Raw genomic sequence first — 144,179 nt, forward strand, 5'->3', positions numbered from 1 at the left:
GCAATTGGTCTGTGACCCACACCACAGGCCTTGGGGAAGATGATTTTTATGTTCCTTTCTGGCATCAGCAAGTTATGTCAAGGACTGGGTCCCACTGGTGCCTGCCAAAAGAGTAAGAAATGGGTGCCAGTTATTGTGGAATTTATTGTTTACCATAATTTACCACCTCTTTCTCCCACTCTTGCTGTATGCTGTTCCTGCCTGTTTAATTGTTTGACTGGAGGCACTGTTTCCAGGGGCTTCCTACTCTGCCATTTTCCAGCAATCCAATTTACACAGACTGGATTTTAATCCCAGTTCTTTTATTAGTTGCATGAATATGGATGAATTACTCAGCGTTTTCAGAGCAATATTTATCTCATCTGCAAACCTGGAATAATTATGCCTAATTCATAATTGTTGAAGATATATAGTACTATATGTAGAAGTTCTACCACAGGGTATATCTCACTTAACAGGTATAGAATAATACTAGTGTCCAGCCCTCTCTACCTCCATACATACAAGGAAAGTCCTGTGGAGCTTTCCTCCATTTCTGAAGCCAAGGGAGCCCTGGATCTCAGCTGCCACACCAGGCAAGGAGGGATTCTAACTAAGCCTTCACCTGCTCGGGGGAGGGAATGATGACCTTATCACCTCTTGAGATCCCTTTCCACACCAAGGGCTAACGAATCTGGAGCTCTCACCCTTGAAGTCCTAAAATGTAAAATGTAAATCTCCAGAGGAATCAGGTTAGTTTTATGGTTCATGAAGAAGACTGTGTGGCCACCATTATTATTTCTTGGCATTGTGTCATTTTTACAAATCTTCAAAGAACATTAAGTATATTTCTCTCATAACATCAGAGCCACAATGTGAAACAATCGAGAAGACAGGAGAGTAAGCATGTATTCCTAAATTTTTGAAGATTTTTTGAGCCTCATTTGTCCCATTTCCTGTAATATCCTGTTTATCAAAATCTATGTGGAGACAGTGGCCATGGGAGTTGCTGAGGACAGGGAGAGGGAGAAAGAGGTGTGACATGGGGGCACGTACGGACCTTGGAGTTGTCTGAATGATACTGCAGTGAATGATGCAGGACATTGTATATCCTGCCATAACCCACTGGATGGACTGGGGGAGAGTGTGAACTATCATGTAAACTAAGGTCCATGTAGTCTGGCAGTGCTCCAGGGTGTATTCACCAAATGCAATTAATGTGCCTTACTGATGAAAAAGGATGTTGATGGGGGAGAAGCGGGCTCGTGGGGGTGAGGTGGGTGGGGTACATGGGAACCTCTTATGTTGTTGGTTTTTTTTAAAGATGTATTTTATTTCTCTCCTCTGCCCTGACCCCATTGTCTCCTGTGTCCACTCGCTATGTGTTCTTCTGTGTCCTCTTGCATTCTCAGCTGCACCAGGAATCTGTGTCTCTTTTTGTTGTGTCATGTTGCTGCGTCAGCTCTCCGTGTGTGCATGGGTGCCACTCCTGGGCAGAATGCACTGTTTTGTCACTCCTGGGTGGGCTGCACTTTTCTCAAGTGGGGCGGCTCAATGCAGGACAGCCCAAGGCGGGGCGCACTCCTTGTGCATGGGGCTCCCCTATATGGGGGACACCCCTGCGTGGCACAGCACTCCTTGCATTTGGCAGCGCTGAGTGTGGGAGAGCTCACGACGTTGGCCAGGAGGCCCTGAGTTCGAACCCTGGACTTCCCATATGGTAGACGGACGCGCTATCAGTTGAGCCACATCCACTTCCACCTCTTACGTTTTTTAACATAACGTTTTGTGTGATCTACTTATTTTTTAAAAAAAGACAATATCAAAAAATAATTTAAAAAATTAATAAATAAAAATAAAAAGTAAAAAAGAAAATACAATCTACCACCCAATACCTGTTAACGTTACCTCATTTACCTGGACTACCCTTGTTGGTGAAGCAAAGTGCATAGTGGGTCAGATGCTTCTAAATTAAAAAATCCACTTGTGCTTAAACCTTTGATCTCTAGGGTATTTATTACACTTACAGATACAGAATTAGAAAGCAGTCAAGAGCATGCTCTCTAAAGTTACATTAGTGGAGATTTTATCTGTGCTCTTAAATGCATGACATCTGACAAATCACATCTCTGTCTTGTCTTCACTGTCTTCGGTTACAAAATAAAAATGAAAATGATACTCTCAAACTGTAAAGATTAAATATATTTAAAGTTTTACATACAAAGCTTTCAAAGGCATTTAATTAGTACTCAATGAATATTATAAATTATTTATAAATACTACAGACATGGTAATGCTAAAAGCTGGTTATTACAAATAGTAATTCCCCATGGATTCATTCATGAAAAAATTCAACTGTAGTTCTTAATTTTTTAGAATGTCCAAAGTGAATTTAGCAGAGTTTGATATTAACTTGATCTGTCAGATGAATTTTAGGTTGTTTTATTGGTGGTGATGGTTGTGGAGGTGGAAGAGGTAGATATTTACTTTTGGATTTTGGTGGGGGTGTGGTGTCACTATAATAAAGATCAACAGTAATGAATATTTACGACCCCTGCTCCATTAATATGTCCTATCTTTTCAAAAGAACAAATCTAATACAATTTCTCTTAGATGCCCTGCAGCTGCAGCTCACAAACAACTCTGGCATAGTACACCTACCTCCTCCTCCTCAGTGCTCAGTCTACTTGGTCATCATCGTGTTCTACCTGAAAAGAAGAACAGTGGTCTGTGGTCACGGGAAGAGTTTGTGACAGATGGTGGCATAGGGGTCATCATTTCTTCCTCTTTTCCTATTCCTAAAGATTTCTACTGAGGATCTAGCTGAGTTTTCTTGCTGGGTTTGGGCAATTTCTGTCCTAAAGTATGCTCTTCTATTATGTCTTTATAGTGGGGTATATTAGACCACTGGACAAACTAAGAATTTTACTCTGTAATAACAAATCTACCACTTCACAGGGGCAGGGCCAAGGGGTTGCTCATGGGGCCTTTAGCAGCACTCTCCCCATATTCCCCATAAACCCATCAAAGTACACCCAAATACATAAACTTCTGACTAATGACAGGATGGTGCTGTCATTAGAGCCTTAACCAGTGACTCCTCCATTTTACACAGCCTGAAGCCACCATCTTTGCCACCTGTATTTTCATATATAGGCAAAATAAAATTTTTTAGAAAACATCAGAAGTCTCCTTTTGTCCATATGTACTGTAATTTGATAAAATTGAATTGAAATCCCAAGGTAGGTAAGAAACAGCATGACAATGAAGCTATGAAATCCAGTGTTGGCTGTGCTCATGGTCTAATACCACAGTTCTACTTCCTTCCCTGAGCTATTAGTGATGAACACTTTCCTGGGAAAACTGGTTCCAGAAGGAACCACAACAAAATGAAGTTGCAAATGTCACATCATTTGAAGGTAACCAGGCTGAGTCCTCTGGTTAGGGACATGATAACAGCAACAACCCAATGTCTCATGTGACTTGCACTGTGCTCAGCTCTATAGTAGTGTTTCACAAGTGTCATCTTTCCCAAGAACCCTATGGGCAGAGGCTTGTGATGGTGGGGCTAAGTACATGCTTTCTGGGCCTAGTATTTAGTATCTATGTAACCTCAGGCAAATTACATGAAATCTGTCACAATTTCCTCACATGTAAAATGAAATCATAGTACCATTTTTCTTGGAGGTGTTTCATGAATTTGATGCTTGCTTACAGATGAATCCTCAAGAACATTAGCATCTACTATTGGTAGCTCTAGTTTAGAAATAGTAAATATCACAAAAATGAGCACTGACAACGATCTCTAACCTTATTTCTCTGCAGGGAGGTTGGATGTGGAGGAATTAGGACTCAGTGAGTTCCTACTATGCACTAGTCAACTTTAATACATATGCCCATTAATCCTCCAAGAGCCCTTTGGGTAAGTACTGTGCTAGTCCACAGATTATAGATTAGAATGATTGTTACATATTCTAGGTCACTAGTTAGTGGATTCATGGTTTGAAGCCAGGTCTATCTGCAACTAGAGCCCAAATTCTTAACATAACCCCATGTGGCTTTTCTTTCACCCAATATTAATGGGAAGAAACAGACCGATACACAGCCATGCATTGCTTCTTTACTAAATGTATTACCTAGGGAGACAGTGACTGAGTTCTCTTAAGGACTTCTGAGTGCATCTAGGTTTTCTCCTCATATGCACACCAGTTCACTGGGTTGTCTTAACTTCCCATTCGATTTTTCTCTTTGGATAGAGCTGTGTCCTACTCTGGTATTACCATAGTCTGGTTTTCTGTGCATATGCGTGTCTGAGATTTGCAATTGTTTTCTTAGAGGAGCTGATGAAATGGACTCTGAGGCTCAGACATTGTTAGGACCAATGATGGTGCTCTCTAGGTATGTATAATATTCTGACACCCCAGCTCATTTCATAGACGATGAGTTCAGAGATCCTCAGAATCACCATCTGGAAGACCTGTTCTAGCTGAGAGCATTTCTGATGCTGGGGATGAGTTATACATGCCTTCCAGCCCAGAACTCTTTCAACCACTTAAGTTTCAGGAGAGTCACATGGTATGGTCAGGGGAATACCAGGCGATAAGTCACACCTTACATCTGGTTAAAGCCCCACCTACTTGGTTGGCTCTAACAAGCTGTATCATTATTCTGGACCAAGTCACATTGCACCAGTTCAACCATCTTTAAAAAAAAACTCAAGTTAAATAATTTCTGATTTCAATCCCAATTTTCAAATCAATAATTAACATTCTAATGCACTACTGATAGCAAACACATGTACAATGCTCCCTATATACCAGGTAGTGGCCTAAGTATATGTTAACTCCTTTAATTCTAACAACACCCTATAAGAAAGGCACAATTAACGCCATTCTATAGATAGGAAAAGTGAGGCAGAGAGGGCCTAAGGAACTTCCTCAGAGACACACAACTAATAAATGAGGGCTGGGATTTGAACCTAAGCAGCCTGGCTTTAGGAAAGCTGGACCGTAACTTCTACCTTACTTGCCACTAGAAGTGAAATAGGTTACTTTTAGTTCCAATTAAAAACAGAATATTTCCTTCCTCATTAAGCTAAGAACTGAGTAGAGAACTGCCTCTTCACCTGCCCATATTTTCTCTCTTGCTCCTACACTGTTCCTACAATTAGAAGGTAGTAGGCCAACCTTTACACACTGTTTCATGCTGGGAAGACTTATATAAATATATATACTCACTGGCCTCCCATCCACCAACAGGACCTACATGATTAAAATCCATAACACTCTACCAGAACAGCCAGTTACATCCACAGGTATGCAAGGAAGAAATGGTGCAAAGATTTGAACAATTTCACCTTAAAGCAGTCATATCTTAATAGTCTTTATAGAGATAGAACCCTCCATATACTCAACAACTAATAAAAAAAAAAAAACAGAAAAAAAGAAAATGTCAAAGTGAAGGTTCTAAAATTTCTCGATCATGAATCCCTCTAATATCAGTAATTTCTCTCCTCATAGAATCCATTTTTAAGGCATTCTGTCTACCAAGCAGGCCAAGATTAAGAACTACTTCATTTCACCTTTCTTCTTAATGAATGTACTATATATAGCTGCCAATCAGAAATAAGAAACAGATTCTACACCAAAATGATGTAATTCAGCTCAAAGGCAAAAGCTCTACATTTCATTAGCCAAGAAAATTTATCTGAGTAAAAGCATATTTTTCCTCATATTGTTAGGCCATTTTTGTCTGCTCTTTTTTGTTCTGTTTCCATAACAGCCATGGCCTACTCCAAAGTAAGCACCAGGGATTCTGCTAGACAGTTTCACATTCTGTATTTCTCATGCGCTCTGTGCACCACAGGAATTACACTCAGTTCACTGATAAGCTAAGTTTCAGAGAGGTTAAAAAACACACCCAATGTTACACATCGAGTACGTGCCATAGTTCACATCTGATAACAGGTCTGTGTGACTTAAGACCTCCTGCTCTAACCATGATGCCAGTGGCTCTCCTCTTGGGAGTTCTCATAAATTACTGAAGGTCGAACTATATGACCGACCAGGCCTCAGGACTTTTAAACAACTCTGTAAGTAATTCTAATGCATAGCCGGGATTGAGGCCAGCAAATGCCTGGAACAGCTCCAGGGACCACAGCATTGCTTATCTCAGGGCGCAAGTAGTTGAAAGCCATTAGAGAGCACATTGCATAAGCATAGAACACGCTTCCCCTGGGAAGTGTTCCTACTGCTCCAAAGGAAACAAAAGGTCTGTACTAACTCTTATGTGCAAGTCTGTTCATGAACTGTAGCATAATTTACAGCAGGCAAAAATTAATTTAAATGCCCCACAGGAAATTAATAAAACATTATTGAAATACTAATATAAATTAACAAAATATACCAATATGTGTTCTCTATAGATTGGTTAAAGAAATGGAAAGTTAATGAGGAAGTATTGGTGTTAAAAATATACGTAGCATGACCCTATTAAAAATTGTTATATCATGTCATATATTGATATGGTTCAGAAATCAAAACACTTTAAAAATAAGCATTGAGAAATGCTGCTTTAACTACTGTCTCCCCTCCCTCTCTTACTGGTCACCACTTTTTCTTGTCCCTCAAGTGTATTTACAGTTTTTAATTTATTAAAATATGAATGTACATATATAAGTAATGTGTACATATGTAAAGAATTATATTCTTATTCCCCCCCTTTTTGCAAATAGGTGGTATATAATATACATTATTCTGTATATTTCACTTATACTTTTAGAGCTCTTTCTATCTCAATATATAGGGACCTTTACATAACTGCATAATATTTTACTGGCAAATATACCACACTTCATTTAATCCATTCCCTAGAGACTCTTGGCTTATTTCCAATCTTTTGCTATTATAAAAACGTGTTGAAAGAAATTATAGTGTTCTTATGTCACTCTGACTACGTTCAATTGTAATTTTTAGAGGTATTGCCAGCTTGCCCTCCAAAAAGTTAGCATTAGTTTGCACTTCTAAAATAATGTGTGTACCAAGAAGCTGTTGTCAAAATAAGGAATTTGCTAATCTGACAGGTGAAAAATAGAATTTCATTGCAGTTTTAATTTTTTTGTCTTACTATTAATAAGGATAAGCAGCTTTTCTTATTCTAAGTTCCTTTGATATTTCATTTTCTGTAAAATATTTTTCACATCCTTTTAGCAATTTGCTATTGATTAATATTAACAAGAATGTCATTTATTTTTATTTGTTTATGTGTGTGTTTACATGTGTATATTTTTATAGGCATCAATATAAAACAAGAAATACAATGGATGGGTAAGTGGATGAAAAATGAAACCTTTTAAAGTAAAAACTTATATTACAATTAAAACAATATCCTATTTAAAATTGGACATCATTTCTTTGTTTCCACCAATAAGCTTCAGGGTTTCTATGAAATGGTTCTTTTTGAAACCAAGTACAGGTTTCACTTGAAAACAAAACAAGACCAAAAAGACAGAAAAATTTTACATTTAACTCAGATCTACTACTCAGTTTTCATGGACTTTGTTAGCTGTGGTTAGGCTAAATGCATGGCCCTCTACTGAGAAATTTGGGATGGTGTCTGCACTTGGGAAGTGTGGAAACTAAGAAGGGCAACTTTAGAATCACTGAAAGCTTTGTATGGCTGTTTTCACTGGCTCGGGTTCCAGTTAGTACCTCCTGTCCCTTTAAATTTCCCAGCAACTTCCTCCCCCTCTTCAACCTGGGCTGCCCTTTACTGAGGACTGTGTAAGGAGAGCAGGGTGGTGGAGACTGAGTGGCTGGTAGGACGCTTTGGTGTGGCTGAAGGTGTTGCATTTTCTCAGGCTTCTTGTTTACGTGCTCTGCCAAATGTGGTTGATTCGTGAAACATGCTCAAATCAAACCGGTCCTGACTGGTTGGGGCTGTGCATGGGGTGGTTAGCGTGTTAGAAGATAAAATAAGAACAGTTAAAAAACCACAAACAACTCTGCCCACTTTCAAAAGGCCAGAGCTAACAGAAAGGAAATATTCAGCTACACAAGCATATGAGAGATGTCAAGTGTATTATTAGAGCTGTGGCTAAGGTGGGTTCTGTTTTTTATATACAAAATTTACCCCAATTCATTGCTATATGAGCTGAGAATCTCCTGTCCAGGATGGTTTGGATGCTGCCCCTTTAGTCCACTCTCATGACACTGCTGTGAAGGAGAGAGCAGAAGACTTCTTGTAGGATGAAGATAATCCAACATTCTACCAGTACCTGTGCTTTTCCGTGGTGTTTGATTTACAGATGCTGATATTTTTTGGTTTCATTTTCTCAGTGTAGACAATGTGACAGAAGATCCATGTCTTTGAATCTATTATCATAGGTAAACCATAGATGTGGGCAACAGCGATGTGCTTCTTCCCCAAGAATACAGTTATACCAAGGTCCTGAGTTCAACTTGGTGTTTAACACCACATACTGAATCAGCAGACCAACATAAAGTTCCTCCAAAAGGGACAAAATGACTTCAAAGCCAATCTGAACAAGGCTTCATAGAAAACATCAACATCAGATATGAATGGGGTCAATTAGAAGAGGGCCTTTGAGCCCTGAACACAAAGATGCAAATGCCCCCAACCTTCACCTCATTGATATTGGAAGCAGAGTGAGTGCCCTGACCCAAAGGCTCAATCCGTCCAGTCTCCTGAGGAGCTATAACTATTGTTGAGAAACATGATTCAAGCTTTCATAGTCTGATCTCCCTGAACATTCAAATCATGTATCTACTTACCCTTGGTTTATGCTCACTGAACAACTTCTGATTGACCCTTGGTTCCTGTGAGGATTGGCTGCACCCTAGTGATTCTACCAAGCATTCTCTGGTAATAGCTTTCTGAGGGTAAAAGCAGACATTCTGGGTTAGGCATCATCCATGGACTTGGTCTATGGACCTCCAGTTTCACCATGACAACCCCATTGAGTTCCTGAGGTTTTAGTCCCAAGGTCAGACCCTGGTGATTTTCCTTGATTCCTATTCCACTGTGAGAAGCTTCTGCTCAACTTCACAACAGGCTTCTCTGGAGCATCTCTAATGTCTGCCCCACTCTAGAACAAGCACAGATGGATTTGACCTGGTGTGTACAAAGTGACAGTTTCCACCAAATCAGCAGCACCATTACCAGTACACAAGGTTAAGTTTTCCTTGGATGTTAGAATAAATGAAGAAACTAAGACATGATGCCTTCTTATATAGCCTTATGGTGAATTTTCACGTTTGAAAAACATAGCTCACAATATAATTTAGTTCATTTTAATTCAATTTAGCTAATCACAAAGAAAAAAATTAAAGCAATAATTTCACAGTGTGAATTCAAAATAAGAATACTCAGAATACTGCAGAAGCATACTTCTAAGAGAAAGACATTACTGCATGATAAAATAATATAACATGCTTGAAAACTCACTACATAGATTCACAAACCCTTCTTGTTCCCCTTTTAAATGTCTGCAATTCCAACACTTTAGGCTCATACAATGCAAACCAAGATTAATTAAAATAATCATCTTGAAATGTTGGATTTATTAACTTTTAAAATTGTACAAGGAACACATGTGCATGAGTTTAAAACACCAGGTAAATGTAGAAAAAAAGAAATACAAAATAAATCTGAGACATGAAACCAAAAAATTCCATTTTGTGAATCAAAATAAAAAGTTACTTTGCTTACTATAAAAGTGTTATTTCAATATATTAAGAAGTCTTTTGATTAGGAATACAAGACAAGACTTTTCTGCAACTATTCATTAACAGTTCAGATTTGGTCTCACTGACTATACAACAGTTCATTACATTATCTTACCAGCCACAGGCAGGCTACTAAATATACGTGGATATGGTACAATGTTTGTGAGGTAATACAATAAATAAATTCCTTATTAGTCATTCAGCAACGTCAGCTGTGCATGTTACCATTTCAACTTTCACTAGGGAGATCCCATGTCCAGCCATTACTTTTCAATCTCCAATGACATTCAGTGAGGGTTTTTCACACTATAGAAAGGAAAAGAAAGAAGACAAATGTATTTGAGATGTAGTGTTAAAAGGCAAAATGTTACAATTCATTGCCTTAAATGTTTATGACACATGAAGTTAAGGAAGGGGCTGTGTGTGGCCATACAATAATTGGTTTGAAAGCATATTAGAAAAGGATGTCAAAGACGAGCTATTCATGTGCCCACATTTCTGCTTTATGTGAAAAACTACCGCTGTGGAAGGAAGGGTGGAGTATTTTGGGTGCTGGTGATGCAGGCCCAGGGGCTCCTTCAGCCCTTCGCCAGGATTTCACTGCCTCTGCTCCTATTCCAAGTCCCCTAGGATTCCGAATATGTCACTTACGTTTTTCTTCCGTGACTAAAGAATTAGGCAGAGTTTTCGCTACTACAACATACACAATTTATGCTTATTTGCCTTGTATTTATGAAGTTGAAATGTTTTTCTCTGATGCTTTGAAGGGATCTGAACTTTATTTCATCTTGAAGCACAAGAAGTGCTAGTGCTTTGAATGGAGAACATCTTTCATCCCAGAAGCTTCAAAACACTTGAGAGACACCATGACATGGCCTGGAGTGGCCAATGTTTCAGATCTGGGTGAGTGTGAGTCCCAGCTCTGCCACCTGTTAGCTGTGCAATTTGGACAGGTGGCCCACTCTCTCTTTGCCTCTGTCACTTCAAGTATAAACGGGGATAACAACAGCAGCTACATCTCATAGGGATTTAATATCCTCATAACATAAATAAGTTAACATTTGTAATTACAACAATGCCTGACACACAGACATTCTGGTTAAAGAGAAATGAATTCAACTTTTTTGTTTAGAAAATTAGGGCTTTGAGGTATTTTTCATGTCACAAATTTATATGGAAAATGTTAAGAAATTTCATATTAATAAAATATAATTGATAGATCAATTGTACATAAGATACATCTAGCTATATACATACCTATATTCATATATTCTTTGCATTTTACTTTGGATCTACCAATCTGCATTTACTTTGTCATTATGATTTCATTTTTAAACACTTACTTTAACAGAAATAGTACTCATAGTTCTAGAAGGGGTTTTTCACTGTCCTGTTTTTCTTCAGCTTCTTCTTCAGATCCTACATGGTGGGAAAGAACAAGGAGAAAAGGTATTTTGTTTTATTAAAGTAAGATATTATTTCCTTAATATTACCACATATAGGAATAAAATGTTAAATGATATATACATATATTTAATCCTCAAGAGATTTAGGTTAAACTGTTAAGTTTTACTTGATTTCCTATAGAAGTAAACATTTCAGATATGTTCTTTCTCCCAGTAACTCATCAAAATGAATTTCACCTATGTACTATTGAAAATATTCAGAGAGACCAGGAATTATTATTTACAGCTCTTCTTCCTCCACTTGGTTGCTGACAAGACTGCATACATTTTTAAATACTAATATCTCTGAGCTCTGGTACAAATAAAATAATCTACCTATTTTTTAAATCTCTGTATCAGGCAAGTGAACGAGTGGAAAAGGCAAAGTCAGATGTCCACTCCCGTGTACTTCCCCCAGGGCCAACTGCAATTGCAATTTTGGATCAGGGGTTCATGTCCCACAGACTAAATCATTCATATGACCCAAAAATTCCACTCTGCAATGATTTCCTTAGTGTCTATCTCTGAGGAACCAATACTTATAATCCATTATGTAGATTTTCTCCCTAAAAATTAGGAAGAAATCTAAATGTTTGAGAACAGAAGGAAAGTTAAGAAATTTCCATAACATGGAAAAAAATATACAAAGTAAAATCATATATATAATGCAAAAAACTGTACATATTTGTAAGATTATATTTGATTAAAAAATTTTAAAATCATACATAAATGTATATATGTGCAAATCTGGAAGTCTTTCACGTAATCAGGTGACTTTTAAATATTTCTCTATATATTTCAAAATTTCTACATAAACTCAAATTAACTTTAGAATTTTAAATTATAAATTTTAAAAGCATGGAATATACAATACAATGTGGCCACAATTATGTGAAATTACAAATAGACACACAAGTAAGAAAGATACTAATATTGCTGAATAATCTAAAGGAAGTGATTTAAAATTTTTGCTCTTTTCCACATTTTTATTAAAAATGTATTACTTTTATAATCAGAAAAGGAAAATATAAAAAGAAATATGAGAAGAGAAGGTACCAGGTTAGGGATGTAACCTATTTGCATACAAAAAAAAAAGCAGCCTGCTTCAACTGCTGCTTCACTGTTGCTAGGTAATACACTTCAAAAAGTATGGTGCTTTTTTGTTTTTTTTTTTTATGAGAACATCTGCCTGGATTACAGTCAAGCTCACCTCTGATGTAGGGCAAAGAATGGCTGAGAATCTCAAGAAGATATCATGTCTCACATCTTAACCTCATAAAAGTCATGATTTAGGGTAAAATTGCGGTAAAATAAATAGATGAAGGTGAAATGGTTGGATGGCTTTAGTTTTATGCCTATTAAACTGCTGTAAATCGCAGGAACACTGGTGTGGTTTAACTGCCTTTTCACTTTGAAAGGAGCCTGAGAAATGTGGTCATACCGATTCTTTCTGTTCCCTGGCTCACTTTCCACCTGCCAGACCAGCAGCATTTGAACCACAACGAACTGATGCTTCTTGCAATTATTTGGAAGTCTTAAAGCTAAACCTTTGATTGAAACATAACAATATGAATTATTTACATAATTTAAAACCTCAGACTTAAGGACAACCAGGTTAAAAGTGAAAGATTGGAAAAGGATATTCTATGTAAATAGGAACTAAAAAAGAGCTGTAGTATCCCATATTAATATTGGACAGAAGAGATTTTAAATGCAAAACTGTTATAAGGTATGATGCAAGTCATCATATATTAATAAAAGGGGCAATTCCTCAAGAAGAAACAACTATACTAAATAGTTATGCACCTAACCTGGGTGCCCCAAGATACATGAGGCACAAACTAGCAAAACTGAAGGGAGAAATAGACATCTCTACAATAATAGTTGGAGATTTCAATACATCACTCTCAGAATTTGACAGAACATCTGTACAGAGGATTAAGAAACAGAAAGTTTGAATAATATTATAAACGAACTAGACCTAACAAATATTAATAGAGTATTGTACCCCAAAATAGCAGGCCAAATATTCTTTTCAAATGCTCATGGGTTCTTCTCCAGAATAGATCATATGTTGGGTGACAAGGCAAGTCTTAATAAACTTAAAAAGACTGAAATTATATAAAACACATTCGCTGATCATAATGGAATGAAACTGGAAATCAATAATGGATGGAAAGTGGGAAAATTCATAAACATGTGCAGATTAAACAATACATTCTTAAATGATCAGTGGGTCAAAGAAAAAATGCAAGAGAATTCAGCAAATATCTGGAGGAATGAAAATGAGAACACAACAAAACAAAACCTTATGAGGGAAGTAGATGTGGCTCAAGCTACTGAACTCCTGCCTACCACATGGGAGGTCCCAGGTTCAGTTCCCATTGCCTCCTGAAGAAGACAAGCAAGACAGCGAGCTGACACAATGGGCAGCCATGGCAAGTTTACACAAGATGGTGCAACAAGAGATATAAGGAAGAAAACATAATGAGAGACACAATGGGCAGCCATGGCAAGTTTACACAAGATGGTGCAACAAGAGATATAAGGAAGAAAACATAATGAGAGAAGTAACAAAGCAGGGAGCAGAGGTGGCTCAAGTGCTTAGGCACTTCCGTTCCCACATGGGAGGTCCCAGATTCAATTAGGGGTGCCTCCTAAAAAGAAAACCAGCACACAACAAAAAAAAACACAGCAGGGAAGCAGATTTGGCTCAACTGATAGAGCATCTGCCTACCACATAGGGGGTCCGGGGTTCAAACCCAGGGCCTCCTGGCCCGTGTGGTGAGCTGCTGATGCACACAAGGAGTAATGTGCCATGCAGGGGTGTCCCCACATAGGGCAGCCCCACGTGAAAGGAGTGTGCCCTCAAGAAGAGCCATCCCACGCAAGAAAAGCACAACCTGCCCAGGAGAGGTACCGTAAGAAGAGCTGATGCAGCAAGATTACGCAACAAAAAAGAGACAGATTCCTGGTACTGGTGACAAGAATGCAAGCAGACACAGAACATGCAGTGAAAGCACACAGAGAGCAGACAACGGCAGGGGAGGGGAGAGAAATAAATAAATAAATAAAATTAAAAAAACAACAAGGCAATGAGCAGAAATAAATAAAATAAATCTTAAAAAAAAAACCCTAAGGGACACCACAAAGGCAGTGCAGAGAGGGAAATTTATAGCCCCCCATGCTTACATTTAAAAAGAAGAGCTACAATTGAAGATCTAACTGCATATCTGAAGAACTAGAAAAAGAACAGCAAACTAATCCCAAAAAAAGCCAAAGGAAAGAAATAGTCAAGATCAGAGCAGAAATAAATGAAATTGAGAACAACAACAACAACAACAAAATAGAGAAAATCAAAAGTTGGTTCTTTGAGAAGATCAAAAAAATTGACAAACCGATAGCTAGACTGATAAAAAAAGTGAGAAGACACAAAATAAAGATAATCAGAAATGACAGAGGAGACATTACCACTGACTCCACAGAAATAAAAGAGATCGTAAGATGACAGGTATGCCAGAAAACTAGACAATGTAGACAAAACGGACAAATTCCTAGAAAAACACAAACCACCTACACTAACCCTGGAAGTAGAAAACCTCAACAAACCAATCACAAGGGAAGAGAGTGAACAGTCATCAAAAACCTCCCAAAGATGAAAAGCCAGGGACTAGACGACTTCACAGGTGAATTCTACCAATCATGTGAAGATGATCTAATACCAAACTTGCTTAAGTTCTTCCAAAAAAGTGAACAGGAAAGAATGCTACCAAACTCATTCTACAAGCCAACAACACCCTAATACCAAAACCAGATAAATATACTACGAAAAAAGAAAATTACAGCCCACTATTACTAGTGAATAAAGATGCAAAAATCCTCAACAAAATACTTGCAAACTGAATCCCAAAGCACATTAAAAGAATTATATACCACCATCAAGTGGGTATATCAGGTTTTCAAGGGTGGTTCAACACTAGTGTAATAAACCACATTGATAAATAAGAAAAATTACAGGATTCTCTCACTTGATATAGAAAAGGCATTTGACAAAATAAAGCAGCTTTCTTGATAAAAACACTCCAAAACATAGGAATAAAAGAAAGTTTTCTCAATATGGTAAAGTGCATATATGAAAAACCTATAGCTAGCATTATAGCATCAATGGTGAAAGACTCAAAGCTTTCCCGCTGAGATCAGAAAAACAAGGATGCCCACTGTCACCACTGTTATTTAATACTGTGGTAGAAGTTCTAGCTAGAGCAATTACACTAGGTAAAGAAATAAAAGGCACCCAAATTGGAAAGGAGGAGATAAAACTTGACCTATTCACTGACGATAGGATCCTTTATCTAGAAGATCCTGAAAAATCCACAACAAAGCTACTAGAACTAATAAATGAGTTCAGCCAAGTGGTGGGATACAAGATTAATATGCAAAATACAGTAGCATTTCTATACACTACTGATGTGTAATCTGAGGAGGAAATCAAAAGCAACTAAAAGAATCGAATATTTAAAGAATAAACTTAACCAAGATTATAAAGGGCCTGTATTCAGAAAAGTACAAACAGTGCTAAAAGAAATAAAAAAAGACTTAAATAAATGGAAGGACATTCTGTGTTGATGGATTGGAAGACTAAATATTGTTGGCAGTTTGATACTATTTATGAATTCCAAAAAGAGATATTGATTATATTTGTAAACTGGTCTGTTTCTCTGGGCATGATACCCCTTTGATCATATTACATTCAGAGGTTTCACTTTTACTTTACTAAACCAAGATTAGGCCTTTGATTTGACTATATCATTAGGATATGTAGGGTTGAGTCCCCACCCCTTTGGTGGTCTATACAAATGGATGCTCAATCAAGAACAAGGAAGTAGATACAAAGAGAAGAACACAGAGGAAGAGAGACAGCCCCATAGACACAGCAGAGGCCCTGGGAAGAGAGATGAGCCTGATAGCCTACAGCTGACCTTGTGAAGAGACCAGAGCTGTGCGCCTGGAAAGAAACGAGTCCTCTAGACTACAGGTGAGATCAGAAGAAGCTGGGCCCACAGAGCCTTAAGAGGAAGAGGAAGGCTGAAGCCTCACAGACACTGCCTGTTATCTTGCTTTAACACATGCCAAGAGAGTGTGGTAAGGAAGTAACTGAGTCAGACTCTTTATGGCCTATAACTGTACCCCAAATAAATACCCTTTATAAAAGCCAACAGATTTCTGGTACTTTGCATCAGCACCCCTTTGGCTGACTAATACAATCGTTAAATGTCAGTCCTACCCAAAATTATTTACAGATTCAACACAACCCCATAAAAATCCCAATAGCCTGTTTTTGCAGAAATAGAAAAGCCAATTATCAAATTTATTTGGAAGGGCAAGGGGCCCCAAATAGTCAGAAATATCTTTAAAAAGAACAATGAAGGTTGGAGGACTCTCACTTTCTGACTTTAAGGTATATTACTTAGCTACACTGGTTGAAACAGCATAATACTGGCATAGAAACAGGCAGGTTGACCATGGAACTGAATCAGGAACTCAGAAATAGACCTTCACATCTACAGTCAAGTGATTATTGACAAGACTGTCAAGCTCTCCTAGCTGGGCCAGAACAATCTATTCAACAATGGTGTTGGGAGAATGAGATAGCCATATCCAAATGAAAGAAAGAAGACCCCTATCTCACACCTTATACAAAAATTAACCCCAAATGGATCAAAGGTCTAAATATAAAAGTGACAACCACAAAACTCCTAAAAGAAAATGTAGGAAAACACCTTCAAGATCTTGTGGTAGGCAGTAGTTTCTTAAATCTTACACCCAAAGGATGAGCAACAAAAGAGAAAACAGATTCATTTGACTTCTTCCAAATTAAACACTTTTACAGTTCAAATGACTTTGTCAAAAGGGTGAAAAGGCAGCCCACTCAAGGGAGAAAATATTTTGCAATCATATATCTGATAAGGGTTTAATATCCAAGACATACGAAGAGATCATACAATGCAACAATAAAAAGACAAACGACCCAATTTAAAAAATGGGCAAAGGACTTGAAAAGACAACTGTCCAAAGAAGAACTACAAATGGCAAAGACACACATGAAAAAATGCTCAACATCACTAGCAATTAGGAAAATGGAAATCAAAACTATAATGAAATATCACTTTACACCTATTAGACTGCCCACTATTGATGAAATATCACTTCACACCTATTAAGACTGCCCACTATTAAAAAGTCAGAAAACTGTAAATGTGGAGAAGTTGTGGAGAGAAAGGAAAGCTTATTTAGTGTAGAAGCAAATGTAGAATGGTACAGCCACTGTGGAGGACTGTTTGGCAGTTCCTAAGAAAGTTGAATATAGACTTGCCATGTGACCCAGCAATATTCTAGGTACATACCCAAAAAGAACTGAGAACAATGTCACGAATAGACATCTGCATATCAGTGTTCATAGCAGCATTATTCATGACTATCAAGAGTTGTAGACAACTCAGTTGTTCATCAACCAAAGAATGGATAAACAAATTGTGCTGAATACACATGATGGATGATGCAGTGGTTAAGAAGAAATGAAGTCGTGAAGCATTTGACAATGTGGATCAACCTGGAGGACATTATGTTGAGTAAAGCATGCCAGACACAAAAGGACAAATACTGTATGATTGTGCTATTATGAACTGAATATATTAAGTAAATTCATGGAGTTAATATTAATAATTAGAATACAGGACACCAGAAAATAGAATGAGAGTAGATAATGGAAAGCTGAGGGTTAATCTGTGCAGAATTGGTAAAAAGGTTGTTTGTAAATCTTTGGAAATGAATAGAAAAAGTGAAAGTACATCATAGAGTATATAACAAGCAGAGATATTATATGGGTATGACAGCGGATGAAAAGGTAGACCTTAAGTCTAAGGTCATGTATATTATTAGAAGGAAGGCTAAAAATGTAACATGGGATAGTATAACAGTGAAACTTTATTAAAACATGAATATGGGTGATATCGCATATATAAGATTGTTTTTACAAAATATAAATACAAATATGCTAGAGAAAAGGAGAAAGAATAGCAGCTATATATGGCAAGGGAAGCATAAAGGGATTGAGAGGTCATGTGTTTTGTTTTTTGTTTTTTATTATTATTATTGGAAAAATGAAAATGCTCTAAAAATGACTGAAGTGATAAATGTACAATGGTGTGATTATTCCAGATATCACTGATTTTTACACTTTGGATGAATTTATACTTTATAATTATGTATTAATAAAATTTGACTTGTTAAAAAAAATCACATTACAAAGCTACAGTAATCAAACTACATGATACTGGCACAAAGACAGACATATTAACCAATGTCACCAAATTGAGAGTTCAGAAATAGACCCACATGTCTATGGTCAACTTATATTTGATGGGAAGTGGACTTGGCCCAGTGGTTAGGGCGTCCGTCTACCACATGGGAGGTCCAAGGTTCAAACCCCGGGCCTCCTTGACCCATGTGGAGCTGGCCCATGCGCAGTGCTGATTCAAGCAAGGAGTGCCCTGCCACGCGGGGGTGTCCCCCGTGTAGGGGAGCCCCATGCGCAAGGAGTGCGCCCCTTAAGGAGAGGCACCCAGGGCGAAAGAAAGTGCAGCCCACACGGAGAGCTGACACAACAAGATGATGCAACTAAAAGAAACAGATTCCCATGCCACTGACAACAACAGAATTAGACAAAGAAGAAGATGCAGCAAACAGATACAGAGAACAGACAACCGGGGTGGGGGGTTAGGGGGGGGAATAAATAAATAAATCTTTAAAAAAAACAAAAAGAGAAAAAAACCTTGTATTTGACAAGGCTGCCAAGTCCACTCAACTGGGACAGAATAGTCTCTTTAACAAATGGTGTTGAGAGAACTGGATATTCATATCCAAAAGAAGCAAAGAGGATCCTTATCTCATACCCTATATAAAATTTAACGCAGGACAGATAAAATACCTAAATATAAGAGACAGGATTGTAAGACTCCTAGAAGAAAATATAGGGAAGCATCTTGTGGTTAGTGATGGTTTCATAAACTTTATACCCAAAGCACATGCAACAAATGGAAAACTAGATAAATGGGACCTCTTCAAAATAAAAACTTATGTGCTTCAAAGGGATTTGTCAAGAAAGTGAAAATATTTGGAACGCAGAAAATATTTGGAAACTACATAACCGATAAAGGTCTAACAGCTAGCATTTATAAAGTAATTCCACAACTCAACAATAAAAAGACTGCTCAAATAAAAAATCCGCAAAAGACATGAAAAGACTTCTTCCGAAGAGGAAATACAAATGACTAGAAAAGACATGAAAATATGTTTAACATCACCAGCTATTAAGGAAATGTGAATCAAAACTACAAGATATCATTTCACACTTACTAGACTGGCTGCTATCAGAAAAACAGAAAACTACAAGTGTTGGAAAAGATGTGGAGAAATAAGAACACTCATTTACTGCTGGTGAGAATGAAGAATGGTACAACAGATGTGGACAGTTCGGTGGTTCCTCAGGAACGTAAGTAAAGAATTGCCATATGATCCCAGCAATCTCACTACTAGGTAAATAACCAGGAGAACTGAAAGCAGGGATATGAACAGATGTATGTACACCAATGTTCATAACAGTATTATTCATAGTTAGCAGAAGATGGAAGGAACCTAGGTGTCCATCAGTAGATAAATGGATAAATTTGGTATATACATATGATGGAATATTATTCAGTTCTAAGAAGGAATTAAGTACTGATGCATGCAACAACATGGATGAACCCCAAGGACCTTAAGTTGAGTCAAATAAGCCAGACACAAAAGGACAGATATTGTATGACTTCACTGAGATGAACTAAATATAATAAGCAAACTTATAGAGGTAGAATCTAGAAGATAGGTTATCAGGAGATAGAATGGGAGTAGAGAATGGGGAGCCAATATTTATTCTGCACAGAGTTTACAATAAGGTTGATTGTAATGGTTTGGAAATGGACAGAAGTGAGGGTAGAGCAGCAGTATGAGTATAATTAACAGTGCTGAAATATATCTATGAATGTGGTTGAAAGGAGAAGCTCTGGGTTGTACATATTGCTGTAAGGAAAACAGAAAAAACATGAGATTTTATAACACAGTGAACCCTACGGCGGCCAAGGATTGTGGTTAATAATACAAATATAAGAATGTTCTTTCAAGATCTGTAACAATGATACCTCACTTGTACAGGGTATTGATAGGGGGCTTGTACATAGGGGGAAATGAATCTAAAGTAAAATATGGACTATAGTTGACAGTAATAGTTTAACATCATTACATCACTTGTAACAAAGGTACCACGCCAATGTTATGCATCAAAAATGGAGGGGGGGGTGGAGTTGTTATGGGAACACTGCATATTTTATTCTTAGAAAAATGTTTTACATCACAGAAATAACCTAATATCCTTGTCTGTATTACTGTTTTACACTGAGGCTTCTCTAAAAGTACATATGAAGGGCTTTTCACAGGAGCCAAAGAATTTATATAATTTATGGTCTGTTAACTCACATGAACTGAGTAAGAAGGTAAAAATGGGATATGGTCAGGTGCCCCAACAGACAGGTTCTTGTTTTCAATTTCTTATCATTGAAGCATATAATATCTTTCATAAATGTACACAACAGTAAGTGTGTAAGTGTATAGTAAAAGTTGTGAACTTACAAAAAAACATGCATTATCATCATACCTAATACATACATAAATCACTCCATCAGCACCACCTTCCATTGTTGTGAAACTTTTGTTACAAACTATGAAACAGCATCATCAAAATATTACTATTAACTGTAGCCCATATCTCACGTTTGGTGTATTTTTCCCCCAACCCACACAATTATTAACACCCTGCATTAGTATTATACATTTATTATAGTTCATGAGAGAAAGTTCTCATATTTCTCCTATTAGACACAGTCCACCTTCCACCACTGGATTCCCTGTGTTATAAAGCCCCCAGTTTTGTATAATCCATTCAAACTGCACACTCAGGGGCTCTTGTTTTCATTATAGAGTTGTGCTTTCATGCCTTAGTCTATTTTAGAATGCTTTCATTACACCAGAAGGAAAAATCCCATACCAACTTGTGCCCCCCTATGGTTGTCTCTTAAAATTAATATAGTATATCTTCTTTGCCATTGCTGCAAAAATATTACAATATTATGGTTAACTATCATCCATAAGTTACAATAGTTGTAATTTTTCTGTGTATCACCATATTCTTAACACTTTGTAAAAGAACATTCTTACATTTATACTAACAACCACAATCTTCATCTACCACCGAAATCATTGTTATACATACCCTAGGTTATTATTTAGTTTCCTTTCAATTGACATTTACGTATCATAAATGTCAGACATGTCTACCCCTTACAGCCATAAGCTCATTTACAAATAGGCAGTGTGAGTTATACTATGTGTTACCATCAGTTCTATTCATTTCCACACTTTTACAATTAACCTTATTAAAAATTCTACACAGGGAAGCCTACTTGGCTCAACGGATAGAGTGTGCCCTCTCTGCGGTTCAAACCCAGGACGTCCTTGACTTGTGTGGAGCTGGTCCACGCACAGTGCTGATGCGTGCAAGGAGTGCCATGCCACGCAAGGGTGTCCCCTGCATAGGGAAGCCCCATGCACAAGGAGTGTGCCCCGTTAGGAGAGCTGCCCAGCGCAAAAGAAAGTCCAGCCTGCCCAGGAGTGGTGCTGCACACACAGAGAGCTGATGCAGCAAGATGACACAACAAATAGAGACACAGATTCCCGGGCTGTGAAAAGAATAGAAGCAGACACAGAAAAACACAAAGCAAATGGACACAGAGAGCAGACAACTGGCGCGGGGGGGGGGGGGGGATAAATAAATAAATCTTAAAAAAAAAAAAGATACAACAAGAAGGAATGTGCCTTGCACAAATTAACCCACGAAACTTTAAAAATTCTACATACATCGAGCCTCAGCTCCCATTCTCAACACATATTTTATTTCCTAGACTATACTCTAGAGTTTACTCCGTGAATTTATTCTTCATATTTAGTTCACATTAGTGAGACTGTACAATGTTTGCCCTTTCGCGTCTGGCTTATTTCATTCAGCATAATACTCTCAAGGTTCATCCATGTTGTCTTATGTATCCCAATTTCATTTCTTCTTAAAACTGAATAGTATTTCATTGTATGTATATACCACATTTTGTTTATCCATTCACTGGATGGACATTTGGGCTATTTTCATATTTTAGAAACTGTGAATAATGCTGCTATGAACATCAGTGTGCAAATGTCAGTTCATATCCTTACTTTCCATTCTTCTGAATATAACCCTAGTAACAGAATTGCTGGATTATATGGCAGTTCTATAGTCAGCTTCTTGATGTACCACCAAACTGTCTTTCAGAGAGTTGCACCATTCTACATTCCCACCAACAGTAAAAGCACGTACCTATTTCACCACATCCTCTCCAGCAATTATAGTTTTCTGGTTTGTTCTTTGTTTTTGTTTTTGTTTTGTTTTACGATGGCCATTATAGACATAGCCTCAATAATCCCAGAGCCTTGGAGTGTCCTCCAAGGTACTGGAAGGAAAGAACCAGACAGATACTTTTGATCATCTTGAAAGTTATACAGCTAGATACTTCTATGGGATGTAAAGGTATCCTGGTTGCCATAGGTAAGTTTTCTGGATAGATAGAGGCCCACATAGTAGCTAACAAAATATGAAACTTTCCCTCTGGGGAAGTCCTGCTACTTTCTCAAATGAGATGGCAAAAAGCTCTGGATTATATTAACCTTGCCTAATTAAAACAATAACAACAACAATAACAACAAATAGGGCAATAAGCCAAGCTTATTGGCTTCCATTTATAAACTTTATTCCTGTAATAATGAAATTAAGCCTACTATTATATAATTAATGCCCAAAAGTAACCTCCTGAAAACTTCCTTGTTATTCAAATATACCTCTCTCTCAAAAAAAAAAAACACAAATATACCTCTCTCTAAACCAAATGCTGCAAATAAACCCACTACCCTAACCTCAAGCTGGGACATGACTCCCAGGGATGAGCCTCCCTGGCACTAGGGATTATTAAAATACATTAATCAGCAGTGTATTTGGAGAAACAACTTGATCAAAAGGGGAAACATTACAAAAAATGGCTTTTTTGGCTAAGAGATTTCAAGTAAGTCGAGAGGACATTCTGGAGATTACACTTATGCACATCTCAGCCAGTCTTCACAAATTGCCACAGTAAAAAAAAGTCTCAAACAAAGTACTCCTGAGGGTCCTAAGGACAACTGGACACAAGCCTCACGAAATTAATATCCCCTCAGTGAGCCTTATCTGGAATATATGTGAATATATTTTCTTAGTACAACATAAGTATACTCATTTACAAATTCCCTAATCATGATTCTTCTACTTCTTTTATCCGAACCTATAATTTTCATTCTACCTGCTAAATATAGTTCTCAGAGAGTACAAGGCTTCAGATTGTTCATATGCTAGTTGAACGCTGAAAGCCAGCAGATATGTGGTCAATCCTACACTTCAGTTTTCAGGTCTGTCTTGGACAACCAACTAAATGGTGAGAATGGCCCAGCCCCACCACAAAAATAAGGATTATCATCAACTGTAAGTGAAACAATTTCATTTCTCTGCTCCATAATATCTATATCCCTTCTCAACTTGAAGCAGTCAGGGCAGACACTGATCAAAGCAGATTTATTATTACTGTAGTTATTAATTGAGTAACTTGTAACATTAATACAAAAAACAAATTTTTAAAATAATGGCTAATAAAAACATTAAAAAGTTCTCAATAACATTTGTTAGGGACATGTAAGTTAAAACCACAATAAGATACCACTTCACATATTCTAAAATGACTATGATCAAAAAGCTAGATCATAAAATATTGATAAGTATAGAAACTGAAATCTTCATGTATAGCTGGACATAATGTAAAATGGTACAACCCCTTTGGAGACTAGTTTGGCAATTTCTTAAAAAGTTAAATATAAAATTGCCATATAACCCAGCAAATCCTCTTCTAGAAATCTATCCAAGAAAAATGAAACTATATATCTACACAAAGACATACATGTACATGAACATTCTTAACAGGATTATTGACAATGGCCAAAAATGGTAAATAATCCAAATAGTCAACTGGTGACTGAATAAACAAAATGTCGTATATCCACGTAATGGAATGGAATAATATTCAGCTATAAAAAGTCAGACGCAAAAAACTATATATCATATGATTACATTTATATTATATGATTACATTTATAGAAAAGGCAAATTTATTGAGAGAGAAAGCAGATCAGTGGTTACCTAGAGCTGGAAACAGAAGCAGGAATTAACTGGAACTTTTTGGGATTATTTCTCTCCGACCTCCCCCCCCCCCCGCCCTCCCCCGCCTCAGTTGTCTGTTCTCTGTGTCTATTTGCTGCATGTTCTTTTTTGTCCACTTCTGTTGTTGTCAGCGGCACGGGAATCTGTGTCTCTTTTAGTTGCATCATCTTGCTGCATCAGTTCTCCGTGTGTGCGGAGCCATTCCTGGGCAAGCTGCACTTTCTTTTGCGCTGGGCGGCTCTCCTTATTGGGTGCACTCCTTGCGCGTGGGGCTTCCCTACGCAGGGGACACCCCTGCATGGCATGGCACTCCTTGCGCACATCAGCACTGCGCATGGGCCAGCTCCACACGGGTCAAGGAGGCCCAGGGTTTGAACCGCGGACCTCCCATGTAGTAGACAGATACCCTAACCACTGGGCCAAGTCTGCTTCCCACTATATTCCACTTAATACACAAGTAAACAAGCTGTGGTCAGATCAACAAACAAATCTGTATAACAAACCACTTTTATATCCTTTAACGGTGCATCTATCAAAATGTGCCAATTTCCCAAATCTCTGTGATACTGGAATTCAAACCATTCCGTTATGAAGAAAATGCTAAGATTTTTATTTTTGGTGCCTCCGATTGCTTCCTCTCTTTTTTTCATTCATACATTCAACAATTATTAAAAATTTATTGTGTCCAGCACAGTTCTAGGTGCTGGAGAAAGATGGAAAAGGGATGGCAGCTGCTGCTCTCACCTCACTCTTCTAGGAGTAAATCAGTGCTGTGTAAGAAAGTTGGCTACTGATAATTTCAGCACTGAAAGACTCAGTTAATTTTTAGCAAGTGGCCTGACAAGAAAGATCTAGAGCACAGCCTTCTTTTTCTAGGCACATTAATTCAAATATTAGTTTTTCATTTTAATTATTTTCCTCAATTGAACATTCAGACAATGCAAATATAATACAACAAAGTAAGCCCTGTTGAACACTCTTTCTCTGCTCAGCACTTATCTGCATTTTTTCTTAAACAAAGCAACTATCCAGGGGACCACTGTGAAAGTGTTTTTGTTCTTGATTAGCTTCATGGTCCAATAAAATAGTAATGCTTTTGGCTACCACTAGGTGGTGGTATAAGCCACAGGCAAGAGGCCAAAGGATAACATTAACTGAATGCTTGATGAAAAATGCCTGAGGTGGTATTCCCTACTTTACTATAAGTATCCTGCTGTTCTGAACTTCCAACAACAAAAATATACATTAGAACTGAGCAACTGTATTACTTTTAGAAAAAGAAGAGGTAATTAAAAACATGAACTGTAATGAAAACTTCCATTTTCAAAAGAATGTGACTGACATACTGCCTTACAATGAGGCAAAGACAAGTTTAATACTTAATTCTAATTACTTTTAGCTTAGAAATAGATTTAGCTAATTCATATCTATTTTAAATGCCTCTTTGTTTTGGTGTTTTATACTGTTTTTAGATCCAAATGGATAGTCTAGAATATCAAATTACTTAGTATTCTGTGCCTTTTATACTTCTGTGCCTTTGATCATTCACATGGCTTTTTCTGCTTGGAATCTGTTTCATCATATTGTGTGTGTGTGTGTGTGTGTGTGTGTGTGTGTTTAAAACAGCTTCTATGCTTAAAGCTGGGAATAAAATACCAGTCTCTAACTCAAGTTTTGTTTCCATTCCAGCAGTTAGAAAAAGAGCAGGTCACTGCTGAGGACAGTACAGACAACACGTGATAAACAGCTGTGGAAGAGGACCCAGAGGACATGCCGGGAGTGAGACCGCTGATGGGGGTAGGTAGGCAGAGTGTCCTGAATTGTGAGTGGAGACTAGGATTGCAGAAGGGCTAGTATTCAGGATAGAAAAAGCAAGTTGCACAATGGCTGGGTAGCTTTAGAGCATAGCATTTTCAGGACAAGGGTGTAACAAGGGGAAGAGGTTGGATAAGTGGCTAAGGGTGGTTCACAGAGGTACCTTCTGCCAGGCTAAGGATCTATGACTTTATTTGTTTTATTTATACCACTGAAGACTTTTGAACAGGGAAATGACATAATCAATTTCCCATTTTCATAGTTAGGGAAAGGCCAGGTAGCTTAGCAGTTGTGTGCACAGACTGGAGCCTGGGTTCAAATCTTCATTCCATTATTAATCTATGGAATGCTGGGGCAAATTATTTCCCTCTCTGTGCCTCAATTTGCTCACCTCTGAAATCAGGATAGTAACACTTCCCCATCTCTGTGTGTCATCACTGGTCTCACGCCAAGGCCATGTCTTACCTATTTTCATATGCTTAGTGTCTGGTGTGTTAAATGTTTGCTAAACGTACTAAGAAAGAAAGAGAAAGAGAGAGAGAAGGCAGGCAGGAGGGCTGACCTTTTTGATGATGGACAAACATACATGATAATCAAATATTTTACCTGCTTCAGATTCAGGAGGAGAATAAAACTGACCATCAGAAAGACCTCCAGGTATAAGTGCTGCCCTCTCTGAAGCATCCTGAACTATCTGGAGTCCTAGAAGAGAAGAAATTCAGATGCTGGGAATGAAGTCAACGATCTTGCAAGATTCAATACAGCATTACAATTACATAAAAATTCTGAGTATTTTGAAAATCTTTCAGCCTTAGAAAGAAAAAAAATGTTTCATTAACAAGCTATGAGCCAGTATTGTATAGATACCAACTAGGTTAAAAAGTTGCCCCATGTTATCTATGAGCACCGTTCCCTTAGGAATACTTACCTCCCTGCAAAATCAACAATGAAAGCAAAACCGAAAAAAACAAACGACAAACTCAGCCAGCTCACATAGTCTACAGTCTGCATGTAGCTAGAGAAATGCCAGCTGTACAGTGTAATAACAGATGGCCTTTTATAAATATACCAAAAGTAATTAAGATGATAAAAAAATTTCTTAAAAAGTACCCCACAGATACATATTTTTAAAAAATGAGAAGAGACAAGACGAGACAAGATGAGATGGGCACTGAGTTCTACGGGTTGAAAGCTGAGTGGTAAGAGAGTCAGAGGAAGCCCCAAACAAATGGCAGGGTCCAGGTGTGTGTATATTGGTGTGTGTATATTATATGCTCTTGACAGCCAAGTAAATGCTGCTGATTAGATTTTCATTAGTTGTGTGTTCTGCTTCATTGGTTACTTTGAATTTGGTTCAATCATTTACTCATACCAGCCTTAGTAATATTTGATGTTTATATGGAGTTTAATTTGATATATATGTATAATAGAGCAATTCTGTTAGCTTTATTTGTCCCTTCTCTACAATATACTGTCAGAAAGGAACAGAGGGCACAGGACAGAAGAAACATCTTTGTATGTTAGTATGATTTTTTTAATCTACTCTTGAATTCTTTTTTTTTTTTAATTCTTAAAAGATTTCTTTATTTCTGCCCCCTCTCTCCATTGTCTGTTCTCTGTGTCCATTTGCTGTGTGTTCTTTTGTGTCTGGTTGTATTCTCATCAGGTGGCTCCATGAACTGATCCTGGGACCTTCCAGAGTGGAAGAGAGGTGATCATTCTCTTGTACCAGCTCAGCCCCTTGGTGTTTGCTAAGTCTCTTATTGTCTCTCTGTGTCTCTTTTTGTTGTGTCATCTTGCTGCATCAGCTTTCCATGTTGGCCAGCACTCCTGCACAGGGCAACATTCTTATGAGGGGTGGCACAGAGTGCCAGCTCACTGTGTGGGCCAGCTTGCCTTCACCAGGAGGCCCTGGGTATCAGATCCCAGACCTCCTATATGGTAGACAGGAGCCCAATTGCTTGAGCCACATCCGCTTCCTGAATTATAATTCTTATAATTAGGTTTCTTCTCTGTAGATGAGATTTTCCAAAACAAAACCAGTTACAAGGATATTTGTTTTCCTCCCTGTTTTTCTGGAGGGTGTTATAATTATGATTATACAAGACTTACAAGATGCAAGATTTTTTTTCTATTGGGGAGAGAAAAAGTGGCAGACGATTGATAGAGGCATAAAAATGGCACATCTTGAAAGTGCACAAGTCTCAGATCTGAGCTTTTGACTATGTAGTCTCTGAGAGCAGTAGGTGGGTCACATGGACTTCCACTAATGACATCAAGCGGAAGAGAATCCCAGTCCAATAATTAATCGTAAGCTCATTTTGCTTTCCTAATTTCCTGTGAGGCCTACTGTCACACAACGAGATAATGGCTTTGGCAGGACTCATGACTACACAATGTGAGCGAGCCCTCAGCTACTTAGGAATGGAGAAAGCCTGAGATGGCTAAGCATTTCTCTGGCTTGCTCTCTTCCTCCTCTGGACTCCATCTTCATCATTGTCCTGCCAATAGTCTGAGCTCTAGGCACTCAACACTTTTCTAATTATGGCTCTGTGATGGTACAGCTAATGTGTCAACTTAGCCAGGTAATGATACCCAGTTGTTTGGTCAAGTAAGCTTCTGGGCTAACTGAAATACAAAGCCATTTCATGGACTTTTATCATTGGTAAATTGATTCTATAGATGGCTGGTAACATCTATAATCAACTGAGGAGACTGCTGTCAAGAATGAGCGATGCGAAGCCAAACTCAGCATGTAAATGCAATGCCTTCCCCCCAGCGTGGGACATGACACCCGGGGATGAGCCTCCCTGGCACCGAGGGATCACTATCAACTACCAACTGATGATGCAACTGGAGAATGACCTTGAATAGAAGGTTCAATGCAGATCAGCAGAATATCCCTGTCTACATAAAATAACATGACTTTAAAATGCTGTTTGACCTAATCTAAGTGGGAAATGGAAAGGAGAAATGAGTTTATATGGCTACGAGTCTCTAAAAAAGAGTCTGGAGGCTGCAGAAGGATTGCCCTTATGCACAACTGAGCAGAGTCTAAGAGACAGATAAAGTAGATACAACCCCCATATATTGGTTCCTTTGAGGGCTAAAGAGGCCCATGGGTGCTATGGTCATGGCAGATGGGATTAACTGCCATGTCAGATGGCCCTTCTTTGGAGCTGGTGTTTATGCGTGATAAATCTGGACTCAGATGGGATCTCTCTTCTTAAGACTTTCATGCTACTGTGCTGGAGTTGTAGTTGGTGTCGGGGCTTAAGATATATTTAGGGGATCTGAATCTCTGGACTGACAATGTGATAGCCAGGCCCTAAGCCTCAACAGACTCCAGCACCTACAATCTGATTTATTGGACTCACCTCACTCAGCTAAGATGGAGTTGAAGAAGGACAACCACCACACCACGGAGCCTAGAGTGCCTACAACTGAAAGCGAGAGGATTGCATCCAGTATCCATGAGGAATCTGAGCCTCCTTTTGACGTAGAGGTGCAATGGACACAACCAATCCAATGTCCACAGAGAAAAGGTGGCATTGGAGTGGGAAAAGTGGACATGGTGGCTAATGGGTATGGGGAATGGCAGGAAGAGACGATATGTGGACGCGTCTTAGGGACTTGGAGCTGCCCTGGATGGTGCTTCAGGGGCAATCACCGGACATTATAAATCCTCACAGGGCCCACTGGATGGAATGGGGGAGAGTATGGGCCATGATGTGGACCACTGACCATGAGGTGCAGAGGTGCCCAGAGACGTACTTACCAAATGCAATGGATGTGTCATGATGATGGGAATGAGTGTTGCTGGGGGGGGAGTGGTGGGGTGGGGGTGGTGGGGTTGATGGGGTCCTCATATATTTTTTTGTAATGTAATATTTTTACAAAATCAATTTAAAAAATTTAAAAAAAAAAAAAAAGAATGAGCGATGTCTCATCCAATGAGTTGAAGACCTTAAAAGGGGAAGTGATTTCAGCATTCAGAGAGAGAATTCCCATTTCTACTTCAGACAGCCAGTGTCTCCTGGGACCTCATTAAGAACCTTTATCAGAGCCCCTGGTTTGCAGCCTGCCCTGTGGAATTGAGACTGTGCATCTCCATAGTCACGAGACAACTTTATAAAATCTCATACTATTTGCAGATATCTCCTGTCGGTTCTGTTTCCCTAGGGAACCTTGACTAATACAGACTCTTATTCAAAGCTACCCCCTGCTTTATGGATAGCAATATGAGAGGGAGGAATCACTGACTATTACTCAAAATTGCTCCCTAAGCTTACTCAAAACTGGTTTAATTTTCTCTGCCCCTAAACAACACAGTTCTGTTTACATGCATAAAATGTATAGTGTCCTACGACTATTATTAATAGGGGAGACAAGGTAAACCTGTCTGAGCAAGAAGCAGTATGGGCTATTTTTGTTGTTGTTGTATTAGTTTTTTTTCCCCACCAGTGTTCACACTTTCTTCCAGGAGAAGTGTGACTCAATGGCAGAAGAGAGGAGCCATATTCTGTTACTATCCTTTCAATCAATCATTTTCTTGATTTTTGTGATAATCACTAAAGAAGAGAGAAGCTGTGACATGCCTAACTATCCACCTGCTCCGTTCAGATCAAGATGTTTATTTCACTTTCTTCTAGCCTGTCTCAAGAGGCTAATTTTGAGAGAAACTTACTGTTTTCTTCTTCTGCTTCTTGAGGTAACACTTTGAAATCCAGGAACCAGGTCTCAATCCAGGCAAGGATGAATGAAATGATGGGCAGCACATAGCCAAAAGCCCCTTGAGAGAAAAGCTGGAAAAACAGATGTGACCAGAGAGGAAAATGCAGTCACCAAGAATATACACTGGAAAACGAGGCTTCATCATTATTCATGGTAATTGTAATGAGAATGTGGTAGGATATACCTTAGAGAGGATCACTTTTGCTAGTAAAAAGGCACTGGTCACTGCTGTCGTCAACTGAAAGACACATAATCCAGCACCATTTGAATTAGATATTTCATACTGTGAAGGCACCTCCCTTACACAAGTTAGCTAACTCCCTTCTTAACCAGGAGCAGGCAGATGCCTGAAAAAGCTATGGTTGGCACTCCAGAGACAGGTTCCTTTCCACCTAATTCTATTTCTCTACCCTCAAACCCAGGCTGGAGATAAGTGGCCTCTATGTGAAACATATCCTTCACTGGCTTCTGGTGGTTTCCCTTCTCCCACTTTTTAGTAGGCTAGTGTTTTGGCCTTAAGAAGGAACAACATCCAAAGCCACTCCCACCACTTAAAAGAAGGAACGAGTGAAACATGTAGGCAGGCTCTCTCTAGGGGTTATGAAGCTCAGAGATATAACCACAGTACCTGGGCCTTGTCACTCCATCTACTAATATTTTAGCATGGTAAAACATGACCAAAGTGATTTCCAGTAGTAGCCTTGTTGACAGAATGGAGGTCAGAGAGCATCAGGTCATGCTCAATAAGTATTAAGAAAGCTTCAGCACTTGTTAACAAAATAAAACTACCACCATACACACCCATACCAGCCAGAGTGACATGTGTGGGAGAAAAGGCATTTTACATGCTGACACTAATTAGCTTTACAGGCTGACACTGACTACTCTTTAGGTACCAAATGGCATTTCCTCCTTCCAGCTGCCTGGATACTCTGTGCAAGGGTTTTTCAAGTCAACAATCAAAAACAATGAAATGAATCCTTAAAGCTAGCCTGGCTCTTTAATAATTTGAAAGTAAATATTCAAGATACTGCCTTTAAACTCTCATCAGGATTTTCTAAGTCAACCACTTTTCTGAAACACTGGGTCAGATTGTCTGAAAAATATGTTTTGGAGATACTGGAACAGAATGTCCCAAATGGGTACAGCTGTAGAAAATCTGGAAGGCACAATCATCACAGCTATTGTGATACTACCAAAGCATATTCAGGAAAGGAAGTCTGGCTAGGATTGTAAGCTTACATACATGAAATGTGAGCTTCATATAAGCAGACAGTCTGATCTCAGTCCTAGGGTTCTGTGAATGCTCAGAAGAGATGGCCCAGGCAGACGTGGCCCCCAGTGGGATCCATTTTAGCAGAGTTGTTCGAGTCCCATCTCCAGCTAGACAAAAATGAGTGTGGCCCACACTTAGATGGAGGTCTCACTCTGATTACTGGACTTGAGGTTATTCCTGAGCAATTCTCTCAAGTATTAAGAGCTTGACATTTCTCCCTGTCTTACTAGAGCTCTCAAAAAGCTGAATTCAGGTATCTATGGAAAATGACATAAATAATTCAAGCAGAATTGTTTATAATTCTTCTTTCAATCAATAAATATTAATTGAGGATGAATAGCACATGCCAAGCTCTGTACTAAATGCAAGAAAACAGAGATGAGTTAAAAAGTCACTACCTTCAAGGAGCTTGAAGTCAACAATAAAAAGGAACATGAGAGCATTTTTCTTTAAGGATGAAGGTAGGGGAAATGAAATGGAGGGGAAGGTATTACTAAAATAAACAGAACAAGTCATGAAAACTCACTAAACAGTTTTAACCAAACAAGTAATTTTCCAAATAACTTTGCGAATAAGGTACTGATCTCAACTCTTATTTGCAAAATGAAGTAGAGCATAGGATGATGCTTGATTAGTAATCAGTCTTGGGACTCTAGTTTCCCCCTTATACTCAGTGTCCATAGAGACAAAGCTAGTTACTCATTATATTGCAAAGAAGTCTAGAGTGTGAAACCTCCTAGAATGTAGAGAAAGGGGACTCAGGAAAAAAGAGTGGAATCCATCCCAGATTCAAATAGCATCTCTTCCCAGCTCAGACCAGGAGTGAGCAGGCAGGCCCTGGCCACCAGCACTGGGGAAGGAGGTCACTCACTCATCTGGGGCATACTCACCGCAATTGCCCACCAATGGCGCAGTTTGCATACAGCATATGCAAGTATTAATACTTTAAATCGGAAAACTGCCAAAAGCTATACAAAAAAAAGAGAGGTTATTTAAAATATATACAAAAAATGAAGTAATTGAGCTTTATGAAAAATTTATCATATTATCTTTATTGTTCTAGCTTAGCTGAGAACTGCCACAAACCAGTGCTGATCTATAGACCAGCATCTGGAACTGCTGGCTCTAGAATTTAAGTGTACTTGTTCTAAGCAAAAAATTACTTAATTGTACTTAACTGAACTTAATATGGTTTTCAAATTAACTTTTCATTATGTATGAGTCCACATATATTTCTGATATCCTTTTAAGATAAAAGAAAATCTTTTGAAAGTTGACTTTTCCATTCCCAAGGCAAACACTCACTTCTGGAAAACACCAGGTGATCAGTATAGTCTGCCATAAAGCTCTGGGTTACTGGGGTCATGGTGAGAAGTCTACCTATCCAGTAGCGTACATCTTTTTACTATGGGTCAGGGACCACTGTGAAGTCCTCTGTTGTGTATTATTATCCCTCATAATCTTTTACCCCAACAACCCTATGAGTTAACTACCATCATTAATCCCATTATAGATATAGGGAAACTAAAGTAGAAAAGTTAGGGAAAATGCTGAAGGCCTCCAAAGCTTCTTAGACAGGAAACTGTGTTTTGAGCCCAGGCAGTGTGAATGTAAACAGCAGGCCCTTAAATTATGGCACAGCAGTCTTAGTAACTCTCATCCACTAAGGAAATAAACATAGAATAAAATTCTACCACTATTAGTTGGAAAATATGTTTATCCAGGGTAGAGAGAAGTCAGGTGACTCTTGAGTAATGCCTCAGGATAAAGTTTTGTCAAAAGTTCCATTCCTCAGGTCCCAAGGTTTCTCAGAGGCTGGGTTCATTCTCTAGGCTAGATATGACAGTACTTCCCATCTGAGCTAATGGGTCCCACCTATTTGTCCAGCACAGTCACTCCCTAAGGAAAGAGGCCAATCAACCCTTGGAGATAAGTCTGGTAAATTAAACTAGCTTCCTGAAAATTCCTGGATCAATCCATTTCATAAATTCAGCAAGGGATATAGGAGAAAAAAGAGAAACCAACTTTGTTACTACATGGCAATCATTTCAGAAGAAAGAAATATCAAGAGATATGAGCCCTCAACCTGCTCTGCAACCAATTTAGATGACTTGGGAAGGGTTAAGACACTGAAGTCACGAAACTCTATTCCTTTATTTGGAAAAATGAGGGGATTAAAATATATCAGTGGTTTTTTCAAATATTCTGTCACAGTCAATCACTGTTTCAACAAAATCCTGTGGAGAACCCTAACATCCTAAGATAAAATGGAACTTCTCAAGTTGCTGAGGCAGGGAATGACAGCAAGGAACCCTGATTTCTATTTACTGGGAACTCCACCTCTTTCTCCCCACACATCTCTGCAGGCCTCTTTGAAAACAAAACAAAACAAGAGTCTTCAGAGTAGTCTGAAAACCACTAGAAAATATAATCACTAAAATTCTCTACCAAAAATAATAATGTTGACACTGATTGCAGCTAACATTTACTGACCTATGATGTATCTACCATTGAGCTATGCGCTTTCAACGCATTCTTTCATCTATTCTTCAGAACTATGATTATCTCATTTTACATATGAGGAAACTGAAGATTAGACCTAGTATATTCAAGGAGTTACAACTAGCAAATGATAATGACGGGAATCAAAACTAGGTATGTTTGACTTTACAGTTCCCTGCCCTTAATCAAAGAACGTACTGCCTCCATGCTGCTAGTGACAATGAAAGAAAGAGTCCAAGTGAATTGGCGGGAATTCTCTGTGAATTTTCATAGCCTATGCTAGCTTTAGCACAAATTAGAATCTGACTTATACTATAAGCTATAAAGAAATACCACTGAGATATAGCAAATGCAATCAGAGTCACAATGTGTCACAGAAAGATACTATACACATTCATTAGAATAAAATGAATGTCTCATCTACAGGGAATTGCTTTGAGGTACCTCTACAATTAAACAATGCTGCTCAAGATGACCAATACATAACTTTTATCAAAAGTTTCTATTACAGCAGATAAAATAGAATTATTAAAAATATACCCAGATAGAATTCTATCTTAAGGCATAAAAGGAATGTCATTTTCATAAATAAGCAAATTTCCCTTTGAGACATTAGGGTATGTCAGTGAGTTTCTATTTCAGTCATTTGAAAGAATAAAGGTTCTCCTCTAAGGAAATGGGAATGGATCCTCCTGCAGCCCTCCTTTTTCTCTCACTGATCTTTTCTTTCCTTGAGATGATGAGACAATTCCTTAGAAAGAGGGAAGAAGAACTAAATGGGCCCATATCTAAGGAAGAAGGAAACAAAAGTAGTGTTCAAGGGGGAGAAAAAAGGAATGACATAGAATCTGAGGCCTATTGAAAAGAAATCTGGCTTTTGGTTTTATCATGTCTGGAAAGATACGTGAAACAGAAAATACTTACAAATATATCAAAATAAGAAGAGTAGTAGTCATAATGTACCACCTCTTTCTCTAATGTGTTCTCAATGCCTCCATTCACCTACAAGGGAGAGGAAGAAGTAAAACTGAGGAGAGATTTATGTGTGAAAATAAAAAACATAATGTAAGAGAACAACACAAGGTTTCATATGTGCTTTCTGTTTTTCTTCTCAGAACCCAGAAATGCTGAAATATGGAGGAAGAGAACCCTCACAGTTGTAATAGAAAACTGCTAAATAGCACTTCTTGAATTCTAAACACATTCAAAAAATATAAATGTATAACTAAAAACAATGACTTTCTTGTAGTCAGTATTTTCAAAATGATTAATAAGAAAACTTTTTTTTTCTCTTCTAAAATAAAGTCTTCGACCTTACAAATGTATAATTTTAAAGAAGGCAGTTAACATTTCTCTAGCGCCTCCTCCTCTTTCTGATCACTTTCCACTGTTTTAGGTCTTGGAAAGCCAAGGGTCCCCTGCTCTCTTAACAACCATCAATGATGGCAGTTAGCATGCCATATGATAGAGCTGTCAATATTATTTATTTATATTTCTTCCTGTCATTTTAACATTCTGGATTCTTAACTTTTTAAAACCTTGAATAGACAAAATAAGGGATAGACTAGACCTTCAATTACAGGAGATAAAGTTACAGTAAACGATGAAAATCAAACCTAATATGATAAACTTTGTCGTCTCCCAATTGTACAACCAAAATGGATTTTAAAAGGTAAAAATTCAAAATTCCACAAATTAACTATAGAGAATTTTATTTTTTAAATCAAGTAAGGGTCATATATCAGGCACCTAATGCAGTGCCCAAGCAGGCAATCTACAACTCTTAGGGTCCGTGGATTAGCCTGATCGGAGGGAAAATGATGGGTAACAGCAAATTCAAGTTTCCGGTTCAGAGCGTAGTCCTGGCAGACAAATGCAGATGGTCTGAAAAAGGACAAAATGAAGGGCAATTAACTAGAACACTGGATAAGGGAAAAGAAGAAAAATGAATAAAGAATACTATTGCAGGATTCACTAAGTGGCCATATTAGAAGAAAAATTACCCCAAGGAAAAGTTGTTCTTGGTTAGATAACTTTTCATGTATTTTCATTTTTACGCAAATAGAATACCATAAACACTATTCTGTACCTCAAAAAATAGCTTAAGGAGGCTTAGATTTCTGTGTAATTAATGTAGATTATAACTATATTCTTAAGTAGACAAAGCCTGACTGTCTATACACCTTTACAAATGAATAGACTGAAAACTCAGAATAATTATCACAAGACATTCAACCATCTAATCTCATCCCTGTGTTTCTCCACACTAATACTCAGAATGTTAAAATATATAATATATATATATATATTATTCCAAATGGCTTAAAGCAAAGATAGAATGCGTGACTTCTTTGGGTTAGCTGGTCATAGAAGGTTTCTTTGGGGGTGATATGTAAACTGACACCTACATGATAAGAAAGAGAATCTGTAAATGATAAAGGAGATTAATTCTCTTATATGGAGTGAACTAGTATGCAAGCCCCATGACAGGAAAGAATTTGTTCCATTCTAAGAATGGAAGGAATCCACTGTGGCTGATCTGTGGAGGGCCAAGAGTAAAGGGTGGGAGAGGAAGTCTGCAAGGCTTCTGGGGCATGGCATTTGGATTTTATTCTAATAAAATGCTTTGGTAAGCCAGTGAAGGGTTTTAACCAGAAAGTGACCTAATATGATTTGTGTTTTAAAAAGGATTCTGGTTATTATAAGGAAAATGGACTGTAGGAAGGCAAGAGAGTAAGCAGGCAAACCAGTCAGGAAGGAACATGGTGCAGTAATTTTGATGAGTGATAACATGGGCTTAGTCAAGTGTGACAATAGTAGAAATGGAAAGAAGTGACAACTTGAATATATTTTGGAGGTAAATTTGGTAGAATTTACTGTTAGACTGTATATGGAGTGTGAAAAAATATAAAACAAACCAATCAGTGATGAGATTTTAATTCAATCTAAGTATCTGAATGTTGTTTACTGACATGAAGAAAGGGAAAAGCAAGTAGGGGTGTGTGTGTGTGTGTGTTGGGGACAGGGAGTAGCAGCATGTTAAGTTTGAAAGTCTTATTAGATGTCTAACTGGAGATGTCAGGTAGGTCATAAAATAGAGGCAGACTGGAAGTTACTGACTTCTGGAAGATCTTGAAACTATGTTTCTACTCTACTTCAGAACCTAGAACAGTCTACTACTATTACAGTAAGTCCAAACATTTCTGTAAAGCTTTTAAGAATTAATTGGGGAAAGAAGGGTCTCTTTTAATAAATGGTGCTGAGAAAACTGATTCTTCATTTGGAAAAGAATGAAGTGGGACTCCTACCTCACACCATATACAAAAATTAATTCTAAATGGATCAAGGACCCAAACATACAACTAAAACCATAACACTCTTAGAACAAAACATAGGGAGGAACCATCAAACCCTGGATTTGGTAGTGATATCTTAGATCTGACACTAAAAACACAAGCAACAAAAGAAAAAAAAAGATAAAATGGCTTTCATCAGATGAAAATCTTTTGTTCATCAAAGGACTTTATCAAGAAAGCAAAAGGACAACTTACAGAATAGGGAAAATAATTGCTAATCATATATCCGGTAAGAGTTTAATATCCAGAATTTATTAAGAACGGCCACAACTCAACAACATAAAGACAAATAACCCAATTTAAAAATGGGCAAAGGACTTTTATAGACATTTCTTAAAGGAGATATACAAATGGCCAATAAGCACATGAAAAAATGTTCAACATCATTAGCCATCAGGGAAATACAAATAAAACCACAATGAGATACCACTTCATACCCACTAGAATGGCTACTATTTTTAAAAATGGAAACGATTGGAGAGGATGTGGAGAAATAACAAACTCCATTGTTGGTGGAAATGTAAAATGTGCAGCCACTATGGAAAACAGTTGGCAGTTTCTTAGAATGTTAAGTATAGAATTACTATATGACCTGGAAATCCCACTTCTGGTCATATATCCCAAGAACTGAAAGCAAGGATTCAAGAAGATATTTGTACACTAATAATTACAGCAGCCATTTTCACAATAGCCAACGGTAGAAACTCAGAGTCTATCAACAGATGAATGGATAAACACACTGTGGGATGTATGCACAATGATATTACTGAGCCATAAAAAGGAATATAGTTCTTTTACATGCTATAACATGCATGAACTTTGAAGACATGTTGAGTGAAATAAGCCAGTCAAAAAAGGACAAATACTGTACGATCTTACTTATATGAAATACATAGAAGACGCAAATTTCATAGATATGTAGTAGATTACAGGTTACCAGAAGCTGACAAAAGAAATGGAGGTGGGAAGTAGAACTGGAAGGGAGAGTTAGTGCTTAACAAGTGTGCAGAGCTTTGACTAAGTTGATGAAAAAAGGTGGGATAATTGATGGTGGCAAGGGTAGCATAGTATTTTGAATGTAATTAATATCTCTGAATTGTACACTTGAAAGTGATTAAAATGGGAAATTTTGAATTGTATATATGGTATTATAATAAATTTTTTTTAAAAATAGGGAAACAAAAAAAAAAAGCACATAGTGATATTAGAGGCATACCAATGAATGCCATGACTTTGTACTATCATTAACATATTTTTTATGCCTGCCCTCTTAAAATTGCCACTATGCTTTCCTGTTAAAAGATCTATTTCTTTTTTATATATCACTATATAGCTATTGGTCTTGAAAATATCTCACTCCTTTAAAATATACATTAATTTAAATATTTTCTTTAGTTTATACACATGGAACAAAAAATTTTTAAAAACATTTTTTTATTACTATGTCATAACACTGACCTCTTGTTTCAAACAAAACTAAGGCATACCCATAGCAGTAAATTAATAGAAGGAAAATCTGCACATACTAACTTAACAGATTCATGTTGCATATTACTATGATTGTGGGACAAATCTATTTCTTAATTCACAGAACCAATCTCTCAACTTGATCACTTGTTTTTAAGGTATTTTTCTCTGTTTCTAGAAAACATTCGTTTCCGAGTTTGCTGTAGTGACTCATGCTGTGCCAGTTGCCTTGCATCCCAGACAAAACTCTTTCAACACATAACCTTGGCATTAGAGGATCTGGATGAAATCCCAGTTGTGCCACTAACTGAAGGAACTTGGGAAAGTCACAGATCTTCTCTGGACCTTAAATTCCTTATTTGTAAACTGAAAGGATTGGTTGGTAAATTGTTTCATGGGCCTTTTCAGAATTAAAATTCTCTCACTCTGTGATCCTTTTATGGTCCTTTCCTTTTAAGCTATTTTTTTTTTCTGTTAAAAGGCAAAATTCAAAATCATTTTCAATCTCACCAACTTTTCATAATTTCTCCATTTTAACACATTTCTTAGAAAGCATCTAGCATTGTGCCTGGCAAAGAGTAATCTCTTAATAATAAGAATTAGCTAATCATTATTACTACCTAAGTCTTGGCAAATATTTCCCAAAAATAAGTGAATTGCCAAAGGTGCAGGAAAGCAGACAAGTTTGGCCTGTAAGAAATGCCTTATGGAAAAGTTCACTTATTTGTTGTTAAGGAATATAATCATTTCCAAGGTTTTGAGAAGAAAACGGATATGAGTTAAAAATTAAAATGTTATTAAAATGATTTTTGCCTGTCTAATTTTTTTACTAATCTGTGACCAAAAAATTAAATTACATAGGCAATTATATGCATTATATTCCTATAGGACAGCACTGGTCTAGACAAAACCTGATGAAATATAAGCAAACACCAAATGCCTTCTAGGATAGCATTTTTTTTAGGAGGAACCGGGTATTGAACCTGGTACCTTGTATATGGGAAGCAGGTGCTCAACCACTGAGCTACATCCACTCCCCTAAGAGAGCCTTTTTTATAAAGTGAGAATAAATAATCTCTTGTGCAGTAAAGTAAAGCAAGAATACAAGCAAAATGTTAAAATGGGAGTTAAAATTGTAGAAGCAACATCGTAAGCATGTTCAAGAAACATGCTACATTTATGGTACAAGGGTTTGCAAACTTGGTTCGTAAACAGCCTGGTAGTAAATATATTTGGCTTTGTGGGTCTCTGTCACAACTACTCAACTCAGCTACTCAGCACAAAAGCAGCCATATACAGTATGTAAACAGATGGGCATGACTGCTCCAATAAAAGCTTATTTAGAAAACAAGATCCAAATCAGCTGGGGGACAGCAGTGTTTTCTTACTTGGCAAAAGATGGAACCCACTAAATGAGACAGAAATGATGAAGAGGACAAGAACATTGATTGTCTTTATCTTGGAAACATTCTTATAAAAATCATGAAAAGAAAAAAAACTTACATTTAACTCTATTATCCACAGTAATGTTACAAATAAGAGGTCAAAGGTGACAAACAAACAGAAAGTCCTCCTGACATCGGAAATGCCTTTCTTTTCCCGTCCTTCATAGGACTCAATCCTGGCCATGATTTGTGTGGGGTTGATGGAATGGACATTGCGCAAAGAAGCATGAGAGCTCTGGCTGCCACTGAGAGTGTTCTCCATGTCTTCAGGCAAGTGGCTCATCCTGGAGGAGGGTTAAGAGAAACTTTTTCCAACTTCACCATCCCTAAGGAGAAGAGACCTTTGGGGAATAAAAGTAAGACAGCATTATAATCAGAACTCACAGATGCAACCATGCTACCCACACCACCTTGCAATTCATTCTTTAACTAAGCAATTGCATACTGACAGTATGCAATTACAACATGCAATTGCATACTGTAACTTCAACACAAAGAGAAAGTAATATGAGAAGCAATGCTTGATGTTATCCATTAATACTACAAAATAACTTTTACAGAACATAATGGCAATAAAGAAGAATGCAAATTTACAGTAAGAAAAGGCCTTGAAGGCTGCACGGTAACTACAACTAAAAGGTGTGCCTGAAGCAAGCCATTTGGTGAAAAAGCCAAGCCAGGGAAAAAACTTCTATGGTCGTATAGCCATCAAGGCCCATGGATTAGTAAAACATTTACTGAGCAGTTGCCCAGAATGTGTGCTTTAGCTAGAGAGGACTTGTTTCCTAAAGAATTGCTCTGCACCAAAAGTACGTAAAACAATCTAGCATTTCCCCACCACCTCCTATTTAATGAAAAAGCGTTTTTCTGTGTTTCTTCTTGGAAAAGAAGTGAACATATGATCTAAAAAATGAAGGGAGGGAGGGTACTTCCACAAGTTCAATACCATGCAACAATTCCACTGATAATCACAGAAGTCACAGCTCCATATGGAGATGGAGGTCTTCTCAAGGCCAGGAGGTGCTTTTATAATAAAAGCAAAGGATGAATACTCTAACTGATCTTATCTCTTCATGAATTGGTGCCAATGTCATTAAATACAAAGTGGGATAGTTTTGTTTGTCAAATATCCCAGTTTCCTTTCCTGCAGTACCTCCTCCCTACGGGAGGAATAATTATCTTGGCTCTAGTAACTCGTATGCCTTTCTCTGGCTAACGTAATGTGGGCAGAGCTTGTGTCACTTGTGGCAAGAAGTCTTGAGAGCCAGTGCACAGCTCATGATATTTTCCTTTCTGCCACAATGACTGGCGATGTCTAGATACAGAAGAGCATTTTCAAGATGGGCAAAACAGAGTTTGGAAACAGACTGCTAAGTGTTCCTTAAAATAATATGGTCCCATCTGGTCCTGTTCACTCAAAAACTTTGTCACTCTACATTTGACTCCAGACTTTCTTTCCCTTCTCAAATTCAGGAACAAAAATCTTTTCTTCCCCACACTTTAAAACAGTGTACTTGTAAAATGACATAGCATTTTTTAAAGCAATTTAGTCATGTGAACTAAGATAATTTAAGGTATTCATACCTCTAGATCTATTAACTCTATATCTGGAAATCTAAAGAAAATTAACTAATCTACTTCAAGGCAAAAACTGATTTATGGTGTTAGACGTCAGGTTCATCATTACCTTCAGGAAAAGGGAGAAAACAGTGATGAGAGGAACGAGATGGTGGTGATGGGGCATTTAAAGTTGATAAAGTTGGTAAAGAGGATTTGCTGAAGTTCTATTTCTAATCTGAGTGGTAATTCACTGAGTGGCAATTTATTGGCCAATGCTGTAGTTCAGTGTTGTGTTTACTTGTGAAAAATTCAAAATACCAAATACAATCTGTGCATCTCTGTATTTTATCTTCCAATAAAAATCTTTAATAAAAAGACATCATAATATATCTATAGTAGTCCCAATTAGAAAATAACCTAAACATTTAAATACAGGAAAATAATTAGACAAATCACAGTACAGCCACAAAATAAAAGCTTATGAAATATTTATAGTAACTTGGAAAAATGCTTATAATGGTCACCATATTAAAAACCTAAATACTAAATGGCATGAAGATCACTTCAAATTGATCACTTTCCTATATTCCTTTCCACAGCCCCACTCCTCATGAAAAAAAAAAAAAAGGGCCAAATGCCAATCTAGAAATATGACACCTAATGTTTTAATTGGCATTATTCAAAAATATACACAGACATGACTTCGGAAATGAAAAGCCTTACATTATTTTTCAGATGTGTGTATGGTACAGATAACTGCCAAACTAGCTAGAATATAGACATACTTGTGATAGTTGGGCAATAAGTTGCCCAAAGCACATGTTGTTCTGAGCAGCTTGACTCTGATCAAGTTGATCTTGATCTCGGTGAAAGAAACTGGTCTTTAAAAAGAGAGCTTCCTTAATGTGTAAAGTGAAGAATTCCTAAAGTCCCTTTCTACTCTACAATTCTAGGACTTCATCCTAACTACATCTTTCAGAAAGATTGAGCCTAAGGGTCAGTTCTTCCAGGAAGACTTCCTAGAACATTAAACACATTCCAATTCTCAGGTTGGGTCAAGCACATCTTCTCTAAGCTCCCATAGGACTGTGGATATGCTCACCATCAGAGTGCTCACCATACCTTGCCATAATTATCCACCTACCTCTCCCATTAGTTGATGAACTCTGTGAGGGCAATGGATTTGTTTTACATACCCAGGATATCCCCAGAGATTAGCACAGTATGTTGTGAGCAGCAGGAACAAACCAAATATTGACTGAAAAAATTCTATCTAGCATTCAGCTCAGAGACCAGCACAAAGTAAACAAGCTCTCAAAGATCTGTTGAATTGAGGAAACCACAACTATTCATATCTTAGGAATAGCTTGGATATTTTCCCAGACTTCATTTCAAAAGTATTAAATATTCAGTCTTTGGAACCAAGATCCTCTCTGAGGTTAGCTTAAGCAGACATATGCTTCTCAAAAAAAGGTGTTAATTATTCATTAAGTGTACAAGTAGAAACCTAAATCTAGAACTTAGGATTTATCCAACCATGGGGGAAGAAGCATAGGAAGGAGGATTATAAAATGAGGAAAAATAGCCCCTATTCTTTTTTCTGGGCTTTGTGTGAGGAGATAAGAATTCCTTTTTATTATTTTGGTTTTTGAAAATGAACTTATTTTATCTAGATGGGTAACTATCCTCCTCCGTACTACAGAATCGCCAGCAATTGACACAATTACGCTGTGTAAAAAACCACCCCAAAACTTAAATGGTTAAAACAACATACACTTTTCCTCAAAGCTCACAGGTCTGCAGGTTGTCTGAGATTCAGCTGATCTAGGCCAGGTTCATAGGCTGGGTTCACCTGAGCAACTGCTTCAGGTGGAAGAAGACTTTAAATATCTATACTATGTCTGTTATCTTCCTTAGAACTGGGTTTCCTAGGGCATGTTCTACTCATGCAAGTGGCAAGAGCACAAAAGACAAGCCAAATCATGTTATTAGGGATTGGATCATGCCCCCCACAAAGCCATGTTTAAGTCTTAACTCACGGTTCTGTAGATATGAACTCATATGTAAAAGGAATCTTCAAAGATCCTATTAAGATGAGACAAAACTAAATCAAGGTGGGCCTTCATACAGTATGACTGGTGTCCTTATAAGCAGAGGAAATTCTGATAGAGTAGTGAGTAGTAGGAGAAAAAAATAGCCATGTAATAGGCAGAAATTGAGTTATGGATTGTCTACAAGCTACATTCAGAACTACAGACTTCAGAAAAAGCATGGCTGTGCCAGGACCTTGACTTTGGACTTGTAGCCTCCAAAACTGTGAGACTTTAAATTCCTGTTGCTTCAGCCAACCAGCTGGTGGTATTTATTACAGTAGTTCTGTCCAACTAAGATACCACATAAACACTTTTAAAACCTTTGTGCACATCATGTTTTCTCACATTCCCTTGACCAAAGCATGTCCTAGGGCCAAGTTCAAAGGCCATGGAGAGGGGACATATACTCCACTCAAAGGGGAGGGAAAGGTCAGTGAATGCTTGCTGATTAATATTCGATTCTAAAACAGCTATCAATGCTCTAAATCAGGGGGTCAGCAAATTGTGGCCTGCAGGTCAAATATGGTCTGCTGCCTGTTTTTGTAAATAAGTTTTATTACAATATAGTCACACCTATTCAATTATCTATGTCTGTTTTTACACTATGATGATAGAGTTGAGTAGTTGTAACAGAGACCATAGGGTCTGCAAGTCTTAAAATATTTACTTTACTCTCTGCATTTTTTAGAAACAGCAATTACTGCTTTCCTCAGCTTCTCAAAGGGACATAGATAAGAGTCACAGTTACTGTGTTAATGTTAGTAAAAAAGATTAAGTTGATTGATGAATACCAGTTTTTTCAATGCATGCTCTAAACAGATTGTGTGGTTAGCAAAAACTTGTAATCTATTCTTATTTTTCCACAGTTTGCACAGATGACACGCCATGCCTTGGGTACAGGTGGTCTTGCCTTATGTTGGTCTATCTAAGAGCAATTTCCACAGTAATTATACAGCATGAACATGCTACTCTCTGCTTTGTTCCCCTCCTTTAATGCCATGCTACTATAGGTGGGGGAAAACTATCCTATCTATCCAGGAGCTTCCTAAATGATGCTTTCCCTTCTACATGAAAACAAAACCAAAGCAAAAGCAAGAATGAAAAACAGATCCTTTCTGCTTCTAGGGAACTGCTTGCATCTTTGGGATCCTCCTACTGCATTTGTCCCCACGATGGGTGCAAGCTGAAGCAAAATTTCAGTTCCACCTGCTTAAGTACAGAACTAATATCACCCAGATAGTAAACAGAAGCTGCTATGGAGCAACAGCTGCCACTGATAGTGTTTTACAGAAATCCTACAATTTCTCATTCCTTCCTAGGCAGCCACACCAAGCCTTCTCAGTCCAACCACTTAGCCTACTTTCTCTGAGTTACTGCTGCAGAAGCCAAGACACAATGTTTTCTTCCCCAAAAAAAGAATATCACAATAACAGACACTAAAATATCTAATTCAGAAAGCCCTTATCATTTTATCCAGAGGTCCAAATTAAAGGCCCAGAGAGAAAATTTGGCTCAGAAACATGTTTGCTTGGTCTTATATATTATTTCTAAAGATTGTGAATGAATTACTAACATTTTAAATAATGAATTTTCATATGAACTTCCAGATTCCTAGCTTCTCTTGAAAAGTAAGAAGATGACCAGACCTGTATCCCTCACCATTACAATAAAGCCAAGAAACCACTGACCTCCTTAGTTAGGGCATGCACTCTCTGCTTTGCCATCAGTCTCAACATATACTGGAGACATTTGAGCTTATCACCCTGATCTATTTCCATTCCCATATTTTACAGGAAAAGAAGATAAGGCATAGGTATATTAAAAAGATACCACTTTCTAAAGCAGGGGTTCCTAACAAGGGGTCGGTGAGCTTGAATTGAAATTCAAAAAAAACCACCATTATTCTAGTGGGGACGTGTTGGTACAGGTGTGATATATTTATTAAATAATGTACAGGATAGTGTAGACTTAGTAAGGGGTCCGAGGTTTTCACCTGACTGGCAAAGGAACTGTCCATGGAACAAAAAAGGTTAAGAACCCCTGATCTAAAGGATATTTCAAGATATGTTTTAGGATTAAAATTCATTTTTCCCCTGCATCACCATGCCTCACCCCAAATTCCCAGTAGGAAAGAGGAGGGAGATCAACAGGTGTTCAAATGGCCCCTGGGATGCACTTGTGGGTTTTGAGAGTCCTTGAAGACAAGTTCTGCTTCAGCAGCTCTGGCTCAATGATGGGCCCACTTTATCCTGACACTGAGTTTTTGTGGGGACATAAAACAGCCTATTACCAGCTCTTCTCCTACAAATTCCACTTTGTGATAGCAAAGGTCCTGTTTAAGCCCTCAGTTCAAGAGATAAAGCACTTAGAAGTGGGGATTGGGATTGTGAGGGAATAACCTGACATTTATAAACACACTATGCCAGTACGGGAAAGAGGCAAGATAAACCAAAACCACCGAGGCTTCGAAAGTAAACATGCATGCATAGAGAAGAGGGCAAAGTGGGGAGGAAGCTAATTCAGACTAATAAAAAAAAGACAGCAACACAGACACCTTCATATTCTAAAGGCACCAGTATGAGCTGGCGAAAGTTATGCCATATCTAAGAAAACTTGGATATTCTACAGGGTTAATACATGTTCAATTCAACCTCTTGGATAAGTGGTTGAATAAAATTTAATAATATAAAATAGTTCTGCCTTTTGCTTAAATGAAAATGTTTGCTTAAATGGGGCTGCCTGTATTTTTTAAACATCTCAAAGTTGGTTTATAGATAACATGTTCTAAAAATAAAAATAATAATAATGCACTCTTTATGTGACTGATACTATCAAGTTTGTCAATTTTAGTATGGAAAGTAAAGATCTGGTGGAATTCTACCAGAGTGACTTTATAAAAGGTTATTAAAAGGTAATCATTGGGAAAAAAAGAACTGGCAGTGGGCAAGCTTAGAGAGCTGAAGCATTTACATAACTTCCTGAGCTGGAGAATTATCATTACGAAACACTACACGAAGTTTAATAAAACCAAGATCCAATACACCTTTCTTTAGCAAACTGAACACTGCCATTATGTTGACATTTATTTAGGCCATAGATAACTTTATGCCATATATGCTCCACGTTAACTACGATGTTTGACAAATCATTTCTAAAATCTGGCCTATCAGAATGAATTTTAAAACACCAACACATCAAAATCAACTTAGTAGTTGGAACAATGGGAAAATACTGTTTGGAGAAATCTTTAAAAAAAAAATCATTTCAAAGTAACAAATTTTTAAAAAATTTATAAAGGATTTATATAAAATCACCCAGCCAATTGTTTGATATTATTTCAAATAAAAGCAAAACAAAACAAAACAAAACAAAGGTCAAGCAGTTAAATTCCTCCGGTAGATATTTATTAATGTGTCAAGACAAAATAAGCAAAATGTTAAGAAAAAAAAACCAGAAGATTCATGTGTGTGCATGAAATTCTACCAGGCTTTTAACAGATTTGCCCATACCATCAGGGGTACAATGGGGGAAAGAAGAGAATTTTAAAACAAGTAACACTACTCTCTGAAAGTGAGACACATAATCCAACACACGAATTAGAGCAGAAGTGTAGAGTGTCCTTAAAGAAGCAAAATGGCTCACAGGCCAAGGTACAAGAACAAGCATAAAGGGCAAAAGCTCAGATCTAAAGAGAGAAAGAGGAAATGTTCCCGTCAGAAGAGGGAAGGGTCAGTCCGGGAAACACAGGAAAAGGTGTGTCACAAGCAAATGGTGCTGTGCCCACCCTGGCACTTTTCATTCGGGTGGGGTGTGGCACTTTTCCTTTCAGATTTAAATATCTCCAGTCCACTGGAGGTATCATCAGCACTTTCTGATTAACATGATCACACTGGGGGGTATCATCAGCGCTTTCTGACTCTGAACAACTTAAGTTAATAATTCCCTTTGCCTGCCTCCTCTAACCCTTTCTAATTCCAGGCTTCTGATTAAACTTCAAAATTTTGTGTGGCTAAACCATAGGCTGGTCAGGTTAAATAGGTAAATATTCAGTCTAAAGGACAGTTAAGGTGCTCATTGTAAATTCTGAGATTGGAATCTACACATGCAAGGCAGAGTTACTCCCAGAGAGGCTTTGTGAACAGAAATCAATAAAATCAGTTTCTCCATCTACAAGGAGGGTGGGCTTCAGACCCAAATAATGGTGCCAATAAGAAGCTTTTTTGGGAGGTAGACATCTAGACTTCTGATGGCCCTTAAAGAAGACATCTGGTACAAAGTTGTTCTTTGGGATTTTCCAGAGATACGAGTCAGATACCATCTAAGTGATGGTTAGCCACAATTTTAGCATACTCTGTATAGAGTTGTTTAGGATAAAATGCTTTTATTCTACACTGAAAAATATGCTCACTTTTTGCTGCTCTGTATCTTTCCCACCCATACACATTCAGGGCTATCTATTAACGCTCTAGCCAAATCATTTCTTGTGTCCTTGTATCATTCAATGATTACTGATAATATCTCAGCAGCAGAAAGTCACTGCAGAATTTAACCTTTCAATAATCTGCTTTGGGAAACGGACTTGGCCCAATGGTTAGGGCGTCCATCTACCACATGGGAGGTCCACAGTTCAAACCCCGGGCCTCCTTGACCCATGTGGAGCTGGCCCATGTGCAGTGCTGATGCGTGCAGGGAGTGCCCTGCCATGCAGGGGTGTCCCCCGCGTAGGGGAGCCCCACGCGCAAGGAGTGCATACCCCGTGAGGAGAGCCGCCCAGCATGAAAGAGAGTGCAGCCTGCCCAGGAATGGCACCGCCCACACTTCCCGTGCCGCTGACAACAACAGAAGCGGACAAAGAAACACCACGCAGCAAAAAGACACAGAGAACAGACAACCGGGGGAGGAGGGGAATTAAATAAATAAATAAATCTTTTAAAATAAATAAATAAATAATCTGCTTTAAGACTCAGATTTCTTTATAAATTAAAGTCAATGACCTGGAAAAATGAAAGCAGAAAAACATATGATGGTAATTTTAAGTCACTCCTCTAACAGAAGCTAATTTCTCTCCCAAGTCCAAGCCTATTCCCACAAAAACTGATTGTAAATGATATTTCTTATAGTAATATAAAAAATATTAGTAAATGTTTATTTGACATACAATTTATATAGAGAGCAAAAACTATTAAAATTTAAACATGCCTGGGTAAGTATATATCAGTAATTTCACAATTCATGAGGCACACCTAAAACAAATACCAAGAAGCTGAGCCCAGATGTCAATTATAAGAGGTAAGAAAGCTCTTGATTGTTTTCAAAATGCAAAGCCTGCCCAAGAATATACCACATCTACTTTCTTTACTCTGCAAATGAGCACCAAAAATGCTGTCAGGTCTCCTCTGGACACTAGGGATTCAGCAGTCCCTACTCTCAAGGAGCTTACTTTCTAGGAGGAGGAGAGAAAAGTTAAAAGAGAGGTAGGAATATTGCAGTTATAATGAGTGGTCAGAATGACTTCATTGAGAAGGTAGCATTTGAGCAAAGACTAGTAGGAGGCAAGAGAGAAATGATGCATAGCTCTTAGGAGGAAAAGCATAGCAGGTAGAGGGCAGAGTAATGGCATGAATCCTGAGGAGAGATGGAGTGGTCACGCAGGAAGTTTAGTCCAGAGGTCACTGTGGCCGGAGCTGAGTGCAAGAGATGAATGAACATGGGAGAAGCAGCAGACGTTAATGACAGAGAAGTTCATGACGGGCCAGGGCCTGTGGAACCATACAGGCCATTGTAAGGACTTTTACTTTGAGATGGGAAGATACTGGAAGGTTTTCAGTAGAAAAGGAACATGATCTGGCAAAAGCATTAAGTGACTCTGGCTGCTCTGCTGACAAAAGCATAGAAGCAGGGAAATGGGTTAGGATTCTATGACAATCATTCAAGAGAGAGACGAAATACTTAGCAGACCAGAGTGGTGCAAGTGGTGAGAGGCAGTTGGTTCTAAATACAGAGTAAAGAGCATCTGGTGACAGATTAGGCATGAGGTATCACAGAAAGTGAGGACTGAGGGAAAATACCAAGATTTATGGCCTGAGAAATTAGAAGGATGGAGTTGATAAATTCTGAAATGAGGAAGGAAGAGGTGGGCAGCCTTGAAGGAGAAGGTGAATTCTGTTTGGATATATAACCTTGGAGATGCTTAGTAATAAATAAGTGGAGATAAAGTAAACAATTGGATATGAGTCAGGAGTTCACAGGTGAAGCCTAAATAAAAACTTGGAAGTCATCAACATATAGATGGAATTCACAGCCATGAGATCTACATATAATCTTTTTTCTCTATAAAAGTTGTACAGAACAGAAAATAACTTATGGTATGGGCCTTATATAAATGCATAGATTACTGGACATTGTATGTCCTCCCATGGCCCACTGGGTGAACTGGGGGAGAGTGTAAACTATAATGTGGACCATTGACCATGTGGTGCAGCAGTGCTCAAAGATGTATTCACCAAGTGCAATGAATGTCCCATGATGATGGAGGAGGTTGTAGTTATGGGAGGAGTGGGGTGAGGGGGGTGGGAGGTATATGGGGACCTCATATTTTTTTTAATGTAACATTAAAAATAAATTAAATAAATAAATAAATGCATAGAGTTCCATTTTATTTAACAATATGCACTGAACACCTACAATGTGTAAAGCCCCAAGCAGATATTTCCAAGGATTCAAAAGGTAGTGCAAGGTATTAGCAACCAACATGACAGAGATGCTCCAGGGTTCCATCCAAACATGAAAGTTTTAAAGAACAACTAGCAGGACTGTTAGTCTCAAAGCCCTGAAATGTTAAAGGCCTCTGGACAACCAAGAGAATGGCAGAAAATAGTGGGAAACTACAAATATGATAAGGATTTTGTATCTAAATATATAAAGAACTCCTACAACTCAACAACAAAAAGACAAACCAACCATTAACAATGGGCAAAGGACTTGGGGTCAGATTTCTCCAAAAAAGATATAAAATGCCCAATAAGTACATTAAAAGATGTTCTGAATCATTAGCCATGACAGAAATGCAAATCAAAACACAATGAGAGGGAAGCGGACTTGGCCCAATGGATAGGGCGTCCATCTACCACATGGGAGGTCTGTGGTTCAAACCCCGGGCCTCCTTGACCCGTGTGGAGCTGGCCCATGTGCAGTGCTGAGGCGCACAAGGAGTGCCCTGCTACACAGGGGTGTCCCCCGCGTAGGGGAGCCCCAATCACAAGGAGTGTGCCCCGTAAGGAGAGTCGCTCAGCGTGAAAGAAAGTGCAGCCTGCCCTGGAATGGCACCGCACACACAAAGAGCTGACACAACAAGATGATGCACCAAAAAGAAACACAGATTTCTGTGCTGCTGACAACAATAGAAGTGGACAAAAAGAACAACACGTAGCAAATGAACACAGAGAACAGACAACTGGGGCGGGAGGGGAGAGAAATAAATAAAATAAATCTTTAAAAAAAAAAACCACACAATGAGATATCACTTCATACCACTAGAATGGCTACTATTTAAAAAATGGAAAAGAAGTAATGGAGAGGATGTAGAGAAATAGGAACCCTCATATATAGTTGGTGGGAATGTAAAAGGGTGCAGTTGCTGTGGAAAACAGTTTGGCAGTTCCTCAGAAAGTTAAATACAGAATTACGATATGACCTGGCTATCCCACTTCCAGGCATATACCCAAAATAAATGAAAGTGGGGCCTCAAACAGATATTTCTATACCAATGTCACTAACAGCATTTTTCACGATAGTCAAATGGGAGGAAGCAACTCTCAAATGTCCATCAACAAATGAATAGATAAATAAAATGTAGGATATACATACAATGGAAATATTATTCAGCTGTTCAAAGGAAGGGGGCTGGGGAAGCAGATGGCTCATGCAGTTGGGTGTCTGCCTACCCCATGGCAGGTCCTAGGTTCAGCTTCCAAAGCCTCCTAAAGAAGATAAGCAAGACATCAAGCTGATGCGACAGACTGGTGTGACAAACTGATGCAACGAGATGATGCAACAAAGAAACGCAATGAGAGACACAACAAGCAGAGAGTGGAGATGGCTCAAGCAACTGGGCCCCTCACTCCCACATGGTCCCAGGTTCGGTTCCCAGTGCCTCCTATAAAAAAAGAAAAAAAGAAGATGAGCAGACACAGAGAGCACACAACAATAGACACAAAGAGCATACAACAACAGACACAAAAAGCAGACAGTAAGCACAAATGGGGGGAGGGGGAGGGGAGAAATAAATAAAATTAATCTTCTTAAAAAAAGGAATGGGGGAGCAGATATAGTTCAAATGATTGAGTGTCTGCTTCCCATGTGTGAGGTCCTGGGTTCAATCCCTGGACCTCACAATCCCTGGGTTCAATCCCCTAAAAAAATAAGCAAAACAAACAAATACAGAACCGTCAATGTGGCTCAGTAGTTGAATGCTGGCATTCCCACATACGAGGTCCTGGGTTCAAATCCCCACTCCCCAGTACCTAGAAATAATAAATAAAATTAAAATAAAATAAAATAAATAAAATGAAATAAAATAAAATAAAATAAATAAATGCAACACATGATTCTTAACAGGAGAAATATCCAAAAGGAAATGATGGGGACAAATGAAAAAATTCCATGCTTTACATCAAAGTTAAATTTCTTACACTTGCTAACTGCACTTAAAAAGAACATCTTTGTTCTTGGGAAATATATACAGAAGTATTAAGTGGTAAAGGATCATGATTTATGCAACCTACTCTCAAATGCTTAGAACACAGAGAGAGAGAATGATATAACAAATGTGGCAAAATGTTAAAAGTTTGTAAATCTACATATCTGCATAGGAAGTATAGTGGAATTCTCTATATTGTATTTGCATTATTTTTGCAACTTTCAGGTGAGTTTCAAATTGTTTTCGAATAAAAAGTAAAAAATAATAATAATAAAGGTAATGCAAGAGTCCCCATGTTCTCAGCACAAGTTAAATACAGTAGAGAAGGCAGATATATAAATAATGTAAGGGAATGACTGAAGGGAGGGAGAAAAATCAAGTGTATATTCTTGACAATAACTGTTATGGGTTTCAGCCAGAAGAATAACAAGTTGAAGAGAGGAAGGCCACTTGATAATGTACATTAATTCTTCCACAGATCATGGGTTAACAACATGGAGCCATGCCATGGAGTAGTCAAAGTCATATTGGATAGTCCACAAAACCTGTCAGCTCACCAGCCCTGCAGGGATCAACAATTTGAGGACCTGGTAGTCAATCATTTTACTATCATCAGCTGAGGCAGGTGAGCTATATCTCATCATTGATTCAATTAAAGTCTCTCTTAAAATGGGCTTTGAGAAAAAAATATTCTTTTATTTTTTCAATCCTCTTTTTCAGAAACTACTGTCAGGTGTCTCAGAATAACCAAGATAAAAGGATTCTCCATAACTACTTTCCTTCAGCATCAACTGCCTCTCTCCTACATATGGGCTCATATTGATTGTGCAAGCTTTTTTTGTTGTTGTTTTCCTTTCTCAGCTTCAGCTCCAACTCCTCCATTCAAATCTTTCCCCTGCAGCTCACCTAAAAACTCCTCTGTCTTAATCTTAAAATTCACAGAAGCTATTCATCAATTACCCCCCATTTTTCTTCAGGAGAAAAATTAGGTCACCTCCACACATGAAAAAGATTGCTGATTTTTTGGTTGCTGACTGGTCAATCTTTTCCCAGAACTTTCTCTTGATCCCACAAACTAAAATTGCCCTTTAGCTTCTTTAATTTTAAAGTCACAATAAATAAGTTACACAAAACCTGATGGTTATTATTACAGAGTTACCACTATTTTGCCGAGTTTTACTTCACTGGTACCATTAGCCATCAGCAGACTGGCACACAGAGAGGCCTGGTTGCTCCTTAGTGTACCAAGTCTGATGAAAGGTAAAGCTTCATTTTAGAAATATGTTGTCATCTTTATCAAAGATGGAAATCACAGTTGTATTATGACCTAGACAGATGTAGGTTCCTCAATTAAGGAACTTGAAATATTTTCCAATGGGTATAAGGATATCTCTGCACCACATATTGTCACTTCCTGTAAGCCATTATCAAACAAATGCCATCAACTCTCAGCACAGAACTGACAATCTTATTGATCTGCACTCCTAGGAATTGTAGGAAGGTGGCCAAAAGGGCACACTTCTTCCGTAACTGTCCTTCTTTACCCCAAACTTTAGAATTAAAAATGTGTTCATCACACATTCTTCATATGTCTCCCCAGACCTATCTTTGCAATACAAAGAAAACAATCTAAATTCCAAGGAGCTGTCTGGTGAGCGTACAGCAAAGTCAACATGGCTATTCAAAGACAAACTAGGTTTCTCTTCATTTAACAAGAGAAGACCCCTTCTCTGAAAGCAGAGTGATAAGGATTCTTGCAAATGCTTCCCTAGCAGAAGGAGCCATTTTTTATTCACTGCCCTTTTCGTGGCTCTGTTAACTGGTGGAACTAGCATACTAATAACAATGCTGTGGAAGATGTGGCATCAAAATAAAGTAAGTTAATAAAAGGGATTACCAATCCTATCTATGCCTGGGAATATCTACTAACAGGCAGGAATTACAGATGTTCTCTCATCATTTAATAGACAAGGATAGCACACCAAAAAAAGCCCTTACCATAAAGGAAGGATTGCAGTCCAAAACACGGTGCATGTGACAGAGAGGGGAAGTCAATCTCAAAATCTTAATGCCTAGGTTTAAAAAAATACCAGTACTCTTTTCCTCTTTGTTCCTCAAACTTTTTAGGCAGTTGCTGAGATAATCAGAGTCTCAAGAGGTCAACAACCAGATAAGGCCTCTAGGACGGTCTTTAACAGTCTTTGCGTGTCAGAAAACAAAACCACATAAACAAGGACCACTTGTGCTAATACATCCACAAAGTAGAGTATACTTCACAGGCTAATAACGAGAACAGGCTCAGGGCACGTGTTACAGAGGCAGAGGCTATCACAAAGTCCTAACATCTCCTTAAGCTCACAAGGTTATAAATAAAGGTTTGAAACTAGCACCATTCTAGAAAAACTTTTTATCAAATACTTTAACAAAGAGATAAGCAATCGCAAAGTCAAAATGAAAAATATGATGAAAAGTACAGATATTGATATACATATACTAAAAGTATTTAAAAAATGATTAACAATAATTAACCAATTATACATTAGTAAGATTTGTTTACAGCATTTATTAAGAACATTTAATAAATTTGATTCTGCTGTTGGCTCCATCCCACAAATAAACCTAAATGATGACCATGTCAATCCTCCTAAAAGTCTTCTTCACTATTTTCCCAAATATCTCTCATCCAAATTGTTCTAATAATTCAGTCTAACTCATTTCTAAAACATTCTCCATAAGATATCATCCTGATTTTTCTAAAATGAAAGCTATAGCAGGTGAAGTTGGAGTGGAAGTGTGTGGAATGATTATGGAAGGTCGTGAAAAGCCAGCACGGGAGTGTGAGTTTGCCTTTCATACCAAGAGCAAGAGTGTGACAGTATACAGCCTAGACTGAAGAGGCCATGGTCCCAAAGATCAGGAAAATGTACAAAGGCTCAGCAGGAATCTATTATCTGCTACCAAAAAGTAAGCAGAAAACCTAGTCATTCACATCAAAACCTAAACTCAACTGTCACTGGATGTCAACAAAGTAAGGTATGGCTTTGGTTCATTTCTTCAGGAGTCAGTCATTTAATACCAGAATCTATATTTTTTTAAAATCCTATAAATACCTATTTTAACTCCTAGACAAATAAAAATCATGAAAGAAGTAGAACTTAAAAGTACAGAACTTTCAAGTTGAATCCACATTGAGCAGCAGAGTATTAAAAATGTGAGCGTGACTGTCAGCTTTAATTGTTTTATTCCTTGGGCTTTAAGAGAAAGCCTAGAAATCCTGACCCCACCCATCCTCATTTCAAGAGCCTTCAATGAAGGGTGTCTGTAACAGTTTGAAGTTCTTTTATGAATCCCAAAAAGAGAAATAGTACATTTTTTAACTAATTTATTCCTGTGGGTGTGAGGCTCTTCTGACTGAACTAAATCAGTAGGCATGACTCAGGTTGAGTCTCCACCCTCTGACAAAAATGGACACACACATGAAGAGGGAGCTGTCATAATTTGTTGATCCTGCCATGTGAGAGAGAAAAAAGAAGCTCTGAGACACTCAAATAGCTGAGGCCCCAAGGAGAAGAAACCAGAAACTGATAGAAGAGGCCCAGAAAGTGACAAGCCCTATGCCTGGCTGCCCACTGCTGAGCTCCAGGAGACAGGAGCATCTGGAGGGGAAGGTAGGGTGGCAATCTTCACCGTGTGGCAGGATGCTAGAATCGACAGTAGCTGACTTTGGGAAGTGGACCTGGCCCAGTGGTTAGGGCATCCATCTACCACATAGGAGGTCTGCAGTTCAAACCCCAGGCCTTCTTGACCCATGTGGAGCTGGCTCACGCACAGTGCTGACACATGCAAGGAGTGCCATGCCACGCAGGGATGTCCCCGTGCAGGGGAGCCCCATGCACAAGGAGTGTGCCCCGTAAGGAGAGCCGCCCAGCGTGAAAGAAAGTGCAGCCTGCCCAGGAATGGCGCTGCACACACGGAGAGCTGACACAACAAGATGATGCAACAAAAAGAAACACAGATTGCTGTGCCACTGACAACAGAAGCGGACAAAGAACACACAGCAAATAGACACAGAGAACAGACAACTAGGGTGGGGGGAGGGAAGGGGAGAGAAATAAATAAATAAATCTTTAAAAAAAAAAACAGTAGCTGACTTTAACAAGAAAGGATCTCTGCTGATGCTTTGATTTTAACATTTAATAGCCTCAGAACTGCAAGCTTTTACCCCAAATAAATTCCCTTTATAAAAGCCAACCCATTTCTGGTACTTTGCATTGGTATCCCTTTGGGACAGTGTCATTTGTCCTCCACATAGAACCTACCTCATTTCCCCCATAAAATGAAATACACTTGCCTGTAATGTCACAATGCTAAGTAATCTATACAAATAGGCTACAAACTTATGGTCTCAGCCAAAGGTTGTCCATATATGTACGGTGGTGTGTGTTTGTCTGTTGGCTTACACAGTGTTGTTTTAAAAGTTAAATTAATTGCCAATATTAAACACTGGAACATTTTCACATAAAGAAAATCTAGAGACATCCGGGAAGATAGTGTTGAAGTAGGTAGGCAGGGTTCAACTCTCTCACAAAAACAACAGAAGGGCAAAAAGCTGTTCAAGGAAGCTGCTTTGGCGACCTGCACATCAGGAGAGTATTGTGCATCATCCAGGAGGGAGAGGGACAGAGAGAAGAAGATGCCAAAATGAAAACTGAGTTACTTGCCCCTGCAATTAGAAATGGCACATATCCTCCACTCTCAAGGTGAATAGCCTCAATAAAACACCTGGCTCACTGCAGCCAACTGAGACAAGTAAGAGAGGTGCTACTCTCTGGGAGGAGGAAGGGTCTGGCGGAGGCTGATAGTGGTTTATCTTTAGTGAGTGTGGCCAGATGACCCCGCTTTAAATCTCAGCTGTAGCGGCCCAGCAATGGAGGCTGAAAGAGACACCTTTGTTGGGAAACTATGGGGCAAACAGGTGTGGGACCAGGACCCAGCAAACTCAGGAGAAGACAGGCATAGGGGGAAGGGAGACAGGGCAGACAGAACAGAGGAAAAAGAAGAAGAGGACAGCCAGTGCTGAAGTGGCTCCAGGGAGTGGGGACGGGGGAGCTGCTCAGGCAGGCTGTCATACCCACCCAGCCTGGGGGAGAGAGGAACTGGGTCAGTGAGGGGGTGGGCTCATAGGCATCCAACAGCCTGGGACAGAGAAAAGCCAGGAAAGACAGTCAGCAAACTGTGAGAAGTCCAACTGGCCTGAGGGAAAGAGAAGTGGGGAGAGGTAAACGAATACTTTAGAAGCCTACCTAACTGGAGGAGTGGGTGCAGCTCAGTGGTTGAACACCTGCCTCACATACATGAGATCCCTGATTCAATCTCCAGTACCTCTTAGGGAAAAAAAAAAGCCTAACCAACCTGAGGGATAAAGACTTGGGAAGAGGCAGTCCAGGCGCTGTAAGAAGACCAAACAGCCCTGAAGAGAAGGGACCCAGAGAGCAGTCAGGCACCCAGATGGCACCTTGTGACAAGGAACTTAGAGTCTGAGTTTTTTCTTTTAGGTTGTTTGATTTATTATATATTTATTTACTTATTTGCTACTGTATGGTTGGTTTTTTATTCTCTAAAACCAGAAACCTTACCCATGGAGGGCAGGCCAAAGGATTATTGATTGTGAGCACTGGCAGCCTGAGACAGTAGCAAGTGGCCTAAGAGGGAAGCCTGTTTTGCCTGGGTTTCTTGGTTTTTGTTTTTCATTTCTCTGGGTTTTTTTTTCTTTTTCTTCTTTTTTTTCTTCATTTTTTTATTGTCTTCATTTTTTACTCTTCCATTGCTTTTCTTTCATTCCACGTTCTCTTGTTTTGACTTTATTTTCTTTCTTCTCATCTTCCTGGTCTTTTTGTTTATTCAGATTTTTTTGTTGTTTAAATTTTTTATTCCACTTTTTTTAAAAATAATTTTTCATTCTTAATACTTATTGTTTGTCCTGGTTCTTTTATGGTTCCTTTTTCTATCTTTTTATTATTATTTTTTTTTCTTCTTTCTTTTCGTTTCCATGGTCTTAATATTTTTTGAGAAGAACATGGACAACTCCAAGAATATAGAAAAAGCAGAACCAAGTACCAAAGAGGACCCTTAACACAAAACAGAAACAAAATGCTAAAGTAGAAAGAGAAGATAATGAATCAAATAAGCGCAAAACATGAACAGAAACCTAGACACCAGCAACAAATTACAAGAAACAAGAATAGCCCAGTCTAATGAAAAAACTGAAAAACAGGAAGAGACATAGAATGTGGAACAATTAATCAAGAGTGATGCAGTAGTTTGATATTATCGATGAATTCCAAAAATAAAAACTGGATTATGTTTGTAAACTGGTCTTTTCCTCTGGGCATATTTGATCATATTGTGCCAGTAGGGCATTGAGTCCTCACCCTTGGTAGGTGGGGACTCACAGATAAAAGACATGGCAAAGGACAGAGTTAGAGGATTTTTAATGTTGGAGTTTTGATGCTGAAGTCTTAAGCTGGAGCCCCAGAAAGTAAGCACACAGAGGAAAGAGAAGCAAGATCTGGGAAGAGAGGAACACAGGTAGCCTGAGCCCTGGCAGACACCTTGCTTTAATACATGAAAATGGACTTTGGTGAGGGAAGTAACCTACGATTTATGGCCTGCTATCTCTAAGCTCCTACCCCAAATAAATATCCTTCATAAAAGCCAACAGGCTTCTGGTATTTTGCATCAGCACCCCTTTGGCTGACTAATACAGATGTCGAAACAAGTATCATGAATTAACTTAAGTGAAGCAACAGATACACAGTATATTAAGATGACACTAGGCGGCGGACTTGGTCCAGTGGTTAGGGCATCTGTCTACCACATGGGAGGTCCACGGTTGAAACCCCGGGCCTCCTTGACCCGTGTGGAGCTGGCCCATGTGCAGTTCTGATGCACGCAAGGAGTTCCGTACCACGCAGGGGTGTCCCCCGCATAGGGGAGCCCCATACGCAAGAAGTGCGCCCCATAAGGAGAACCGCCCAGCGCAAAAGAAAGTGCAGCCTGCCCAAGAATGGCACCGCACACATGGAGAGTTGGCACAACAAGATGACACAACAGAAAAAAGAAACAGATTCCCATGCCGCTGACAACAACAGAAGCGGATAAAGAAGACACAGCAAAAAGACACAGAGAACAGACAACCGGGGTGGGTGGGGGAGGGGAGAGAAATAAATAAATAAATAATCTTAAAAAAAAAAAAGAGGACACTAGGGAAACAAACAGAAGAAATCATAAATATACTTAAAAAGATAACAGACTTGATAGTGAAGTCAATGAAAGAAATTAAAAATATGCTGGAAGCACACAACAGTAGATAAGAACAGGCAGAGGAAAGAATTAGTGACATCAAATATGTAGAACATCTGAAATCACACAGATAGTAGAACAGAAAGATAAAAAATTCAGTAGGGACTCAGGAAATTGAATAACACAAAGTCAAAAACATACATGTTATAGGCATCACAGAGGAAGAAGAGAAGGGAAAGGGGGCAGAAGAAGTGTTGGAGGAAATAATAGCTGAAAATTTCCCAACTCTTACAAGGGACATGGATGTACATGTCCAGGAAGTGTAGTGCACTCCAAACAATATAAATCCTAACAGGCCTATCCCAAGACACATATCTATCGAACTGTCTAATGCTCAAGACAAAGAGAATTATTAAAGCATCAAGAGAAAAGAGATCCATCACATACATGGGAAACCCAATAAGATTAAGCGCTGATGTTTCATCTGAAATCATGGAGTCAAAAAGGCAGTGGTATGACATAGTTAAGGTGCTAAAAGAAAAAAAATGCCAGCCACAAATCCTATACCCAGCAAAACTGGCATTCAAAAATGAGGAAGAATTCAAAATACTCACAGATAAACAGAAATAAAGAGAATTCTTCAACAAGAAGCCGGCCCTTCAAGAAATACTAGAAGGAGTGCTGCAAGTTGAAAGGAAAAACAGGAGACAGAGGGTTGGCGAAGAATATTGAAAGGAAAATTACTAGTAAGAATAACTAAAAGGATAAAGAGAAAAACAAAATGACATGAATAAACCAAAAGAAAAAGTGCCTAATGTAAGTACTGCCTTGACAGTGATAACAATAAAAGTTAATGGATTAAACTCTCCAATCAAAAGACATAGATTCACAGAATGGCTAAGGAAATATGACCCATCTATATGCTGTCCACAAGAAACCTTATATCAAGGGACATAAGGAGATTGCAAGGAAAAGGCTGAAAAGCGATTTTACATGAAAACAATAACCAAAAAAAGACAGGAGTAACAATACTAATATTGGACAAATAGACTTTAAATGTGAGACTATTGTAAGAGACAAAGGATACTATATAGTAATAAAAGGGGTAACATACCAAGAAGAAAGACAGTCATAAATATTTGTGCATGTAACCAGGGTGCCCCAAAACACATGAGGCAAACAATGGAAAAACTAAGGGGACAAAGAGATGCCTCTATAATTATAGTGGGGGTCTTTAACACCATTATCACCATTAGACAGAATATCTTGATAGAGGGTTAATAAAGAAACAGAGACCTTAAATAAATACTTTCAGGATCTAGACCTAATAGACATATACAGAACATTATACCCAAACATGGCAGGATTACACATTTTTCTCACATACACATGAATCATTCTCCAGGATATACCACATGCCAGGTCACAAAACAAATCTCAACAAATTTAGAAAGATTGATATTATACTAAGTAATTTATCAGACCACAACGGAATGAAGTTGGATAATAACAATGGGCAGAGAACCAGAATAGGCACAAAGACATGGAAGTTAAACAACATACTCTTAAACAATCACTGGGTCAAGAAGGCAACTGCAAAAGAAATCAGTAACTACCTTGAAACGAAAGAAAATGAGAACACAACATATGAAAATCTATGGGATGCAGCAAAAGCAATGCTAAGAAGGAAACTTATATCCATAAATGCCTATATTAAAAAAAAAAGAGCTAAATTCAAAGACCTAATGGCACACATGGAGGAACTAGAAAAAGAACAAACTAATCCCAGAGTGAGCAGAAAGAAGGAAATAACAAAGATTAGGGCAGAACTAACTGAAATTGAAAAAAAAAAAACCACTAGAAAAAAATGAAAACCAAAAATTGGTTCTTTGAGATTAATAAAATTTACAAACCTGGGGCTAGACAACAAAGAAAAAAAGAGACGATGCAAATAAATAAAATAAAAAATTAGAAAGGGTATATCACCACTTATTCCATGGTTATAAAGAATATTATAACAGGAAAGGTTGAAAAACTATATGCAAACAAGATGAATAACTCAGATGAAATGGATAAATTTCTAGACCCACACAAGCACTTACATTGGTGAAAGAAGCAACTGATGAACTCAAGAGACCAATCAACTGCAAGTATGAGACTGAATTAGTCATCAAAAACCTCCCAAGGAAAAGTTAGGACCAGAATGCTTCACAACCGAATTTTACCGATCATTCCAGAAAGAACTAACACCAATCCTGCTTAAACTCTTCAAAAATAGAAGTGGAGAGAACATTACCTAACTCATTCTATGATGTAAACATCACCCTAATACTAAAGCCATGTAAAGATGTCACAAGAAATAAACCTATAGACCAATTCTCTAATGAACTTAGATGCTAAAGTCCTCAACAAAATACTGGCTAATCATAATTAACAGCACATCAAACAAATTATACACCATGATCAAGTGGGTTTTATCCCTAGTATGCAAGGATGGTTCAACATAAGAAAATCAATCAACATAATATAGCACATTAATAGATCAAAAGAAAAAAAATCAAATGATCATCTCTATTGGCACAGAAATAGCATTTGACAAAATACAGGATCCTTTCTTGATTAAAAAAAAAAAAAAAACTTAGAAAGATTGGAAAAGATGGAAAATTCCTTAACATGCTAAAGGGTATATATAAAAAACCTGCTACTAACATCACGCTCAATTGTGAAATGCTAAAGGTTTTCCCGTGAAGATCTGGAACAAGACAAGGATGCCCATTGTCACTAATCTTATTTAACACTGTGTGAGAAGTACTAGCCTGTGCACTTAGGCATGAAAAAATAATAATAAAAGGCATCCAAATTAGGGAGGAAGAAGTAAAAATTTCACTATTTGCAGATGACATGATCTTATATTTAGAAAGACTGAAAAATCTACAACAAAATGTTCATAGCTGATAAACAAGTTCAGTAAAGTAGCAGGATATAAGATCAATGTGCAAAAATCAGTTGATTAGTACACTAATAACGAGCAATCTGAAGAGGAAAGCAAGAAAAAAATTACATTTACACTAGCAACTAAAAGAACCAAATATCAAGGCACAAACTTAACTAAAGACATCAAGTACTTTTACACATAAAACTATACAACACTGTTAAAGGAAATCAAAAAGAAGACCTAAATAAATGGAAGAATATTCCATGTTCATGGGCTGGAAGACTAAACATCACTAAGATGTCTGTCCTACCCAAACTGATTTACAGATTTTATACAATCCCAATAAGAATTATAACAGCATTTTTTAGCGAACGGGAAAAGCCAATTATGAACTTTATGTGGAAGGGCAAGGAGTCCCAAACAGCCAAAAATATGTTGAAAAGGAAAAATGAAACTGGAGAAATCATGCTACCAGACTTTAGACATACTACAAAGCTACAGTGATCAAAACTGCATGGTATTGGCACAAGGATAGATATACTGATCAATGGAATCTGAGAGTTCTGATACAGATCCTTGCAAATACGGTCGACTGATATTCAACAAGGCTTGTAAATATGGTCCACTGATACTCAACAAGGCTACTCAACTGGGACAGAATGGGTCTTCAACAAATGGTGCTGGGAGAACTGGATAGCCATAGCCAAAAGAATGAGAGAGGAGTACCATCTCACACCCTATACAAAAATTAACTCAAGATGGATCAAAGACCTAAATATAAGAGCCAAGACCATAAAACTCCTAGAAGATAATGTAGGCATGCATCTATGAGATCTTGTAGCAGGAAATGGTGGTGTAAAGTTTATACCAAAAGCAAGAGCAATGATGGAAAAAACAGGTAAATGGGATCTCCTCAGAATTAAAAACTTTTGCACTTTATTTGTTCAAGAAAGTGAAAAGGCAGCATATTCAATGGGAGAAAATATTTGGGGACCACTTATCCAATAAGGGCCTAATATCCAGCATATATAAAGCAATCCTAATCTCTAAAATAAAAAGAAAACCCATCTAAAAAATAGATGAGAGATTTAAATAAACACTTTCCTAAAGATGAAATACAAATGGCTAAAAAGCACATGAAAAGATGCTCAACATCACTAGCTAACAGAGAAATGCAAATCAAAACTACAATGAGATATCACCTTACACCTATTAGACTGGCATCTGTTAAAAAAGAGAGAGAGAACTAAAAGTGTTGGAGAGGATATGGAGGAAAGAGAACTCTCATCTACTATTGGTGGTAATGTATGATGGTGCAGCCATTGTGCAGGACAGTTTGGCAGTTTGGTGGTTCCTCAGGAAGCTATCTATAGAATAGTTACGTAATTCTATAGCTAACTATAGAAATGCCATATGATCCAGCAATCCCACTGCTGGATATATACCCAGAAGAATTGGAAGCAGGGACATGAACTGATATATGCTTACCAACATTCACAGCAGCATTATTCACTATTGCCAAAAGTTTGAAGCAACACAAGTGTTCATCAGCAGATGAATGAATAAGCAAATGTGGTATATACATACAATGGAATATTACTCAGCTGTCAGAAGGAATGAGGTATTGATGCACACGACACTGTCAATGCATCTTGAAGATCTTATGTTGAGTGAAGAAGCCAGTCACTAAAGGACAAATATTGCAGGACTTCACTGATATGACCTAAGCATATTGAGCAGACTCACAGAGCTAGAGTCTGGAAGACAGGTTACCAGGATATAGAAAGGGAGTAGAGGCTGGTGAGCTGATGCCCGAAATGGGCAAACCAATGATAAGGTGGAAGAGGGTGATGTGGCAGTGGTGAAGATGGTTCAGAGATGTGAGTGGGGTCGATGGTGCTGGAATGTGAGGGTGAGCAGGGTGGGGAGGTTGGGTTGGACCATCCCTGAACTGAGGGAGGGGTGGAGGAAGGAACAGGTGAACCCTGGAGATTTGTAGGTCTGTGGATGAAACTACAATAGTGGGAATGTTCTTGTGGCAAATATGGCAGTGGAGGGTCACTGCTGCAGGGCATCAGTGGTGGGGGGATATGTGGGAAAGGGTGAACATAGGACATACTTCTATGGAATATGAATGTGTTTGTCTTGCCACTGTGTGTCATCTCAGTGGGTAGAGTCCCACACAATAAACAAGAAAACATTAAACTCCCATTCTGGGGAGTCCTATTATGTTTTCAAATAGGGGGACAAGAAACCCTTGAGTTCATAGGCAGTGCCTATTAAAACAGACCAGTATGTCAAGCTCTCAGTAGTAACACATGTAACTATGAACCTTATTCCTAAAAAACTGAAACTTAGTGTTACCATAGGTCATAGGTTAAGAGGGGAGGGGGAAGGAAGAATGGGTAGAACACAGAGCATTTTGGGGGCACTGGAAATGTTATGTATCATTTTGCATTCACAAACACAGATCATTATATAATTCATCAGAGTCTGTTTAAGTAAACAGTGCAAAATGTAAACCATAATGCAAACCATTGATCATAGTTAGTCGCAATGCTTAGATATGTGTTCATTAATTTTAAGAAAGGTACCATACTCATGTAAGTTATTATTGTTAGGTTGAGGAGGGGGTGGTATATGGGAATCCCTTATATTTTCTATGTGACATCTTTGTAGCTTAAAGTTTCTCTGAGGGAAGCAAATTTGGCCCAACAGATAGGCCGTCCGCCTACCACATGGGAGGTCCAAGGTTCAAACCCAGGGCCTCCCGACCCATGTGATAAGTTGGCCCACGCACGGTGCTGATTCACACAAGGAGTGCTGTGCCATGCAGGAGTGTCCCCCGTGTAGGGGAGCCCCACACATAAGGAGTGCACCCCGTAAGGAGAGCCGCCCAGTGCGAAAAAAGTGCAGCCTGCCCAGGAATGGCACTGCACACACGGAGAGCTGATGCAGCAAGATGACACAACAAAACGAGGCACAGATCTGGGTGCTGCTGACAAGAATACAAGCAGACACAGAAGAACACTCAGCAAATGTACACAGAGCAGACAACTTGGGGGGGGGGGGGCAGGGAAGGGGAGAGAGAAATAAAATAAATCTTTTAAAAAAAAGCTTCCTTGAAAATAAAGTGGAAAAAAAAAAAGACACTAGGGAAACATAGCGATATTGTCAACATGCATAAAAGATAACAGATCTTATGATGAATGGCACAATGCAAAAAAAATTATATTTTTTATCTATTTATACTTTGGGCTTTGTTTTTGAATAGGTGTTGGATTGCAGAATGGTTGCAACTGTGGCAGGGGAGGATTACTGGTGCAGGTTGTCAGTGATGTGGGGATGTGTGTGGAGGGGTGCACCTAGGGCATGCCTCTGTGGAATATGAATATGTTTCTATAGTAATGGGGTGTTCTCTTGGTGGGTGGAGACCCACACAATAACCAACAGAATACTGAATGCCATCCTAAGGAGTCCTGCTACATTCTCTTAAGAGTGGCAAGAATCTCTAGAGGACATAGATAGTGCCTAGTGAAAGAGGACAAACCAATACACCAGGCCCTTGATATCAACATCTGTACTTATGAACCTTGTTCTTTTGAAACTGAAACTAAGCCTAGTAATATATATTGCCTGAGAGTTGCTTCCTGAAAGCCTCCTTTTGGTTCAAACATGGCTTTTCTATAAGCCAAATTTGGTATATAAACTGACCACCTTCCCCTCAACATGGGACATGGCTCCCAGGGATGAGGCTCCCTGGCACCAAGGAATTATTACCAAGCACCAACTAGTGATGCATTTGGAAAAAGACCTAGACCAAAAGGGGAAAATATTAAATACAAATGTTTTTATGGCTAAGAGATTTCAAAGTGAGTCAGGATGTCATGCTTATGCACATCACAGAAGGCTCTCACTGATTGCCACAGTAAACACTGCCTCAAGCAGGGGTACTCTTGCGAATTTGAGGCATCTGAACACTAGAGGCAGGGCACACAACCCAAGGAAATCAGCACTCCATTAGTAGACTTTACCTTGCAATACATGATAACCTCTCTCTCCAATGTATCAGAATTATATCCATTTATAATTTTCCTACACATGGTTCTTCTGCCCCTTTTATTTGAACCTATAATTATAGCACTATATCCATTAAATATGTGTCCCAGAAACTCAAATCTTTGGTCTGTTCATATGACAGTTGAGCCCTGAATCTCAGCAGACTTGCTGCCAACTCCTTTCTGCAGTTCACAGGACTCTCCCAGGGCAACCAACAGAAGGGTGATGATGGACAACATCCATCCCAAAAAACAGAGTATCTACAACTGCAAGCAAGACAGTTCCATCCATCTGCCCCAAGGGATCTAAGGCCCCTTCCAATCAGAAGTAGAGTGGGCACCAACATCCCCAAACCATCAAGACTGAGGAATAAATAAGTATAAGGTAAGAATGCAACTATGGACTAAAGTAGACTTATTATTCTACTAACGGAAGAACGTGTAATACTGATATAAAGACAGTGGTCACCAGAGGTTCTGAGAGGAGGGACAGGGAAGAATAGATAAAACAGTTTTGAAACATTGGAACTATTCTGCACGACAATGTAATGATGGATACAGGCCATTATACATTTTGTCAAAACATATAAAATCATGCAGTGCAAAGGGTAATCCATAATGTAAACTACAGACCATGCTTACTAGCAATGCTTCAATATGTGTTCATCAATTATAATAAATGTATCACATGAATGAAAGATATTGTTAATAGGGGAAAGAGTGGGAGGGGGTAGGGGTATGGTATATGGGAATGCCCTATATTTTCAATGTAACATTTACATTTATGTAATCTAAAATTTCATTAAAAATAAAGAAAAAATTTTTTTTTAAATTCTAGATTTCTAGCCTCTCTTGAAATTAGCCAGTTCTGGCAATACTGGATCCACAATGAACTAAGCAGCCTCTCCTTTCTTCCAGTACATGCATTCCCCAATTCACCAGTTGTCACTCAGCCACCTCTATTACTTACATACCTGCTTGGTCCCTGTCAGCATTTGCTTTGTCTCCTGGTTTACAGGGACTTTTAGATGCCTAATAGTTGGTGCTTAGGGTTCACCAAAACCATACCTGATTTAATATCCAGTCCTGCAGATTACTAGCCTATGTAACCTTAGACAAATGGCTTTTGCCTCAGTTTCTTCTACTATAAAATGGGAACAATAATAATATCACCTACCTCACTGGGTTGTTGTGAGGGATTACTTCATATAAAGCAATGGGTCTCAATGGCCAGGGGTTGGGAGAAGATTCTATCCCCTTTCTCCACCCAGCCCTTAAGAAGACACTGCCCAACGTACGGAGTCAATTTTGGTTATCTTAACTGTGTGAGGTGCTAGGCATCCAGTGGGTAAGACTAGGGATGCTTCTAAGCATCCTAGAATGCTCAGGTCAGCCCCCACAACAAAGAATTATCCAGTCCAAGATGTCAATATTGCATTTAGAATAGCACCTGGAACAGAGGGAGCCTTGTGTGTTAGATATCAGTAATGCCAAGACCAAGTCCTGGTTGGTACTCTCACCTTATTTGGAGAAACTAATATTTCAAGAGTTCCTTGTTTTAGCTTTGATGAATTTAACTTAACAGACACACAGGAAAAGGTACTTTGCAAAGTCCCTGTTCTCACATGGTTAATCTAACATGGCTTTACTTCTTCCAGTGGTTCATTTAAAAAAATAATTGTAAGTATTTATTTTCCTGAAACAAAAAACAGAGAAGAATATACTTTGGTGAGCAATACCCAAAATTTAAAAATTATACAGTTCTGAAAATATGGGACATGGGAGCTCTTGTACTGCAAGTTGAAGGAAGTAAGCCATCCTCCAAATCCAGGTTTAATATACTAAGGATGCCCCATTGGCCTCAAGCTATTTTGGGGGGAGAGAGAAAGGGGGGAGGATAATGGTGATGAGAGGAAGTGGAAGAGAAATGTTTTAGTGATACTACCCCAAGTTTGCCCAGGAACACTCTCCAGACTTAACTAGCCCAGAATCAGGAATTTAGTCCCACTCTGATCTTGTACCACCAAGAGAGATATCTTCCTGATATAGATTCACAAGCAAAGCAAGCAAAACATTCAAGAAAGGCCTGAAGTATGCTGTTACCTTCATAAGAAACTGCCAGGAGTTCTGACACAGGACACCAGAACCAAAGACAGCCGGTAACAAGACTCTGCTGCCATGAACCAAGAGTACTGACCAGGAGTCCTGACAGCACTACAAGTAACAAAGATGCCCTGGGCCAGTCATGGTCTCTCTCTGGGCCTCAGTTTTCTTGACTCTAATGTTAAAAAGTGGGATCAGTGTTACAGTTCTACAATGCCATGAACACAGAGACTTTATTTGTGAAAATGTTCCTTCATTATTTACAGTTCCAAAGATTAGAGCTCCTCTCAAGACATCACATGAACTATAGAAGTTAGACCCTTAACTAAAATTAGAGACTCTGTTGAATAAAAGCAAGAAAAGCACTGTGTTAATCAGCTAAAGGGGTGCTGATGCAAAATACCAGAAATCTGTTACTTTTTCTAAAACCTATTTATTTGGAGTAGAAGCTTACAGTTACAAGGCCATAAAGCATAAGTTACTTCCCTCACCAAAGTGTTTTTGCCACACATTGGAGCAAGAAGGCTGTCGACGTTTGCCAGGGTTCAGGCTTCCTGGATTCCTCTCTTCCCAGGGTTCATTTTGCTCCAGGCTCAGCACCTCTGTTTTCTCCTCAAGGTCAGCTGTAGACTATGAGGCTCTCTAGGCTTTGCTTCAGTCCACAAGGCCAGCTGTAGACTATTAGGTAAATGGCTTGTTTCTCTTCCCAGGGCCTTCTCTCTTTCCTCACAACCAAGCTCCTGTGTGCTTACTTCCTGGGGCTCTAACTCAAGATTCCAGTATTAAAACTCCAGCACCAAAAATTCCAACTCTGTCCTTTGCCATGTCTTTTATCTGTAAGTCACCACCACCAAGAGGTGGGGACTCAACACCCTATTGACACGGTCAAATCAAAGCTCTAATCATAATTTAATCATACCCTGGTACAGACCAGTTTACAAACATAATCCAATTTCTATTTTTGGGATTCATGAACCATATCAAACTGCTTCAAGTATACTGATGTGCCTCTCAAAAATGAAGTAACAAAACTGTAAATAAAACCAGAAGGCTCTAGGACCTGCAAAAACTTCACGTGTGTAACAGCTGTTAATCTCCGTTAAGCTTAAATCAACATATATTTGTGCCCCCATATAAATAATTATGCATTTCCAAACATAACAAGATTGGTAGACTGAGTTGCCAAGAAAGACTCCCAAGGTGTGAAAAAATAAGGCATTCACTCAAGATGCACAGGAAATGTTTCATTACGAAAGCAGCATTTGAGATGAACTTAGAAGGACAAGTAGAACTTTGAATGGTTGGAGTTATCCCTCTATAGAGTATTCCAGACTCTACGTAGAGCATAAGCAAAGGCACTGAAGCTGGAAAGCCTAAGGGTTAAGCAAGGCGGATAGTCAGGGATAGTGGATTCAGGCAGAAGAACAGGTAGACTATACTATGAGGTCAAGTCACAACAGGCTGCATGTACAGGATATGGTCATCACTTGCATGAACAATCTTAAAGGAGAGAAGCACTTGGTCAAATATCTAGTAGATAGCTTGAAGAGCAAAAGCTCTTTTACCTATGTGTGGATATCTTCGAACATTTAAAAAAGGTGTTAATCCCACTAACATTATTCTAATTTGACTAGTAAAGAAGACAATCTCATTGTCATCCAAAAAGTATATAAGGTTATTTATTATTAGTTTACTATTTTTTGCCTGTCATATCCCATCATAATTACTAATATAAGCAAATCTTAAATTAAAAACTGGGTACTTTTTAAAAAATTTTAGAAACATAGTAACCCATTTATCAACCATATAATTCATAAGCTGGTTTCTACTTATTTTTAATTGATAACATATTGCTAAAAAAGAGAAGTTACATTACTGAACTGACCCAAGGGCTTCCTCCATTATAGGAAGAAATTCCACTTGCTGACAGAAAGTATGAGCCAACAAACCCTGGGCATTATTTCCACACTTCTAAGCATAAGATGAAGTCTGGAAAATAGTATCTCATTTTAAACTCCTTTTTGGGCAGTTCTGAAATCAAAATTTAAAGCTTAAATGGTCATTTTGAAGCACCTGAAAAATTGTTCAATATCAGTAGCTATTGGGGAAATACAAATCAAAACTACAATGAGATGATATCTCACACCTCATAGAACGGCAATTATTGAAAATAAAAAAAACAAAATAATAAGTGCTGGAGAGGACATGGAGAAATAGGAACACTCCTTCACAGTTGGTGGGAATACAGACTAGTGCAGGCTCTGTGAAAGACAGTTTGGAGGTTCCTCAGGAAACTGAATATAGAACTTCAATATGATCTGACAAACCCTCTATTAGGAATAAATCCAAAAGTACAGAAAACAGTGACACAAATAGACATTTGCACACCAGGGTTCAAAGCAGCATTATTCACAACTATCAAAAGATGGAAACAACCCAACTATCCATCAACTGATGAATGGATAAACAAAATGTGGTATATACATGTGATGGAATATTATGATGCTATAAGAAGTGAAATTAGGACACATATGATAACATGGATGAACCCTGAAGACCTAATGCTGAATGAAATAAGTCAGACACAGAAGACAAATATTGTATGGTCACTAATATGAACAAAATACAACGAATAAATGCATGGAGTTAAAACCTAGAGTATAGGTAACTAGGAAATAGAATGAGGGCTGAGAAGGGGTACCTATGCTTAATGTACATAGAAGTTTTAATTAGATTGACTGTAAAAGTGCAGAAATGGATGAAGTTGATGGTAATACATTATACTGAGTATAACTAGCACAGCTGGTTTACAAAGGGGACTGTGGCTGAGAAGAGTAATCTAGGGATGTAAAAGTCAATTAAAAGAAAGCTTAAGGAGAATGGATGTAGCTTGGGTGGTTGAGCACCTGCTTCCCATGTATGAGGTCCTGGGTTCAATTCCCAGTACCTCCTAAAAATTTTTTTTTAAATAAAATAAAGAAAGCTAGAGAATAATCTAGGAACTGATGAATCTAGTGAACTCAGAGGTGCATGAGAATTGTGGTTGACAGTACAAATAAAAGAATCTTCTTCTATGAACTAGAACAAATGCATATACTTCATTATTACAAGGTAGTAAGACAATGGAAATGCATGGGGAAAATACAATTAATGTAATCTATGGACAATAGTTAACAATATTGTAATATTCTTGCATCAATGTCAAAGAAGTACCAAGTTAATAGGAGTATGGAAAAAATATATCAAATGTATGCTATAGACCATAATTAGTGGTAATAGTCTGCGAATATTATCTCATAATTTGTAACAAAAGTTCCACAACATTGTAATGTGTTGGTGGAAGGGAGTTGTATGGAAATTCTGCACATTTGCATGATTGTTTTGTAAATTCACAACTTCTATAATAAAAATACATATTTTTAAAAAAGGTCATACCACTCAACTAACAGAAATCAAAGCTCCATCCAGAAAGTTTATACCTGCTCACTGCCTGAGAAGGGTAAAAAAGGCAAAGGATTATTTCAACTCAACAAGAAGTATTATCTTTTTAAAAACTACCTTTGACCTTTTAAGAGTGTATGGACAGTAAATTCATGACATCAAAACATCATATTTTTATATATCAGAAACTCCTTGCTATGGGACTTTCATGAAGGAAGACTATGAAGAACAGGAGTAAAAATGCAAAGCTGAGAGAGTTAGCCGGAAGGAAAACTAGTGCCCATTTGGACCCTATCTGCCTTATGTTTTGAAAATCACTTAACTTCTCTGGGTCTCCACAACCCCACCTTTAACTGAGAAGGCTAATCACATGACCTCTAAAATGCCACACTATAAAACAAAATTTTAAATAACAATTTGTTGCTATTATTATATATTCAAGGAAACAGTGTATCCCTGAGCATGGAGGTTCTATTAGTACTAGCTGTATGGCTATAAATGTACGTTTCCTTTTTTATCAGGCAGGGATAATATTCATCACTGCAAACTGTTGGAAGTATGACAATGGTTGTAATAGACCTGGCACATCAAAGGCACTAAAAAAAGCCAGACATAGGTCCCTGGTCAATAAAAGAAATTCTAATGGGAAATGATAATCTACTTGACAACATCATTTCCTAGAACTTGGCTTGGAGAAGGGCAGGGGCTGACTGCCAGTACTTTCCAAAGGGAATGCACATAAAGATAATATTGGAAAGGATTCATGGTTGGGAATGGGGAGGGTAAAAAGAGGGAACTGAAGATAAGTAGAGGCTCTGAGGTCTGCTCAGAAAGACAATGCAGAAGAAAGATATCTTGTGGAACATAGTGCTTGAGGGTAGAAAACATTTTTTTAAGAAAGAGAACCACTGGTGAAAAACTATGAACTACTGCAGTGATTTCATAACCAAAAGAAAGCAGAGAGCAGGTTCGAGTCTGTTACTAAAAGAAAACAAAAAGGGTTTTGCAATATAGAAATTATACTGCCTTTGCCTGCCTTCAATTCTTACACAAGATACAAATGATCTGGCTGCTGCCATCCTTTCCAGTGTGATTTCCTACCATTCTGCCCCTACTTCACTCTCCCCTGCTTCAGCCACACTGCCATCCCTTCTGTCCCTGGAACATGCCAAGCTCACTGGTCCTTTAGCTCCTTTGCACTGCTACCTCTGCCTGGAAACTTCCTGCAGATCTTTCCATGGCTGACTCATTCAAAACATTCAGGTCTCACCCAAAATATCTTCTTCTCACCTATCTATATTTCTCCATGCATTCCAGTCACTCTAATCCCATATATATATATATGCATTTATCATTATCTTATATATATATAAGCATTTATCATTATCTTAAATTATTTTTATCTGTCTTCAAGTTTATTATACCTCCTTCACCAGAAGGTAAACTCTTTACAGGCAGGGACCTTATCTAAATTGTTCATCACTCAAATCCCAATACCTAAAACAAAGCATGGCATAGAAAGGTATCCATCAGATAAAGTGTCCAATGAATAAAATGTAAATGGAAACAATCACTACTCTTCTATGAATACAAGTAATGAAGTCTTCGGAGGGGGTTTTAACTTCATTGTACTTCTAGAAAGAGAAAGTGTTTAAGTAGGTGGTATATAAATGGGAATTAATTTCAGAACCCATCCCAACAAAGAATCTAAGATAAACAAACTGAACTAATTCCCGTATATCTGAGAGGTTAGACTTTGTTACCTTGCTAAACTTATCCAAACTATTACTGAGACAAGTGATGAATTCAGTGATCTCATCTGTGAAATAGAAAACAAATAACATGGTGAACAATTGCTATTGAGAGGATTGTGAGAAAAGTTTCACAAGGTTAACCTATGTTTGAATTAAAAGATGGAAAAAATAAAAATCCCTTCCTAATCCTAAACAAACAGTAGGCATGCTACTGAGATTTCAAAAAGTGGCCAGATAATCATGCATGGGCAAACTGAAACCACAGGCAGAAAAGTCATGGGTCGTGCATTAAAAAATAACATACGTATGTTTTTTTTACATATAATATGAATACAGCTTTCTTGATAATCAAGAGGTCGGTGGCCGACGACGAGAGCGTCTGGTGACCACGCATCAGCCCCAGGCACACTCTTGCTCACTCTGGAGGGCCCAGGGTGCACAGCGAGGGCAGGACCCCACGGCAGGCCTCCTAAGGATGAAGGAGCGCGGCCCTCACTATCTGCATCCATCCCATCAATCCCGTTCCCAGCCGTGCGGGAAGCCAGGCTCAGCATTCCGCAAGTTCACTTTGCATCCTTTGAAAACACAGCGTGCCTGGCCCTTCCTCCTGCCCTGAGGATCGCGGGGGGTTTGCGCAGAGCTCAGCAAATACTGCGAGACGCCCGGCCCTCGGCGGCTCCTGCTGCCCTCCTGTGAGCCCCGAGCAAGTCACCTGACCTCGGGTGACTCAAGTTTTCCCACCTGTCAAATAGGGAGACGGGAGACCAGCCTACCTCATCGGGTGGTTCCGGGGACAGCCTCCCCAGGCTGGCCCGGGAACAGCGGCTTCGTGGTGGCGCCCGCAGGGCCCTCACGGGCGGAGGGGCGGGGTTAGGCGAGGCGGGACCGGGGGCCGGGCCCAGAAGGGACAGGCAGCGCACTGCCCGCGGCCAGCTGCGCGTGGAGCGTCCCGAGTACCCGGCTCGTGACGTCAGCGCGCTGACTGGGACGCACGGATCCGGCTGGGCCTTGAGCGGACACGGAGATAGGCGATTGGTTACTACGTCTGTCAGTCATCTTCCTGCCAGTAAACGACGCGGGAAAGCGGGAATGGGCGGGCTGTTCTAACCTAAGGAAGAGTGGGAAGCTGGGATAATTTGAAAGTCGGGGGCTCATACAGAACTCAGCATTGATTGTGTGTAGTGAGACTTCCGCTTCGTCTAGGTGGCGATCTCCTTCTTCTGCCTTCCTGTAGTGTCTTCAAGTGGAGACTTATGTTCCAGCAGGTGGAAAATAATCTTGGGAATGTATTTCAGAGCTCCCCGGGCACCTCGCACTGAGAAGCAGTCCAGCAATGACCCATTAGGACATTTCAAGGACTCCGCTCAAGTGGCACCTTCATCTGGAATTCTCCTGAACTCCCCCAGCTCTGTTTAGGCGACCTTTTCTCTGCTTCCTTGGCATAGCGAACACATACCTGTATCTTAGTAGTAGTCACATTTGTATTGTATTTGTGTGTTTTCCCACGAGATCGGGCATCTTTATTATAAATTTTTTAGAATAAAAAAAAACTTTTCCCGATAGGTAGTGCAGCTATATATTTCAAAAATATAAAGATACACCATGAAAAGTCTCCTTCCCATCCCAGTTCTTCAGTCACTCAGTTCGCCTCCGAGAGGTAACCAGTGTTGCTGATTTTCTTGAGCATTCTTCCAAAGACATTCGAAGTGCTGTCATTAACTTTAAATTACACAAGTAATATCATAATGCATACAGAAACGTGAACATTACATATTAGACTAAAACCTCAGTTACCGATGACAAGCTGGGGTCTCTAGACGATGGCTCCTAATTCCTCTGTATTTACGTATTGGTAGATTACTTTTTCCTCTCAACTTTATATCTTTGAGTTCTTTCCAAATCTATGTATAAATACTGCATGGTAGTCCTCAGAACCAATATACAAAATTTAATTTACCATCCCCCTTCCCGTAGACATGTACATTGCTTCCATTATGTTTTTCTTTTAATTAGAAGCAATGTTGCCTTCAACATATGTGTCATGCCTTTTTAATTTCTAGGTGCAAGTAATCTCTAGGTTAGAGACACTTGGAAGTGAACATGCTGAGTCATAGAGTATGCACCTTTCAAATCTTCATAGTAGATTCTGTGATTTGTTCCCCTGAGTAGATGTTACAGTTTACAGTTCCACCACTAGTGTAGGAGCAAACCTACACTTGTTACAACCCAACTCCTGAAGGACACAAGTTGGTGCGACTGTGAGACCAAAGAACGCACCTGGCACTTAGTGAGGCATAAGCTTTATTGGGACTTACAGACAGAAGAGGCACTCTGATGGTGGTGGTTCAGAGAATAAAGATAGTGCTCTGCAGAGAGATGAGAAAATGAGGGGTGATATGTAAGGGGTTTCAGAATAAGGACAGTCCATAAGGTATGGGAACAGAGTTTCTGCTAGGATCACACGAATCCTATACTTGGGGCTTGGTGATGTTTTCACTACACTCATAGAAAGGAGTTTACAAAGGACATTCACTGCTTTGGGAAGATTATAGTTTATGATACCATCTATAAATTCCCCCTCTAGGGGAGACATGACTTATGTCTAGGTCACACAGGCTGCCACGTGCTGAGGACTTGGTGATGGGGACCCCTGGGTACCTACAACACTCTTTCCAAAATTGATAAAATCAAACATTTTAAACTTTTATCTAATGATGAATGTGAAATTATTTTAAAATGATTACTCATACCAAAAAATGCAATAATCATTTAAGTATTTTTGGTCACTGGCATCCAATAAAAAAGTTCTTAATCTGAACCCCATTCCAGTGGGTGTGAACCCATCCTAAATAGCACCTTTCTATGTTATTTTTAGTTAACAGTGAATCAGAGTGAGTCTTAATCCTGTACCTGGCGACCTTATAAAGAGAAAGCCACTGGAGAAACAGGAAGCAGAAAGCCAGTAGAAAACAGAACCTGGAAGAGAAGGGAGAGGACAGCGGCTTGTGGCGATACAGGAATACAAACCAAGGAACCCCAGGGATCTTCAGGAAGAAAGCATCACCTTGCTAATGCCTCAATTCTGGAATTCTTCTAGCCTCAAAACCGTGAACAAATAAATTCCCAGTGTTTAATCCAACCCATTATGTGGTATTTGTTATAGCAGCCTGGAAACCCAGACAGTGGCAAAGTGAACAAAATAATTTCCTCCCAGACCAAGGTATAAAATGTTTACCAGCAATATAAAAGCTCTGCTCATGCTCAGTCATAGTCATTACATAGCTGCACAGGTGTGTGAGCCCCCCTCCCCACCCCATGGGTCAAGCGCTTGCTATGCACAATCAAAATTAATTTTGCCTGCTTTTAAGTATTTGTAGATGGGCACAGAGTATATATTCTTGGTCAGCTTTTTTTCATTCAACATTATATTTGTAAGATGCATCGTTGTTAAAAAATATAGCACTAGTTTATTCATTTCCATTATTGTATAAAATTCCAAACTTTCCTTTTCTATTTTACTGTTACTTAACGTTAGATTGGGATTGTTTCAAATGATACTGCTATAAATATTCTTGTACCTATCTATTCATGTACATAGTTATGCATTTGATTTTATTTAATAGTATATACCTAAGACTAGTATTACTGTGTCATAGGATATACATACATTCATCATTACTGCACACTGCCAAATAGTTTTTGGTTTTACCAATTTACAAATTCACTAGCAATGAGTGAGAAATCCAGTTGTTCCAAATCTTTTCTAAAACTTGGTATTATCAGTTGTGTTTTATATTAATATATATTCTGGTGATTATGTAGGGGTTTCACATTTTGGATTTAATTTGCATTTCCTAGATGACAAAATGAGTTTAGCATCTTTTTATATGTCAATTTGCCATTTGGATATGCTCTTTTGTGAAATGTCTCTTCAATTCCTTTGTCCATTTTTAAAATTAGATTGCCCATCTTTTCTTATTGATTTCTAGGAGATTAATATATTCCAAATGTAAGTCCTTTGTCAGTTATATGTGTATTGTGAACATTTCACATACTCTATAACCATCTTTTCAGTATAAAGTGAACCTACTTTAGGTTAATATTTTTCTTACCCCCTGGTCAATGCAAGGACCTTAAAATATTTTAATTTCATTTACCCAGCTACTGGGTTTTGTACTCTTGATGGCACACACCTTTTTTAATTAGAAGGGTGATGGGTTTACAGAAAAATCATACATAAAATAGAGGGCCTTTGTGTACCACCCTATTATTAACACCTAACACTGGTTTTATCAACATGGGTGTGGTATATTTGTTACAATTCATGAGAACACATTTTTATAATTGTACTATTTAACTGAGGATTCACTATTTGTGTTGTTCAGTGCCATGGATTTGTTTTTCATATTTTTATTCTACTAACATATCTATAACCTAAAATTTCTCCTTCTAACTACATTCAAGTATACAATTCACTGCTGTTAATTACATTCACAGTGTTGTGCTACCACCACCACCATCCAATACAAAAACTTTCCCGTCATTCCAGGGAGAAACTCGGTACATTTCAAGCCTTAATTACTATTCTCTATCTCCACCCCATTCCTTGGTACCCTATATTCTGTGTCCTGACTCTATCAGTTTACTTATTCTAATTATTTGATATCAGTGAGAACATACAATACCTGTCCTTTTGTATCTGGCTTATTTCAATCAGCATAAGATCTTCAAAGTTTATCCATGTTGTCACATGTATCAGAACTGTATTCCTTTTAATGGCTGGATAATATTCCATAGTGTGTATATGCCACATTATGTTTAAATACTCATCAGTTGATGGACAATTGGACTTCTTACATCTTTCAGCAATTAGGAATAATGCCAGTATGAACATAAGTATGAAAATATCTGTTTGAGTCCCTCTCAATTCTTTTGACTATATACCTAGAAGTGGGATTGCCAGATCATATGGTAATTCTATCCTGATCTTTTTGAGAAACTGCCAAATTGTTGCCCACAGTGACTGAATCATTTTACATTCCCACCAACAACAAAGGAGTTTTGCTATTTCTCTGCATTCTCTCCAACACTTGTAATTTCCTATTTCTTTATTAGCAACCACTTTAATGGATGTAAAATTATATCTCCTGTGGTTTTGATTTACATTTCCCTACTGGATTATGATGTTGAGCATCTTTTCATTCACTTTTTGGCCATTTGTATATCTTCTTTGAAAATGTCTATTCAAGTCTTTTTGCCCACTCTTTAATTGTGTTGTTTCTCTTTTTGTTATTGAGCTGAAAAATTTCTTTATGTATACTGCATATTAAATCTTTGTAGGATATGTGGTTTCCAAATATTTTCTCCCATTATGTAAGTTATCATTTTGTTTTCATGATTAACTCCTTTGGACAAAAGTTTTCCAATTTGATGAGATCCCATTTATCTATTTTTTCTAGTGTTGCTTATATTTTGGGGTATAAAGTCTAAGAAACCATTGCCTACACAAAGTCCTGAAGATGCTTCCCTAAATTTTCTTCTAGGACTTTTTTTTTTAAGATTTATTTATTTATTTTATTTCTCTCCTCTGCTCCACCCCCCCCCCCACCGGTGGTCTATTCTCTGTGTCTATCTGCTGCATGTTCTTCTTTGTCCACTTCTGTTGTTGTCAGTGGCACGGGAATCTGTCTCTTTTTGCTGCATCATCTTGTTGTGTCAGCTCTCCGTGTGTGCAGCGCCATTCCTGGGCAGACTGCACTTTCTTTTGCGCTGGGCAGCTCTCCTTATGGGGCGCACTCCTTGTGAGTGGGGCTCCCCTACGCAGGGAACACCCCTGCGTGGCAGGGCACTCCTTGTGCGCATCAGCACTGCACGTAAGCCAGCTGCACACGGGTCAAGGAGGCTCGGGGTTTGAGCCGCGGACCTCCCATGTGGTAGACAGATGCCCTAACCACTGGGCCAAGTCCACTTCCCATCTTCTAGGACTTTTATAGACCTGGTTCTTATATTTAGATCTTTGGTCCATTTCCAGTTAATTTTTGTAAATAATGTTTGTGGCAGTTTGGGATTATTTATTGTAGCCGTTTGATATGGTTATGAATTCCAAAAATAGATATTGGATTATGTTTGCAATCTGGTCTATACCTGGGCATGATTAAGTTATGATTAGGGTTTTGATTGGGCCATGTCGTTAGGGCATTGTGTCCCCACCCCTTGGTGGGTGAGGACTCACAGATAAAAGGCATGACAAAGGACAGAGTTGAGGGGTTTTGATGTTAGAGTTTTGATATTGGAGTTGATGCTTAAGTCTTAAGCTGGAGCCCTAGGAAGTAAGCTCACAGAGGAAAGAGAAGCAAGCCCCAGAAAGAGAGGACCTGAGCCAGGAGAAGAACACAAAGGAATAGAGATGGCTTCTTAGACATAGCAGAAACCCCAGGGAGAGAGACAGAGCCATTCACCTGATAGTCTACAGCTGACCTTGTGGAGAGGGGCAAAGTCTAGAGAGCCTCATATTCTATAGCTGACCTTGTGGAGAAAGCAGAGGAGCTGAGCCCAGAGGAAACCAGGAAGCCTGAACCCTTGCAAATGTCAGCAGCCATCTTGCTCCAACATGTGAAAATAGACTTTGGTGAGGGATGTAACTTATGCTTTATGGCCTGGTATCTGTAAGCTCCTACCCCAAATAGATACCCTTTATAAAAACTAACCAATTTCCCATATTTTGCATCAGCACCCCTTTGAATGACAAATACATTTATGAGTCCCCAAAAGAGAAAAATTATGTTTGTAAATTAATCTATTCCTCTGGATGTGATACTCTTTGATTGTATTAAATTCAAAAGTTTTAAGTTTACTTGATAAAATCAACTTACAGTTTTTGATTCAACAATGTCAGTAGGACATGACTCAGGTTGAGTCCCCACCGCCTTGGTGGGCTCATATAAATGGGCGCTCACTCAAGAAAACACAAGAAAAGAGAGCTTTGTCATGTTTGATTCTGGGGCCCTGGGGACAGATAAGCCATTCACCTGATAGTTTGCAGCTAAAGAGAACAGAGAGGGAAACGGACTTGGCCCAGTGGTTAGGGCGTCCGTCTACCACATGGGAGGTCCAAGGTTCAAACCCCGGGCCTCCTTGACCCGTCTGCAGCTGGCCCATGCGCAGTGCTGATGTACGCAGGGGTGTCCCTCGCAAAGGGGAGCCCCACGCGCAAGGAGTGCGCCTGTAAGGAGAGCCACCCAGTGCGAAAGAAGGTGCAGCCTGCCCAGGAATGGCACCACCCACACTTCCTGTGCCGCTGACGACAACAGAAGCAGACAAAGAAACAAGACACAGCAAATAGACACAGAGAACAGACAACCGGGGGAGGGGGGGGGATCAAATAAATAATAATAATAATAATAAATAAAATCTTTAAAAAAAAAAAAGAGAACAGAGAAGTTGAACAGCTGAGAAGGCCTGGAAAGAAATGAGCCCTATGCCAGAGACTGATATAGGAAGCCCTGAGAAACCAGACAGAGATCATCTGCCATTGCTTCAACACATGGCAACTGACTTTGGTGAGAAAGCAACCTTAAGTTGGACTCTTTAAGGCCTTGTAACTGTAAGCTTTTCCCCAAAATAAATATCCTTTATAAAAGCCAACAGACTTCTGATACTTTGTATCAACACCCCCTTGGCAGACTAATACAGTGTTACATACTCATCCTCCTTCATTCTTTTGTATATGTATACCCAGTTCTCCCAGCACCATTTGTTGAAGAGACTCTTTCCCTTTTGTCAAAATCAATTTGCTGTAGCTGTGAGAGTCTAATTCTGAACTCTCAAATCTATTTCATTCATCATTGTCTTTCCTTGTGCCAGTACCATACTGTTTTTTTTTTATTGACTTTGTAATAATATTACATTAAAAATATATATGTGAGGTCCCATTCAACCCCACCCCCCCACCCCCCCCTCTCCCCCCCCAACAACACTCGTTCCCATCATCATGACACATCCATTGGATTTGGTAAGTACATCTTTGGGCACCTCTGCACCTCATAGACAATGGTTCACATCATGGCCCATACTCTCCTCCATTCCATCCAGTGGGCCCTGTGAGGATTTACAATGTCCGGTGATTACCTCTGAAGCACCATCCAGGGCAGCTCCATGTCCCAAAGACGCCTCCACCTCTCATCTCTTCCTGCCTTTCCCCATACCCATCGTCCACCAAGTCCACTTTTCCCAATCCAATGCCACCTCTTCTATGTGGACATTGGATTGTTTGTGTCCATTGTACCTCTATGTCAAGAGGAGGCTCAGATTCCACATGGATGCTGGATGCAATCCTCCCGCTTTCAGTTGTAGGCACTCTAGGCTCCATGGTGTGGTGGTTGTCCTTCTTCAACTCCATCTTAGCTGAGTGTGGTAAGTCTAATAGATCAGATTGTAGGTGCTGGAGTCTGTTGAGGCTCAGGACCTGGCTATCACATTGTCAGTCCAGAGATTCAAATCCCCTAAATATATCTTAAACCCCAACATTAACTGCACCTCCAGCACATTAGCATGAAAGTCTTATGAAGGGAGATCCCATCTGAGTCCAGATTCATCACACATAAACACCATTTCCAAAGAGGGGCCATCTGCCCTGGTAGTTAACCCCATCGGCCATGACCATAACTCCCATGGGTCTCTTTAGCCCTCAAAGGAACCAATATCTGGGGGTTGTATCTGCTTTATCTGTCTCTCTGACTCTGCTCAGTTGTGCATGAGGGCAATCCTTCTGCCAGCCTCCAGACTCTTTTTTAGAAACTCGTAGCCATATAAACTCATTTCTCCTTTCCATTTCCCCCTTACTTTAGGTCAAACAGCATTTTAAAGTCATGGTATTTTATGTAGACATGGATATTCTGCTGATCCACATTGAACCTTCCATATAAGGTCATTTTCCAGTTGCATCATCAGTTGGTAGTTGATATTGGTCCCTCGTTGCCAGGGAGGCTCATCCCCGGGTGTCATGTCCCACGCTGGGGGGAAGGCATTGCATTTACATGCTGAGTTTGGCTTCGAGACTGGCCACATTTGAGTAACATGAAGGCTGACAGGAGGAAATTCACAGGCACAATGTTGCTCTAGGCCTTGTTCTTATTTTAGGTTTATCAGCTCACAAGCATAGTCATTAGCATCAGGGGCTCACTGTTGAACCCTCACTCCCTCCCGGTCCCCGCCACTGTACCTGGGAGACTGTCGCTGCTCCCCTAGGGACCACGACAGAGCACCACTGGCCAGGAACCCAGTACCCGCCCTGCTGTGGTTTTTAATTGTTGCCACTATGAGTATATCCAAACATTACCATGCACCCTGGTCATATGTTCTGTACAGCTCCCTGTCAGCCATATATCACCTGTCATTGGTATCCCATACCAGTATCCCTCCATTGCCATTGTTGAAACACTCTGTGATCCAGAACTCCCCGAAATTTGAAGCCCAATATAATGTCATGGTCCCTTACTAGGGAATGGCATATAGCGATGGGTTTAAAGGATAGATAAAGAACTTGGATAAAGTTAGATAAAGAGCTTAGATAAAGAATGTTGACTTGAAAAAATTCCACATCCTATCTTTTTCTTTTTCTTTTTTTTTTTTTTCCCCCCCCTAATTATTCAGCTTTTCTTCACAGGAGTCCTAGACCACAGCAATGTATATATATAATATACAGCACTCCCACACATCCACCAGAAAACCTTTTCCCTTCCACAGTGATACTCGTACGCCCTATTCATATCATATTTACTTAAAGTGATGTACAGAGTCTGAGACATTAGCTTTCTAACAAGGTGACATCTGTGCTTACATTATGGTGCATACTTTAGGATACACAGTTCTTTACATTTTTAGTTATCCTATGTTTTACATTATGGTTTACATTATCAGTCTGTCATCTCCTATATGTTATGGTGTAATATTGCATGTTTTATATCCATCCTTGTGTACTCTCAAGAAACTCCTCTCTTACCCCCCATTTACTTTGGTTCCATACGTTTAACGTCCATTTTCCCTTCCACCTTGGTGCCCACAGTGACAGCCAACCTCCGTTTCCTGAGGAGCCACTTCCAGAGATAGATGGAATAGTGTTCAGGGCCTAACTTGCTCAACTGCCCCAATGCCCTGGGAGCCACCCTTTCTCTCGAGGGATACAGTTCCCTCTATTTGATGGCATTAGTCCTCCCCAGGATGTGGGTCCACCCCCACTCTCACTACTTGGGTTTCTACCCCATGGTGTCACCCACTCTGGCAGAATGAGCATTTAGACATTCCCCAGGAGCCCGTCCTGCATCAGACCCTCCCCTCCGAGCATTCTAAACAGGTAACCCTCTTTATTATATTTTGATATGATTTTCTCGGCATTTTACTCTCCACCAACACCTGACCCTCTCCTGTGTTCGTATGCTACCCCTCCCTCCCCCCACTTTTGGGCAACGTTACCCACCCGTCCCTCCCCAGCCACCCTCAAACCCGCAAAGCCCCAACCAAAGGCACCCCTTGCCCCCCTTTTATCTCTTCTTTGTGTTCATACTTACCACCATCTCGTCTTAAATTCCACCCCTGCAGACATCGGCTCATATCCTTCCTCCACCCTCCGATTTCCTGTAAGCCTATCGTTCAGTCTCTTGCTATCTAGGGCAGCTTGTTTATTTCATATCATTGAGGTCATGTAGTATTTGTCCTTCAATTTCTGGGTTGCTTCACTCAACATAAGGTTCTCAAGATTCATCCATGTTATCACATGTGTTTGTAGTGTGTTTGTTCTTACAGCCGAGTAGTATTCCATTGTGTGTATATACCACATTTTATTGATCCACTCATCTGTTGATGGGCATTTGGGTTGATTCCAACTTTTGGCAATAGTGAACAATGCTGCTATGAACATTGGTGTACATATATCGGTTTGTGTCCTTGTTTGGTTCTGCTGGGTATATACCCAGCAGTGGTATTGCTACCATACTGTTTTGACCACTGTAGTTTTGTAATAATAAGTTTTAAAGTCAGGAAATATGAGTCCTCCAACTGTGTTCTTTTTTGAGATGTTTTTGCCTATTGAAGGCCCTTTACCCTTCCAAATAAATTTAATAATTGGTTTTTCCATTTCTGAAAATTAGGCTGTTGGAATTTTGATTGGGATTGCATTGAATCTGTAAAACATTTTTTGGTAGAATTGGCATCTTAACCATATTTAGTTTTCCCAATTCATGAGCATAGAGTATCCTTCCATTTATTTATGTCTTCTTTGATTTCTTTTAGCAATGTTGTGAGTATTCTGTGTACAATTACTTTATATCTTTGCTTAGATATCTTCCTAGGTATTTGATTCTTTTACTTACTGTTGTAAATGGAGTTATTTTCTTGATTTCTTCTTTTGATTGTTATTGTTCATTACTAGTGTATAGAAACACTACTTATTTTTGAGTATTAATCTTGTACTCCAACACTTTGTTGAATTTATCACAGTTTTGCTGTGGCTTTTAAAGGATGTGCTATATATAGAATTATGTCATCTGCAAATAGGGAAAGATTTATTTTCCAATGTAGATGTCTTTTATTATTTTTTCTTGTCTAATTGCTTTGGCTAGTATTTCCAGTACAAGGATGTATAACAGTGATGATAGTGGATATCTTTATCTTGTTCCTGATTTTAGAGCTAAAGCTTTCAGACTTTCACCAGTAAGTGTGATGTAAACTGTGGGTTTTTCACTCATGCCCTTTATTATGTTTAGGAAGTTTCCTTTTCTTCCTAGTTTTCTAAATGTTTTCATCAAGAAGGTATACTGGATTTTTTCAAAGGCCTTTTCTGCATCAACTAAGATGATCATGTGGTTTTTGCCTTCATTCTGTTAATGTGGTGTATTACATTAGTTGATTATCTTATGTTGACCCACCCTTGCAGAGTTGGGGTAAATCCCACTTGATTATGATGTTTAATTTTTATTGTGTACTGTTGGATTTGGTTTGCTAATTTTTTTAGTATTTTTGCATCGATATTCATAAGAAATATTGGTTTATAATATTTTACTCCTGTGGTATCTTTATCTGGTTTTGGTATGGGGGTGATATTTTTCCCTCCTGTTCAAATTTTTTTTTTATATGCTTCAGTTTTTTGGAAGAGTTTGATCAGGATTTGGTGCTAATTCTTCAATATCATTACTAATTATTTGTCTATTAAGATCTTTTAGTTCTTCTTGAGTCACTGTATGTACTTTCTTTGTTTCTAGGAATTTTTCCATTTCATCTAAGTTATCTTAAATGAATTTGTTGGGATACAGTTGTTCATATTATCCCCTTATAATCCTTCTTATTTCAGTGGTAATATTCTACTTTTCATTTCTGATTTTAGTCATTTGTGTCTTCTCTTGTTCTCTTTGTCAGTCTAGCTAGATCAAAGATCTTTGCAAAGAACCAACTTTTGGTTTTGCTGATTATCTCTGATTTTTAAGAAATTCTCCATTTCAGTTATCTCTGTTCTACCTTTGTTATTTCCTTCCTTCTGCTCACGTTTGGGCTTAATTTTCTCTTCTTTTTCTAGTTCTTTGAGTTTGAATTTTAGGTTTCTAATTTGAAATCCTTCTTCTTTTTAAGTAAGCATTTAGAGCTGAAAATTTCCCTCTCAGAACAGTGTTTGCTGCATCTCATATATTTTAGTATGTTATATTTTCATTTTCATTCACCTGAAGATATTTCCTAGCTTTTTTTGTGATTTCCTCTTTGATCCATTGGTTGTTTTAAGAGTGTGTTGTTTAATTTCCACATATTTGTGAATTTTCCACTTCTCCCTCTGTTATTGATTTCTGACTTCATTCCATTTTGATTAGAAAAAACACATTGGATGACTTGAATACTTTTTTAAATGTATTGAGACTTGTTTTGTGATCTAGAATATGGTCTATTCTAGAGGATGATCCATTTACACTCAAAAGGAAGAAGTATTCTGTTGCTGTTGAGTGAAATGTTCTATTTAGGCCTACTTACTCTGAGTATCATTCAAGTCTTGTATTTCCTTATTAGTCTCTGTATGGACAGTCTATCCATCACAGAAAGTGGTACATTAAAATTTCCTACTATTAATGTAGAATGTCTAATTCTCCCTTCAAGTCTGTCAATATTTGCTTCATATATTTGGGGGATCTGCTTTTAGGTACATATATATTTATAATTTTTACATCATCCTGTTGTATTGACCCCTTCATCAGTATATAATAACCATCTTTGTCCCTTTTAACAGTTTTTACTTAAAATCTCTTCTATCTGATATTAGTATAGCTACCCCAGCTCTCTTTTAGTTACTACTTGATGGAATATATATTTTTTCCATCCTTCTACTTTCAACCTACTTATGTCTTTTAATTTAAGTGAGTCTTTTATAATCAGCAAATAGTTGATTAATGTTTTTTTCAATCCATCTGCCATTCTCTGCCTTTTGACTGCAGAGTTTACTTCATTTACATTTAAAGTCAATATTAATAGTGCAGTAGTTTCTTCTGCTCTTTTGTCAAAGTCTTTGTAGACCTTACCTTTTCAGTTCCTCAGTTCTTCCATTAATGCATACTTTCATATAAATTTGTTTATTTTTGTATTTTACCATATTTATTCCCTCCTCACTTCTATCTGGTTATATTTTTCATATATTTTCCTTGTGGTTGCCATGGGTTTAAAATTTATTATCCTACATATGTAACAATCATTTTATTTGATACCAACTTGATTTCAGTAGTATACACTTGCACTGTTTCTATTCCCTACCATCTCCCCACCTTTTTTGTATTTGCTGCAAATTATATTTCTGTACATTGTATTTCCATAATAATAGATTTATTATTACTTTTATGGATTTGCATTTTAGCATCTGTAAGAAGTAAGAAGTGGCATTACATACCACAAAATACAATAGTACTGGTATTTATAATTACCCAAATAATTATCTTTATTGGAGTTCTTTATTTCTTTATACCACTTTGAACCACCATTTAGTGTCCTTTCTTTTTAGTCAAGAACTCTCATAGCATTGCTTATAGGGTAGGTCTAGTGGTGATGAACTTCCTGCATTTTTCTACATCTAGGAATGTCTTAATCTCTCCCTTGTTTTTGACAAAAAGTCTCACTGGGTATAAAATTCTTGGTTGGCAGTTGTTTCCCCTCAGCATTTTAATCAGTTCAACCACTGTGTTCTTACCTCCATGGTTTCTGAAGACAAATCTAATTGGGTTTCCCTTGTACATAAGACATTGCTTTTCTCTTATAGCCTTCAGAACTGTCTCCTTGTCTTTTGTATTTTACATTTTGATCAGTATGTGATGGAGATATTTTGTCAAGTTTATCCTGTTTGATGTTGTCTTGTTTTCTTGGAAGTACATATTCTGACTTTTGCTAAGTTTATTAAGTTTCTCTGTATTATTGCTTTTAATAGTCCTTCTCTGCCCATTTCTCTCTTCCTTCTCCTTTCTCTCTTTCTTCAGCATATTGGTATGCTTCTTGGTGAGTCAGAGGTCTCTCTTGGGCTATTTTTGTATTTTTATAAGTCTTTCTTCATTCTTGTCACCAGCCTGACTCCTTTTATTTGTCTGTCTTTGAGTTCACTAGTTCCATCTTCTGCCATTTCCCATCTTCTGTTGAAACCCTCCTGGGAACTTTTCATTTCAGTAATTTGTGGCCTTCAACTCCAGTAGTTCTTTTTGTTCCATTTTAAAATTTCTCTCTTTATCAAGATTCTCATATTGTTCATTCATTCTTTTGCTTGTATCTTTAGTTCTTTCTCTGTGTTGTCCTTCATCTCCTGAGTATATTAAGGATTTTTTTTTTTTTACTTTGTCCAATGGCTTCAATCTAGTCCTTTTCATTGATGTTTTCTGAATTTTAATCCTCTTTGGTATAAGCCATTATTTCCTATTTCTTTATTTGACTTGTAGTCCTTTGTTGCACATAGTACCTTTTAATATTTTCAAATGTTAACTCTTGAATTTATTTTCTGATATGTCTGTTTCTTGGGTTTGTAACCAACTAGTGATATGACTGAAACTTTCTTGAGTGCCAGGACATAACAAACCCAGAAAACCTAAGCAAAAATACCTTTCACTCTCTTTGAAAATTGTGTTTTGCATTGGCCTGATGCTCTATATCAGAGTTAAGTTCTTCTTTCAGAAAGGTCAGCTTAAGGTGAATACAAAGTGCAGCATTCTCCCCATCTTTTCTAGGCCTGTGTCTTGTACTGGGCTTGTGTTTGCTAATGGCCTTAGGAGTTCCCCTATTTACAGGAGTTTGAATGCCCTATTTCCCAGAGAACAGATCTTCTCTCTTTCCTGGGTGTTTCACCTAAGGATTAAGAAACATAAGCCATTGCTCCAAATCAGCTGCCTCATTTATTTCTTACACTGTTTTCATAGTCTCAGGTCCTTTTGCCTGGAGTACAAATTCTTGGATGGGAGCACATTGGAGAGGAGTTTCCCAAGAAATTTTTTCCTAAGTAGGACAAGGCCAGGACAAGGCCAGGGACCCATCAAGAGAGCACAGGTGGCAGGCTCCAAACTGCCCTGGAGATGGGATGAGTGAGGGGCCAGAAAGGGCAACAGGACTTCCTTCCATGATCCCCAAAGCTGCACTTTCTTGACTAGGCAACTGTCCAGCAAACACAGCCCTTCAACTGTCCCCCACAGCTCTGAGGAAGTGTACCATCTTTAAGTCTCATCCATTGCCTTTCTCTGGGGTGGGTTGGAACAATGGCCCAACTCAGAGCCAGGCCCCCAACACTCTGAAGTAGCTAATCAAAAGCAGTGATCAACACCCAGCCCTGACCCCCTTTCCCCTGCCCCAGATCTTGGGGAAGTGGATTTTTATGGCCCTCTCAATCAGCAGCAAGCTACACAAAAAGAATGGGCCAGATCCACTGCTGCCTGCCACAAGAATGGGGGATAGGCAGTGGTAACCACCACCCGGAAAGGGTAATTTACTGGCATTTACCTTAATTTACCAACCTCTTCCTTCCATCCTTCCCTACTGGACTCTGGGGCTTTAAGAGTTGATTCAGACAGTTCCTACCTGTTTAATAGTTGTTCCATTACAGGGACTTATTCATGGAGCCTCCTACTCTGCCATCTTCCCACAATTCTATTGGCATATATTTTAATTCTATTTAATTTAAAACTCCACACCATACTATTTTTATTTTATATGGACAATATTCCTTTAGATTTATTCACATAGTTATGCTTTCCTTGGCTTTTCATTGCTTCTCACATTTCTGGGCTTACATCTGAAATAATTTAATTCTCTGTGATGGTCTCCTGGTGACAGAAACCTACTCTAAGCTATCTATAAAATGAGTTTCATCTAAGCTTTCTCTACTGGCTGATTTGGATACTCTCAGATATCTTCCAAGAAATGCTTCCTTTTAGAATTTAATCCAGCTTTATAGTTGTTCATGATGGGAGGCTGATCTTGATACCAGCTTCTCAATTATAGCCCAAAGGGAATTGAGCATATTGATGAGTATGAATAACATCATTTTTGTGTCCCCTGGTGTAAAGCTGTGCTCAATAAGCAAAATGTTTGGATGAACTTTATTCCCCATTCCCCAAAATACCACAGAGTTGGGAATTGGGGAGACCTACAGTTTATCAAATATGAAAGAACTATCTAAATTACATGAAACACGTGAAATGTTTGATATAAGATCTATTAAAGTAAAATGTGAAAATTTCAGGGAAAGTTCTATCACCATATTTCCAACTCATCTGCTGCTCTTTCTCCCACTTTCCATTTTAGACCAGGTATAACTATTTCTAACCCAGATCAGATGTTTAGCAAATAATTATTAAATGATGATGCAGTGCACATATCATTTTACAATGCTCATGCTAATGCAATGTTCCTGTCTAATCCATTCTCTCTACTGTCACTAACTAGTCCATATGAACTTTGAAGAAAACCTAAAGTCCAAGGGAAGTGGACTTGGCTCCCATGAGGGAGGTCCACTGTTCAAACCCCGGGCCTCCTTGACCCGTGTGGAGCTGGCCCACATGCAGTGATGATGCGCGCAAGGAGTGCTGTGCCACGCAGGGGTGTCCCCACATAGGGGAGCCCCACGCTCAAGGAATACACCCCATAAGGAGAGCCACCCAGCATGAAAGAAAATTCAGCTTGCCCAGGAACGGGCCCGCACACACAGAGAGCTGACACAACAAGATGACACAACAAAAAGAAACACAGATTCCTGTGCCTCTGACAACAACAGAAGCGGACAAAGAAGAACATGCAGCAAATAGACACAGAGAACAGACAGCTGGGGTGGGGGGGAAGGGGAAAGAAATAAAATAAATAAATAAATCTTTGAAAAAAAGAAGCAAAAAACCTAAAGTCCTGCAATAAATATATCTATAATGGACATCAGTAATGTGAATTAGAGTGGGGTGGATAGAAAGCGAGACTTTCTTTTCAATGTAAGCTATTAAAGAGGTAGAATTGGCAAGACTTGGTAATTGACTTTGCTTAAAAAAATAACAGAAAGTAATGGATCTCAGTCATTTGGCTTGGATGATTGGAATTTTGCCATTAATTTCAATCAGGAATTCAGGAGGAAATCTGGATAGGGGCAGGGGCTAGAGGTATGGCTCAGTTTTTAAGATTTTGTGTTTGCAATAGCTGTAGTTAATCTGGAAATATGTATTTACTAGGCATCTAGATTATTTAGGAGAAACATCATCATATATGTGAGCATAAATGATATCTCCCAAGGAGACTATATGGATTGAGAAAGAATGAGAACCCACAATATAACCTTGACATATATCATCCCATAAGGAGTAGGCAGAAGCAGAAGAGACCAGAAGGAACTGAGTGAATTCACAGATCAGAGGAGAAACACTAGAGAAAAGGGCTTTTTAAGAATGATAAAGTGATATCTATTTACAAACATTTACGAACATTAAGAGAACACACAATAGAAATCCTAAAAGATAGAGTTACATATGGCAATTAAAGAGATTAATTGTAAAGTTGATCATTAAGGATGTAAGGGACATAAAGTGGGAATAAAGTAACTGGAAAATGGGGAAAGACATGTATAATAGAAAAAGACCTGGAGGCAGCAGTGTGTGAATGGCCTTGAGGATAGTACTGATTCAGTAGTACCTGAAGCTCTAGGTCCCTGAATAATCTAAACTGATAAATCACTGTGGATTATGAGAGGGACTGGGGTGGGTCATACGTTGAAAGGAAAGATTAGCTCCTTTTTTGGTAACATTTTTCTTATATTTCCTTTGTTATTTATTAATCTGCGACTAAAATGATTTTAATTGATTTCTAAAATGGAAACTCCCTTTAGTAATTAACAAATCACTAATGCACATCACAGTTTAGCTCCTGTAAAAGTATAGTACCATGTAAACAAAAAAACTTAAAAACCTGAGATTGATGGTATAAATTCTAAAAAGGAAAAACACACCAATCCTAGTGATGAACTCAAGCGTGGATAATGTCTAGGAAGGGAAGCACCTGTGGTGTTCAAAGAGACGTGAGTTCTAAGGTCATTTGGGGCATTTGGGTGTGATCCTTGGCGGTCTTTGAATGATAATTCACTCTTTATAGATGAACTAATATAAATTCCTGTGGAACGTATTGAAAGGCAGCATAGACTGCAGCAATTTAACTCTCAGGAGTCAAAAAGACACAGTAACATATGATTTATGAGCCCAGAGCTAATGTTAGACCATCATAGAACTTTGCCAACCCAAACCATCAGTGCGTTTGGTCATTTCCATCCTGTTCTCTCTTAATTTGAAGGATTTGGTTGCATTTTGGTGAAGCTGTTTAGCTCACTGCGGTCTCTCACAAAACACAAGACCACAACCCCAATGAGAATCCTCTCCTGCTCCACAGAGTGAGTCAAGACAGCCAGGAAGGAGGCCCTCTTCTGCCGCTGTGACTCACTGTGCATGAGACTTAGCTGGTGACCCGGGGTAGGAGCCACTGTTCTTCCCTTACATGTGGAGCCTGCGTTAGCCAAGGCTGGTCAAACCACCAGTTCCACATGTCAAATCAGGCCTCAGTCTTGGCAAAGCTGCCAAGAAGTCATACAGAGGTCATTGGTCTATTCTTCCCAGTTGTGTTTGTAAAGTGTTTTCACACGTCGCTTATGTTGGCAGGGAGCAGCTCTTTTAAGATTCTAGTGGCAAAGTGTCACTATAAAAGAGCCAAAATAATGGCAGAATATCCAGGAAAAATAAAGGTACCATTATCATCAATTATTTTCAAAGATCAGTATCCCCAGTTCTTTTGTGACTTACTGAGTTCTTTTGCTTAATCTTTTTGCAAGCCTCCGTCACCTGAGGGCCTTTCTTGGTTAAAAATGGAATTCAAATGAAGCCGTTCTTAACCTTTGGCAGCCCCATATTGATGTTTTTCCATAAAATGATCCTAGGCGCTTTCAAAAATAAAATAAATAGAATTGCTATAAATAAATAGCTATAAAATTTTAAAAAATAGAATTGCTATACTGCTCAGTATTCGTTCTTGGTGAACTCATTTGCCTTTGCTTTAAAATTAATGACCCTCGTCAGTAGGAACCAATATAGTTAGTGAGGTAATAGTTTTTTTTTAAAAGTCGGCCGGTTCAAAATTTCATAGGGAAAAGGAGATTATGTATCTCTTCCTCCCTCCCTTCCCCCCTTTTGTCCTTTGTTTCTTCCTTCTTCTTCTTTTTTTTCTGGAGATAAAAGAAAAACCAGGGAAACACAGTTTTCATACCTGATCCTATAATCAATGCTGGATTCCAATAAGCTCAAAGAAAGTTTGTCTTTCCTTATAGGTTGACCAATCTGTGGTTACAGCAAAGTGGGCTGTACTTAGGTAAACATTGTACTCATAAGAAATAAAACTGCTTCACGTATTAAGTCCAACTTTGGTTTTAAAACGCCCACACCACTTATGTAGGGATATATAAATGCATGTTCCTTGCAAATAATTCAAATAGTAATTCATACTGTGTGAAGGGTAAAAAATCTTTCAACCACCCCTTTTTCTAATCCCTTCCCAAAGATGACTACTGCTAACCATTTAGTGTGTCATCTTCCAAACAGTTTCACAGTATTTACATTACATATAGTAACTTTTGAAATGAATATACTGGATAAGTAAAATAGACAGTTTTTATTTCCTGTTGTCTCTTTAAACAAGCTCAGCAGGAAATTTCTTTCTCTGTCAATGGATTAAAACTGGGCAAGAATAATAACTCTTCTGCTCATTCCTAGCTCACTCTTACGTTGCAACCTGGAGCCCTGTGCTAGGAATTAGAATGTCCAGTCCTATCTATTGATCAGCACTTCAATATTCTCTTAAGGCAAGCAGCCCTCCTTCTCCTAGCTGGACCGATTGTGGTGGAACCACCTGCTGCCATAGAAAAGGCTGTGGTCAGTTTCTCCCCTCTGTCTAACTGACCTCCGTCCCTATTCAACTAGCCATGGTATCTGATCGCTCTAGATCTGGAGCTGGAGGGGTAGGAAAAGGGAGGAGGAAGAGATATGGGTGGGGGGCAAGTATGAAAGGAGTTAACTCTAGTGGCAATTTTGTAAGATGACTCCATGGTCTCTGGGCCTGGATCTTTTTTAGTATTCATCAGAGACTCTTTTTCTGAACCTCTCTAGCTGCAATACCTGTAAGGCTGGCAGTGCCCTTTCTACTTTGCTGCACTCCAGTCTCCAATACTTTAGTGGCACACTCCATTCAGATTTTCTTTTAGGGTCTCATCTTAAGGTTTTTGCAAAAGAAAGTAATTTTTCTCTTTAGCATTCCAGATGGAAAATATATAGGTTTATCTTTTCATTTGAATTGTTTCCCCATTTTTTATTTTTAAAAAATCAAACATAGAAAAGCTAAAAGAAAGGTACCATAATGAACACCTATATATTCTTCATCCAGATTTGCTGATTGTTAACATTTTGTCACAGTCTGTCTCTAATACACTTTTGCTTTCTTACTGTGTTTGTGTGTTTATTTTCCCTCAGGAATCATTTAAAGTAAGTTACCGACAGTATGACGTTCATAGGTACATATTCAGCACGCAGCTGCTAAGAAAAAGTAAATTTCCCTACTTGGCAACAATATATCAGTGCAACTAAGAATATTATCAGTAATTCCATTATATCATCTAACATATCGTCCATATTCAAATCACCACAATTATCTAAAATTGACTTCTCTTTGTTTCTTTCTTAGGATGACAATTAACTTGATTATTCATCACCTGCATGTTCTGTAAATTGGTAGTGAGGTCTAAAGGCTTGATAAGGGGAAACGGACTTTGGCCCAGTGGTTAGGGCATCCGTCTACCATATGGGAGGTCCGCGGTTCAAACCCCGGGCCTCCTTGACCCGTGTGGAGCTGGCCATGCGCAGCGCTGATGCGCGCAAGGAGTGCCGTGCCACGCAGGGGTGTCCCCCGCGTGGGGGAGCCCCACGCGCAAGGAGTGCGCCCGTGAGGAAAGCCGCCCAGCGTGAAAAGAAAGAGCAGCCTGCCCAGGAATGGCGCTGCCCACACTTCCCGTGCCGCTGACGACAACAGAAGCGGACAAAGAAACAAGACGCAGCAAATAGACACCAAGAACAGACAACCAGGGGAGGGGAGGGGAATTAAATAAATAAATAAATCTTTAAAAAAAAAAAAAAAAAAAAAAAAAAAATAAAGGCTTGATAAGGTTCAGGATAAACATTTTTTATAAGAATGCTTCATGGGTGATTGCTGTAGTTTGCTAAAGCTGCTCAAAGCAGATACTGTAAAATGGATTGTCTTTTAACAGTGGGAGTTTGTTAGCTTACAAGCTTACAGTTTCAAGACTGAGAAAAAACGTCCAAATCAAGGCATAAGCAAGTGATGCTTTCACCCCAAGACCAGCTGCCAGCAATCCTGGATTCCTCTGTCATGTGGCAAGGCACGTGATGGCATCTTCTAACCTCTCCCTTCTCTTCAGGGTTTTGTTGCTTTCAGCTTCTTCTTCTGGGGCTTTCTCTTTGTCTGAATTCAGTTCTCTTACGAAGGACTCCAGTAAAAGGCTTAAGAACTATCCTGAATGAGGTGGGTCACATCCTAAGATCCTACTCACCAAAATATCCTCTTTGCAATAGGTCCACACCCACAGGAATGGATTAACTTTAAGAACATACATTTGTGAGGTACATACAGCTTCGGATCATCACAGTGATATTATTTTCATCGTATTGCAATCACACAAGAGGCCAATAAGTCAAGTTGTCCCACTATAAGTGACACTAAGTTTGATCACCTTGTTAAGGTATTGGCTAGTAGAGCTCTCAATTTTAAGATAAAATTTCCTTTTTCTAATTAGTGATTAATCTGTTGGGGTAACATTTGACATATTCTGTTCCTTATTAACTTGTCTCCTAATGGTTTAGGAAGCCATTGATTACCCTTGGGTGTATCACTGAGTGCACTTGGGGTTGAAAAATGTCAATTTTCCCATTGTTTCCTTCCTTCTACATTTATTACATGATATTCATGTAAAGAAGAGATTTCCTTTGCTTTTCCCTTTTCTGTCACTCTCTTCTATTTTCTATTTATTTTATTCCTTGAGTATTAATATGGGCTCTTGGTTTAAAAACCTTACATTTAATGGGTTATGATCACTTACAGTCATTATTCTTGTTGATATTTAAATGGACTCAAATGTGGTCACTGGGAGCTCCATCAATCTGGTTCCCATGTCTTTTTTCACATAATCCTATTAATCTTTGAGTCCTTTCTTGATTCTGTCACAAGTTGTTCCAGGCTCAGAACTAGAATTCAGTTATAAGGAAATATTGGTTCTTTGTAACTGGGGAACGATACTTAGAAACTAAGGTTTGAACCCTGGGTATGTTCATTGTTATTGGAAAGTTGTTCTTTCTAGGCCCTTTCATGGATTAGAGGTAAGAATTACTATTTTTTTAAATTAGGACTTTGTATTGATATTTCCATCTCAAACTTAACTTTGCAGGATTTTTTACTCAATTTCTTTCAAAAATATTTATTATCTTTTCTATTACATTGAAAATTTTACTTTCTCTTAATATTAAGGTTATTTATTTGTTTTATCCTACAATATACCTAAAATTGTTTCAAAATTACTGCACCAATAATACTGCTAACATGCACGCTGACTAAAGTTTAAAATTTTTTGGCATATTTTTTGTCTTAGAGTAAATCTCCCTGAGAAAGTGTATAGTCAAGGTAATGTATTATAAAATTACTTAAAACAATTTCATTTTTCTCAAGTGGTTATTTTATCAAATTGTTACACATTTTATCTATTTATTTTGTTTTTTGCTTTAGCAAACTAGAACAATCACCCATGAAGCATTCTTACCAAAAATGTTTATCCTGAAACTTATCAAGCCTTTAGACCTCAGTAAGTTGGCTTTATTGAGGGGTACAATGAAATTCACAATTTTTAAGTGAAAATTTGATGAGTTTTGACAAACAATATATTTACCATTACAATACAGAACATTTTGAACACCCCCAAAACTCTCTCATGCTCTTTGCAATTTACCATCAGTCATGTCTCTCAACTCCTAGGGCCTCTGTCAACCATTGGTTTGGTTTCTACTACTATAATTTTGTCTCCTCTGGAATTTCATATAAATTTATGTGCTGTTTTTTGTTTGATTTCTTTCACTTAGCCTGATGTTTGTAACATTAATGCATATTGTCATATGTAGCCATAGTTTATGCCTTTTTTAGCTGAGTGGTATTTCATTGTATGTATTATTTATAGGAAATTTTCAAACTGTTTTACAGAGTAACTGTATAGTTTTACATTCCCACCAGCAATTATGAAAGTTCCAGTTGCTCAGCAGCCTCGCCTCTCTTTATATTGTAAGATTTTAAAATTTAAGCCATTGTAATATGTACATAGTAGTTTTGGTTGTGGCTTTAATTTGCATTTCCCTAGTGACTAATGATGTTGATTATCTTTCTTACATGTTCATTAGCTGTACATATATTTTCTTTTCTAGTGTCAATTTAAATCTTTTACCCATATTTTAATTAGATTGTTTGCCATATTATTGAGTTTAAATTTCCATGCATATTCTGGATATAAATCCTTTATCGAATATATGTTTGGCAAATAATTTCTCCAACTCTGTTTTTTGTCTTTTCATTTTTTTTAAAGCGTACCCTTAGAGCCAAAGTTTCAGATTTTTGTTATCTACTTTTTTCTTTTATAATTTATGCTTTTGGTATTCCTATTTAAGAAATCTTATCTAATCCAAGGTCACTATGATTTTATCCTATATTTTCTTCCAAAATTTTATAGCTTTAGCTCTTATTTTTAGGACAATGTTCAACTTTCAGTTAATTTTTGTTTGATGTAAGTATCTTCTGTCTAATTGTTCTATCTAATTATGTGAGTGGTGTGTTGAAGCTTCCAAATATTATTTGTAGCTTTCAAATATTATGGTAGAGATGTATAGTTCTTCTTTCAGTTTTGCCAGTTTGCCTCATGGTTAGGCGCATAGATATTTATGGCTATTATTTCTTCCTGGTGAGTTGTCCCTTTTATTAATATATAATGGCCTTCTGTATCTCTCATAACTTTTTTGCATTTAAAGTCTTTTTTGTCCTGTATTTGTATAGCTACCTCTGCTCTTTTTTGTTTACTATTTGCATCAAGTATCTTTTTCCAACTTTTCACTTTCAGTCAGTTTGTATCCCTGGGTCTAACATGAATCTCTTGTAGGCTGTATATGGATGGCTCATGTTTTTTTAATCTATTCTGTCAGCCTATATCTTTTGATTAGGGAGTTTAATACGTTCTCATTCAGTGATACCACTATTCTTTGTTTTTCATATGTCATATCTTATTTTTGTCTGTCTTTTTTACTCTTTTGGTTACCCTTTCCTCTATTCTTTCTTCTATATTCTCCTCCAAGCCTCTCTATCCTTTCTTTTTCTTTCAGGATATAAGGCTCCCTTTAATATTTCCTGCAAAGGTAGATGCTTTTTTAAGACTTCTCTTAGTTTCTGTTTGTGAATGTTTTAAACTAACCAACATATCTGAAGGACAATTTTGCTGGATAAAAAATTCTTAGCTGGCAGTTTTTCTCTTTCCGTATCCTAATTGTGTCATACCATTGTCTTCTTGCTTCCATGGTTTCTGATGAGAAATTCACACTAAGTCTTACTGGACATCCCTTGTATGTGATGGTTTTGTTCTCCCTTGCTATTCTCATAATTTTCTCTTTGTCTTTGATGTTTACATTCTGAGTAGTGTCTTGGAGTAGGTCTTTTCAAATTTATTCTGATTGGGGTATGCTGTGCTTCTTGGACATTTAAGTTCATTTCTGTCATGAGAGTTGGGAAATTTTCAGTATTTCCTCAAATATTCTTTCTGCCCCTTTTCACTTCTCTTCTCCTTCTGGAACTCCCATGACATGTATGTTGTTGCATTTCATGTTATCATCAAACCCAGGACCTTGTACATGGGAACCAGATGCTCAACTACTTGAGCTACATTCACTCCCCTAATGTGTTTTTTTATCTCACCTATTGTGACTTCCTTCCCATGAGCTCTTTTTTATTCAGGTTTTCAAATTCTTCTTTGTGCCTGCTCAATACCTTCTTGAAGTCTGTATCTCTTTAGTCATATTGTCTTTCAACTCATCAATTTGATTTTGGAAATTTGTATGCATCTCATTAATTAGTCATCTCAAATCATATGTTTTTTCTAGGGCTTTGATATATTCCTTTTCGTGAGCCATTTTTTTTTTCCATTTTCTTAATATGACTTGTAATATTTTGCTGATGTCTAGATGTCTGATTAGGGTGGTGAGTTTACTCAATTGCTCAATTTATCTCTCTTTTGTAGGGTTTTAGTGATGGGAGGCTGTACATTACTGCTGTTCTTTGATTCTTGGTTCAACCTGTTCTAGGTATTTTGGAATGTCACTGTTAGTTGCTAAAATCTGGGCCCTGGACCCAGTAATGGGTTGCAGACCTGCTTCCTAGGGTCTTGGGGAGGGAGACTGGAAAGGCTGGAAAAAGCCTCTTATTTACTTTTAATTTTCTCATGTGCACTTCTTCTGTCTGCCAGCAGATGGTGCTCTTTGGAAGCCCTCTCAATTTAGTGCCTGCTCAGAGTTTGTTTGCTGCTACATGGACTGGATCAATGTGACCAAAGTTCCTGCCTGGAGGCTAAGCGTCTAATTCAACTTTCTCAGAGGCCATTCTCCAACCTTTGCAGGTTGCCCCTTCCCTTTTTCTGTGTAGGAAATAATTGCACTCCCTGTTGTATCCTCCACAACTAGTCCTGGTCAGTAGAGAAGGAGATTGAGAGGGTAGGATTGTTGTAGAATTTCAGAGAGGTTCAGTTATTTGCATATAGAGAGGCCAGGACTCAGGAATGATTTTGAGAAGGAAAAATGGTTTATTGATGTCCGGCCAGACTTGGGAGCTTTCTGTTTCAATCCAGAGCCCTGAACAAGATTTTTGAGTCCCTTTTTTGCAGAGAAGAAAGGCCAAATTGTCCTTTTGTTTCAGTTCTCAATAGGCTTGAATTAGCATATATTTTCCACATCCTAGCTAAGCTTTTAGCATGAACTTCACACATTCTAGATAAGCTTCTAGCACATTTGGTTTGCATTTTCCCTGAATATTTAAGTTTATAGACTTTGCATTGTTAAACTGTTTCCTGGGACTGAGTCATTGCCATGGTTACCAAGGGCAGAACTGCAGCCTCTTACCATCCCACACCCACAAGTCACAAACAGCTTAGGTTATCTCTGAAGAGACAAAGAGCCTCCCACCCATAACCCACATCATTTCCCCCCTTATGCCAAAGTTTAACTTGCTAAGCTTTGGCATAATTATTATTGGAGCTATGAGGTGGATGGTTGTTTGTTGTTTTGACTGATTACTTTACTTATAAATTTTCAGTGTAGCATCCAGGAGCCTGTTCCTAGAAGTTTAGAAGTTTTTATTCCAGACAGCAGATCCTGGAGCAGGGGTCCCCCTGCAGTCATCCCGGGGCCACTGGAGCCCACGTAGATCTTCAGCCAGGCTCCAGATCCATTTATCAATCCTGTTTTACTCTTAAAGAGTTTACACCTTTAATTTTAAATGACTGCTGAAGGGAGATGATATCTTTTCTGTAACTGCTTCCTGCTGGCCATGGGCTGTAGTCATTGCCTAATAAGGTGTAAAATTCTATTTTATTTTAACTGGAGGAAGATGGATCTGGCCTTCTGCATGAAGTTGGATGAAGTTTTCATATGGTTAATAAGATGTTCATTCTGAAAGAAACAAACTTAATTAAAAATTTGGAATACCTGTTTTTAAAAGAAGACATTGGATTACAGAGGTAGACAAGGTTAGGTGCTTAAAAAGATGGCACTCCTTTTTAAAAGCTGGTGGGACAGTATATATATATATATATATATATATATACACTTTTTCTAAGTTATTTATTTTTTGAGAAATTGCAATAGATACTTAGCTTTGTTTGAAGACACATTTCAAGCTGTTTAATGATTGGCACTCATGTGCTCTGTCAGATGCTCCTGGTGAACTGGCACCCTTTTGGCAATTGGTTTCATTCAGGATTAGTACAACAAGTTGGAAATTTTCTTAGTTTTTAGCTGTGGGAGTGATCAGAACTACAGAATAAAGTTTTTTTACATTTTGGCTTTAATTGTACAATTTCTAGTAATTTTGACTTGTTCAATAGGTGACTCATTATTAGCAAGCAAGCCTCATTTTTGCTACACAGTAGAGTACAGTAGAATAGTAAGTTGACTGAGCCAGGCTGAGACTGCCACCTTATTCTATAGACATGTTTATTAACTGTTTAGAAAATGAATTTACTAGGAATCTAACATGTCTAATATATTTTGCACTTGATCCGAAATAGAAAAGATAACGTTATAATTATTAGACATATATTTAGTACAGGATAAAAGTACAGCACTTAATATTAATTAATGTATTACTTAATGCAAAGGATTCAGAGTTGCAATTAATAGTTTTAAGTTTCAGGTTTGTAATACTTTACATGTTATCTCTCCATGGGAGCAGGCCATAATGCCAATTGTGTTTAAGGTTTACTTACAGTATCCTGGTATCATGGCCCCACTTAGCATGTTTTTCAGAGTGAGCAAGTCGCAGCATCGTTGATCCTAAAGAGATTTTCCAGTATTTTACCAGCCTGGTGCATAGTGCTCTCTGGTGCTTTGGAACAGTGCCAGTCTGGAGGCGATATCCATTGTACACTTGGCTGTACCAAGTCATCATTGGCTGCTGCAGGAGCTTGAAACTGCAAGGTAGTTTCCATTGACTTCAGGAGCAGAACCAGAGGCTGATATAGCAAATATTTTTAATTGAGGGGTCAGTGACCAGCCAATAACTCACATGGACAGCAACTTGTAATGTATTCAAGGCCTGGTTTGAATGCACAAAAGAGTTTGACAATGTTAAAGTTTATTACTTGTTTTTATATATATTTTAAACAATTTAATGCAACACATCATATATCAAATGACTGTTTACTTATATAATTTTACCATGAAGATAATAATAGGTATCTTACTTTAGTAATAGAGGGAAAAAAATTATTTCCCATTGTTAAAATGAAAACAGAAGATTCCCAATAGAATCAAGATAACTTTTTATTACCATTTACTTAAATATGCACCTTGTGGTAGCCTTCAGACAGGTTTTATTACCACGAAGTTATTTTTTTGCAACCAATACTAATTCAAGTTTTTAGTTAAAAATACCTTTTAGAACTAGAACTATTTAAACATTTTCCATTTGGAAGATGTTTTACAAACTTTTTATAATTGACTACAACCACATTGACTAGTTACCTTACATTTAAATAAACTTAGTAAATTATAATTACTAACCAAAGAAATTCACTTTCCTTCTTTAAGAGAGCATATCTACAATCTTTTTTTAGCTTAATTTTATTAACGTGGACTTAAATTTTTATTATTTTAAAGATTTTGTATATATAATGTTAATTTAGTTTATAAGTTAACTATGGGAGATTACACTTAAGCTAAATAAAATTGAAATCATTATAGTTTATGCAAGGAATGTTCTCTTTTTATTTTTACAGGAAGCTAAAACTTTTTTGTTGTTGTTGAAGTTATGAAAATGAGTAACTTTTAAAAGCATACTGATTACCAAGTTTCAAAACACATTACACAATTACTTAATTTGTTTAATCATAGGCCAGGAAAGATCTCTCCATAGTTTTTATGAACTTTTTTTTTACTTATTGAAATTTGTTAACAGAGTCACTAATTACCTTTATTTTTATTGGAAAGAAATCTTCTGGAAGAAAATAAGGCTCACCCAATTGAGGAGAAGAAAAGAATTTATTCTCAATCTTGCAAGAAGGGGCACACAACCAGAAAACATGGCTGGCTCCCTGAACAAAGAAAAATGACACAATTTATACCCCTAAGCCTAGAACACAAGCTCTTCCTCTGTTTCTCCATAGATTGGATACTTTAGAAGTTACAGTTTATCCGAGAAGATCTAACTTTCCCATACAAAAGTTTATGATTTAACCGCTTCCTTTATCACATTCCAACCATTTTAGTTTTTACCTGCTCCCCTTTGTCAAATAAGGAATGGAATTTAGTGCTGAATTGGTATTGACTTAGCTTTTTCTTGGGCATCTTTTTTTATTGCCTATAGGACTGGCTGGTTTCCTTTGTTACTGTTTAACCCAGGAGTGGGAGACTGAAGCATTAGGCTGCCAGGTTACATTAATCAATATTTTCTTCTTTCATGTGAAAACTAAACTACTCTTTGTTTTTTTTACATTTTATGGCTGACAAAAGGTTTAAACTGGGAAATTACAGGGCAAACTGATTCTTAATTCCTTAGCCTAGTAGATAGGTTTAATCTGCCATACCTGGTCTTGCCTTTAAAGCTCTTTGCAAAGAGGAGGCCCTTTCCCAAGTTTCTATAATCAGATTTTTATGACTTTTTCATCCTGCTTAGTCTATTTTGGGCTCTAAGAATATTTATTCACATATATAACTGTATATTTAATTTTTAACAATTTGAATAGAGTTCTTTTAAGAATTCTCACTTGTTAATTTGATACTATCATCCTGATATATGAAGACATACACCAAGCAAACGGTAGACACAAATAGTTAGACACAGAAACACAACTCATTGATGTTACTTATAATTTGCATTATTTTATATACTGTTTAGCTTAATTTGGGTTTCAGAAATATATATTACTTATATAACTGCATATTTAACCTCAACAATTTGAGCAAATAGGCAGACATGAATAGTTTGACACAAAAACATAACTTTAGTTACTTAAAACTTCCATTTTTCACAAAATAAGTGTGACTGCAAAACATTTCGAAGACTCCTGAAACTTTTCTTAATTTGCACTATGACTGTGCAGTTTTACACAAGAATTTTGTTTCTTAACTAATGGCTTGTAACCAAAATGTTCCCAATGTTTTAACACAATTTTCTCTTGTTTCAGAACTTTATATTTTACCTTAAATTTAGCAGAATTTTGGATAAGCAACAAGATTAATTCTATGTATATTTACTGAGGCTATTTGAAGCCTCAGGGAGACAGACTGGTTTCTCTCATGAATTGCCACTCTTAGGAACATTAACTGTCAAGGCAGGAGACTCCCTCCACCCTCCCCCCCCTTTTTTTTTCCCCCCAGTTCTTGGAGATAATAAAACTCCAGTGGTCGTTTAAACCCAAGGGCTAAGAATTCCATCAGGCAGCAATTTCATTTATACTTGGATTCATGAGAGAAAGCAGGGTTACTAATACCAGTAGGACAGGAGCTGTTATGAAATAACCATAGGCAAAGGCAAGGGTTGAGGCTAGGTTTGAAGTAACCATAAACGAAAGGAAGGTTAGTTTAGAATTTACACTTACAATAATAGTTTCAGACTAAATTCACCCAGTTATAATTTCATTTATTATCTTTCTACTGTTTTATAATATAAATGCATTTATAAATGATCTTAACTCTTAGTTACAGTTTTTATTAATTTTTTTTAACCTTAAGGTGAATTGGATACTTTTATTAATTAAGCTATAAGAATTTTATTAGTAACAATTCTTTGAAGTCCTGCCTTTTCTTAGTAATGGAACAAATTCTCATCTGCAAGTTATGCATTTAATTCACCAGCAAGAGAGTATTGGCATTTAAAGGTTCATTTTAAACTACCTTTTTACCTTTTTACCATGAATTCTTAGGCGCCAGCAACTGACAAAAGCTAAACATAGATTTCAAAGTGGCATTTCATTCTTTTTTTTCTTTTCCCTCTACAGTCTCACAACCCTGAAGTTCTTAGCCAGACCATTGGAAAGGCTATTAAGTGATTAGAGGTCTATTGTTTTAAGTGATAGCCTCTTTTTTCAGACTTTACAGTTCTAAAACATTTCAAAGTATTTTTATAGTCTTACACAGAGAGAGATTCAGAAAAGTAAAGAAGCTGTGCAGAATGCAAATGTAATTTTTGGCCTTGACACCCTAGGAGGGATCTTTACTGCATTTATTTTGATTCTGCTAGGAATGTGGCTTATGAATAGAAGGTGTGGACTCACTGGAAAGGGGCCAGCCACTCCCCCCTTTCCAGCTTTCTGCTAAAATGGGCAGACAGAACTTACTCAAATTTGGCACCCCTCCCGGGGACCCAGCCACCCTGACTGGGGCAGCCCCAACAAACCCAGGTGTGTGGCACAGACACAGACGGCCTCCAAGCCCTGGCAAAGGGGTGGACCAGAGACAAGGCAGCAGAGCATGCACAACATCCAGACTCTGCAAACATCCAGACTCCGCAGTTTTGCCCCATAATCAATTCACCCCCTTGCCAATGGCAAGGGAGGGTTCCAGCTCAATTAAATTCTACTTTACATAACCACACAACTCTAACACTAGCATTGAGCTGACACAGAGAAGTACAAAGGTCACTAATCTGACCCACAATTTCTATATATATTTTTTTCCAGCATGGCTGTTCCTACAGCTATCACAAACTTTAGAGAGAACACTTAACATTAACATCTGGTATAAAGCGAATTCATTCACAATTCAGCACCATAACAAAAGACATTTTTCACTATTTAACTTTACACCCAGACCAAGCTTCACTAGAAAAGCCAATCCATTTTCCTGTAACAAAGTTTTTAAAAAATCCAGACCAATTTCCAGGACATTAGAACTTGAACCTATAAACATTCCTTCCTATTATAATCAAGCCTCCACTCCTTCAGTGGATGTAAGACCAGAACCAGATTCTAACATGCAGTTAGACAAACCTAAAACACCAGGCTTTTTCCTGGTTTTCCTCCTTTTTCCAGACCTAGAGAGAATGGCTTCCCCCCAGTTTTCTGGGGCTACTAGGGTTCTCTCGGGAGGTGTCAGCCTTCCCCTCCTAGCAGTTAAAGCTAGGGCTTTCCAGACTGTGCTCACCCGGGGAGTCTTACCTTCTTCCATGTTCAGAGTTCTTTTTCGTTCCCAAAATCTTTCTTTTCAGACCTTCCATCACCCTCAATTTTTGTCGGGAAGATTCTGGTGGAGCCCACATCTTTTCTGGATTAAATTTAATCCAGGGGCACCCAGATTGGGGTTCACCTGAGTCCTCCAAGCTTCCTCGGGGATTTGGAAGGGGCAGCAAAATACTACCATCTCTGGCCTTCATTTGCAATTTCGGACAAGCCCCCAAAAATGTTTTAGAATTTGAGAGAGGTTCAGTTATTTGTGTATAGAGAGGCCAGGACTCAGGAATGATTTCAAGAAAGAAAAATGGTTTATTGACAGTCGGCCAGTCTCAGGAGCTTTCTGTTTCAATCCCCAGCCCCGAACAAGATTTCTGAATCCCTTTTATGCAGAAAGGAAAGGCCAAATGGTTCTTTTGTTTCAGTTCTCAATAGGCTTGAATTAGCATATGTCATCCACATCCTAGGTAAGCTTTTAGCATGGACTTCATACCTTCTAGATAAGCTCCTAGCGCATTTGGTTTACATTTTCCCTGAATATTTAAAGTTTATAGACTGCATTGTTAAACTGTTTCCTGGGACTGGAGTCGTTAACATGGTCACCAAGGGCAGGACTGCAGCCTCTTACCATCCCACACCCACAAGTCACAGACAGCTTAGGTTATCTCTTAAGAGACAAACAGCATCCCACCCATAGCCCACATCAGGATCTCTTCACTCCCCTGCCAGCTCCCAGGGGAGATGACAGTGTGACCTGGGAAATAACAGTGTGACCTCACCTGGCCTGGAAGTGTTCCTGGGACACAGCAGACCAAATGTGTGGGCCAAAAGCTGAGTCGGCCTTAGGCTGTGTCCCTCTCTCTCCCTTTCCTGGGAAGGTAGATCTGTGGGGCCTTCTTTGTCTGTCTATAGCCTCCAGCCCTGAGGCCTGAGAATTGAAGTGTCTATAGTGTGCGGGAGGGTGCCGGCCTTTGCAGATGCATTTTTAAACTCAGTTTTGCTGTTATGATTCTTTTCCTTCACCACTCTCTCTTCTGAGTCGTGTCCAGCCTTCCCCAAGCGTCCTAAACCCTAGAAAAAATTTTCCAGTTTCTGCCTTTCCTCTAGCTACTTTTCTGGGAGAGAAGAGAGTCCTGTGTCTTCTAGTCCAGCAACTTCCTAGAAGTTGTGAAATAAGTATGGAGATTCTTTTTTGTCTGTGCATATACAAAAGCCCAGCACCATTTTTTGAAAATATTATTCATTCCCTGTTGAATTGTTTTGACACCTTTGTTGAAAATCAATTGCCTGTATATGTGTGATTCTATTTCTAGAATCTCTATCCTGTTCTGTTGATCTATATGTCTATCTTTATGCAAATACCAAACTGTCTTGGTTACTGTAGCTTTACAACATGCCTTGAGATCAGATACCATAATTCTTCCATTTTCATATAACCACATAATTAGTTTGTCAACTTTTACACAAAGGCCTGCTAGGATTGTGTTTGGGATTGCAGTGACTATACAGATTAATTTGGAAACAACTGATATTTTAATGATACTGACTCTTCTGTTCCATGAATACTCAGCATAATTCCTTGGACATTTATCCAGGTTGTATGTATCAGTAGTTTGTTTCTTTTCACTGATGGATAGTAGATAGTATTTCATTTTATAGGTGTACCACCGATTGTTTACACATTTATCCACTGAAGGACATCTGGGTTTTTTCCCACTAAAGGGAAAATAATGCAAATATCCTGTACAGGTTTTGTGAGCGCATAAGTCTTCATTTCTCCCAGATAAATGTCCAAATGTGCAATTGCTGGGTCAAATGGTAGTGCCATGTTTTGTTGTTGTTTTAAGAAACCAGCAAACTGCTTTCAAGATACATTTCCATCAGCAGTGTATGAGTGATCCAATTTCTCTGCATCCCTACAAGTATTTGGTGTTGTCACTATTTTTCATTCTAGCCATTCTTGATAGGTACATAATGATATCTTATTGTGGTTTAAATTTGTATTTACATTAATAGTTAGTGATGTTAAACATCTTTTCACATGTTTATTTGCCATCCATATATAGTCTTCAGTGAAAGGTTTTTTCATGTCTATTTTCTAATTGGCTAGTTTGGTTTTTACTGTTGATCTGTGACTGTCCTTTATATATTCTAGATACTAGTCATTTGTCATATAGATGGTTTGCAAATATTTCCTCCCAGCCTGTAGCTTGTCTTTTCATCTTCGTATCAGGGTTTTTCTCTGAGCAAAAGTTGTTACTTTTAATAAGGTCCAATTTATCATTTATTCCTTTTGTGAAATATACTTGTGTACATGCTGAAAACTCAACCTTATATTCAGAAGATTTTCTCCTAAAAGTTTTGTTGTTTTGTGTTTTACATTTTAGTCTTTCACCCATTTTAAGTTAATTCTTGCATATGGTCTGAAACTTAAAGTCCTTGTTTTATTCCTGTGAATATCCAATTATACCAGTATCATTTGTGAAAGGGTCTCTTCCTTCCATTGAATTGCTTTTGCACAGTTGGACATATCTGTGTAGATCTTTTTCTGGGTTCTCTATTCTGTTCCATTATCTATGAGCCTACTTCTCTACCAATAGCACATCGTCTTGGTTACTGTAGCTATATAATAAGACTTAAAATTATGTAGACTGATTCTTCCCACTTTATCCATTTTTTGGAACATTGTTTTAGCTATCCCAGTTTTTTTGTTTCTGCATATAAATTTTATAACAATCTTGTCATTATTTACAAAAACTTGCTGGAATTTTAATAAAAACTGTGTTTGACCTTATATATCAGTTTCGGAAACACTGACATCTTTATTAAATCTTCCAGTCTATGAATATGATATGCCTGTCCAACTATTTAGATCTTATTTTATTTCTTTCATCTGAGTTGTGTCATTTTTAGCATTCATGTTATATACACGTTTTGTTAGATCTTTAAGATTTATTCCTAAGTATTTAATTTTGTTGAGTGATTGTATAGAATTTTATTTTTAATTTTGACACATACATGATTATTGCTAATATGTAGAAATGTAATTGATTTTTGTTTTTTTATCATGTACTCTGCAATTTTGCTAAACTCATCTATGAGTTTTGGGAGTTTTGTTATATTTTCTCGGAATTTTCTTGGTATTTTCTAAATAGAAAATCATGTTCTCTGCAAATATGGGCTTTTTTATTTCTTCCTTTCCCCTTTATTCCATTTTCTTGCCTTATTGCACTGGTGACAATTTATAGTGATATGTTGAATAAGAGTGGTGCGAGTAGACACACTTGCCTTTTTTCCAATCTTAGGGGAAAGCATTTAAACTTTGACTATTAAGATAATATTTGTTGTAGGCTTTTTGTAAATGCTCTTTATCAAGTTTAGGAAATTCCTCTGTATACTTCAGAAAATCATATTTTTCTGAGATTTTTAAAAATTAAAATTTTTTTTTTAAAGATACATAGATCACAAAAAATGTTACATTAAAAAATACAGGAGGTTCCTACATAACCCCTCCCCAACCCCCTCCCCACTCCTCCCACATCAACAACCTCCCCCATTACCGTGGCACATTCATTGCACCTAGCAAATACATTTGGAGCACTCCCGCACTGCATGGACTATAATTTACACTTTAGTCTACGTTCCCCCCCAGTACATTCAGTGGGCTATGGCAGGGCACACAATGTCCAGCATATGTCCCTGCAATATCACCCAGGACAACTCCAACTCCCAAAAATGCCCCCACATCTCATTTCCTCCTTCCTCGTCCTGCCCCTAGCAACCACTGTGGCCACTTTCTCCAGATCAATGCTACAGTTTCTTCCATTACTAGTCACAATAGGTCTATAGTAGAATACTAGTAAGTCTACTCTAATCCATATTTTATTCCTCCATCCTGTGGACCCAGGCTTGGTTATGTCCACCTCGCCTCTATATCAAGAGGGGGCTTAGATCCCACATGGTTGATGGATGGGATTTTCCTGTTTGGAGTTGTAGGCACTCTTGGTTCCCTGGTGTGGTGGTTGACCATCTTGACCTCTCTGTTAGCTGACCTGTGTAAGTCCAACAAACTGGAGAGTAGGAGTTGCAACTCTGCTGAGGCTCAGGGTCCAGCTGGCACATGGCCAGTTCAGAGATTAGAGTCTCCTGGGTATACACCAACCCTAACATAACCACAGGTTCTATAAAAGTGACAGAAGAGGCATGTGTGGAAAGTTCACACCTGAGTCCAACTCTATCACACTCAGGAACACAAATTCCAAAGTAGGGCCCACTGACAAGGTACTGAATTCCAGAGCTAAATGCCATGACCATAGAACCTGTGTGTCTCTGTAGCCCTCAGGAGCACCAGTACCTAGGGCTGTATCTACTTTGTCTGTCTCTGGGATTGAGATTTTTAATTTTTGAAAGAATATTGAATTTGTCAACTGCTTTACTGCATTGACTGATATTATCACGTTTTTTTTTCTTTTCTTTAACCTGTTACTATGGTGAATAATGTGGATGTTTTTTGAATATTGAGCCATCTGAAGTCTTTGGAATAAACCCTATGTGGCCATGGTGTATATAATTCTTTTTAAGTATGGTTGAACTGTATTTGCTAGTACTTTTGTTAACTTTTGTATCTACATCCATGAGAAATATTGGTATATAGTGTTTTGTTTTGTTTTGTTTTGTTTTGTTTGATGCAGCGGAAAACTAGTTTTATAAAATGAGTTGGTATGTGTTCCCTCTTATTTTCTGGATGAGATTGTGTAGAATTACCAAGAATTTTTCTTTAAACATTCAGTGAATACTCTGGTGAAATCTCCAGTGAAATTTCTTTTTTGGGGGAATTTTTTATCATAAAACATAATTTCCTTATTAGATATAGGGCTATTCAAATGATCTATTTCATATTGGGTGAGTTGTAGCATGTTTTTCAAGGAACAGGTCCATTTCATCTAAGTTGTTAAATTTATGGGTATAGAGTTGTTCATAGTATTCTGCGGTCACCCCTCGGGCTGAAGAGTGGTTTGCTGGCCCGGCGGGGGAGCGGCCGCGGTAGGCCAAGCCGCTGCCCCCATAATAGGGTGGCTGGTCGAACTCACCGCCACCCCTGAAGGAAGCTCAGCATGGGCGCAGAGTGCCCTCGGGTCTCCCCTTCTTGGCAGCCATGCTTCTGCGGCCGCCCCTCCTCCCGGATGGTGCCACATGATGCCTTGTGGGGCGGCACCCTTCTTCTTCTTTCTCCCTGCGCAGGCGCAGGGCGGAAAATTCCAGTCTGCCCTTTTCCCCTCCCCCGACAGCAGCAACAGCCAGGCGTGGGCGGGAAACTCAAGTCTGCCCTCCACCCCAGCAACAGCAGCCACCAATCACTAAACCCTGCCCCTTCCCCCAGCAACAGCGACAGCCAATCCCTAACCACCACCCCTCCCCCGTCCAGCACCTCCCACTGACCTTTCGCCGGCAACCAATCAGAACAGGGCGTGGCTTCGACCAATCAGCCTTCCCCAGCCCCTATAAAACTGTTGCCTCTCCCTCAATAAAGTGGACTTGCGTGTTTACCTTGTCTCCGCGGTAGTTCTTCTGCCATGCGCCCTCCAGTCCTGAGAGCCCCCGACAAGGGCCTGGCCTCCCTTGTCCCCAGTTCGTCGCCTGCTTCTCCGGGCGACCCCTTCGTCGCCTGCTTCTCCGGGCGACCCCTTCGTCACCGGCTTCGCCGGGCGACCCCGTCAGCTGAACCGCGCAACCCCTTGTGAGACCGATCCCTTGTCTGCTGCCGGACCGACCCCTCGTCCCAAGTGGGACCGACCCCTTGTCCCAAGCGGGACCGACCCCTCGTCCGCAGCCAGAACCCACCTCTACCGACCAAGCAAGCCGCCGCAGTATTCTCTCATTATCCTTTTGATATCTGCAAATTCTGTATTTATAACCTTTATTTCATTCCAAATATTGGTTATTTATATTTTCTCTCACTTTTCTTTGTCAGGCGTAATGGAGATTTGTTAATTTTATTGAGTTTTACAAAGTACCAGTTCTGTTTCATTGGCTTATTCAATTGTTTTTCTGTCTTCAGTTTCATTGGCTTCTGCCCTCTATTTTTTTTTTTTTATAATTATTTCTGCTTGGTTTGGGTTTATTTTAATCTTCTATTCCTGGGATCTTGAAGTGGAAGCCTGGATTGTTAATTTGTAATATTCTTCTTTCCTAATGTATTCATTTAATGCTATCAATTTCACCCTCACCATGCTTTAGCTGTGTTCCACAATTTTTGACATTTTACTTTTTAAATTTTCTTTAAATTCGATGTATTTTTTAAAAATTTGCTTGAGACTTCCTCTTTGACCCATGGACTGTTTAGGAGTGTGTTGTTTAGTTTCCAAAGCTTTGCGCATTGTCATGCCATCTTTCTGTTATTCATTTCCAGTTTGATTCCAGTGTGGTCAGATAATATCCTATATGATTTAAATTCTTTTAAATTTATTGAGATTTGTTTTTTGGCCCAGGATATGGTCTGTCTTAGTGAATGTTCCATGTGAGCTATAGAAGAATATATATTCTGCTGTTGCTAAGTAGCATATTCTATAAATTTCAATTAAACACTGTTGTTTGATGGTGTTATTTTATATCCATTCATATTTAGGATAACTATATCTTCATGGTGAACTAATACTTTTATCATGTATAATGTTTCTCTCTGACCAATATTGATTTCCTGATTAATGTTTGAATGATATATATTTTTCTATCCTTTTACTTTAACCTGTCTATATATACTTATATTTGAAGTGAGTTTTGTGTAAATAGTATACAGTTGGATCATGGTTTTTATTCTACTCTGCCAATCTCTTATAATTGGCATACTTAGACTGTTTATATTTATGTAATTATTGCTATATTAGAGCATAATTCTGCTATTTTATTTTTGTTTTCTGTTCGTCCTTTTGAGTTTCATTTTTCTATTTTCTTTTTCCTGACTTCCTATTGGTTACTTGAACCTTTTCTTTAAATTCCTTTCTGATTTATCCATAGTGGTTTGGGGTATATTTCTTTGTATACTCTTTTTAGTGGTTGCATCAGGTTAAATGTTTTATATATATATATATATATATTTATGTATATAACTTATCATAATCCACTGGTGTCATCATTTTAGAAAACTTACCTCTCTTTACTTCCCTTTATCCTCCCCCATTTATAATATAATTATCTTAAATACTTCCTCCCTATACATTTAGAAATACATCAGACAGTATTATAATTTTTGACACAGACAGGCCTACTGATGACAAAACTCTAGAAATGAAATATTACTTGGTTTAGGTAATAGTCTAGAGGCCAGAAGCCTAACAAGCAAGAAGTAAATGATTGTTCAGTAGTAGTTAGTCTAGCTTGTCTAATGCAACTGGATAATGACAGTAATATCCATTATTTTTCATTAGAAATTAAAATTGAGAAATTTAAAACCTTTTGATATATTATATGTGCTTTTTTATGGTTTGACCTTAGAGAAGAAAGAAGTGAAGATTCTGTGTTACCCTATCACTATGATAATGTTATCAAAAGGGCTGCAAAAATCTTCCTGAAATACAAGAGTTTAATATAATGAAATTATACTTTGACTCTATGCTTTAGTTCACATACCTTTTTCACTGGCTGTTGCTGAGCGTGAGGGTCTCGTCCTTGCTCAGGCCCAAGAGTTGGGGGGGCTTGCTCCTGCCAAACCACCGGCGGGGGGTGCCCCAAGAGGGAGCACTGGTTCTCCAGGCATGGGGGACGCGCGGTTGGGGAAAAACCACGGAGACCGCTTGAGCGCAAGAACAGGTCTGCTTTATTACGGAAGTACACTTGGTTATATAGGGTTGGGTAGAGGGAGGAGTAAGATATAGGGAGGGCTAGCTATGGGGCAGTAGTGGACAGGCTGAAGCTGATGGACAGCCCCGAGGTAAGCAGTCACCAGGGAAGAGGGCAGACTGTACGCCGGCAACATGGGCGGGACTGGCGGAAAAGATAGCGAGGGCTGGCTGAGAGGTTTGGAATAGGGGAGGGGAAAGGGGGAGTGAGAGCCGGCCGGATGTTGGGCTAGGCGGGAGATAGAAAGGGGGAGGGCAGCGCCGGCCAGCCGCTAGCAGCAAAGGCCTAGTCAGGCGTGGTCACCTTATCTAGGCCCAGTGGGCAGAGGCGGTATCACTTCTTGCCGCACTGTTTGCTACTGTGGCAAGCCGGGCGCCCTTCCTCCCACATTTCCCCCTTTGTTTTTATTAAGCTCCTCCGAAAAGCTTGATTTGAGGAGGGAGGGGGACTGTGCCTGTCTTAGGTCGGGATTGCGCCCAGCCGGGCAATGCCCGTGCCACACAGGTGGCCAGTCTTACCCGTCATGGGGAAGGGCGGCAGCAAAAGGCCGTGTCCCTGCCTTAGGTTGACTGGCGGGCCGATCCCGTTGCCCGTCATTGGCTAACCAGTCCAGCGCCTCGATGGAATGTTGGCGGCCTTAGATAAACAGGGTGGGGGAGGGGAAAGGGTAAGGGTAAGGGGTTAGGATGGGCGGTGAGAAGAGGTAGGGGCAGGGGGAGCTGGGGCTTGGGTGCGTTGAGAGGCGGCTGGCCATTTGGGGAGGACGGCAATTAATGGAGACTCCTGGTGCGTCTTCGTCGGTGGTGCGGATTCGCTGGTACCGGACCTGGATGGGCTTACTAAGGACAGAGTTAACTTGATTTTTGACAAGACGGACAATTCGCTTGATGATCCAGGGTCTTAGGGCTAATAGGAGGACAAGGGTGAGGAGCGGGCCTAGAAAGGGGAGAAAGTAAGAAAGGATTCCACTGGGCAGCCCCCAAGAGAAAGACCATCTGGCTTCACGTTCCTGCTTTTTCTTGCGGAGGCCCTCCCTAACTTGTGTGAGGTTATCTCGAATGAGGCCAATAGAAGCAGCATTTTTCTCCTAACGCTGCGCAGAGCCCCCCTGGCTTCACGTTCCTGCTTTTTCTCGCGGAGGCCCTCCCTAACTTGTGCGAGGTTATCTCGAATGAGGCCAGAGTGGTTAGCATAGAAGCAGCATTTTTCTCCTAACGCTGCGCAGAGCCCCCTTTTTTTAGGAGGAGGAGGTTTAGGCCCCTGTGGTTTTGGAGAACGACTTTAGACAGGGAGTTGAGAGATGTTTCAAGGTGGGCCATGGAAGTCTCAAGGCGCGCGATGTCTGCATCGACAGCTTGCCTAAGGGTTGAAAAGGAGTTATTTTGGAGGCTGAGAGCTGCAGCTCTAGTGGTTGCGCCGGCAAGACCTAGAAGGGTGGCAATTGTGATGGCGGTGAAGACTTCCCGTTTCTGCTCGTGCTGCGGGGAGCTGAAGTGCTGCCAGGAGTCAAAGAATTGGTTATCAGTATAAAAGAGAACGCGGGGGGGGGGGGGGGGGGGGGGGGCAATGAGTATGAGCACACAGGTGTCGCCGGTGGAGTTAAGGGTTTAAACATTGAGACATGGAGTGAGGCCGGAGGAAGAACATAGCCATTTGGTATTATTAGGGGGAATTAGGAACTTGGCGGCTGCAACTGGCAATGGAAATCAAGGAGTGATATCCTTCCCTCATAGCCTCACCTCCACACAAGGTGTTCCCAGCATCTCTCTTCTTCGTGTCAGGAACACTGGAAAGCAGGTTAGGAGGGAGGGGTCCACACTCCAGCAGAGTCACTTCTCCACTTTCTATTCCTTCCTGTTCTGTGGTCCTCAGCTCACTCTGCCTTTCTCCCATCTTCCTTTTGGTTCCTGTTTTCCCCTCTCTCTTCCTTCTACTGTGGCTTGATCTTGGCAAGCATGTCTTACAACCTTACTGAGACTTAGCACAAAGTCGTCTTTACAGTTATTTCTGTTTTTCTATGCAATGGAGGGAGAAGTGAAGAGAAACTGCTCCTTAATGTACCAGTGAGAGAGCACAGAGGGAGAAAATTACTTAGAAAACAACACTGATATTTAACCCTGCTAGAAAAAGGCTGTGTGGCAAAATCATCTTCCCAAATAGCACTGTGATTGATTTTCATTGCTGTGGACCTCAACCCACTGCTAGATCTGAGGGCACAATAAATTTGAGTATTTTGTGACTTAGAAAAAAAATGTAGTTTTAGTGGTTTGGTTGCATATATATACTTTCCCTCAATCAGCAAAATGGACAGATCAACTGATGTGCTCTTTCCTATAGTTGACTTATCATAAGAACCACCTGGGGCAGCAGTTAAACATGGAAATTTCTGGACCCTCTGCTATCCCCAGGGTACCAGCCTCCCTGAGGAAGGGCTCTGAACTTCTATTTTTAATTCATTTCTCATGATCAGTTTGTTCATAAACAGTGAGCAAACAAGGGAAATAATTCTGAAAAGGGAAATAATAGACCTCTCACACTTAAAATATTGTTGAACATGTATTTGAAAATAACTACCATGACTAAATACATTTTTAAAATTGTGTATTTTTATTTGGAAATATTTTCAAGTGGACAAGACAGTTAAAAAGGTAATAAAAAGTCCCCAGAGCGAACTCCAGTATACACCTTGTACTGCAGATAGCCAGATTCTCCAATTTTAACATTTTGCCAGATTTTCCATATCCATCAATCTACCAGTACATCCACCTATCCGTATATGTGCCAATTTATTAATCCATTTTCTGAACAGCTTAGTATAGATTGCATGCATCATGCTCAGTGAATGCTTAGTACTGCCATATATGTACATTGCCTAAGAACAAGGATATTCATTTACATATCCACCTTAAGTGCAGTTATCAAGTTCAAGAAATTTAACATTTACATAAAGCATGCAGTTTATATTCCAATATTTTTATATGTCATAATAATTTCCTTTTGAGATGTCTCTCCTCCTTTGTTAATCCCCTTCAGAATCATGTATTGCCTTTGTCATTTTCTCTTTAACTGCTCCTATTTTCTTTAATTGTGGGAACATAATAAACTTTCCAACCTCAACCACTCTCAAGTATACCATTCAGTGTGATCAATCACATTCATTATGTTACAGTAACCTCAGCACCTTCTATTATTTATACTTTCCTAACTCTCAGACAGAAACCCTACATCCATTTCGCATTAACTCCCCATTCCCCCTTCTCCCACCCCTGGCAACTTGTACTCTAATTTCTGTCTCTATAATCTTGCTTATTCTCCAGTATTTTCTTTATAGTTACCATGGAACTTAAATTTGATCTCCTAAATCTGTAACAATTCCAAATTATTTGATATCAATTTAATTTCATTGGTATATACAAAGCATGCTCTTACATCTCTCTGTCCCCCCAACTTTATGTAGTTCTTGTCACAAATCACATGTTTATACATTATGAGTCCCAAACCACTTATTTCTAAATCAGTGTTATGCATTTGCCTTTTAGATCCCATAGGAAGTAAAATTGGAGTTACAAATCAAAGATACATTAGTACTGGCATTTATATTTACCCCTATCATTACCCTCACCAGAGATCTTTATTTCTTCATGAGGTTTCAATCTATTGTCTATTGTTCTTTCCTTTCAACCTGCAGTACAATCTTTGGCATTTCTTGCAGGGTCAGTCTAATGGTAGTAAACTCCCTCGGTTTTTGTTTATCAGGGAATGTCTTAATCTCTCCTTCATTTTTTGAGAGACGCTTTTGCCCAATGTTAAATTCTTGGCTGGCAGTATTTTGCTTTCACCACAATAAATATATCATTCTTTTGTCCTCTGGCTTCCATGGTTTCCAATGAGAAATTGGCACTTAATCTTTTTGAGCCTCCCATAGATGTAAGGCTTCTCTCTTTTGGTTCTCAGAATTCTCTCTTTATCTTTGGCATTCAACAGTTTGATTACAATAAGCCATGGCATGCATATATTTGGGTTTATCCTGTTTGGGGTTTGTTGAACATCACGAACATTTATATTCATGCCTTTTCTTAATTTTGGAATGTTTTCAACCATTATTTCCTTGAATATTCTCTCTGCCCTTTTCTGTATTTCTTCTTCTGAGACTCCTACAATGTGCATATTGGTATTCTTAATATCTTTCCACAGGTTCTTCAAGCTCTGTTCACTTCTCTTCAGTCTTCCTTCTTTCTGTTTCTCAGACTAAATGATTTCAATTGTTTTATCTTCAAGGTCATGGATTCTTTGTTCTACCAGCTCCAATCTGTTGTTGAATCTCTCAAGAGAATTTTTAATATCTGTTACAGTGGACTTCAGCTCTGTTTGCTTCCTTTTCATAAGTTCCATCTCTATTGATATTCTCTTTGCATCCATTTATTATTTCCATTTTTCTTTTGGTTCTTTGTCTGTGTTTTCTGTTAGCTCTTTGAGCACACCTAGACCATTTTTTAAAACTCTTTGTCAGTTCAGTGCCTTGCCAGTGGGCCCTACCTTGGAATTTGTCCTTCTGAGTGTGATGTAGTTGGACTCAGATGTGATCTCTGTCTGCATGCCTCTTCTGCCACTTTTACTGAACCTGTGGTTGGCACTGGGGTTGGTATATGCTCAGGAGACTTGAATCTCTGGACTGCCCATGTACCAGCTAGTCCCTGAGCCTCAGCAGAGTTGCAACACTTACTCTCCAGGTCATTGGACTTACCCAGTCAGCCAACAGGGAGATGAGGATGATCATCCACCATACCAGGGAACCAAGAGAGTATACATCTGCAAGCAGGAGAATCCCATCCATCAGCTTTGTGGGATCTAAGCCCTCTCTCTATTTAGAGGTAGAGTGGACATCGCCATCCCAGGGTCCACAGGATGGAGGACTAGAGTATGGATTAGAGTGGACTTACTGATATTCTACTACAGAACTATTGTGAGTCTAGCAATAGAAGAAGTTATATCATTAATGTGGAGACGGTGGCCATGGGAGTTGCTGAAGGAAGAAGAGGTGTGATATGGGGGCATTTTCGGGACTTGGAGTTGTCCTGAATGATACTAAGGGACAGATGTAGGACATTATATATCTGCCATAACCCACTGAATGGACTGGGGAGAGTCTAAACTACAATGTAAACTATAATCCATGTGGTGCAGCAATGCTCCAAAATGTATTCATCAAATACAATGAATGTGCCACACTGATGGAAGAGGTTGTTGATGTGGAAGGAGTGGGAAGGTGGGGAGAGGGCTATATGGAACCTCTTATATATATATATATATATAAATTTATTTCTTTCCTCCCACCCCCGGGTGTCTGCTTTCTGTGTCCCCTCACTGTGTGTTCTTCTGTGACCACTTCTATCCTTATCAGAGGCACTGGGAATCAGTGTTTCTTTTTTGTTGCGCCATCTTGTTGTGTCAGCTCTCCGTGTATGCAGTGCTATTCTTGGGCAGGCCGCACTTTCTTTCATGCTGGCCGGCTCTCCTTACGGGGCGCACTCCTTGTGCATGAGGCTCCCCTATGCGGGGGACACCCCTGTGTGACATTTTGTGTGATCTATGTATCTTTTTTAAAAAAGACAATAAAAAAATTAAAACAAAAAACAAAACGAAAAAACCTCTTTGTCAATTATGTTCAGGTTCAGTCCCTCTCATTGTTGATTTCTAATGGTTTTATTTTCTTTAATGCTTGAACTATCACTTCCTGTTTGTTTGTTTTGTAATATTTTATTGAAACCTGGAGATTTGATATTTTAAAGTGTTATTACTAGAATTTAGACTCTGAGACTTTTGTTCCTTAAGCTTGTATTCAGCTAGTGTTATGACAGAGTTTTCCTTAAATGCCAGGAGCTAAAAAAAGAAAGAACATGAAAGTATTAAAAGAGAACACTTTTCCAAGTCTTTGTAGATTGTTGTGGGCGATTAAGGCAGCGTGCATAGAGTTTACCTTTCAGCAATGCCGATAACATGGCGGCCAGGGCTAATACAATAACTCAGCCCCTCAAACAACATGACAGAATTCACAAATCTGCCCAGTCATTTCCTTGTTCTTCTTTCTCCCTGCTCCTTTGTTCTCCGTTTCCCGCCACTGCCCAGGTGTATACAGCAGTGCGCAGGCGCAAGGCTCGAAACTCTGCATACCAGGCGAGAGCTTCTAGCCAATTCCCTCCTTAGACGTCTGCCTTCCTCCCTAGACCCGTCCCCCCTTCTCCCCAGAGTATATATGCTCAGTCCCCCAATAAAATTTTGCAGCTTGATCAGAACACTGTCTTGCTGTCATTCTTCATGTCTCTTGTCCCACCATTCCTCCTTAGCAGGTCTCCGAGCCCTCGTTAGTGTCCCAAGGGTCGGGACCTTCACAGTAGATAGTTCTCCCCTTTAAGGTTTATTCAAACAATGAGTTTAGAAAATAGCTCCAGGCCAAAGCCTAATGGCCTCTAGGATCCTTTCTGTGCATGCACTTCCTCTCTTGAGCTTGCAGATATGGCCCTAGGAATTCCTCTGATTGCTTAAGCAGATAATAAATGTCTCTCTTCCCTAGGAAACTGTTTTCTCCAGGTCCTAGGCCTGTACTATATATTCTATAGTCAGCAATCCCTTATCCCAGGCAGCCACTTGACTGTTTTCCCACAGCATTTTCTAGGCATGTCAGTGAACTGCTTTCTATACGCAGGACAAATTCTCATACTGCAAGTCCCTTAGGCCACCACCATACAGATTGGGATAGACATACATGATCCAACTATGAGCATGAGTGTTATTCTGCTTTCTCTGGAACTGGGACCAGGGATCTACACCCTGGGAGCATGGACCAGCTCCATGCAGAGCCAGTGAGGTGTGGGGGAAGGGTCAGCCAGGGTACCATGGAATCCTACCACTTTTTTTTTTTTTTAAGATTTATTTTTATTTATTTATTCCCTGCCTCCCCCCCCCCCCATTGTTTTGTGCACAGCGTCTGCTTTCTGTGTCCATTCACTGTGTGCTCTCTGTGTCTGCTCACCTTCTCTTTAGGAAGCAGTGGGACCCAAACTTGGAACCTCCCATGTGGGAGAGAGGCTCTCAATCACTTGAGCCACCTCAGCTCTCTGCCTTTGTTGTGTCTCTCATTGTCTTTCCTCCTTGTGTCTCCTTGTTGCATCATCTTGTGTCAGCTCACTTCATCTGCCCATCGTGCCAGCATGCTGTCTTGTTTGTCTTCTCCTGGAGGCACTGGGAACCAAATCTGGGATCTCCCATATGGTAGGTGTGAGCTCAATTGCTTGAGCCACATCTACTTCCCCCTACCACTTTTAAGTAGCCTTTTTCTTGATTTGGTGTTTGACCTATTACTGTAGTCCTTTTTTTTCCTGAAGCTTTGAGAAAGACGTTTCTGCAAGTTCTTGCTGGTTGTTCAAAGCTTCTAAGGTGAGATGAGTCCTGAATCATTTCACTCCACCATCTTTATCAGGTGGAGCTAAACACATTTTTAAAAGAAAGGAGTGTCCAGCTTATATTGTAAAACTTTGTTGAATTTGAGGATGATGAGAGTTCAGATAGGCAGCTATAAACTTTTCCTTCTGTGGTATTATTATCACAGTGAATCACCAGTCAGCATCTTCATTAAATGAGAATTCCAAGTAATTGCTTGTAAAGTACAATGTTATTTATTTATTTATTTTTAAAGACAGTAAAGGAAAATAACTGGCTTCTTATATGGTTGAAATTATATAAGCAAGAAACTAAGACAAAAGTTAATGCAGCTTTGAGGAAGAATTTCTTCTATTCTGGAAACTTTAGTTTTTATTCTTTAGGTCTTCAACTGATTGAATGAGACCCATCCACATTATTAAAGGTAATCTCCTTTATTTAAAGTCTGCTGATTATATTACCATAAACACAGCTATTTCCAATAGACAGACCCATCTCATCTGGGACTACAAAGGAGAAACAAGTGTCTCAGAGAGAAGGTGATTTATTGCAAGTGCACAAGCAAGGAACTAGGGAATCTTTGCCAAACCCAGTTCAAAGTGAGAAAGAGGGCTGGGGTTTTTATAGAGAGAATAAGGGTTGAGGACCAAGTAATGATTGCATGATGTAGTCCTGCCATGTGGGTGATGACTCTGGAATTTTTTTACAGGTCTTCTATTTTAACTCCTATATGTAAAACTCCTGTTTGATGTCCAGTCCTGATTCACAGCCTTTTATCCCAGGGAAGCTGCAGATTTCTTGGGTTATAAGGTGCTTCTGGTACCATTCTGTGATTTTGCTTTGATGTAATCAAAACTCCTGTTTGATGTACTGGTTCCCAGTCTTTTATCCCGGGGAAATTGCAGATTTCCTGGGCTGTAAGATTCTTCTGGCACCATTCTGTGGATGTGCTGAGATGTTATCTTATTCTTGACTTTCCTGGGAGTAGAATTGGGAAGTTCTCGTTATTGTCCTACTAAGAACTAAGAACACAGAGTAAACTACCTTCATTAAATGCAATGAATGTACCACATTAATGAAAGAAGTTGTTGATGTGGAAGGAGTGGGTGGTATTGATGTGGGCTATGGGTGGGAAGCTCTTTGTCTCTTCAGAGATAACCTAAGCTGTCTGTCCTGACTTGTGGGTGTGGGACAGTAAGAAGCTGTCATCCTGCCTTTGGTGACCATGGCAACAACTTCAGTCCCAGGAGGCCATTTAGCAATGCAAACTAAATACATACCAGTCAGTCCAGGGAAACTCTGATGGAAACTTAAGGGAACTTGGACTTGGCCTTGAATGGGAAATATAATATAGCCTGTGCATAAATTCAAAATCATCTAATTCTGTATTCAAGTGTGCCTAGTCTCTAGAAATCCTGTTAAGTGATGTTGTAGCAGTTGAGAGAGGTTCAATTATTTGCATATGGAAAGGCCAGGACTCAGGAATGATTTTGAGAAGGAAAAATGATTTATTGATGGCCAGCGGGACTCTGGAAGCTTTCTGTTTCAAACCCGAGCCCTGAACAAGAATTTTGAGTTCCTTTTATACAGAGGAACGGCTATATCGTTTTTTGTTTCAGTGCTCAATAGGTTTGAATTAGCATATATCTTCCACATCCTAGGTAAGCTTTTACCATGGACTTCATACATTCTAGATAAGTTTTTAGCACATTTGGTTTGCATTTTCCCTGAATGTTTAAAGTTTATAGAGTTTGCATTGATAAACTGTTTCCTGGGACTGGAGTCGTTGCCATGGTTACCAAGGGCAGGGCTACAGCCTCTCACCATCCCACACCCACAAGTTAGGTCACAGACAGCTTAGGTTAAGGTTATCTCCGAAGAGACAAAGAGGCCCCCACCCATAGCCCACATCAATATAGGCTTTGAACGTTCAAAAAAGATGTAAGACTAAATGTGTTTTCAAAGTTCCATCCAGACAGATGGATGGGCAAGATGCTAATTCAAGCTCACCTGAGATGTGGGCAATATGTTAATTCAAAACCTACCTGGTACCCAGGCAAACACTTAACTAACAAAGAAAGTAGTTTTCTTTGATAAAAGCACCATTTTACTCCCCACACTGTATAAAAGGAACTTGAAAATCTTGTTGGGGCTCGGGTTTGCAACAGAAAGCTCCCGAGTCCCACCGGTTGTCAATAAACCATTTTTCCTTCTCAAAATCATTCCTGAGTCCTGGCCTTTCTATATGAAAATACCCTCTCACTACTTCTACAACAGTATGGGGAGTGGGGTTTATGGGAACCTCTTATATTTTTTAATGTAACATTGTGTGATCCATGTATCTTTAAAAAAAAAGATAATTAAAAAAATAAAAACAAACAACTAAAAAGATTAAACTATCAAGATTAGGTTACTAGAAAACCAGATCGATTAGATCTAGAAAAGGTATTTGAATTTTTCAGAACTGCTTAAGAAAAGAAATTTTTCATAAGTACATTTTCCAGCTATCAAGTGTCCCAGCTTGTGATTATACTCTTCTTATTTTTAATAAAGGTATTTCTTATCATCACCCGTTTGAGGAAAATGGGTGAAGGTCTCATTTTCAGTAACTTCCTACTGAGCATGTGCAAAGAAAATATCCACATTATTTTAAAGGATGTTCTAGACATAAACCCACAAAGACAATATAGAGAGCAGCAAGATAAGCCTATGGCAAGCAGAATAAAGGCAACACTTAAAAGGGCCACTCTCCACCTCGTAGGCAAGCTCACTAACCACTCAGAAAATGAATCAAGTTTTCCAAGATTTTTAACATGTTCAATTCACTTTGCATATTATCCAGAGGAGATATTATATTCATCAGGTATAGTACTTAATACTAATTAATGCACCAGTTTTTCTTTGAGGGCTAGTTAATATTTCTAAGCTCCAGGGTTGCAATACCATACATGTTCACCCATGAAAGCAGGCCATAATGCCAATTGTATTTGTTTAGGTTCTACCCACAATACTCTGGCAATTATTGCTCCACTTGGCATATTTTCCACACAGCCAGCACACTGCAGCACCATTGGAAAGTAGGCTCCTGTGTTCCACTGGCCTGGTGCATAGCACCTTCTGACACTATGAAACAGAGCCCGTTGGAGGCAATGTAGTGCTATCGAGCCAGCTACAGCTGTCAGAGCCACAGGAGTCTGAAACAGCAATGTATTTCCATCTACTCCAGGAACATGACCAGAGAATGTGGCAGATACTAATATAGCCTGTGCATAAATTCAAACTTATCTTATATCCAAATATGCCTAGAAAGCCAATTGAGAAGCATAACCTCTATAGGCTTTGGATATTCAGGGAGGATGCAAACCAAATGTGTCAAGCTTACCTGGAATGTGGGGGGGGGGGGGGGGGGGCAGGGTTTCGTGCTAAAAGCTTACCTGGAATGTAGAGAATGTGTGTTAACTCAAGCTTACCTGGAATGTGGGGGATATGCGTTAAATCAAGCTTACCTGGAGGAAATAACCTATCTAATACTCAGATAAAACACTTGAAGAAACTAACAAAAAGTCCTTTTGCATACAAGCACCCTTTGTCTCCCCACTCTTATATCTTCTCTATAAAAGGAACCCAAAAATTCTATATGGGGCTCGGTTTTTATCAGAACAAAGTCTGCTGAGTTGGGCTGGTCGAAATAAATCATCTTCCTTCTCAGAATTCTCGCGTCCTGGCCTTCGATACTGCGTACACCCGACTTCTCTCTGCTACTACAATACCTTTATTTTTTAGCGTCGTAGTGACTGATCTAGGCAAAAACTCAAATGGAGAGATGCCATACATGGCCCTGGGGCCTGGTGTAAATGCACAAGGGAGTCCAACAACACTAAAGTCCATCCCCTTAGTGTGTGTGTAGCCATAGGGCTGCTTCGTCATAACTTTTAGAGCTGCCTAACTTTAACTCTGGATTCCAGGTGTCACACAGGTACTCAGAAAAATTCTAGGGAGCTATTAGGTTATACCTAGAGAGCAAAGCATCTCAGGATTTAGAAACAATTAGAGATCAGAGCTCAGGAATAAGTGTGACTGCTATAAAAGCTTATAATCAAGGCCCTAATTTCCATAAATAAAGCTATTGCTAGAGATTATTCACTATATCTTACAGTAGAAGTTTTGTTTCATTTTACTTTTACTCTTTCACCAAGATTATGCTAATCAACAGGCAAAACATAACAAACTTTTGCTTTGTTCTTCCTTTAAAGTCCCTTTTTTTTACAATAGGATGACTGCATGCTCTTTCAGATAAGCATCAGAGCAAAACAGTTTAACTGATGAAAGATCTTGGTTGTTTTCATAACATTTTTTCTAAGAATAACTAATAACTTAAAACTATAACCAACATTATCATGCAAATCAGTATTAGGATAGAATAGACAATGAGAACTTCAAAAGTCTCTAAGAAATTTTATACAATTTTATACAATCCCTAAACACCTTTAATTACTTATTACTTTTTAAGTTACTTTTTCCTGTTTTCTCTTTTAGAAAGGTACTATTTACCAGAAAGAAACAAGGCAGGTGAGGATAAGGAAGTGGAAACGGGGGCAGGCAGTGAACACAACATCTCAAGGGCAACAAAAAGCACGATAGGCAGCCAGACCTGAGCTATTGTGTGAAACTCAGAAAATAAGCGATAACACTTTCTTCTGCCCAGCCAAAGGAGATTGAACACACTAGCCCTAACCCCTTCCTCACCAACTCAAGTCACAAGGCAAGAAGACCCTCCCAATTCATCCCTTCTTAAACCCCAAGCCCAAGTCACTGGGGTGCCTCTTCACTAGTAAGAGTGCCCACGCTCACATCCGGGGTATGACCTTTCACTTTCCAATCAATTCTCTGCTTGCTTAATTTGTGGCGCATCCTTGAATTCTTTCTTGTGACGTGGCCAAGAACCTGGAAGCCACATCCAGTAACAAAACTTCAGCAATACTGGAAGAAATTTTTTTTAATTTATGAAAACTTAAGATTCCCAATGGAATCTCATCTTCTCACTACTACTACCTTATTATCACATGTTTACTGGGATATTAATATCCCCATCTTAAGAGTATGTTACTGTTGTAGAAGTTGAGAGAGGTTCAATTATTTGTGTATAGAAAGGCCAGCACTCAGGAATGATTTTGAGAAGGAAAAATGATGTATTGACCGCCGGCCGGACTCGGGAGCTTTCTGTTTCACACCCAAGCCAGGAACAAGATTTCCAAGTTCCTTTTATACAGGGTGGGGAGTCAAATGGTGCTTTTTATCAAAGAAAACTACTTTCTTTGTTAGTTAAGTGTTTGCCTGAGTACCAGGTAGGTTTTGAATTAGCATATCGCCCATCTTTCAGGTGAGCTTGAATTAGCATCTTGCCCACATTCCGTCCGGATGCAACTTTGAATACACAATTAGTCTTACATCCTTTCTGAACATTCAGACCCCTATCACTTAACTGGATTTCTAGAGACTAGGCACACTTGGAAACAGAATTAAGATGATTTTGAATTTATGCATAGGCTATATTATATTGTATTCCCATTCGAGGCCAAGTTCAAGTTCCCTTAAATTTTGGCATCACCACCATCAGAGTTTCCCTGGACTGACTGGTATGTATAAAGAGTTTGCATTGCTAAAGTGCCTCCAGGACTGAAGTCATTGCCATGGCCACCAAGGGCAGGGCTGCAGCCTCTTACCATCCCACACCCACAAGCCAGGACACAAAGGGACCGACAGCCTCCCACCCATAGCCCACATCATCACTTTTAACAATGTGGGTGATTCCTTAAAATTGCAGATGGTAAATGTAATATGGATTTTTTACATCTATGAAATGTATGTATTTCAGCACCTCACTTTTTACAAGGTAAAAGAACAAATTATGGCCAACAGTTAGCGATTAAAGATATCCTTAAGAGTTTTGTTAGAATATTAAAGGTTGTCATGTCTGAATATTATATTTAAATAGGCCTCTATTTATCACAATGACAAACAAGTTAGTAAAATAGTTTGGAAAAGACAACTTCCAAATAGCAGTGGCTTTGTATTTAAAAAAATAACAAACCATTAAGGATAATTTGTCATTCTGATAAGGCACTGATTTTTGTTCTTCATTTAGTATCTCAAAAGGACTTTTAAATCCTTCCACTGAAAACAGATGAGCCATTTAAGAAAACTGTGTTCCTTTAAAGAGACAGAAAGTCAAAGTTTAGCTTTGTATCAGAATACCATTCGGTAAACAAATATTAGCATAAATCATAGCAGATTGAGGTTAGGTGTGCTGTTTTTTTTTTTTTCTATAAAGTTACTTTTTGTTATAAATATCAACTTCTAGATTTCTATTTAATCATGATTTCCTGGAATCAGTCATTCACATTGTAATCTTGCAAGTTTGGAAAATGCTTTTACAAATTCCCTACAACCATCTGTAACCACATAGATTAATTACTCTATCTCAAGACAAATTTCATCTTTAAATAAGCTTATTGAATTACAGTCAGCAATAAGTGAAATCCACTTCTACTAACCCTTCTACAACTTTCCATATGCATTTAAGTCTTGTCCTACATATTTCTACCCTGATTTTATTAAAATCAACAATCTTATCTTAGGAAAAAACATACTCCCTTAACCAAGCTTTCACAAAACTTCTACTTCTGTCTAATCCATTTAAGTCTTGCCTTACATCACTCTTTGTGTTTGTAAAAAATTAGTCATTTCAATTTTAGGCAAAACAATTATTTTTTAAAAGGCATTTATAACAATTTCATTAACCAAAAACTTACAATGTTCATTATCTTAAAACATTTAACAGACTTAATGCTACCATATTTTGTTGGTATCCATGTAAATCTAGGGAGATTACACCCAAGTAGAATAAAAAGAAAAGAATGATAGTTTATGTAAGAAGTGTTTTCTTTCTTCTTTTTTTCTTTTCCATAGGCTAAACTTTCTTTGTTTTCATAATACTTTAAAATTGTGAACAACCTCAAAAGCATACTGATTATTAGGCTCTGAAGAATGTATTATAATTGTTTTGTTTTAATCACAATTCAGAAAAACCTTTTCATCTTTTTCAAGGACTTTTTCTTCACTTATTGAAATTTGGCCATTAGATTATTACTCTCATCTCAGGACAGATTATACAAAGCAAGTTTAATTCTATAATACCCCTTCTTTCCCTATCAGTTTAATTTCCTGGCCTAGGAGACAGAATTCTAAACTAAACTCATACCTCCCCTAACTTCCACACCAGCCCATCTCCAATAGTTTCCTAAACTGGTTTTATTTTATTTTATTTTTGTCTTTATTAATTTTTTTATTACATTAAAAAAATATGAGGTCCCCATATACTCCCCACCCCCCTCACTCCACTACTCCCCCCATAGCAACATTCTCCTCCATCATCATGAGACATTCATTGCATTTGGTGAATACATCTCAGAGCATCGCTGCACCTCATGGTCAATGGTCCACATCATAGCCCACACTCTCCCACGTTCCATCCAGTGGGCCATGGGAAGACCTACAATGTCTGGTAATTGTCCCTGCAGCACCACCCAGGATAACTCCAAGTCCTGAAAATGCCTCCACATCTCATCTCTTCCTCCCATTCCCCACACACAGCAGCCACCATGGCCACTTTCTCCACACCAATGCCACATTTTCTTTGATTACTAATCACAATATTTCATGAATAGAATATCAGTAAGTCCACTCTAATCCATACTCTATTCCTCCATCCTGTGGACCTTGGATTGGTTGTGTCCATTCCACATCTATGTCAAGAGGGGGCTTAGATTCCACATCAATGCTGGATGTAATCCTCCTGCTTTCAGTTGTAGGCACTCTTGGCTCCATGGTGTGGTGGTTGACCTTCTTCAACTCCATGTTAGCTGAGTGGGGTAAGTCCAATAAACCAGAGTGTAGGAGCTGAAGTCTGTTGAGGCTCAGGACCTGGCTATCATATGGTCAGTCCAGAGATTCAGATCCCCTGGGTATATATTAAACCCAGCACCAACTACAATTCTGGTAAAGTAACAGGAAAGGCTTGTGAAAAGAGATCACATCTGAGTCCAGCTCCATCACACAGAAACACCAATTCCAAAGAAGGGCCAATTGACATGGCACTGAACTCCATCTGCCATGACCAGAAAACCTGTGGGTCTCTGTAGCCCTCAGATGAACCAATACCTGGGGTTGTATCTACTTTATCTGTCTCTGGGACTCTGCTGAGGTGTGCATAAGGGCAACCCCTCTGATAACTGGTTTTAATAAGTCACGGAATTCAGTCAAGTTTAGAAGACCCTGGAGGCATGATAGGCTGTTGAAAGATTATGGAAGAATTCAGAACAAACATTTTTAGTCTCTTTCCTTTAAGTCATTTATTTAGTCAGAGTTTATATGACAAACACAAACAAGAGTTAAGACATATCAACGAACACAAAGTGCACTAATTTGGCTCATAATTCTCACTCCTTTGGTACAGCTGTCTCCAAGCTCTCTATCATTTCACATCTCTGATTTTTACTGCTCTTAAGAATATTCTTTGGGATCAATATTGCCTGTAATATGCAAGTTCATTCTTGGAAATACTTTTATTAGTAAACAGCAACCAGTTAGAAATACTTGAGCAGTAGAAATGAAGGTAAACACTAATTTAGCAGTTTAGACAGATATTTAACACTTACATATTCTGGAATACTCTTCAGGAGTACACTTAATATACAGTCTCTCAATTCAGGAGTAAGTTATTGATTCAAAACTAAAAGTTGTTTTTAACACCTTGATAAAAATTTTCATCACATAAAATATGACTAAAACTTAAACCATTGTCAAAATAACATCCCATTTAAACTCTTCCACAGTATACACAAGTATTATAAGCTTTCAGTTTTGTAATATATTTTTCCATCATGAATTAAAATACAAATATATTTATAACATTAATGTTCATAAATGTATACATAATATAATACTTCAGCATTCCATCATGAATTAAAATACAAATATATTTATAATATTAATTTTCATAAATGTATATATAATATAATACTTCAGCAGTGCCCTTTGCCCTTTGAAGCACAGGTTTTTCTCAGCTTGGCCTTGAAGGAAAACTGAGATTTTTCTTTATTTTATTTTATTTTTTTTAAAGATTTTATTTATTTATTTTATTTCTCTTCCCTTCAACCCCCCTGCCCCAGTTGTCTGTTCTCTGTGTCTATCTGCTGCATGTTCTTTTTTGTCTGCTTCTGTTGTTATCAGCAGCACAGGAATCTGTGTTTCTTTTTGTTGCATCATCTTCTTGTGTCAGTTCTCTGTGTGTGCAGTGCCATTCCTGGGCAGGCTGAACTTTCTTTCACGCTGGGCGGCTCTCCTTAAGGGGTACACTCCATGTGGGTGGGGTTCCCCTACGCAGGGGACACCCCTATGTGTCAGGGCACTCCTTGTGCACATCAGCACTGCGCATAGGCCAGCCGCACACGGGTCAGGGAGGCCCGGGGTTTGAATCATGGACCAACCATGTGGTAGGCGGATGCCCTATCCACTGGGCCAAGTCTGCTTCCCATGAGATTTTTCTTTAGAGAACTATGTTTCAGCTACTTTCCTCCTTCTTAATAACTAGTTATTTTACCTTAGGACAAAGTTACTTTCTTCTTCTTTAATAAAGAGAAACATTCTAAATACCTTACATACCAAGTTACAAAACAGATTTTGGTAGCTGTCTCCAAGCAAACTTCTTACATTATAAAATTGAATATTTTATTAAACAAGCTTGTCGATATAATGATTCAATTTGGTTATATGCAAACATCACTTTTCTTCATTTTAAATGCCTTCTACAAAACAAATTCAATTACAAGATATTATTGAAATTTAGACTCATTTTTAGGTTAGTTTTCATCATCATCCAATTTATACTGTGGCCAGGCAATGGTGTCATAGAAAATCATTTTCTTTTCCTTAAGGGGGTTCCCTCCAAATTTAGAACAATTTTCTAATATGCAATCTGGAGGAGATAGAGCTGGCACATTCTGATAGTTTCCCATGGCTAGTCAACACCAACAGAAGTCACAGAAGCAGAACAAAAGAATAGGAGCGCCATGGATAGCAGATATGGCTCAACTGATAGAGCATCTGCCTACCATATAAGAGGTCCAGCGTTTGGCACCCAGGGCCTCCTGGCCCATGTGGTGAGCTGGCCCACAAGCAGTGCTGCTGTGCACAAGGAGTGCTGTGCCACACAGGGGTTCCCCCCATGTAGGGGTGCCCCTTGTGCAAGAAGAGGCCGCCCTGCGTGAAAAAAGCACAGCCCACCCAGGAGTGGTGCTGCACACATGGAGAGCTGATGCAGCAAGATGACGCAACAAAAAGAGGCAGATTCCCAGTGCCACCTGACAAGAATGCAAACAGACACAGAAGAACACACAGTGAATGGACACAGAGAGCAGACAATGGAGGGGAGGGGAAGGGGAAATAAACAAATTTTAAAAATAAATAAATCTTAAAAAAAAGAATAGGTTGCTCCTCAAATTCAACAGGGTCCCCCAACTACAAAACAATATTTCAAATCTAATTCAACAGGGGAACCCCAAATCTGAGGTTACAGATTATGGGACTCAAACCCACCAGGTCCATACTCATGACCTCAGATTTATCCAAACTTTACCAGTCTTTTCAGCAAGAGCAGACCAACAATGCTAATCCAACAGTCTCCTCAGTACCAGCAGATCAACAAAGTCAATTCAAAAGTCTCTTTTGAATGAGTAGACCAACAAAGTTAATTTAATACTTCTTTCTGAATGAGCAGAGCAACAGTGAAAGTAAGCATAGATCAGAACAGAACAGACTTACCTAGCACAGGGAAAGACCTCGAATCAAAATCACCTTCACACAAAGCACCCAGTGTCAATCCATAGTGGAAACCTTACTCAGAGGCTTCAGCCCTCATCTTCCTGGGAAACCCCTGGGCAGCTGCTAGGCACAGAGTTGAGGTATCCAGGGAAACACCATGGCCTATGAGACATGGATTGGTGCTGCTCTTGCATCCCAGAGCAGCATGGCTCCTGGTTGGCTCACCAAAATTTATTACTGTAAGCACAGCTATTCCCAATAGACAGGCCTGCCAGATCTGGAGCTACAAAGGAGAAACAAATGTCTCTGTGAGAAGGTGATTTATTGTGAGTTCACAAGCCAGGAACTCAGGGAATCTTCCTCCAAACTAGTTCAAAGTGAGAAGGAGGATTAGGATTTTTATAGGGTGAATAAGGGATGGGGATCAAGTGATGACTGCATGATGTGGTCCTACCATGTGGGTAATGACTCTGGAATATTTTTAGAGTCTTCTGTGTTACCTCCTGTATGCAAAAATCCTGTTTGATGTCCAGTCCTGATTCACAGCCTTTAGTCCTGGGGAAGGTGAAGATTTCCTGGACTGTTAAGTTTCTTCTGGCACCATTCTGTGGTTTTGTTAATATGTTATCTTATTCCTGACTTTCCTGTGAGTAGAATCAGGAAGTTCTAGTAATTGTCTTTCTAGGAACTAAGAACAAAGAGTAAGCTAACATGATTAGGTTACTAGAAAACCAGTTCAATGAGATCTGATATTTGAATTTTTTAGAGTGGCTTAAGAAAAAAACATTTAATAAATACATTTTTCAGCTATCAATTATAAAAGTTAAACATATCTACAAAATACTTTCATAGCAACACCTATAAAGAGGTTTGAATAAGTATCTGTGTACTATAGCCTAGCCAAGTTGACATGAAGACTAACCATCACAGGAGAAATGCTCTTTTTTGAATATTTACTATGAGCAAACTACTTTTTAAATATATATATGAACCATATAAATGTCTTCAAAGTAGGATGGTGGTCTCCATTTTGCTGATGGGTAAAGAGACTTGAAAAAGCAAAGAGGCTTTGCCATCAGGATAGAGTAAAAAGTGTGTCCGGATCCAGATTTAGATAATTTGCTAGGACAGCTAAATCAGAAACTAAGTGGAGATAAAAATGTTGTGAGTCCATATTGTATTTTTAAAATGAATCTTCCAAAATCTGTGCAAAAAAGAGAAAGCTCACAAATGCCTGTTTTAACTCCTAGAGAATCTGCACTGCTCTTAAATTGGTGGTTGCACTGATTACAACAAGATTGGTGCAGTCACAGACAGTGGGTTAAATTCTACAAAGGTGATAAGTAACTTTAATTAAACATAGCAAACAAATAATGAAGAAACACAACTTCCCACAAGAACAAGTAAAATAAACATCATTGTTTTCAGGTCTTTAGTTATGCAAAAGTAAACCAAAAGAGAACTTCTTTAAAGCAAACTCTTAATTTTATGATGTTAGACTGCAGAATAAGTATAATTTAATTTTAAATATTTTCCAGCCTCTCCAAGTTGGCCGCTCACTGCTCTGAATTCTCCAGACCCTTGTATCAATTATCTTCTCATTCTTTCAAATTTAATTATTTTGTGGTCTCGTTTCAACTATAATTTCAAGTAACGTTAAATCAAACTCTGCATCCTTATAATTTTCATCTAACCAAAACTGACTCACTGAAAATAGCCATTAACTTGTTAATGTCATTTGCCATTCAAAGTTAAAATATAAACATCTACTAAATCTTTGTCAGGAAATATGTTGTTGCAGACAGTATATTATATATTTCAAGAGAAGTTATCACATTGGTGAGACATTAAAGAACTTTCCAGAAAAGCACTACAATAGGAGAAAATAGTGTATGTTATATCATATAGTAACTTATGCTTTGGTTTCATAGAGATTCTGACTCAACTTAGCTTATGAGATAAGTTTCTTCCAAATAAGCTATACAAGTAATTTATTCAGGTAAATTATATAGGTAAGTTTCTAGTGAGTAACCCTGTGAAGATTAAAGTGAGACACTGTATGTAATGTACGTAGCATAATGTCTGTTCCATTATAAGTCCTCCATAATATTTATTATGTAATAAATAATAATATTATTAAAATCTATTATTACTATAACTGTCCCTAAAACATATCTTCTGCAAAATGAGCAGTCCTACTGAAAATATGAAATCTTTAACATATGTGTTTTGTTGCAATAAACTTGAAAGTAGCATATCATTTTGTAAAGGATAGGGAATTTCAGGCAAAAATATTATGCTCCTTCCAGAGTCACGTTCCCCTATGAGACAGGAGAAGCTTAATGAAAGGAAAGATAGAGCTTGTCTGCAGTTACCTGGCTTCATAAGGACAAAACAATATCCCAATGTGCTTCCACTCTTCATTCCACTTCAAAGGAATACAGTTTAGATCTAGACATACAGATGTCACCCAAAACTCTCTTCTCATTACCAATTTTGGAATTGACTCCTCATTTCAGAATCCACCTACCATTTTAACAATTGCAACATGGCAATGAGAAGTGGATCAGCACTAGGAGATATGGAGCGGATTAGTGGCACATGCTGTCTTCACCTCCATTGCAGGGATGTTTGTCCTTGGACATCTCCCAGGTTTTCTTTTAGTTCTTTACTCCTTGAGATTTTGCAGCTCCTTCCATAAGTACTGAGGGATCTGGACTTCACCAGCCATCTCAGAACAAGATTATAACTTGGATCCTCCTTCTGATCAATCATCATTAGATTCAACATATACCAAAATTATGTGTATTCTTTTTATGCACTAGGGAAAATATTTCTCTGACATGTGGAGAGTGAATTTTCACTGAAATAACTTCATTTTGTAGAAAAATAATAATAGAGGGGGAGAGGAGAAGGGATGAAGAGGTGGAGCACAGAGAATTTTTAGAGCAGTAAAACCATTCTGTAAAATATTGTAATGATGAACACATGACATGCATTTGTCAAACCAGTAGAATTGTAGAAAAAAAGAGCAAACCCTAATGCAAACTATGACTTTCGTTAATAGTAATGTATCAATATTGATTCATCAAGTGTAATAGATATTCTGCACTACATGATAGTAATAGGGGAAACTGTGTTGCAGGGAGAGGAGGTATATGGGAACACTCTGTACTTTCCATACAGTTTTCCCATAAACCAAACACTGCTCTAAAAATAAAGTCTATTAAAAATAGATTAATGGAGAGCTGGTCTGTAATTGAATGCTGAAGGACTAAAGGGAAAGAGGTTGTCAAAGATTTACCTCTAACGCCCATTGTTTATGAAAAACTTCCCCAATATCTATTAGTTAGTCTCCTTCTAAGTGGTCCATAAAAAAGTTACCTCGTGAGCAAAGGCAACAAGGAGAGAAACAGTTTTAACAATCTGGGGAATATCATCTGTTCTGTGTTGCTGCAGCATCAAGCTTGAGGCAGGGGACTGTGATTTTTTTTCATTTTTATTAAGTTCGGAATACTTTCTAAATGCTCTTTCTTTTTATTTATTTTAGTTTAGTTTAAAATTGATAGCAGAAGAGATAAGAAAAGGTTAGATCATGAAGAATTATTACAATAACTGGCCAAGAAATTATTTGATAGATGGTCATTAAAGGGCCTAAAGTACTAGAATGATATAATCAGTCTTCATCCAAGACTATGATTGGAAGCTTTGTGGTGAACCAATATGAAAGGGGAGAGATAGCAGCAGAAAGAATATTAGAATTCCTTTGTCTCTACAGGTGGGTTAGCATGCCAGCACAAACCTGGTTGTTACAGTGCAGATGAAGAAGAGGGTTCTGGGAACCAGAATATTTGAAATACAGTAAAAGCCTACGTTGAACATAGGATAAGAAAAATGCAGGAGAGGAAGCTAAAAAGAGTCTCCAAATTTCAAGCTTAGGGTAAAGTGAGTGTATAACTAGTGGATGTGACATATATAGAAGGGTTTGGAGAAGGGATGGAGGGTGGTAAGAAGAGATTAATTTTAAAAATACTGAAAACAGGTACCTATCAAAAATTAACAACCGTGTCCAGCCAGCTGGTAAAAATATGTGTTTAAATCTTAAGAGGGAAGGGTGTTTACTTCCAAATATAGATTTAGAATTCAAAAACATACTGATGATAGCTAAAAATGACATGAATTACTTCAACATATTATTAATCTGTGATTAAGGCAGAGTACTGAGAAAACAGTCCAAAATGAAAGAATATGTGAAAGAGACTCCAGTTACAGAAATAGGAGTAGGGATAACAATGCTGTATCTTAGAGGACAAGAGCACATCAAGTTTTAAAATGAATGGGGTCAACCAAAAAAGATAGGTCTAGTAAGACAGGAACAAAAATAACTGTCAAATTTGGCTAATCATTTCTTATGGACCCCAACATGGACAACTACGATGGAATTCTGAGAGTGGGAGCCAGGCTTCAGCAGATTTTTATTGCAAATGCTAAAATAGGGTAGAGCTCTCTTGCCTCCCCTATTAATCTGAATTTGCAAAATTAAAAACTACCTCTTTTTTTTTTTTAAAGATTTATTTTATTTATTTCTCTCCCCTTCCCCTCCACCCCGCCCCAGTTGTCTGTTCTCTGTGTCTATTTGCTGCGACTTCTTTGTCAGCTTCTGTTGTTGTCAGCGGCATGGGAATCTGTTTCTTTTTTGTTGCGTCATCTTGCTGTGGCAGCTCTCCGTGTGTGCGGCGCCATTCCTGGGCAGGCTGCACTTTTTTTCGCGCTGGGTGGCTCTCCTTACGGGGCGCACTCCTTGCGTGTGGGACTCCCCTATACGGGGGACACCCCTGCTTGGCACGGCACTCCTTGCACACATCAGCACTGCGCGTGGGCCAGCTCCACACGGGTCAAGGAAGCCTGGGGTAGACGGACGCCCTATCCACTGGGCCAAGTCCACTTCCCAAAAGTACCTCTTGAAGAATGCAATTCAAGGGAAAGTATTTGTACCTTTATTTATTCAAAATGGGTAAAATTTGAGCATCTATATCATTATGGAGGAAAGAATTAGATAGGGATAAAGAAGTTGAGCATGCAAGAGAGATAACGGGTGACAGAAGGAAAGTGTATGGCATCAAGGGCTGGGTGGCGGACCTTCACGTGAAGTAGGGAGAACTTAGATCAGGGGTAAAGAAGGCAAAAGTGGATTGACTGGTAGTGGTAGATACATTTGTAGATGGGACAGAAAGTTCAGAATGGAAAGAAACACTCTGAAAGCTTTAGCTATAGTCTAAATAAAAAGCAAGAATGAGAAGATATGTGGGAATAAGAACATCAGAGATTAGAAGTTGGATTGTAAAACTTAATGGAAGAGAAGTGATGGTTTAGATTTTTAAATGTTAGTGCATGGAATGGAAGGGAAAACTTGGCGTTATCAAATAAAGGGGATAAAAGTGGGCACCAAGGGTTCAGGGCACCAGGCACTTGTAAGTTTGGTTTCATCCATCTGCAGGTTCCTATGACTTTCTCCAGCAAAACCTAGTCCCCTGGATACAGTAAGAGAAAAGGTGAACTGTCCCTTGTCTCTTTCCAAGGGTGGGTAAATGCAGAGTGGGTGTGGCAGGAGGTTCATGTGTAGGTAAATTGAAGTGCTGGTGAAAAGTAGAGAAAGTCAGGGGGTTCAGGGTAGGTAGCAAAGCTACTGGTGAGAGAGGGGCACATAGCCTTGGGTGGGCAGAGATGAGGAATTAAAGAAAAGGAAATCTCAGAGATGAAAGAGAGAATCATAGAGAATTAGATCCTCTTAGAAGTGGAATTGTGTTCCAAGTGTGGGACCTTGGAGTCTATGATTCCTGGGGCCTAACACATTCTTGAAGCCAATATTGAACCAGACTGCTCTTTAACTTAAAGACATAAGATGAAGTCCAAAAAGATCATTTACATCTCATATTTAAGTTGGGTGATGCTGGGTTCCTCTAGATTCTTGTCTCTGCACATAAAATAATTGAAGCACTTGCCAGTTTAGTTAGGCGAATGAAAAGAGTTTATTGAGAAATGAAAGAAAAGAACAGTACACCCCTGAGGCGTGGCTGTGGGCTCCTCCAAGCAAAAAGAGAGCATTTGGGGCTGGGGTTACCTTTATTAAAGCTGTTCTTCACTCCTCCCCTTTCCTAATCTTGAGGAGAGACCCCAGCTGTTTGCTGTTCTGATTGGTTGCCTTTTGATCCCCACCTGTTAGCTCTCAGGGGACCAATGATGAGGCTTTTTGTTTGGGATTATCTGGGACCAATGGGAAGACCTGTCTGGAGTTAGTTGGGGCTTCCTCTTGACTCAGGAAAGAGTTCCAGTTGGGACCTCATGGCCAGGGATTCGGCAGGGTTTTTCTGGCTTTGTTCTTGGTAGTAGCCATCCCTTAGGGGGTTTTGGGGTGGGGTTTCACAGCCATGTTCTCTGCTAGGTTCCAACTGTGGCTCAGTTTTCCCTATACTAACCTGCCTCATTACTATATCTTCATCAATGCCACAGATCACAACTAGGGGTAACAGCAGCTCAGAGGTTATTGACTCATGCTTTTTTGATTCCTGTCCCTTTTATTTTTTATAAAAAGGGAATTGTGGTTAAAAGCAACCATTAATGGGGGCTTGGGAAGGGCTGACTAAGGCAGAAGGATGGGAAAGCTTATTTATTAGACACGCCCTCAATCACCACTCAGACATAATGTGATTCTGAGCAATTGCTGGTGGGAGTATTTGCAAGGTGCTTGAACCACAGGAAATATCACATTACATATATGTTTCATATATTTTAACAAAATGCTATGTGATGGAATAATCTGATACTAGGTGTAATGTTTAAAGATACGTCAAAGAGACCATGACTGAGCCTAGAGGTTTTGAAACACTATGGAAAAATGGAAATCTTGGGCTGCTCTCATTAACTATTGTGGATAACCACTGTATTTCTCAATCTGCAAAGTATGCAAATTGTGGAAGATTCACCAAAATTTTTTGGAAATTGCAACAAGAAAGTGGATATATGGTTTTTTTCTTCAAGAGAATATTGTTAGAGATTACCTTGGTTTCCCATTATACCATTAAATATTATCACCGAAAACTCACAGAGAAACTAGCATATTGTGTACTCCATTTCTGTCTTGGGGACATATCTGTTATTTTTTGTAAGCTTCATTAACTATTTATCAACTCAAAAAGCATGTGAAGAGAAAATGTGGGAACATGGCATTGGTTAGCAGATAAGGCTCAGTGTACTCATTAAAACAATGGAGAAAAAGTCTAAAGCTGCCAGAGGGATCTGCTTTGGGGGTCAATAGATCAAGACAGCACCTCACAACTCACAGAAGGTTGAGGAACAGAGAGACAAAGAAGTCGAAACTACAAACTATAGAATATATTACCAAAAGACCAGAATTAAAAGAGATACTAAAGGGAGCACTGTAGCCTGAAAGGATAAAAACAAGGATGAGAAACTTGGAAAAGAGTGTAGAAATGAGGAATATTAGAAAGGGTAAAAAAAAAAAAAAAAAAAAAAAGACTGTAGAATGATATGATAACTAAAAGCCAAAGGTCAGAATGGATGGAGTAAGTAATGCCTTTATGGTTATAACATTGAATGTTAAGGACTTGAACTCTCCAATTAAAAGACTCAGACTGACAGAATGGATTAAAAAATATGACCCATCTATATATTGTCTACAAGAGACTTACTTTAGATGTAAGGACACAACCAGGCTAAAAGTGAAAGGTTGGAAAAAGATATTCCATGCAAAGAGCAATCAAAAAAGAGTTGGGAAAAGTGGATTTGGCACAATGGATAGAGCATCTGCCTACTACACGGGAGGTCCAGGGTTCAAACCCAGGGCCTCCTGACCCATGTGATAAGCTGGCCCACGTGCAGTGCTGATGCACACAAGGAGTGCCATGCCACGCAGGTGTGTCCCCCACATAGGGGAGCCCCACATGCAAGGAGTGCACCCCATAAGGAGAGCCGCCCAGCGCTAAAAAAGTGTAGCCTGCCCTGGAGTGGCACTGCATACACAGAGAGCTGACACAGCCAGATGATGCAACAAAAAGAGACCCAGATTTCTGGTGCTGCTGGCAAGAATAAAAGCGGACACAGAAGAACACACAGCAAATGGACACAGATAGCAGACAACTGGTGGGGGGGGAGGGGAAGGGGAGAGAAATATATAAAAAATAAATCTTAAAAAAAGAGCTGGAGTAGCAATACTAATATTGGACAAAATGGATTTTAAATGCGAAATCTATGTTTACATTTATAGGAATGAAGAAGGTCATTATATTTTAATAAGAGGGGGCTATTCAACAAGAAGAAATAACTATTCTAAATATTTATGCCCCTAACCTCAGTGCCCCAAGATACATGAGGCTCACACTGGAAAAGCTGAAGGGAGAAATAGATGTTTCTATAATAGTTGGAGACTTCAATACATCACTCTCAGTGGATAGAATATCTGGACAAAGGATAAATAAAGAAACAGAGAACTTGAATAATATGATAAATGACCTAGACCTAACAGACATCTATAGAACATTGCACCCCAAAACAGCAAGATATACATTCTTCTCAAGTGCTCATGGACCCTTCTCCAAGATAGACCATATGATGGGTCACAAGACAAGTCTCAGTACATTTAAAAAGATTGAAATGATAAAAAACACTTTTTTGATCATAACAGAATGAAACTGGAAATCAATACTGGACAGAAAAGGAAAATTCGTAAATATATAGAGATTAAACATCACACTCTTAAACAACCAGAGAGTCAAAGAAGAAATCGCAAGAGAATTCAGCAAATATCTTGAGATGAATGAAAATGAGAACACAACAAAGCAAAACCTGAGACACTGCAAAGGCAGTGTTGAAAGGGAAATTTATAGCTCTCTATGCTTACATTTAAAAAGAAGAAAGACCTAAAATTGAATCACAGCTGGAAGAACCAAAAAAAGAACAACAAACTAATTCCAAACCAAGCTGAAGGAAAGAAATAAAGCTCAGGGCAGAAATCAATGAAATCAAGAAAAAAAAAAAATAGAGAATCAGCAAAATCCAAAGTTGGGTCTTTGAGAAAACTAACGAAATTGACAAACCCTTAGCTAGACTGACAAAGAAAAGAAGAGAAAAGACACAAATAAAAATATCAGAAATGAGAGAGAAGACATTACCACTGACCCCGTAGAAATAAGAGAAATCATAAGAGGATACTATGAGCAAAAGAATGCCAAAAAAAAAACACAAAAAACCTAGAAAATCTAGCCAAGATGGACAAATTCCTGGAAACACATGAACTTTGCACTGACTTTATAAGAAAGAGAAGACCTCAACAAACCAATCAAAAGTAAAGAGTTTGAAACCATCATCAAAAACCTCCCAAAGATTAAAAGCCCAGGACCAGATGGTTTCACAGGTGAACTCTACTAAACATTCAAAGATAAACTAATACTGATCTTGCTCAAGCTCTTCCAAAAAATTGAACAGGAAAGAATGCTACCAAACTCATTCTATGAAGCCAACATCACCCTAATACAAAAACCACATAAAGATACTACAAAAAAAGACCAATATCTCTAATGAATATAGATGCAGAAATCCTCAGCAAAATACTTGCAAACAGAATCCAAAAGCATGTTAAAAGAATTATGCACCACGATCAAGTAGGTTTTATCCCAGGTATGCAAAGATGTTCGCAACTATGCAATAAAAATTTCAGCCATTTCAGCCAACTTATATATATATATGTATGTGTGTGTGTGTGTGTATATATATATATATATATGAATAAGGGAGAATGGAAATTAAAAACAATAACAAAATGAATCAAGGACTTAAATATAAAAACAACAACCATAAAACTCCTAAAAATGTAGGAAAAATCTTCAAGATCTCATGGTAGGCAGTAGTTTCTTAAACTCTACTCCCAAAGCACAAGCAACAAAAGAAAAAATAGGTAACTGGGAGTTCCTCAAAATTCAACACTTTTGCACCTCAAGGGACTTTGTTAAAAGGATGAAAAAGCAGCTAACTCAATGGGAGAAAATATTTGGTAATCACAAATCTGATAATGGTTTAATATCCATGATCTATAAGGAGATCATACAACTCAACAATAAAAAGACAAATGACCCAATTAAACAATAGGCAAAAGACTTGAAAAGACAACTGTCCAAAGAAGAAATATAAAGAGTGAAGAAAGACGTGAAAAAATGTTCAACTTCACTAGCGATTAGGGAAATGATATCATTTTGCACCTATTTTAAAGCTGGAAAACTATAAATGTTGGAGAGGATATGGAGAGATAGCAATGCTTATTCACGTTGGTGGGAATGTAAAATGGTACAGCCACTGT

The 144,179-nt window shown here is 38.6% G+C and overlaps 1 protein-coding gene across 2 annotated transcripts; it reads right to left on the minus strand.

Annotated features, from left to right (window-relative positions):
• Nucleotides 1-9,274: 9,274 nt before the first annotated feature.
• STARD3NL (STARD3 N-terminal like) lies at nt 9,275-76,106 on the minus strand. 2 transcript variants are annotated; one of them, XM_023589974.2, is made up of 10 exons: nt 75,903-76,088; nt 75,139-75,194; nt 41,244-41,526; nt 35,842-35,919; nt 33,306-33,383; nt 31,324-31,377; nt 31,093-31,210; nt 27,012-27,107; nt 11,069-11,144; nt 9,275-10,031 (listed from the first exon to the last, which is right to left on the minus strand). In XM_023589974.2, exons 3-9 carry the CDS (start codon nt 41,466-41,468, stop codon nt 11,086-11,088), a joined length of 708 nt encoding a protein of 235 aa, XP_023445742.1. In that variant the 5' UTR covers nt 41,469-41,526; nt 75,139-75,194; nt 75,903-76,088; the 3' UTR covers nt 9,275-10,031; nt 11,069-11,085. The 2 variants fall into 2 exon arrangements, with proteins under 2 accessions (XP_023445742.1, XP_004462632.1); XM_004462575.5 differs by lacking the exon at nt 75,139-75,194 and having other exon boundaries at nt 75,903-76,106.
• Nucleotides 76,107-144,179: the final 68,073 nt, after the last annotated feature.

This window comes from Dasypus novemcinctus, chromosome 5 (genome assembly GCF_030445035.2).
Source record: "Dasypus novemcinctus isolate mDasNov1 chromosome 5, mDasNov1.1.hap2, whole genome shotgun sequence".
Lineage (NCBI taxonomy): Eukaryota > Metazoa > Chordata > Mammalia > Cingulata > Dasypodidae > Dasypus > Dasypus novemcinctus.

Bases quoted from the DNA above. Each gene is read 5' to 3' on its own strand.
- STARD3NL (XM_004462575.5), bottom strand. From the start codon at position 41,468: ATGAGCCACTTGCCTGAAGACATGGAGAACACTCTCAGTGGCAGCCAG. The intron at 31,378-33,305 runs GTGAGTATGCCC...TGTGTCTTTCAG, and splicing joins GCCATTGGTGGGCAATTGCG to TTGACGACAGCAGTGACCAG. The intron at 31,211-31,323 runs GTATATCCTACC...CTGTTTTTCCAG, and splicing joins CAAAAGTGATCCTCTCTAAG to CTTTTCTCTCAAGGGGCTTT.